General features: G+C 41.0%; 11 protein-coding genes across 13 annotated transcripts; 6 read left to right on the top strand and 5 right to left on the bottom strand.

The window, feature by feature from the left end:
• Positions 1-2,076: 2,076 nt before the first annotated feature.
• Positions 2,077-5,594, bottom strand: dusp1 (dual specificity phosphatase 1). Its single transcript, XM_044041140.1, has 4 exons — positions 4,939-5,594; positions 4,561-4,706; positions 4,064-4,283; positions 2,077-3,399 (listed from the first exon to the last, which is right to left on the bottom strand). The coding sequence occupies exons 1-4, from the start codon at positions 5,345-5,347 to the stop codon at positions 3,044-3,046; spliced, it is 1,131 nt and encodes a 376-aa protein (XP_043897075.1). The 5' UTR covers positions 5,348-5,594; the 3' UTR covers positions 2,077-3,043.
• Positions 5,595-9,393: 3,799 nt separating this feature from the next.
• Positions 9,394-27,453, top strand: ergic1 (endoplasmic reticulum-golgi intermediate compartment 1). Of its 2 annotated transcripts, XM_044040113.1 has the most exons (10): positions 9,394-9,551; positions 15,941-16,002; positions 19,211-19,283; positions 19,691-19,785; positions 23,207-23,331; positions 23,859-23,963; positions 24,053-24,113; positions 24,399-24,499; positions 25,694-25,816; positions 26,298-27,453. In XM_044040113.1, the coding sequence occupies exons 1-10, from the start codon at positions 9,532-9,534 to the stop codon at positions 26,403-26,405; spliced, it is 873 nt and encodes a 290-aa protein (XP_043896048.1). In that variant the 5' UTR covers positions 9,394-9,531; the 3' UTR covers positions 26,406-27,453. The 2 variants fall into 2 exon arrangements, with proteins under 2 accessions (XP_043896048.1, XP_043896049.1); XM_044040114.1 differs by lacking the exon at positions 15,941-16,002.
• Positions 27,454-28,288: 835 nt separating this feature from the next.
• Positions 28,289-75,861, bottom strand: flt4 (fms related receptor tyrosine kinase 4). Its single transcript, XM_044040112.1, has 30 exons — positions 75,563-75,861; positions 59,040-59,136; positions 55,665-55,939; positions 53,420-53,565; positions 53,167-53,332; positions 51,907-52,046; positions 51,640-51,811; positions 50,898-51,015; positions 50,631-50,815; positions 49,039-49,204; positions 46,380-46,515; positions 45,695-45,803; positions 44,346-44,705; positions 43,658-43,804; positions 42,409-42,540; positions 41,683-41,789; positions 41,075-41,210; positions 40,465-40,569; positions 40,188-40,301; positions 39,106-39,194; positions 38,326-38,512; positions 37,771-37,865; positions 31,274-31,396; positions 30,987-31,098; positions 30,665-30,764; positions 30,377-30,482; positions 30,161-30,282; positions 29,895-30,015; positions 29,647-29,732; positions 28,289-28,881 (listed from the first exon to the last, which is right to left on the bottom strand). The coding sequence occupies exons 1-30, from the start codon at positions 75,618-75,620 to the stop codon at positions 28,659-28,661; spliced, it is 4,233 nt and encodes a 1,410-aa protein (XP_043896047.1). The 5' UTR covers positions 75,621-75,861; the 3' UTR covers positions 28,289-28,658.
• A 6,772-nt stretch (positions 75,862-82,633) lies between these two features.
• On the bottom strand, positions 82,634-89,699 carry trim105 (tripartite motif containing 105). The gene is made up of 7 exons (XM_044040771.1): positions 89,624-89,699; positions 87,892-88,217; positions 85,241-85,336; positions 84,176-84,409; positions 84,064-84,077; positions 83,826-83,941; positions 82,634-83,697 (listed from the first exon to the last, which is right to left on the bottom strand). The coding sequence occupies exons 2-7, from the start codon at positions 88,186-88,188 to the stop codon at positions 83,138-83,140; spliced, it is 1,317 nt and encodes a 438-aa protein (XP_043896706.1). The 5' UTR covers positions 88,189-88,217; positions 89,624-89,699; the 3' UTR covers positions 82,634-83,137.
• Positions 89,700-92,669: 2,970 nt separating this feature from the next.
• npy7r (neuropeptide Y receptor Y7) lies at positions 92,670-97,942 on the top strand. Its single transcript, XM_044039790.1, has 2 exons — positions 92,670-92,988; positions 95,978-97,942. The coding sequence occupies exon 2, from the start codon at positions 96,005-96,007 to the stop codon at positions 97,121-97,123; it is 1,119 nt and encodes a 372-aa protein (XP_043895725.1). The 5' UTR covers positions 92,670-92,988; positions 95,978-96,004; the 3' UTR covers positions 97,124-97,942.
• Positions 97,943-100,793: 2,851 nt separating this feature from the next.
• prelid1a (PRELI domain containing 1a) lies at positions 100,794-105,633 on the top strand. The gene is made up of 6 exons (XM_044040737.1): positions 100,794-100,911; positions 102,495-102,610; positions 103,306-103,531; positions 103,698-103,811; positions 104,111-104,189; positions 104,649-105,633. The coding sequence occupies exons 2-6, from the start codon at positions 102,519-102,521 to the stop codon at positions 104,768-104,770; spliced, it is 633 nt and encodes a 210-aa protein (XP_043896672.1). The 5' UTR covers positions 100,794-100,911; positions 102,495-102,518; the 3' UTR covers positions 104,771-105,633.
• Positions 105,634-106,192: 559 nt separating this feature from the next.
• On the bottom strand, positions 106,193-111,783 carry mxd3 (MAX dimerization protein 3). Its single transcript, XM_044040738.1, has 6 exons — positions 111,578-111,783; positions 109,789-109,888; positions 109,572-109,601; positions 109,334-109,448; positions 107,936-108,101; positions 106,193-107,123 (listed from the first exon to the last, which is right to left on the bottom strand). The coding sequence occupies exons 1-6, from the start codon at positions 111,645-111,647 to the stop codon at positions 107,005-107,007; spliced, it is 600 nt and encodes a 199-aa protein (XP_043896673.1). The 5' UTR covers positions 111,648-111,783; the 3' UTR covers positions 106,193-107,004.
• A 3,444-nt stretch (positions 111,784-115,227) lies between these two features.
• fam193b (family with sequence similarity 193 member B) lies at positions 115,228-125,763 on the top strand. The gene is made up of 10 exons (XM_044040770.1): positions 115,228-115,511; positions 116,975-117,253; positions 118,654-118,840; positions 121,608-121,826; positions 122,363-122,774; positions 122,883-123,066; positions 123,158-123,391; positions 123,971-125,027; positions 125,119-125,194; positions 125,338-125,763. Exons 1-10 carry the CDS (start codon positions 115,353-115,355, stop codon positions 125,432-125,434), a joined length of 2,904 nt encoding a protein of 967 aa, XP_043896705.1. The 5' UTR covers positions 115,228-115,352; the 3' UTR covers positions 125,435-125,763.
• A 1,371-nt stretch (positions 125,764-127,134) lies between these two features.
• LOC122777996 (probable ATP-dependent RNA helicase DDX41) lies at positions 127,135-133,219 on the top strand. The gene is made up of 17 exons (XM_044039491.1): positions 127,135-127,314; positions 128,172-128,267; positions 128,472-128,622; positions 128,714-128,788; positions 128,903-128,963; positions 129,054-129,190; positions 129,308-129,380; positions 129,698-129,851; positions 130,098-130,234; positions 130,520-130,682; positions 131,184-131,315; positions 131,401-131,472; positions 131,566-131,662; positions 131,931-132,080; positions 132,184-132,255; positions 132,370-132,480; positions 132,840-133,219. Exons 1-17 carry the CDS (start codon positions 127,288-127,290, stop codon positions 132,974-132,976), a joined length of 1,845 nt encoding a protein of 614 aa, XP_043895426.1. The 5' UTR covers positions 127,135-127,287; the 3' UTR covers positions 132,977-133,219.
• A 114-nt stretch (positions 133,220-133,333) lies between these two features.
• Positions 133,334-139,148, top strand: dok3 (docking protein 3). Of its 2 annotated transcripts, none has more exons than XM_044039700.1 (5): positions 133,334-133,606; positions 134,434-134,730; positions 134,986-135,073; positions 135,567-135,754; positions 136,221-139,148. In XM_044039700.1, exons 1-5 carry the CDS (start codon positions 133,523-133,525, stop codon positions 137,055-137,057), a joined length of 1,494 nt encoding a protein of 497 aa, XP_043895635.1. In that variant the 5' UTR covers positions 133,334-133,522; the 3' UTR covers positions 137,058-139,148. The 2 variants fall into 2 exon arrangements, with proteins under 2 accessions (XP_043895635.1, XP_043895634.1); XM_044039699.1 differs by having other exon boundaries at positions 134,983-135,073.
• atoh1b (atonal bHLH transcription factor 1b) lies at positions 137,955-138,671 on the bottom strand. Its single transcript, XM_044039701.1, has one exon. It carries the CDS (start codon positions 138,669-138,671, stop codon positions 137,955-137,957), a length of 717 nt encoding a protein of 238 aa, XP_043895636.1.
• Positions 139,149-142,116: the final 2,968 nt, after the last annotated feature.

Genomic DNA, 142,116 nt, shown 5'->3' with positions numbered 1-142,116 from the left:
TTTCCGTTGTGAATTCAGTGCGGAAGGAGCAACCATGTAAACTGGGTTGAGGGTCCTTACATGGCTTATGGACATCAGGGAGTGTGGTTGGTCAAGAAATGTAGGTGTTTTTGTTGCATGATTGTAAACAACATTTCTTTTCTCAGATACTGGACACATGTGATCCCAGCAAAGAAGTCAGGAGAGCAAACTGAAAACCCTCCGCCCACTCTTGTAACACAAACACTCTTTCATAAAATGTCAAGTAAAATAAAAATGGTTTAATTTGCATGGCTGAAATAACATATCTCCTCCACCGATGGACAGACGTACAGTAGTAGTAAAATATTGCCCTGTGATGTAACTGCTGTTCAAGTCGACCTGCAACGTTCTACTGTGAATGTAATGGAGTTATATGGCATCTACTGTGTAACCACCATCTTGACTTAGAGCGCTACTGTTTATGGTGCAAAGAGCTGGAGAACTGGCGTGTATGAGCAAACCTTTCATACACATAAAGCACACATGTGATTCCATGTATATATATATATATATATATATATATATATATATATATATATATACATATATATATATATATATATATATATATATATATATATATATATATATAGGATATATATATATATATATATATATATATACATATATATATATGTAGGAAAGAACTAGAACCTAGTGGATCATTCTGTGTGTTCAACAGAGTCTAATAGAAATATGCTACTTTCAACCGTTAAGTACGTAGTTTACAGTTTAACCAGCGTGATGCGAAACTAACAGAACACCAAAAGCTCCTACTCATGTGATTTAAAGGGATGGGACTGAGTCTGACACATTATATAATCATTGTTTCTTTGGAACTGTGTAAATTAAAGTTACTTTGAAGTTGAGTAAGAGTAAGTCAATTGACGACTAAATGACGTTATGGTCAACAGTGTCTCACAGATAGTGAATGAAAATGTGAGGGTATATGATAAGGACAGTCTAGAGTTTGACCTTTGCTCTTTGCACGAGTTAAAAGCCTTTGTTGCAGTGCGCCTTGACATTGTCTCACACACAAACACATCAACTCACAGTGATGTGATGTCCCAGACTTGGCAATTGACTGAGGGCTTTCTTCCCCTCGTCAGATTATAAAAGACGCCTGACGACTTTTTCACACACACACACACAGACGCAGACAGGAGCACACACTCCTGCCAACCTCCTTCCTGACAACAGGGAATCTAAAGACACAAAGGCAGGGTGGGCTGGTGGGAGTGGGGGTAGCACATATGTCACCAAAACCACAGCTTCTCCGAGGAAGCTGGTGACGTAATGAATGAGCCTTTCATCACAGAGGCATTGTCATTAGCGATGTTTTCTTTCAGGGACAAACATTTTTATTCCTGGAAGATACGAGGCTGGTGACAGGATACATTCTTGAGTCGTTGCATATTGCGCGAGTTCCCTGAACATGGCAGTGATTTACCCACAAATGCTTTTTTGTTGTAGTGAAGTTCTTCAGGGCATCATCATCATCATCATCATCATCATCATCAAAAAAACAAACTCAAGGAAGTTTGTTTTTTTCTCATACCCCACTCAGGGTCACAGCTGATGTTTTCAGCTAATTTGCAACCCAAACATATTCCTTTCCCTTTCACGGCCGTGTCGGTCTCCACCTCCCCATTGGTGTGTGAGGCAGCGGACACAAGGCCGGTGCTTGACTGAGCCCTGAAAGCCCTTTAGTTGTCACACTTTTCCCAAACGCCTTGCAGCTGCTCCTATTGTGGCCGCGGAGGGAGGGATCCTCGGGCTGATTCTTTAAGCCTCCTGCTGTTACCCTGGTCTCAGATGGGTTCAGAAAGAGAGGGAGTGTGGCCCAAACAATGGCTGATGCTATGACATCATGCGTCTTATGAGGGCAAAATCCTTGTGCAGATATAGAATAGGATTCCATTGCATGGGAAAGCATAGAGGGATGGTGTAAAGATGTCTCTGGCATGGCTACTCAAAATATGCGCATTTGCTTGTTTTCCTCTATTAAATTAAGTGATTCAATATAACAGATGAAAAAATGAGCAGATGTCGGAGTACAAAAGTCAAATGAGATTTATTCAACAGTATAAAAAACATATTTAGACAAACATGTGAAAAAAATAGATATGTTAAAGAAATATATTACTTTAGTTCAATAAATATGTCAGAATCCAGACACTGAGGACTACCTGGCCCCATGTTAGTAGTTCTCGGGGCTCCCGTCTCCCTCAGCGCTGCAGTACACAGTACAGAAACATGAGGTATTCAATGGTCGCTTTCCCCGATTTGTCAGGATCGTCAAAGTTTTGCGGTGATGTCTTGGAAGGCAGATGCTGGCATTTTAATTGGCAACCCCACACAGTTCTCCACGGAACGTGAAGATCTCTGCCACATCTACACTGAAGAAGGGGGTTTTACATTCATTGTTCGTCGTATGAAGGAGTAACTCCAATGACTTTTTGCACAACAGGTTCAGATGGCTTTCTTTGACCAGTACAGAAAGCCAGCTGGGCATGTGAGAGGATGTATCAACTTTCCTGAGACAACTGTTAGCCCTCTCCATTTTGTTTAGCTTAAAATATTGATTGTGATTATCAAAAGCAGTTGCCTTCATGAAAAAAAAAAATTTCACTTGAATAAAGAATATTCAGATACTCGTAATTTCCTCAAAAAGGGAATAACTTAACTATTTTTCCAGCCATATCCCAATTCATCTGGGTTTTTGAACTGCGGATGACTTTCACATTTAAAAGGTTAAACATCAATACTGCTCATTGGTAGTCATCAAATCTCCCTTTGAAATTATGAGATTGACCTACAGAGATGTAAGGAGCAGATCAGAGTTGAATGCGTTAACCCTGATCAACAGCTCACATTCTGTCGTTCTTGTGATATACAATTATCACCATAAAACGAAACGAATCATATTCAGGACTGTGTGTTTAGGGTTGTGCTCTGACTCGAGTCACTCCTGTGGTGCAGTTCAAGTCCAAACAAAGTCTGTGTTGCCCACTTCTTCTCCTCAGCAGCTGGGAGAGGTGGTGATAGGACTGTGGAGGAATGAGAGCTGACCAGCAGAGGTGTGTACGGGGATGGAGACGGGGAAGTTGAAGACCGTGCTGTTGTTGCCGATTGCCGGACTGCCGGCCTCCGACGAGCATGTAGACGAGGCCAGGACCTGGGACTCAAACTGGAGAAGCTGGCCCATGAAGCTGAAGTTGGGAGAGATGATGCTGCGGCGCTGTTTGACAAACTCGAAGGCCTCGTCCAGCTTCACGCGGTTAGTCCGCATTAGGTAGGCAAGGCAAATGGTGGCGGACCGGGAGATGCCAGCTTGACAGTGTACAAAAACACGGCCTCCTTTGTTTCTCACCGAGTCTAAGGGTAAAGAAAGGAGAAAGCCAGATTAGCACACTGTATGGATGATAAGATCTAGAATTAAGGTTTTAACACTGTCACAGGAAACCACCAACACAAAAGTCCTTGCAACACTTTCAGCTACTATTTAAATTCAACAGCGCTCATTATAAACACAGGAACACCGTTAATAGGGGTGCGGGGTGTGAGTTTGTGGGGGGTTATCCCCAAAGGAGGCAGTCAGAGGAGACAAAGGAGGGGAACAGACCCCTGCTGGGGCTATTGATCTGGGAGGAAGGCCGACAGTGAGTGAGGAGAAATTGCCTTTTGTTTAGCCAGAACAAAGAGTGGCGTGGAGGGGGCCATTCAAGCCCCGCCATCCTGTCCACTACAAAACTAGTTTGGGGCCACAGCCTCACGATTCATTAAAAGGGGGCATCCCTTTATCTACGCCTCAGAGGTGGTGATGATGTAACCACTATTGTGTTGGAAGTGGGGGGTCTGTGCCGAGCCAGCTGGTCTGTTTTGGAGGGAACTTTTTAAAATTTAAATCTGGGAAGTCAAAGAGTGAGGTGGGGTGTAACCTTTTGTAACCAATGAGCCCAAGGAGGTGGCAGTTGCGAAAGGTGCGAACATTTGGGGCAGTTGACTGTTAGAAAGTTGTAAAAACGGCGGACGCACTCACCAATAAACTCGATAGCCTCATTGAACCAGGAGCTGATGTCAGCTTTGTGGTTGTCCTCCACTGGGATGCTCTTGTAGAGGAAGGAGTCCTCAAAATGGTTGGGGCAGTTTGCAGAGACGTTAATTAGAGCAGTGATTCCCAGCAAGTCCAGCATGTCTTTTCTGGAGGCATGATAAGCACTGCCAAGGTACAGGAAAGGCAAGATCTCAACAGGACCCCCCTAAAGACAGAGGAAAAACAAACAAAACAGTCAACATCAGCTCCATGACATAACATAATGCCATCGTATGTCCTTAGATTTCAAATTGTATTCAAATACTGTATTCATTTTCTTTGTATAGCTGCTGTAGTAATTTCTTATCTGTACATCCTCTTTAATATTTTATATAAAGTATTCTTGTGTTTAGATGTTTTATATTAATAGTTTGTTATCTGTGTGGGAATAACACAAACATTTCCCCAGTATGTCTATCTATCAATAGTAAACACAAACAAACCTGATCATATAGAGGAGTGTTGCATGGACTACAGCTTGGGTCCGCACTCTCAGGGCGGCTGGAGCTCAGGGGCAAACTCAGACCTTGAGGAGGGGAAGGTTTGGTGCACATCTCTGGATACTCAGTGGAAAATATTTCAAAGCCACCTAAAAAAGAAAGACGAAAGAGAGAGAACGGGATCAGATCACAGCACAGAGACACATCCACACTAAGTATAGGTCTGTGAAAAGGTGCCAACTGCTCATGGGGCTATTTTGGATCACTGTTTACTCGCAGCACCAGCTGGTTTGGTGACAGCTGTAATCCGCATGTGTTGCCCCGTTGTTAGGAGACAGTAAAACAACTGTGCTGCACAATAAAACACACTTTTAAACTGACCTTTAAGAATGAAAACACTGGCTCCACAGGGGTCGCGACACAGCGCCGAGACTGCCAGCATCAACGTCCCGTCTTTCTTGGCCTGGCTCAGCTCCAGACTGCGGTCGTCCAGCAGCACCACAGACTGATACTCTCCGGTCAGCAGCCTGGTCCTAGTGTCCTCATTGGGGACAATGTGCTCCAGGCCAAGACCCCCTCTGGCTCTCCGGCGCACGATAGTGCTGAAGCGCACGTTAGTGGAGCCCGATATGTGGGACGAGTTGAAGGAGAGGAACGATCGGCAGTCCAACAACAGACAGCCCGGGTTGGCGCACTTCAACTGGGCACGCAGGGACGCACAGTCGATGGTGGGGACCTCCATTATGACCATAGTAGGACGGCAGGATAAAAGCAGTAAATCCAAGTACATAAAAGCGCGAGTGGCAGGAAAACAAGTCAAAAATAATTTCTTCTCTAGTTACGAAGTGACCGTTAAAGCGGCGAAGTCCTTTGTTCCGTTTAAAAACAAACAACCTCGTTACTAAAACAAGATTAAAAAACAAACACTTAAGACTATCGACTCTGGTCCTTCCCTCTTCTTTTGAGTTGTATCCAGGTATCGTTTTTCTTCTGAAAACTTTTGAACGGTGAGTAACTTCTGCTTCACAGCGCGGTGAAAAGCGTTTATATACAACCCGTGCTTGTGAACGAGGTCACTGACGTCAGGACCCGCCTCTCCTGGCGTCCTGCCAAATCTGCTCACGTCATCGCTCGCGCCCGCCCCGAGCTCAGCCGGACACAACGGGGCTCGCGCACATGCGTGACATTTTTGTACACGCGTAGCGCACGTACGCGGGCACGCGGTGTCAGGTGTCAAGAGTTCTTTCTTTCTTTCTTTCTTTCTTTTTCTGTATTGATATTTTTTTGTTTTTTTGTCTGTTTGTTTCCTTCTCAACAGTACATAAAGATATAAAACAAAGATATGGTTTATTGGTTTATGCCCATATGTATCTGGTCACAAAGGTCAAAGGCATAAAGTATGAATTCACTTATGAGGACATTATGGGTTGGGCCCAGATCACTAGTCATAAGTGATGATCTCAGTGTTCATGTGAGTGAGTGAGTGAGTGTATTTGTGTTTGTTTGTTTTTTAAACTAGTTTCCACATAGTCATCAGTATAGTCACTTTTAATGACCTTATTTTAGTTCTAGGTAAATTTATTCATTCTGATATATTTTTGACATGTTTTTTAGGCACTTGCATACTTATTCCTATATTGGGTTTACAATTGGCTGAATTTTGTTTACATTCTCACAGGTTATTATACTTGTCATACTGTTGGATTTTATCCTTTTAAGTGTCTGCATCTGTATGACAGCATAAAAGGAATGTGTCAAAATTTCCATGATGTTAGTGTTTAATTGGATTTCAATTTTGCCTCTTCACCTGAGAGTTTGACAAATAACAAGATAATAAGTAAATATCTGCCACAGGCACCATAAAAGTTTATTCTTTGTTTTTATTAGTCAGAGGTACATAGTGTTCAATGCCCCGAGAGCAAAGGCGGACCATAAAAGTTAATCACTGTATAGAAATCTGAAGTCCAGTAAATTTCCACATGCTGAGAAACAAAAACACTGGTGTACCAGGAAGACAACAGCAGATGGAGAACTCTTGACCTGTAAGTTATGTCGTATCTGTGACCTAATTGAAACAGCTGGGCAAGGTGGTTTTCCCAAAATCAGTGTATATCAGAATGGGGAAAAAACACATGATGGCAGTCACCCTGGGAAACCTTTTTCATTTGTTGGTGTGGTTTACTGACTCAGAGTGGACAGCACTGCTGTCTCATAATAAGGAACCCGGAGGATCGCTGTTGACAGAAGACAGGCGCCAGCTGAGAAGAGGGTGTGTTCATGACTTGTGTCTTCGAACGACACACAGCAGAAACATGCCGGGATTGTTTTGTTGTGAAACAAATGTTTACTGAGCAAGCTTAAAAACAGGTAGTGTTGTAAACATGCCCTACTTTCAGAATCCTGGTACAGCTGTTTAATTTGATTGTGTTTTAATGTAACACATACATATAAGAAAATATGCTTGTATTAAATTGACTCGAGTCTGTCACACTACATGTAGGAGCGTGGTTTCTCATGCCCCTATAGATGAGGATAAACATACAGTGACGTCGTTCTCACTTTTCTGTAAGTTGAACATGAGAGGACTGTGAGGACCTGCTGAATCCACATTCACACTGTTTTGGCCTTGTGTTTTAACGGGGCGATGGATGGTGTTATGTGAGAAAGAAAGAGGGGGAGGGGAAGCTCAAAAGACAGAAACTCAACCAATCACAACAGAGTGCAAAAACTATCCATCCGGTTAAACCTCACACTCCGGTGAGATGAGTCAACTGTGAGGCACTTGCCACAAGGCAGGAATGTTACATACTATACAAGGAAGGAGGGTCTGAAGACAGGCTGTACCCAAACAATCTGTCCTAAGTGTAAATGCATCTTCCCCCCAGGTCATGGACGAAGGTGCATGAAATTAAACACCTGAAAAAGAGTGAGCTGAGTACGATGATCACCTGGGGAAACACACCAAATTTAGCCAGTAAATGTTATTTTTACCTTAAAATGACCATTGGTATTTGGCATCTTTGTTCTCAGAATATTGTACAAACAGAAACTGTTAATGATAGTGATCAGTGCAAATCTCTCACAATAATAACCTAGATTTAAATGTTTCTATGGTGGACTGTGGGCAACAAAGTATTTAAATGTAGAGCCAGAGTTGTTTTTAACTTGCTTTGAGTTGTTTTGTTTTCAATTCCCATCACCAAGTGTAGCTCTCATCCAGAAAGGGAAGTGGAACAGAGAATGACAGAGGCATTTCCTGTGGTGTGGACTCGCTGTCACTTGCTGTCACCCCTGACTATTTACTGTCATTGTCGCCATGGGCAACATCTGAGCAATCGGTGTGAAAACACAGTGTCTGTCCTATTTTGATGTCTCAATGGCAGTTAGCTACATGAGCCATTTCATTTCAAATACTGTGCGTACAAATTACGTGTTCATGGGAAAAACCTTACACGATAGAGTTTCTGGATTTTCCTATGTGACGGTTGAAGTTCTCTGTCTCCTCACTGTGGGTTGTGACAGTCTAAATCTGTGCAAAATACCTAGGCACCAATATCGGATGTGGATATAAGTAATATGTAAAATTCTGAACTGCGTTAGAACAAGCATTGAATTTTCTTTTCATCTTTTTAATGTTGAGCCTAGTGAAAGCAAAATAAGCATTTGTAATGAATGAACATTACACTAGCACTTAAAATGTTCTCAGACCTTTGTGTGAATCGATGCATGCTGTCGATGAACAGTCATTTGACATTGCCACACAAATTGTCATTTCAAAATGTTTTCAAGGCAATTTCCTCAATTTTTTTATTATACAGTATGTAGGTCGGTGTACTAAGAGTAGTAAAAGGGACGTTCTCTTCTTCATAACAACAATAATAATAATTAAGGTAGAATACATGTAATGATATAATTACCGACAACATCTTTCTGGATAATTATAGTGTGTGTGTGTGTGTGTGTGTGTGTGTGCGTGTATTGCATGCAAAACAGGAAGAATGTGTTACAATGACATTTGTTATGGTTTTTCACAATGTTCTCTAAATCAAATTATGGCTAATCATAAAACCTAAAATAATACACGAGTACTTAATCAGAGTGCTTAGTTTAATTTCCGGTATTATTGTTATTATTATTATTATTATTATTATTATTATTATTATTATTTTTAAGGGATTAATGGAGGTCACTCGGTGAATGAAACAGAACAAATATATGTACACTATGTTTTGAATTGTGTATTTGAAAACAACATCCTTTTGGATAGAATATGGTCAATCTAAATGTATTACTTGCTTAGCCAAATCATTATTATTATTATTATTATTACCATGAAATTAAATATATATTTTTACAACAGTCATGCAGACTGACGGGCTTCTGTCTTCATGGCAAGCCTTTTTAACATTTAATCGCCAAGTTTGACTAACTGTAATGGTATTTTGACTAGTCACAAACTGTAGTTTCTGGTAATCCCCTCCCCCTTGTTGTTTTTAAGCATGCTAATCAGTCTTAGTGACTGTTGATGACAACACAGCTTTTGTTAATGTTCACCACCGACACCGACATGGACGACACATCCCACAATCCAGATGTTGTAAATCTGCTAAATTATAGATATATCTATAATGACAAACCCCATACACGAATGACAAAAGTGACGTCATAATGACTTCAACTTTTAACTTGTAAGAATGACGTTGCAGATTCCCGTCGTGAGTATACGGTCTACCGTTGAAATGTTGAAAACCGCTTTGTCACTTTAAAAAATCGACGACGGCTTCTGGGCGGAAGAAGAATCATCGTGAACAGGAAGTCACTCTCAGCCAATCAGCTTTTGCAAAGCGTCCTAAGCTGACGTCAGCCCGGTACCGACGAACAACCGGTAGCGTTGAAGAGATTCGTGCTGGAACCCGTTGTTTTTAGCTTTGTTCGCTAACTTCCATAGTCAAACGTGCAAACATCATCATCACCATGCCTTTCGATGTTAGGAGGTGAGTACGGGGCTTCTTCCCTTCACCGGGGTTATGACGTGCGGGGCAGCGGGAGCCCCAGCATCGCCTTTAACGAGCAGCCCACGATTGCCATGAATGGGTCACATTGTCGTTTAGGTTATAGAACAGCTAGAGTAGATCCTCAGGTATGTCGCTCAATGAGTGTTTGTCTGCGGTCTCTCCTTTGTATGTGCAAACTTTCTTCACGCGAATAATAATCTGCCACACGTCAGAATTGGGATGGGCGGTATCCATATGGCGATTAAGAAAAATAAAATCACATAATAATCACGGTAACTGATTATTTTCGAGTTTTAGTGAAAATTGAGGAAACTAGTTAATTATTTTGAACCTCAAACACAACTTAAAAATAGAGCAACATTCCCTATATCAGAGGTAGAACAGTACAATCGTCAGGGTGGTATCTATGTTCACACCAAACACAGTGACAACCTGTTGCTCGAACAAATTACATGTAAAGTCAATGCAAACTTGCGTCATACGTGTGTATCTTGCATCAGGTGACATGGATGGGGAGGACATGTGGATTTCAATTTTCCAACTCGCATCAAATTCATTTTCGTTACCAAAGTTGCAAAACTACAGTTGCAGTTTCAGATATCTACAACGTCATTGTGGCTAGCCATGAATCAAGTTCAAGATCATCAAGTTTAGGTCATCAGTGACGCCATTCTGACAAATAAAGATATCAAGCAGATATCTGAAACTGTGATTTTGACTAATAAGGATGATGTCACAGATACCTACAACTGCAATCCATACTAGTCACAGTGAAGTTATTACCACAGATTCTCATCCTTGTTCTTTCCCTTTTCCTTAATCCCTCTACGACACATCTATGACACGTCTACGACTGATATGTACATTATGTGTTCAACCATGGTTTCATTTCTTCTGGTATAGATGTAATTGCAATAGACACAATTTGCACAAAAGTGGCCCTGTGGAGTGTTGCATGCAAATTACAACATTAACATTGGGTTCTACTCCCATTGCCATGTTAAAGTGACTCATGTGACTAATGTTTTTCCCATGATGTGACTCAGATAAGGTTTGTTTTCAGGGCTGCATGGACACAGAAAAAGAGATTGAATTGAATAGAATTTTCAAATCACAGTTGTGTCACCGCAGTATGTGGTCCTAGATATATATCCAGTATGTGTCCATGTAGCACAAGTGAGAATAGTTGTAACTATTATGTAATCTGTGCAGTTTTTCTTTTCTTTTTGACTTTTTTTGTGTAGATTAAATACTTTTTCAGCCAATAATCCTCCATCTCATCTGAATTTCATGTACCCGTGGTCCTGTAAAGGCCAGACAACCTGTGGTCTGCCATTTTGTGACCAATAGTCATCACAGTGACATCACCTTCACGTATCTTCTCAATATACATTCAGGACCATTAGCTACCAATAAACAGCTGTCAAAAATACACCAGACTGCAGGCAGTGCACATCCATTCAGCTCATCTATAGTATATTGTACACAGGGATAGTCGCACCTTTTGTGTGGGGCTGTTGAAACTGTCAATAGAGCACACCCTAATCAAAATAAAGGACAGGATGTTTGTTGAATGAGCACATTGTTACCGGGCAGATACTGGCCACTCTGTGGTAATGTTACATTCTGAATACACATAACCCCTCCAGTCTTTGTCAAAATTGAGAGGATTTTTATTACAGGTGTTAGAATTGTTTTGTCTGTTTAAAAAAAAAAAATCCCAGACACTATAGGAAGGTGTTTTGTCCAACAAAACAAGACATCTATCCATCCATCTATGAATTTGACATGATTTGAAACCCAATTTCTAAACTTTTTTAATTGTTCAAATTTGGTGCTGAACAATTAAGTGATACCATTTTTAGATTAACTATTATCCTGACCTACACATCATATTCTACACACAGAAGGAAACATCTTTATTTCACACAGATTTGCACACGCTGTATTAGTATTTTAAATGTGTTTTTCTAAAAAGAATGAAAACAGTTATGTGAATATTTTTGAATTTTCTAATGGGGAACGTGAGCTGGGTTTAGACCTCCACGAGACAGGTTATGTTTACCCTACTGATGGTGTGTTGTTGCAACGGTCATTTCAGTCAAAATAATCACAATTGGATATTTCAAAGTCATTCCACCCAAAGACAGATGGAGGTAATGGCAACATTGCACTAGCAGGTTGGAGTATGACTGGAAAAAAAAAAACACGGAACATGGAAAATCTTCAGTCAAAAATATGATCATTCAGCAGTTTGACATAGTCTGATAGTACTGCTTGATAGAGCCTGTAATCAGATTCTGTTCTAGACCTAACGGCACAAAATAATAATTCATCATAAAAGAGTGACTCAACAATTTCCAGTTTCTCATCTGTGACTATTTGCTGCTTTCTCTGTTTTACGTCATTGAAAAATGAATATATCAGGGATTTGTAGTTGTAATCATGGTGACCGTTATGAAATTGACCACTGCCTTAGCTCACACACGGCAACAGTTGCTGTCATTTTACCCTGAGAGCGCAGCCGTGATGCAATGAGTAAAGGGTATTACCGGCACACATCATGTCATGTGGCGTTTCTCTTGATTGTGCCACTCCATTACCTGAGTTTGAGGTCCGTGTAAGAGCAGACATATCATTGAGTTATGAAGTGGTCATGTCCTGTTTGGATGCTTCACTTGTCTTGATTCTCCGACCGTGATCTTACAAAACTTGCATTGCAACACCTGGAAATCACTCAGTTGACCAAGTAGCTGGTTGTTTCACGCTCTCAGAAACACCAGGGTGTTAGTCATGATTACCATAAGTTATGCCATATGCTAGTGTAGGGTATCTATTTATAGAATGTTGCTGGACTAAATCCCTTTTGCCTGTTCAACATTGTTATGGCGTTCTTTCTATCAGCAAACCTCATTACGAGACCTTTCTTGTCATTTTTTTTAAATCTTCATTCTAGAGCTGCAGCTAACGATTATTTTCACAATCTAGTAATCTGTCAAGGAATCGTTTTGTCCATAAAATGTCAGAAAATGTTGAAAAATGTCGCTCAGTGTTTGTCCAAATCTGGAAATGATGATATTCTCAAATGCCTTTTTTTTATTCTCATACCAAAATCTTTTTGTTATGTTGAGCAAACCAGAAAATACCCACTTTTAAGAAGCTGAAACATTTAGAAATTTTGTTTTAATAATGAAAAAAGCTTCAAACGGATTAATCGATTATCAAAATAGTTGACGATTCATTTAGTGATCGATTAATAACCGAGTAATTGTTACAGCTCTCCTTCAGTCTGTCTGTTACTGTGTTGAGGCACACTTCAAATACTTCAGTACTATACATTTCAACTGTGTCAAATTGTTTTAATTATTTTATTATCGATTAATCTGCTGGTTATTTTCTCGATTAAGGGATTAGTTGTTTAGTCATTTTAAAATCAGAAAATGTCTGAAAATGTTTACTGGTGCTTCCTGCACCTTTAAAATGATATAGACAAAGCATACATTGCAAACTCCAAATGCTAGAAACAAACACTGGACTCTTGTGAGAACAGGTGAATTTCACATAATGAACATAAAAATGAATTGGTCCGATAACGTAAACAGAAAACCGGCATCATGTGAGAAGTGCCGGTATGCAAATCAAAATAGCTGGTACTCAAAACAGTAATAGTGTGTATTGAACAGTACCGGCCCACTTCAAGTATTATGTATACTGAATGATTGAATATAACGTTTTTATGACCGAGTTGCACATGACATTGTTTATTGGCTCCCGCGGATGCTGCTGTAGTTATAGGGTAAGAAACTGACTCACAGAATTGCACATGTTGTTGCCCACATCCTTACATGTGAGAGGATGAATCTGAACTGGATGAGACGCTGACTCACTCGCTCTCATTCATTTGCGAGATGTGGTTCATTTAGCGAGGGCTCCTTCTTTGAAATACGGCCCCGCACTTGCACTCAATGGTGTCAACAGAGGGATACTGGTACATCATGTCCTCACTGAACACAAAACATCTGCGCCCTTTTACTGAAGACAGAGACGTGGGAGGTGACGGAGGGAGGGAGATGTGTTGACTGTAATTCAGGAAATTGTGAAAGGCAACTTTTGACCAGGAGGTGAACTCTCAAGAGACCTCATCAATATTCATGGTACAAAGTGTTCTCAGTGAGGGCAATTAAGTGACACCGAGTACTCATTCAACCCAAAAATAAATATGTGTATCAAAGGTGTGATAGGATTAGTCAAATATACTGAGGACAGAGTATGTTGGTAAACATAAAGGCTTAAATGTAATGATTTATAAAGGGAAGTCAGTATGTTTTAGATTGCATGTTACACTCGGAAAAATATGTTGAAGTCAATGTATTTCCTTTCGTAATTCTAGTATCATTTATATATTCTGTGTATCTACAATACTCACCTGTACAATTCTCTTGTCATGGAAGGTGTGAAGTGAAAACTGGAGTAATGTCCTTGCTCATATGTATAGGTTTACAGTGGGTCTGGACAATAATTTAGCAATTACAATATAATTTATTTCAATGTATCAGCATAACAAATGAAATGTAGGCATGTGGGACGATATAAAAGCTTCCCGTCACGATTATCCCGACCAAAAGGAGATATTGCGTTGACTGGAGAAATATGGGTTAATATACTTTTTTTGATTATTAAACATAAAGCAGATAGGATACATGTATCTTTTAGTGAAAAGTAAGGGATTTTAACTAAGATCAATAAGTCGTCGCACTACTGTGTGAGTGCTCGGGCCCTAATAATAAACCATGGTGAAAGATGCGTCTCCCCAATAAAAATAAATAAATAAATCATTGAGACTGTATATTGTGAGGTAGACCTTGATGATTACACGATAATGGAAGTTGAAGTGTTTTGATGATGAGCAATAGTATATTGTCCCATATCTAAACAAAAATGTTCAGTATATAGTGATTTATTGTTCATACGATGTGAGACCTAACTAATAATTGAATGTTCAGATGTGTGAAATGTTTTACACTCTGGTGTAAAAACGACATTTATTGCAATTATGATAAAAATCGACTAATTAGTAACTGCCACTGTATAAAAAGTGTAATCACATCTCACATTTAACAAATAAATGTATTGTTTTGTTCCTGACCAGCCTGACACAGTCCTGTAGTTTAAATAAAAAGAGGTGAGAGTGTCTTGTCTTCACAGGACAATCCACAGTTGATGTTTGAACTGAAGTCACAAAGAGGATAATGAACAGAAGTTCCACGGTTATCACACAAAAGTGGCGCTACATCACTGTGCTCCACCTGTCTGGTCGTCTCAGGAGATCAGTATACTGAGTCTGGGTGGAGAGGATGTGAGGAAGGAGACTTTGTCTGTTACAGCATGAGTTGTCAAGTTATTCTGATCCTGATACCGGCATCCGCTCCCTGGGTTGTCTGCCCCACATATCCTGCCAGTCCTGCTATGAGAGCACAGTGATCTAAAACTAACGGGACATGGGAGCGGGAAGTTAGAGATGTGGATCAGACCAGGAGGTGATAGAACGTTGGTTGAGAAGTTTAGGATCCAAGGATTTCTTGTGCAGTTGATTTGAAAAAAATAAAGAAGCGAGAGCAGGGAACTATGACCAGACCTGGAATTGTGATTATATCCCTAAAGCCTCTTGGTGGAAGAAATGTGAAGCGAGTGTTTTTGGATGGAGACGAGGAATGCTGAGAAGAGAAAGTGGGTGGTGGTTGTGCAATCGGCAGTGAAGTTTGGGGTCAAGAACGTTTCACTGCCCAAAAAGGACATGCGTAAGAACTCATGAACCTGAATAGTTTTGGTGTTGAGTAGTTTTCCCCCCTACTCAGCTCCCCAAATAGGCAACAACAATATTACACGGTTGTTTGTGTGCGCTTGTGATTCACCGATTTACACACAATCCACTGGTGGTAAAATGATGTTGAAGATTTTACCATCTACAGACTGTGGATATTTCACCGCTGCAGTTACTGTCCAATATTGTATTAGTTCACTTAACGCCATGTAAACCTAACAATGTGTTTATATTGCTGTGTGTCTCCTTTCATTTGTGTGTGTTTTCCCGTGTCTATGTTTGAGAGTCCTCTTCTGGGGTCAGGTCAGAATTACAGAGCATGCATTCAAAGAAAGAGGTATAATGGTTTTGTGTGTGTGTGTGTGTGGGTGGACATGTTAAGTGTGATGGCACTGGTCCACAGCAAACATTCCACCTCTCTTCTGTAATATCGCACAGCCTTATGGGTACAGAATGTGCTTCTTTTGTCAGCGCGCAGCGTGTTTACGTTTGCTTTGCTTTTTTTCTCACTCTTCCTTTCCTTCTTTTTCTTCCTTTCCCCGCTCAGATTTGATATCTACAGGAAAGTGCCAAAAGATCTCACCCAGCCCACATACACAGGAGCTTTCAGTGAGTACTGTTTCACACACAACAGGCCAAAACTATGAGCCCGTGCTTTTGGCAGGGTTTTTTGATATGTTGATTAAACAAATTGCCCACATGTATATTTAAAACCATGGAATGTTGAATAAAAATTGCAACAGTGTGCAAAATGTTTGGTTCAGTTTTGGTTTAATAAAGTCCAACTTCTGCTTCTCTTACTATTTTAAAATGTGCCTATTTGCGTTCTTGCTAGCTGAAAGGACTGACTCATGAATTTGTGCTTAAAAATATGAAAGTGCCTCCTTTTCGCTTAGCCTTTAATAAGACTAATAAGAGAAACACTAGCGTGAGTCTGAGGTGACAAAGTGTTAAATTGACGTATAATGTTTATTTTACACTTGAATGTTGTTTGTTAGTGATAATTTCAGGTGCCACTGGTCTGTTGTTTTGAACAAAGCCCGACTCTTTGTTGCTGAGCACAAAAACGAATTAGCTACTACTGTTTTACTTGCTAATTTAGCTTTAAATGGCACAAGGCTATGGGTAGCATTTAGTTTCAATTTTTCCAGTAGCATAACAGTTTGTGTTTATTTTAGTTGAAAACAAAAATAACCAGAGAAAAAAGTAAAGAAGAAAGCTGTAACTCAAAGATAGGAACACTATGTACTTAAAAACCACTGGAGACAAACTTACCGTGGTCAGAAACATCACAGATAGGAAAAATATTCTTTATCATTTCGAATTTCGACTATCATCATTTCGAGTTTTTAGGTCATATTTTCAACTTTTTAACTCATATTTGGTGAGAGCCACCGCAGATTTGATATTTTGGAATTTTGACCGTAAGATATGATTTTTTTTGTCTCATAATTTAGACTTTTTATCCCATAATTATGACTCTTTAGCTAATATTTTTGAGTTTTTAGCTCCTATTTTCTGTCTGCACTGTTTTTTTAGTGAAAAATAATTACTTTACTTTAATATTACTTATAAATAATTAATCAGAAAGGACTATATGTGGGTGAGCTAGAAAGGATTTCTCACTCATAAGAAATATTAATGTTCGTCTCCATTCATGATTATCACAGGTCACAGATATTCACTAATGAGCCACGACATTAAATTCAGTTACTGTTTTTAAACAGTGTATTTCCATCAGTGCACTGTTTTTAGATGACTGACATGATGAGTGTTTTAGGAACAGGGAGCGGATGACAGCTGTACTTCAAGTACCAGCGTGTCCCACTTTAAAAGGTACAACTTAATTGCGCAGTACCTGTTTTAGCACACCGAGTATGATAAGAATGTTAATGATCATGCTCTTTTACTGCCTACAGGCACCTGAGAAGTCATCAGTGGAGATCTGAGTGTGTGTTTTTTCCTGTCAGGTCATGTGTTTCCTGTTTGTCATAAACATGTCACTGTCTATTCAGGGATTGTGTTCATTATTCACAGGTTAATAGAATAGCAAACACCTGATGACACATTTTTGGCTCCGTCAGTTTCTCATTGTTGATTATTCATTGGCCATGTGATGACAGTACACAGGAGAACGAAATGATCAACTGATGACAGCATGGACAAACAGTGTAATCACTGACAGATACGGAACAGTTTTAATCAATTTCAAACACTTTTGTAGATGACAAGGAGTAGAATGAGATTTCTAAAGATACACACGCACACAGTTTCCACCCATAAGGAAGTTCTTCCTGTATGGAGTGGACTCCCTTCCTGTCTCCATCCTCTGTCTAGGGGTGAGAGCATGTGGTTGATTTGGATATTAACTGAACTGAATTGCTTCACCCACAGCAGTTTTGCTTACATTTTGATTTGCCTGGTTCAGAGGCAACCAGAAAACAGGCTCCCTCTTTTCACAAAAGGTCAAATATTTAACCCCATCTGCTTTTGTTATTGTGGTTTAGGGTCACATTCCTGTGGGTTCAGTTTTACGGTATTTACTTTGAACAATACATCTGTGTGGTTTTTTTCCCACTGTGGTTTTCCAGAGCCCAACACACTGTAGACATAATGTATGTTAGTTGTTTGACGCAATTTTTTGATTTGTTTTGTTTGTTTTTGAATATTTGTGAAATGCTTTTGAATATTTGTTTGCCCTGCTTGTACTGACCTAAAAAAAGTGAACTTTTTAAGCAGAACAAAAATAAATAGAACATCTGGTCATTGAAATGTGCTAGTTTCAGATTGACTCACCGTGTTAGTGTATCTGAGTCATTTGTCACAGCTCTGATAAAAAAAAGGCTTTTAGAATAAAGCAACTTCTGAGCCCCTTTCATCTCATGTACAGGCTTTAATTTTGAGATCTCAATGAATCATCTGCCCTATTGTTTAAGTCTAAACCAACAGCAGTGTATTACTCTCATATTTGGTAATCTCATATTTGAGGCTCAAAAGGCTTTGGATGAACCTGAATTGGTGACCTGTGTGTCATAGTGACACTCCCTATTGAACACCACTTTATGTAAAGCCTCTGTCAGCCACAGGGTTGGCAGTGACGCTTCATCAACCACAAGGTCATGTGATGGTGCGATCCTAGGAGACAGTCGTCATGTAAACACGCCTGCTGAGCGAGAGCTTTCTGATCGAGACTCTCGCCACAGATAGGCCACAGTTGCGCGGACACGCGAAAACACGTGACATTGTTTTATGTGACACTTGGCTGATTTGTTTGACACATGAAATGAAACAGGCAGCCTGACTCCTTCCCCCTTTTCTAACCCAGACTTTATCTTGGCTCGGACTGGATAAAAACACCTCATTTTTAAAGTTAATATTCCTTCTCTGCTCCCTGTTCAGCTTTTTGTTAAATCCTTCAAGCTTCTCGAGAACAGCCATTTTTGGTCTTGGGTAATTGTCTGCGAGTTTGTTCGAGTTGTAATTTAAAAAGGTTGTACGTGGCATGAGCTCACCTTTTTCAAAGCAGATATGCGGTAATGGCTGCCTGTTGTGCTGCTATAAAATGTTTAATTAGTGTGAGAAGATGCTTAAAAACCTGCATAATGGCAGACTTGACACCGCCAGTAAAACAGCTATTTAGGAAAAGATTTTTATAGCTGCCATGATTTCATTAATGTCAGGATCTTAGGTCAGCCACTTGGATTGCGTCATTTATTGAAACGTGAGATTAGTATGAAAGAAGTGCCATGTGTAAGCTCAGCGGTGGCTCGAGTATAAACAAGACATTCAATCTGACGTTCTTCCTCTTTGCCCACAGTTTCCATCCTCTGCTGTGTCTTCATACTTTTCCTGTTCCTGTCTGAGCTGACGGGATTCATAGCCACTGAAATGTAAGTATCGTACCAACCCCCCCCAACAACTGCTGCTTACCACATAACATCCTGTTACCCCGCTGCCACCTGAAATTGACTTAATCATGAACATTATTGCTCACATTATGATGTATTTTGCTTGACCCGTGTTGTAACCAGTGAACGTGGGTCAATTTTGTCACTGGGAATTGGCTCTGTGTATGAGTCAGCCTCTTGGCCATGTGTAATAAGGGATTACTTTGGGGAGGGTGTGACACGAAGGAAATGAAACACACACACACAAGTGTTTTGTACTGGAAGTTTGGCAGAGGATTAATCCTTTGACTCTTAATGAGGTTTGCTAAGGACATGTCTGGGGAAAAAAGTGTATTTGCTTTTGTATTCCGCTTTTCTAACCTTTGATTTCTTTTCTCCGTCCATGACAGTGTAAATGAATTGTATGTGGATGATCCTGATAAAGACAGTGGTGGGAAGATAGATGTGAGTTTAAACATCAGTTTGCCAAACTTACACTGTGATTGTGAGTATATACATATATACACATACAACTCTCAGTTTCTCTGCGACACTTCCCTTTTTTCCTTTTTGTGTGTTGTCTTTCCCACACTGTTTATGTTTGTTTTTCCCTTTTCAGACAGTATCATACTTCCCTCTCATTTAACACGACATATTGGCAAATGCAGAATGATCCTTATGATTCCCACAGTGTGTGTGAAGGTATTGCATGTGGATCATTCAACCACTAAAACTAACTTTTTCTGTTCAGGAATGCAAGTAAACAACTGTATTATGAGATCTTAATCAATAAATAATAATGTGCTGTAAAACAATACATGAAAATTCATGGATAACAATAATAATAATTATGTTTTAGCATTAAAAATATCATTTTGGTAAAAGAGCTTCTACATACATTACAGAAACATAAACAATGATTTTGATCATTACCAATGCTGTTAATTTAGGGCAGCTGTGGCATAAACCTTACATTGGGTGTTGGTCTAATACATTATGTACTGTACATTGAAAAAATAGAAGTAGTGATACCATATTTACTGTTTTGAGCATATACAGAAAAGATTCACTTCAAACTCACTTCAGAAATGAAATAAAAAAGCCTTCTCTTGAGGAACTCACATTGGGTCTCACATAGTGCAGACATAACTTTCATTAACATTCACATTTTGCAGATAAAGTAAAAAAAAAAAAAAAAAGGTGCCTGTTTACAAAAACATTTCATCCAAACAGGTCTTTTCACATTTCAGATGGCACACAAACACGGGACGTGTTTAATTCATTTCAATTCAATCATTTAATTGATTAATTGCACAGCCCTACTTTTTGACCTGGTTTTGTTTTAACAGTCCGTGGACCCAGTAAAGCCGGTGTCACTGAATGTATTCACGCAAATCACCTGATTGGTCGGTAAAGTGTCATTAGTTTGGAGTGGCTGCGCTGAAGAGCAGATTCGGTACATACTCGCTTGTTTACCCTGCCGTGTTGTATTCTGTAAATAACACCAACAACCAACGCTCCAGTTAGCGTTGCCTCGGTTTGCTCTCGTGCTGCCACACAGCTGTGAGCTGAGTTTCATATATAAAGTCTGTTGGCTCATCTACTGTACCTTGATGTCAGTGAAGTGAGCAGGCCGGAGCCGTCACCGGCTATTTGCTCGTCATGACTCTGTTCAGAAACTATGTCCACTGACAAATCACACACACACACACACACACACACAGTCATTAAGTTGGACCAATATCCAAAAATGGTGAAGCCAATAAAGACTCATGAGCAAAAATGAAGTCCAGATTTGTGTCAGAGAGACTCGGGTAAGCCGACACAGCTGGTGCCCATGTGTTTTTTGGCATCTGTTCTCTAAACAAAGGACGTCCCCTGCCGCTTTCAATGAAAGCGTTTGACGGTGATTACATGTATGCTGGTTTTGTTTATTTTCAGAGTCAAAACTTCTTTTTTTTTGCTGCAGAAATGTGGGGCTCTCTGAAATATCAGGCCAAGCGCGTTGGTGTAACCACAGTGCAGCTGCATGTAATGAGCAAAAATGGTCCTCAGCCCTCCCTCCCCGCCACTGCGAGTTAATATTATACAACAGTTTATTTTCCAGGCCTGCAAACAGGTTGTCACACATTACAAATTTACTTGGGAGAGAGAAAACATTCTTCTCATCATGGAAAAAAAAAATCCCTCTTGACTATTTATCTGCTCTGCTCTGCTCTGCTCCACGGTTTCCAAAGTTAAACACCGTCTCCCTCCACTGACCTTTACAGGTCGCTTGGTCTTGATTTGTGACTTCATGGAAAAGTAGAGCCTCATGTAAAACCCTTACAATAATAATCCCATCCACACACACATACACACACACTATACATTTCAAAAGTCTTAAAAAGGAGAAACACCAGCTCCCACACTTTCAGTGGCAGACTTTGATTTGTGCACTGTATTTTGAGATCGGCATCGAGAGGAGATCAGGTTGAGCGGGAGGTCAAATTTGTCTTGAATGTCAAAGGTTAGACCGACGCTATGTGGATGTTTTTAGCACAGATCCTCTAGACATCCCTCTCTGCACTGCTGGCCAACCCTGAGCACAGCAGCCTCTGAAAATAGGCCACTGCCAGTGTGCCAGTGCACAGCGGCTTGCGGGGGGGCGGGGGGCGGGGGGAAGGGGGTGCGGTCAGTCAAGATGGAAAAACACAGACGGACGGAGAGAGAAGATGTGTTTGGACTCGATGTGTTTACTTTTAAAGTGTGTTTTTGCTTGTTGAATGTGGCCAAGAAGCTGCAGCTAATGGTTATTCTCATTATAAGGGAAACTACCTTTAAGTTAAATCAATTATGACTCGCAGGGTGGTAGTGCTGGGTAGTGATTAAAGATAACGTTTTGATATGGTATCAATATCGATATTTGGATGTGGAAAAATGTAATTTTTTACACTAAAAAGTAAATGTGTTGTTTTAACTGGACCGGTCGTAAAACATAGAGCAAAGTGTCTGGTCTTATATTTATTCTGTGCATTTTACATCATCTGGACATTAAACAAGTGCCAGCTTCTCAAAACACAACACAGACGCACTCACACACAGTGTAAAAGAGCAGAGATTCTCCTCGCCACACGTTAGAAAATAGTTAATACAATTTTTTTTTGACTAAAAGCGGTTGTTGTCTGCTGCTAAACTGTGACCAAAATGGTGAAAATGTTGCTTCACTACATGTTAAACACGTGGTTTGATACTAGAAAGTTTATGTTGATATTCTACAAATACACATGAACAGCGACATTCAGCTGCTTTACTCCCCCCCCTCCTACTAAAGCGTGTGGTTGTGGTTCCGCCAGAATGCTGCTGAATGTTTCCTGTCGAGAAACCTCATTTTTAAACCCATAACTTTTTTTAAACGTTCAAATTTGGCCTAGGTGGTAATACATTTGATGTCAGAAGAGACATTTTTTCATCGCTTCACACGCATTTTAAGTTGTGTTTTCTTCTACTCCTCCTATTGGCTCAATGACACTCATGTGATGAACTCCTTCGATGTCAAAATTTGATATTGAATAACAGCAAGTTGTCTAGTCCAAGGGGTTGTAATGAGGTTTTTTTGACATGTGAGCTCTAGGTTAAACTTGTGATTTCATTCATTGTTTGCCTTGTGGTCAAAGGTCAGATCTGTGGGAATCACCAAATGTTTGGTGTAGAGCTTGAGTTGATTATAATTATTAATTACATTAATTATAGTCTATTTTAAACAAATATTAGTGGGGGGGTTTGAGTCATTATTGGACTCAAAGTTATTTGAAAATGTATTTATTCAAGATTAGTCTCTAATGCAAAAGATTCTTGTTCTTCTTATATGTTTTAATTGTGATTAACACAGTTTAATGTCTATTTGTTAATTGTGTGCTGTTTTTCTTGTTGTTGTTTTTTTTCAGTGGTGGGCTTGGACATCCAGGATGAGATGGGCCGCCATGAGGTCGGTCTCATCGACAACTCCATGAAGATCCCTCTCAACCAAGGCGACGGTTGTCGCTTTGAGGGAGAGTTCACCATTAACAAAGTAAGGCCTCATCACATAAGTAAACACACTGAATGAAACCCTTTCAGGAAAAATCGGACTGTGGGTCATGAGTTTGTGGACTATACACGTCGCCTATTGGTCTTGGAGGCGAGTCAAACGGGGCCCTGATCCCTGTCTGAGTCAGATGAGGCTGACCTACTTCTCCCTCTTAAAAAATGTAGTTATGTTAAATGAAATAGCTCGAGGTTTTTGCTTACATCTGACAGCATAGTGAAATTTGGGTCTTGTGATGGCTTATTTGTGACACCACTACTCTGTGCGTCACTGCGTTTTAAAATGATTAACCCAGCAGTTGTACATTTAACACTCTCACTCGTGGAATAATTGCAAATTTGTGAAACACGTTAAAGTGGATAGATTTGTACCTCCGGAGGCAAAAGGGCCATTTAGTTTCCGACTAAGCGCGAGTGCGTTCAGGCTTGATCACTAAGTTAAGTTAATGTGTTACATGTTATTGCTCGTGCTGTTCCCCACGTTAGTCTGTCTGTCTGTCTGTTTGTCTCCAGGTACCAGGAAACTTCCATGTTTCGACACACAGTGCCACAGCGCAGCCCCAAAACCCTGACATGACCCACACCATCCACAAGCTGGCCTTTGGGGAAAAGCTCCAGGTCGGATCTCACGCAGAAACCTGCACGTAGACGGTTTGAGCAAATCCGCCGGAACGACACTAATCTCCCTTTTCTCTCTTTTGTCACAGGTTCAAAAAGTGCAAGGAGCCTTCAACGCACTGGGAGGGGCTGACAAGCTGTCATCTAACCGTACGTACACACACACACAATGCACATGCACTCATCACAACCACCACGGTGTGACGTTTAAGTAAGGCTGTGCTCGCATGATGCAGTTGAAATGAAGACGCCTGGTGAACGCCAGCTGAAACCAAATCAAGTGGAACCTTGATTTGGTTTCAGCTGACACTGCACCTAAGAAAGGAAGAAAAAAAAAAAAACTCCAGTCAGATGCGTCATGATCACAACCACATCCATGTTTGGACATTTCAACCCACATTCTTTTAAAAAATGAAACAACTTTTGTTTTTGCAGCTCTGGCCTCACATGACTACATACTGAAGATTGTCCCAACAGTGTATGAAGATCTCTCAGGCAGACAGAGGTTCTCCTACCAGTACACCGTCGCCAACAAGGTTCTGTATCCTTGCTTCTTCTTTTTTTCTTCTTTCCATCCTTCACATGAGATCATACCACTGAGTCATTTTTTTTTTCACTCGTCATGGAAGCAGCGTGGCCATCCCAACATATGGCCCGAGCACGTACTGCCATGTTAACTTGTTCACCCACCCAGAACTGAAAGCTCACCCCCAGTGACTGGAAAAGTTGCCTAGATGTCAACAAACCATAAACACACACACATACATCCCAGAACTGTGTTGACTGCACTGACAGCTGGGTTTGGAGTTTGTAGTAATAACAGTCCAGGTCAGCTGTGAAGCAGGGAGGATGAGGGCCTGACCAAAATCCAAAACCTCATGGCCAGTGCATAAATACAGGTCCAGCTGAGGCACACAAAAAGTCTGTTTTCAGTGTGCAGTGTTTCATTATCAATTAAAGGAATCTTCACCGATTAGCATTTAGCTTTGTATTACTAGAATAGGGGTGTTATTTTTGAAAACCTAACCTCAGTTTCCCCTGAGTCGAGAAATATCTTCATTCTTTTTTTTGTTACACGCCCACCAGTGACACTTGATCCGAGGCTTGAAACTACAACGCTAATTCCGCAACTTTTTAGACGGGACCTGATTCCCGGAATGTAAACAGTTTTTTGTTGAACGGTTTCTTTCATGACAGCCATTCTCAAACTTTAGAATGTTTTGGCCCATTTTAAAGGACCTAAAATCACATCTGTCATCAATGCACAAGACTATGATCAAGTATTCACATGTATTAAGCATGTCATAAACTGCTGGAAACTAACGTTTAGGGCTACAACTAACGTTTGTTTTCTCAAGCGAGCGTTTGGTCCGTAAAATATCCAAAAATGTGGAAAAATGTTGATCAGTGCTTTTCAAACCTGAAAGTGATGATGTTCTCAAGTGTCTTGTTTGGCCCGAAAAAACAAAACTTTCACACAGATTATAAATTTAGTAATGGATTCATATAATATAATAAACATTACAACTTTTTCTAAATGAATTATTATATAATATTGTATGTGTTTTAGAGCTTCATTAAAAAAAAGAACTGAAAATGTTTTCATTGCCAACCTGCAGTACCCTCTTAGCCCACCAGGAGGTTGTGGCCCACACTTTGGGGAATGATTGATTTTTGGTTTCACAGTGTTGGTGAGAAATGTATTTATTTCTTCTTCCTTATCCACACAGGAATATATCGCTTACAGCCACACGGGCCGAATCATCCCGGCCATCTGGTTCAGATATGACCTCAGTCCAATCACAGTCAAGTACACAGAGAGGAGACAGCCATTCTACCGCTTCGTCACGACAGTGAGTAAAATCACCCTCGGAGTTTGACAGAAATAGTATTTTCCGAACAGTTTTGTTTGTTTATAGAAAAAACATTTTATCTCCCGTGTTCATCTTCCTGCCTCCACTCCCACCTGACCCTGTTAGTTTGTGGAATTTTGCCCGCACCACCTCATGAGGAAAGTTTCCTGCTGACTGATGATGTGGTCAGGAGCAGATTGGCTGCTTTGCTGATGAGCTACACCATTATTTGTCTTTGTGTGTTGTCTGAGTATATCATGACCTAAGGCAGGCGTAGGAGATGACTGTGCTTATAGCGTGATTGTGAGTCATGGTGTAAGATTGAGTCAAGCAGCAACAGAGTTATGCTGAATACCGGCACATACCGAGGCCTCGGCGTAATGTATTATTGTGATTCGATTTGATTAAAACCCGGCTGATACTAAAGCCGCTTATAATCTGTTGAGGAAACGTCTCACAGACTTGACTCGCTCTCCTGCAGATCTGTGCCATCGTCGGCGGGACGTTCACAGTCGCGGGCATCATCGACTCCTGTATATTCACCGCTTCAGAGGCCTGGAAGAAGATCCAGATCGGGAAGATGTCATGAGGATGGCTCCTGCTTGCTTTTCGCCCCACATCCTCTATTTATAAAGTGCAAAGTTGATAGCCTGTTAGCTACATCCAGTCCTGCCTGAATGCGACTTCCTTGTGAAGCGGCACCGGCACATGATGTAACTACCAGGCTACCACGCAACTACTGCTTCTCAGTTACCAAAGCTCCTCTCAGCTTCCATCAGCCCGACTGACGTGCGGACGTGGACTATCGCATGTCCACTTCCTGCATCTTCAGACAGAGCGGAGGAGAAGGGAAGCTGTTTTGATACTGTGGAGATGAAGTCTTAAGTATCGGTGTCAGGGTTCAACTCGTGTGGGTGAGGGCTGGTATTTTTAGAATCAAGTCAAAGAAAATAGCCGAGATTTGTGCTGACGTTCAGTGTTAAACACTAAGTGAAATGTGATGCGTTACCCGTCATTTCCTACTTTGAGTCAAACACAAAATCACTTTAATTATACTGTGTTTATTTCCCTAATACTGCCAAAGGGTCTGATTATTTGAAGGAAGTGTTGCTTTGTGTTTATTTCATCTCCAGTATTCAGACTGTGCCTTTAGGTTTACTCCTCAATCTTGAAGGATTATAATCACCTTTTATTAATACGTATCAGTGGCTGCTACTAAAACCAGTCATTCTTCTTTTTTTTTACACATTCTTTTATTCATGTTACTGCTACAGTATTTGTAGATGTTTTGCTTTTTTTACACTGGGATCATTTATTTTCTATCATTCCTTGAATACAATATAGTTCATCAATGCTGGATTATTCCATCTCAGTGATTTTTCTTTTAAATACCGTGATAGGTACATGAATTTGTTTACTTAAAAGTTATTCCATGAAGAACTTGTAAGATTTTGGTAAATAGGGATTTTTTTTTTTTCCTTTCATACAATTGTCACTGCAGATTTTTTCTGCTCGCGATTGGTGATAGTTAACGGGCCAGCGGAGCCAGTCTTTGCTCTGTTAAGGTCGTTTTAAGTTCTGTCTCAAGTTTCTATGTAATGCTATGTGTTCCTCAAGTAAAGGCACCATAGAAGACACTGACTGTTGTACACTTTCTTTCTCTAGATCAGTGGTTCTCAAACTTTTCATACCAAGCACCACCTGAGAAAATATTGACCTCTTGAAGTAACATCATTATCTGTGGTGTAAGCAGACTCATCTTCATTTCCTCACATGTACTTCACACACAGGTGTAGCAGAATTGGATTAAGATGCAGTGAGAGATAAGGTGATTGTTTCTAATTGTTTTCATTTGTTATTTGTCCCTTTTCCTATGCACTCCGGTCAAAATTCCTCAGCTGCATGCCAGAGTAAGATGGAAGTGTATCTCAATATCTGAAGTTTTCAAACTTCTCAGGCTCGCATGACGATAAAGAAAGCAAAAAATAGAAAGAAATACTGCCCATTGACCCTCGGATGTCGCAACACTCATTAAGCTGCAGTGGCTGTGATAATTCTGTCTGTGTGTTGTGAAAGTGGACTTTGCACCCAAGACGCTGCTCATCTCCACAACCCCGCAGCTTGTCATGTGTGTTGAGAGCATGTAAAAAAGGGGTGTTAAGCTGCCACAGCTATCATCATGCTGACGTCCAGCACTGATAAGCGGTGCTTAGTGTGAGTCACTCCTTCATTCGGCCTACATCACTCTGTTTACCTCCGTCACTTGTTCCCCGTTCCTGGTGCCACATAGCCGAGCGTCTCCACCTCCACTGCATGACACAGAAACCGCAAATGTCTGCTTGTGTTGTTTGAGTGGTTCATTACGCGGATCATCAGAGTAGCTTAATGGTGACCTGTAATTTGCCACAGCATGACAAGATCTGGACCTAGAACCTGTGGTTTGCTGGAACACTGACTCACGGAGAAAAGAGAGACGATAAATGTCTTTATTTTTTTCCCTTATGAGTCATAATCTGAACAAACATATGAATTCTCTGTATATTAAAAGATAAAAAATATAAATGTGTGAATAGAAAATACTGAGGATGTGTTTTTGTCATCATGCTGCCACCCAGTGGCTGGTTAGAGAAACATCAAGCACACGCACAGCTTTGTCTGTCGAAGACAAACAAGAACTTTGAGATGAGTAGAGGTCAGCTCCGGCCATAAGGATCAATAACCTGATCATTAATAAATGACTAGTTACATGTCATCACTGGGATGTTGTGAAATCCTACACATGTCCCGTCAGCTGAGCTGCTTTGAACCCCTTCACTTCTTCCAGGCCTCGTTCCAGGTGAGCTTACACGTTGGAGGAGGCGAGGCAGGGAGCGTCCGGCGAGGAGAAGAAGTCGCAGAAGCCCTCCTCGGACAGATGTCCGTACTCGTTGTTGTAGAAGGTCTGACCTGATAGCTGGCTGAAGAAGGTGGGGCGGTGCCATGGGCTGATGGCACCGACGCTGCTTTGACCCAGAGAACCATGGGAGGCTGTGAGAGGCTCTGTGCTGCTGCTGCTGCCCATTCGACTGAGGACAGGGAAACAAAAAAAACAAACAAAACAACAAAAGCCACTTTGAGTGCAGGGTATCAAACACATTTCCAAATGCATGTGCACGAGCAGGATTGCATGGTTGAAAAATGGACAGATAAAGCTGCTGATGTGTTGTAAACTGTACTTTCATCACTGATGTTCACCCCTGATCCTGCATTTACATTATTCATGTGATAAATCATGTAATTGCTGCTCTTAAAAGGTCCAGTGTGTAAATGTGACATTTAATGGTAAGATTCTCCCTGCTGTTGCCAGAGAGGATGTTATATATCTATATACATATATATGTATATATATATACATATAAGTGAAAGGCTTGTTCTAAAGCTATGGAAACAACAGGTTTTATTTTTAGAATAATTAAATGCTGCCTGCTTTTGTTTCAGTGACTGTCACAGACCTGAAAAAAGTTCTTCCTCGTCACTTGTAGGAACAGTTTGTTCTTTTTAAATTCGTAATGTAAGTTGCTTCATTCTTTTCAGTGTTTTTCTCAGAAAAGGCCTTTGCTTTTACTGACTCACACTGTTGCTCTAACACTGTCAGCTTCATACACATATCGAGACGGCACTGACGCTCACTTCCTTTATCGATCTACTGCAGTTTCGCTCCACATGAACGACTCTGACTCAGTTCTACATGTTTCCGATAAAGAGAGAACGGTTCACAGTGAGTAAGCACTTCCTGTCACTATCTATACATCTCTTTGTGAGGGTTAAACAATAATAATATATAAAATTACCTTTTTAAGGCCGCGCCCCTGTGCTGGTGCTCAATTCTCTCAAATTCTTCAGAGGCCAGAACCATCCCGCTGTCTGTCTGGTTGTCCTGAGTAGGGACACAGTTTGACATCACATGAATTAAAATAGCTTTACGTTGACCCCCAGTGTCATTTTAAAGATAATTCTCTGAGGAGAGAATTCTAAAAGTCGAGTGGCATTCAGAAAATGTCAGCAGCCGGGTCACATGATGAGACGACAGGGCGCTTACCTGAGGAGCTTTATGTGGGAACATCTCCAGGGGCGACTCCTCAAATGTCTTCACTCTGGGCTGGCATACGTTGGTGGGTCCCACAAAGACACAGCCGGCAAAGGGCACGCAGTTATAATACCTGATCAGGAAGTGAAGAAACAGTTATAGTAGCTACACGGAATCGTGTCTTTCAACTAAGTCTACGATAAAACAGTGAGAAGAGAAAAATGGTGTGTTTGAAAATACAGATGGTCTTCATGTAGTAATATGTGCAGTACTAGTACCTGGTGGGTAGCGTGTTGCAGGCCACTCTCAGCTCCTCAGACGGAGGCCGCGATGAAGCCTGTGAGAAACCGTCGTCCTCTGAGCTCTGTGAGCGATTCAGAGGGATGTAGTCCTTCCCATCCTGGAGGGAACACGGAGAAGATGTCGTTAAAGACCTTAAACTTACAAACAAACTAGGAATAAAAAGAAAAAAAAACTTGATTCATTGAACTTGCAGGTAGACTGTTGTCCTGCAGCAGGTCTCCCAGGATCTTCACCAGAGCGGGGAACGGTGGTCTCTCTTTGGGTTCACCCTGCCAGCAGGCCAGCATGATTCCATATCTACCAGCAGAGAGCAGCATCGTCAAAATCCTACACAACATTCAGGGTCTTAAAAATAATTGACCCTATACAGTATCCTGAAGTTTTTGTTTGAGAGCATTAAAGAAATGTCAGCTTTCAAATAATATTTGACTGAAAAAAAAAAACGATTAGAGAATTGATAAATTAAAGCTTAAAGTTACATTTCAGGGGAGGCAGTTTCTGGCGCTCGCATCCTGACGCCATCTTTTAACCGTTTGCAGAAATCCTCATCAATCTGTACCCCAGGGTAAGGAGATGCACCTGCAAGTGGAGAAAGGGAAGATGAAGCATTCACTCATGCAGCATGGATGGGAAAGGAGACTTTATGTTACAATGTGTGTGTGTGTGTTTTAAGTTTGTTCTGCAGATAAAAGTTAGCATGCAAATTAAATTGCAAATTGCTTTTGGCAGGAAGAGAGAGACTCATAGAACATCAAAACTCTGTTTTCTTGAAAGGATTAAATGAGTTTGTTTTGTCATTACCCAGTGAAAAGATTTCCCAGAGCAAAACTCCAAAAGACCACACATCACTCTGGCTGGTGTACACTTTGTCAAAAATACTCTCTGGAGCCATCCACTTTAAAGGCAGACGAGCCTGAGGGAGCATTATAACACCAGACAACAATTACAAGATATTTTCCAGACACCTGCATATGAAATGTAGTCATTATGTGGGTTATTAAAAAAGTGCAATAGTTCTCGCAGTAAAAGGAGATGAATAATGAACTCAAGTCTATTAGGTGAGTATATTGAGTGTGAGGACGCCGTACATTGCCTTTCCTGACGTAGTCGGGGTCTTTGTATATGTCTCGGGCCAGACCAAAGTCGCAGATCTTCACAATGTTGTTCTCTGACAGGAGAATGTTCCGGGCTGCCAGGTCTCTGTGGATACACTGCAGACACACACGCGACCACACATACATCACAACACTGCAGACAGGTGTGTGTGTGTTTGCATGCACTCGGTTCTACATCGTGAATTACAAGCATGATGAGCTAAAACAGAAGTCTCAAACTTGTGGCCCCTCAATCTATTTCATGTGGCCCTCCACTCCAGTTAAAATATTTGCTTTTGACATTTTTTTTATTTTGCATATAATAACAAGGTTTTTATTGTGATATACTGTATAAATACGCACACATTTATTTTCGAAACAGCATGACAAATGTTATTGCAATATCATGATGGAATATTGATGTAATTTTTAAGCATATATCATGAAAAGTGTGCAACCTGTATGTACGAGCCATATTCATTTTGTATTATGTTCATGTAATTTTGCTCCGTGCCACTAGGGGGCTGTATTTACTGTGTGGCACAGTTGACCTCGACTCAGCCAAGTTATGCCATTTAACCTAGGGAATCCAAAACACAGGTGTTGCTGATTTAGGCTGATTTAGTGCCTTAGTGATTTGATGTAGTGAGCAATTCGGTTTGTTGTTTGTGTTACCTGTATTATTATGAGTTAAAGTTATTCCTGCTGTATGATTATGAAGGAAATAAACCTGCGAGATAATTGTAATATTACCGGACGTTTTGCTATGTTCGAGTGCACTGGGCGCACGTCTAAACTAAACCCTCCGTATTAGCAACCAGTACTGCTTCGTTTATAACTTAGCCAGTACATTTAGATCGAAAAACTGCTTCCATTTGGAGTACAGTATCTCCGCCTATCACGCGGAAGACCGGGGTTCGATTCCGACGGGGACGCGGATCTGTTAAGTTGTGGATTTACGTGTTCGTTCGGAAACCACGGATGTGAGGTGGGCAAATGTTTGGAGTTGCCGATCGCTAATTGGAGCTGTACCGGAGCGAGCTACAGGGCCAGCGGCATACCAACATCATCACACCGGGACACCATTCATCAACGCCGGCCAACGCCGGGTTGGGGTATGTGTTGATCAGCGCTGATATTATGAATGGCCTTGGTAATTGCAATGCATTGGTAGCAGACTAATGCTACTTTAGAAAAGGAAAGAAAGAATATTTTCGGTAAACTGTCGAAAGTAAAATAATCGATTGTTAAATTGATGGGTGATAAAGAGCATGCAAATGAGGTTGAAAATGAATTTAACATGTTCAATGAGTTGTGTGACAAAATACAACAGTACATACATCTTTATTGGGATTATTGTGCCTGCTGATGAAGCAAACAAACATGAAATATGGTACCAAGCTAAAATGGTGAATATCAATGAGTTTAAAGTGGGTACAAATCAACGGTTGTCTGACACTAAAGCTTGTCCAGCTACGAAAGTGGGTGATGATCATGATGATGAGGATGATGTGCCGAAACTCAAACTGTCGAATGTGAAAATGAAATTGGACCAACAGAAACACACACGGTTGTTTAAAGGAACATGAAAGGGATGATCCGCAAACTGTTGATGTTAATGCTGGAAATGAAAAGGAGGTTGCTGTTGGAAAGGATGAGGAAGAGGAGGATCAGATCCGACCTCAAGACAGCATTTCAAATGTGCAGTCAAGGCACCATGGCTCAAGTAGCAGATCCTCAACTTCTTCAGCCAGATGCAAGGCAGAGGCGGAACAGGCCACAATGGAATGGCTTCCTACTTCAGGACAGGGGCTAGATCTAAGCTCCCACTCATCTCTCTAAATCCACAGGCCTCAATATTTGTGGTTCCGCCCTCACAGCAGCATGCATCTCTACCACCGCAAAGCAATGCATCTCTACCACTGCAAAGCAATGCATCTTTTCCACCGCAAATCAATGCTTCACCATTGGTAATGCCAACTCTCATTTGGTAAAAAAACAAGTTGCCGTTTCAATGTCTTAACCCACTCATTTTGCATCACAACCAAAGCCAACTGTCAGTCAAGGTTCTCAACCCCCTCAGTTACAATCAAAGACAACTTTCAGTCAAAGTTTTCTACCATTCCAACCCACTCTAGGCCAACAAGTGTTTCAACCCCTGCAAGGCCAAAATCGGACAGCAGGTCTCCACAATCTGCTGCAACAACAGAATGACATAACAGCTCTCCTTGTTCAAATGCAAACGTCACAACTGCTGCTGCGCCGAGAAATTTATTATGGGGATCCTCTGCAGTTCAACACATTTATGAAAGTGTTTGAGACCAGCTGTAAAAGAGACTGTTTGTACTACCTTGAACAATTCACTAGGGGGCAGCCAAGGGGTATTGTATGCAGCTGCCTTCATATGACTGCAGATAAAGGATTTGCTGTTGCCAAGAAGTTCAAACAGCACTTTGGAAATGAGTTCAAGACAACAGCGGCCTACATGGAGAAGGTCACAGGATGGCCAAGTATCAAAGCCAAGGACACCAAAGCGCTCAAAGCTTATGGACTGTTCCTCCGTGAGTGTTCCAACGCTATGGATGATCTTCAGTACTTGAAGGAAACATGCCAGCAAACAAAGATTCTGAGTCAGAAGCTTCCATATAAACTCAGAGACAAGTGGAGAACAAAGGCATGTGAGATACTGGAGAAAACTGGTCGAAGAGCACGATTCTCAGACATTGTGAAGTTCATTGAGCGCCAGTTCAGAATCACTACAGATTCAGTCTTTGGTGACATACAGGACACTGCAAGTTACAGGTGAAACCGTCACAGATGAAATCACTGCGGAGAAGAAACAGCTTTGCAACACAAGTGGTCATTGAGGATGGATGCAAAGCAGATGCTTACAAGAATGAGGATGGGTGCAGCAAACCAGATGGTGACAAGAAGGAAAAGGCTCAGAACAAAGTGACATCCTTTACCAAGACTGATTCTATGTGCTGCCTGTATTGTGATGCTGGTGGTCATTCTTTGGAACAATGTTTTAAACTGGGAAGAAAGACACACAGGGAGAAACTGGACTATCTAAAGGAGAAAGGTCTGTGTTTCAGTTGCTTGTGCAAAGGACACTTGAGCAAGAATTGTGATAGGCGCGTCTTATAAAAAGTGCAACCGAACACACCACAGTGTTTTGCACATTGGAGAGAAGGAAAGGGTTACTCAGAAGGATCAGAAGAATACTGAGCAGTCAAAGATTTCTGACAGCTGTACAACATCCTCAGCTTGTGGTCTTACATGGGCTGGCCACTGCAATGGAATTCTTCCCATTTTGCCTGTTACGGTGAAGTGCTTGAAGGGAAACAAGGTTATTGAAACCTATGCTTTTCTAGACCCACGGAATACAGGAACTTTCTGCACCAGGAAGCTCATTTGAAGGTGGAAGGACGCAAATTCAAAATTCATATCCGCACCTTGGGCCTTAATAATGCAGTAGAAAGCTCCATTGTTGACAATCTGGAGATTTCAGGATTTTCTGATGAGTGCTTCTATCCACTTCCCAAAGTGTGTACACAAAGAGATGCCTGTCTCTACAGCTAACTTAATCAGTGAAAGGGAGCTGAGGAAGTGGCCTTATTTGGAGGATGTAAACGTTCCAAACATAAAAACTGATGTTGACCTGTTAATGGCACAAACGCCTCCAAGTTGATGGAGCCTTGGGAGGTGATTAACAGTCGTGAAGGTGAAGATGAACCCTACGCGATCAGAAACCTACTGGGGTGGGTAATAAATGGTCCGTTACAGGGAAGTAGCGACTGTGGAAGTGACCACCCTTCAGTTTATGCCAACCGAATCGCTATTGACAGAATTGAAGAACTGTTAACCAGCCAGTACAACTAGGACTTCAATGAGCAAGCCTCTGCAGAACAGGAAGAAATGTCAAGGGAAGAAAATAAGTTAATGGAGATAATGGAAAACTCTGCTCAGCTTCAGAATGGACACTACACGTTTCAACTGCCTTTCAAAGGAAAAGATGTTTTCATGCCAAACAACCTTGATGTTGCCATGCAACGTGTTCATCGTCTGAAAAGGAGACTTCAGAAAGATGTAAGCTTTCATGAGGAGTACAACAACTTTCTTGCTGATGTCATTAACAATGGCTACACCGAAGAAGTGCCGCAGCACCAGTTTGAAACACCAACAGGGAACGTGTGGTATATCCCACACCGCGGCGTGTACCATCCACGGGAAGGGATTGAAGGCAGAAGATCTTGTAAAGCAAAGATGGATGGAAGGCCCACAATTCCGACAAGAACCTGAAGAACTGTGGCCAACATTTCCTGTGTATACAAGTGTTACTGCCGACGACCCAGAAGTAAAGAGAAATCTGAAGGTCAATGCAGTACTTGTTGACACCAACACCACATCATAACTGATGACCCATTTCTCTGATTGGCAAAGATTGAAGGTTGCAGTTGCGTGGCTCATTAAGCTGAAAGGAACTCTGCTCAAACTAAGTAAGAAAAGAAAAGAGTCGGAGCTTGCAAACACCAGTGCTAATGGAACAGCAAGGTTGGATGTGCAAAAGGAGATGCAAGCTTTCTCAACATCACTTGGGAGTAAGCAGGGCCGTGCACCTGGAAGTGGCCTATTCCCTTGACACAGACTAGTGCATCAACGCATTGCGTAGGTTCATCTGTTGAAGAGGACAAGTCTCACACTTGAGATCTGACAATGGCACCGACTTTGTGGGTGCAGAAAGAGAGCCGTGATAAGACTTAGCCTCTTTGAATCATGACAGCATTGAAAGAGCCTTGTCCAAGTGAATCAAGTGGAGCTGTAACCTTCCAGCTGGGTCCTACCACGGTGGCGCTTGGGAGCGCATGATACGGATGATCAGAAAGATTTTGTGCTCTGTGCTCCATTAGCAAACCTTGGATGACGGTTCCATACCGTACTCTGTGAGGCTGAGGCTATGCTCAACGATCCCCCATCACCAGGCTGTCAGAGGACCCCAACGACCTTGAGGTGTTGGCGCCAAACCATCTGCTACTCCTCAAAGGAAAACCAGTTCTCCCACCTGGACTGTTCGACAAAAGGGATGTTTAAGGAGAAGGTGGAAACAAACCCAGTACATCTCAGATCTCTTTTGGAAGAGGTGCATCCATGAGTACTTACCGCTTTTACAGGAGCATCATAAATGGAACCAGGAGAAGAGGAGTTTAAAATGGGCTATTTTCATTTCAATTTGGTGTATTTGCTCTGGCAGACGCAATTAGGGGCTGGAGTGTATGAGCCATATTCATTTTGTATTATGTTCATGTAATTATGCTCCGTGCCACTAGGGGGCTGTATTTACTGTGTGGCTCAGTTGACCTGAGTCAATCAATTTATGCCATTTAACCTAGGGAAAACAAAACACAGGTGTTGCTGATTTAGACTGATTTAGGCACACAGGCACAGTTTTTCGACTGTGCCTATGTGCCTTCGTGCCTTAGTGATTTGATGTAGTGAGCAATTCGGTTTGTTGTTTTTGTTACCTGTATTATGAGTTAAAGTTATTCCTGCTGTATGATTATGAAGGAAATAAACCAGCAAGATAATTGTAATATTACCAGACTTAACATTTTGCTATGTTCGAGTGCACAGGGCGCACGTCTAAACTAAATCCTCCGTATTAGCAACCAGTACTGTTTCGTTTAGGACTTAGACAGTACACTGTAAGTTTAAAAGAATACTTCACCGATTTGCATTTAGCTTTGTATTACTAGATTAGGGGTATTCTTTTTGAAAAATTGCTGAATTCCCAACCTCTGTTTCCCCTGAGTCGAGAAATATCTTCATTCAGCCTTGGTCCGAGGCTTGAAACTGCTTTTTAATATTTTTAGTACTTTTGTACTTTTTAGACCCACTCATAGGCAGACGGGACCTCATTCCCAGAATGTAAACAGTGTCCGCCATCTTTGCTAACAGTTCTGAGTTTGGGAAGCACAATTTTTCAAAAATACTAGCCCTTTTCTAGTAATACAAAAATCGGTGAAGTATTCCTTTAAGTGTGTGTGGGCTGGACAGTGTCTCTGTCAGCCGGCTCACTGCAGTAGATCCAACATCATTCACAAAGCTGTCACGTAAACGTGCCTCGAGGGCGAGACAAATGTGAGTCCCATCAGTTCGTTAATATCTTTATCACTCATAACTGCTTTTTCTTCTCGCGGGTTTTGACTTCATTATTCATCAGACAGTCAGACTGTAGCTGAATACAAATATAAGTCATCACTTAATGCAACATCAAAGAATATGTGGCCACTAACAGCACATCTGCACAGTATGTGGAAGTACACACTATAAGTTGCTTATAATTAGTTGCAATACTGAATCCTCGCACAGCTCCAGTTATTAATGTCCACTTTTGGAATTAGCAAGCACGGAGAAAAATATGACGCAGGTTACAACCTGCTGCCTGTGAAGCCGACCTCACAAACTGCCTTTTTCAAATGATGTCAATTAACCTTTCTGGAGGCCAGGAAGTCCATCCCTCGAGCCACCTGGAAACTGTAGCAAATGAGATCTTCTATGGTCAGAGGAGTTTTCCACAGGTCGTCCACTGGAAAGGGAAACGGAGGGAGTGGGACAACCACAGAGAGAAAAAGGGAGAATGAGTGACTATCTATTATCACAGTATCTATACAGCTATTACTTTGAGGATTGCAGAGGGAGCTGAAGCCAGTTGCAGCAAAGATTGGACAAGAGCGGCAGGGTCCTCTCTGGACAGGTCACCAGCCTTTCACAGAGCCAACATTCAGAGACAAACAGCCATTCCCACGTAAAGTTCACGGGCAATTTACTCTCCAATTAACCTAATGTCAATTTGCATGTCTTTGGACTGTGGGAAGCCTGGAGTCGCCAGAGAAAACACACACACACACACGCGCGCATACGGAGAAACATGCAAACTCCACACACAGAAAGGACCCAGTCACACCAGGATACAGACTGAGAACCTTTGTGTGAGACGCTAATGCTTAGCATTGCCAATTTACTCTTGTGTGTGGAAACAAACTCACTTTTTTCCACATCAGGCTTTTGATTAATTGTGTTGGATGATGGAGTCTGGGGACAGGTGGTCGGAGAGGAGGAGGTGGAGGAGGGAGAGGAGGGAGAAGAAGACGAAGGCAGTTGACGAGCTTTTTGGTCCATTTGACCCGCTTCAATCATCCGTCTCACCTGGCTCTGGGTTTTCGGAGAGCGATCCTTAGAGGGGGAAACGGGGGCAAAAAAAAGAGTCTGTGTTAAATTAAACCAATAAATAATTACATTGAAAATGTGCCAGAGTTAACCAAGAGGCTATTTCTCATCTGAAATCCCTGGATAGACTACACTCTCACCCTTGAAAGAGAATATATGAAACAAAAAAGATATGCAGAACAGTTCAACTGTTCAGTGAAAAGAGAATCCAGGACATCACATTACACAAACGGATACTAAAAACGTGCAAAATGTACAATTTAAGTAGGTAGATTGGAAACATGGAGACATAGTACAAGACATAAATAGTGCTACACTGTTACAACAATTTATTAAAAATAAAATAAAAACAGACGCACAAGAGATAATGCATGCACCGTATATAAAAAAACATAAAACAGCCTGACACAGCAAGTATAAAAAACATGCCTGCAGGCGACAGCAGAGGATGTTCAGCACAGACTCAAGACACATACGTGCATTTCAGTCTTTAGTGCTGAGAGACCTGAGCCTTCATTGAGTTTGTGAGTGTTATTATATTTAATAAAGAAAAGAAAATTAAACTAAAATGACGAAAGGTTCATGCAGTCTTTTGATACCCTGTAAGGGAGGAAGAACTCTCTCTTGGCTCGTAGGAAGTTGGAAAGGTTCCCGTACTTGCAGTATTCCACAATCACCATCAGCGGACCTGGTGGTACACACGCATTTCAATCACAACAGTAAAAAAAAACAAAAAAAAACAAACCGCCACAATTTTCATTCAACGCACTTCACTTGATTAAAACACCGACATGATTTCCTGCGCTCGACGAGCGACAAATTCATTTTCTCACAATATTTTCTAATCACAAAGTGCTGCGTCTGCTTTCTGTCTGAGAACATCAGCGCTAAGGTGAAAATGATAAACATTTTCAGATGTAGACCTTTAAAAATGATTCACAGGTCAAATAGCGAGAGCCGACAAGGAAATAAGGAAGTTGTTTTGCATCTTAATGTGGCCAGGCTGTTAAAAAGAAATGTGTGAAAGGTGCGGGGGTGAATGCAGTGATGTAAACCCTTCTTTAAACAGGAATTCACTCTGATGAAACGGCAAAGCACAGCACGAGGGACGTAAAACTGCAGGTGTATATTTGTAGTAAACAAATGTGACCTACAGTTTCATTTAAATAAGCCAAAACAACACTATGTCTTTATCACATTAAAATGCACATCATATCCTTTAAAATAAGAGACAAGGAGGAGAATCTGAAAGTGTGTTTACAGATGAACGTTGGGGTGAAAATGCCATGGTGACGCAGGAGGTTAGAGGAGAATGAGCACAGCAAACCTTGAAGTAGATGTGCTACACCAGCTGAGGACCACACTTTTATTTATTTATTATTAACCACTATAATTTAGAAAGTAAATTTATACTGTGTGTACTGAATATAAAGTAAGTTTGCATGTTTTTTTCAGTCCAAAAACATGCAACATGGGGATTAGGTAAATTGGATGCTCTAAATTGAGTGAATGGTTGTTTGTCTCTATGTGACCCTGTGAGGCACTGGTGATCTGACCCCAACTATCGCTCATGTCAGCTGAGATTGGCACAGCTCCCCCCCGTGACCCTCATGTGGAGGATAAAGCGGTACAAGATGGATGGACGGATGTATAAAGAGGTGTAATCCATGTGTGTGCTCACCGTTTGGTTTGGTGCAGGCTCCCAACAGGTTGACAACATTCAGGTGATTGCCGATGTGAATCAGTATCTTCAGCTCTGACATCAAGGCTTTGTGCTCACTGGCTGTGGCTCCGTCTGAATCGCACACAAAGTTCGACATTGTGCATAAAGAAATGTTTGCTTAAATGCGTGCACTTCGACCGAGCCATGTGCTGCACTCACAGCATACACATCTGTGTTTGAGTTGCTTAATCTGATCGAGAGCTGCACATATACAGTTTAAAAAGACAAATCTCACCCTTCAACATCTTGACAGCAACCGTGTCCAAACTGTTGCTCTTGCTGATGCCGTAGATCGATGCCTCAATTACTTTCCCGAAGGCACCGTGGCCTAAAACTTTTCCTACGCCAGGAGAAAGAAAGGAAAAAAGGCGTAAACAACAGAATTTGATCTATGTGGGCTTGTTTTTAGTCTCACAGGAATAGCTGTGGTTTGAGAGCAGTTGCAGAACGTAAATGCATCTGGAAACCATAGAGACCAAAAGCGGAGGAATTAAAACCTGAATTGCAGCATTTGGAAAACAACATACTCTCATAAGTTGCCATCGCGGGATCGATGTGTTAGCACGAGGCATTTTGTTTTTTGTTTTTTTTTTTAAATAAAGCTTTGCTGGGAATGAGCACATATTTAACATTAGCACTTTACTTGGTGGCACTTTGCCCAGCTGGCTGCAAACCAAACTCATGGCATTATGGATTCTGAAAATGGAAAAGTAATTCAGTTTCATCCATCTACCCACTCTTCTCCACACCCTTATATTCCCTCACAAACACTCCTCCACCCCTCTCATGCGGTACTTAATCCAACCATTCATCAGTTCATCCGCTCCTCTCTCCTGACGGCTCACCCAATCGCAGTCTGTCTCTGGAGATCTCCCACTGTGAGGAGTCGTAGGGCAGGTATTCGCACTGCTCGTCCAGCGGCACCTCCCCTGGGTCCATAATGATGGACAGATAGCCGGTTTTTATGTCCGCAGGGTTAACCTGAGGTAGACAGAGAGAATAGCGTAAGGGCGCTGTGAGGTGAAGAGATGGCGTCGAGCTTCAAATAACAGATGAGGGGGCGGAAACGCAAAGATCTAAAAGGAAAAGGTTAGAAGGACAAAAATGCAATACATGAAACGGAAGAAAAAAGGAGCATTGATGGATGTGAGCGAACATGAGCGCAAACACAAAACAGAGAATTGGATAATGATGGTGCCACCGTGTGAATTATGCCGGAGAGAATGTGAGCGAATGTTGACATGACAATAGAGGGAAATAAGAAGCCGTTTGAGCCCCATTATATGAATGTTTGTAGCTGGAGTGACTAATTGGGCTCAGATCTCAGCTGCAGACTCTCTCTGAGATCAAACAGGTTGCGCTTGCGTGCCAACTGTGTCATGCTGCGATGCAGAGGTGAAAGTGTCTCCATCACAGACTGAGGAGACCCGGAAGACATGTGGCCCACTCTCACCCGTTTCACGTTGCAGAAAATGATGATGAGCATGGCCCAGAAGAAAACGGCAATGACTCCAGTCCCGATGAGGATCACAATCTCCACGTTGGCCTTGTCGATTGAACCTGGACAGAGAAAATGACACAAATCTCTTTACTCTTTCACAACATGTATTACAAAAACCTCACCATTTCCCCCTGCAGTCACCTGAGGGTTAGGTTACACCAGAGTGCTAAATAAGCATATATTCAATATATCAAGCATTCTTTAATATCTGTGCTAAATGATTCATCCCGCACATGAAACCAGAAGTCAGTGACTTTGGCATTAAATGTGGAGAACTGTCCGTGTAACAAAAGCACAAAAAAAGAGGTGAATGATTTAGGTGCAGACCTGTACAGCCTGTGTGTGAAGGCCTGAGCTCGAGGGCAAGTGTGATTTCAAGCCTGAGTGCACGCGAAAAAACATGTCAGTGACGAGAGTGTCAGAGCAGCGTCAGTGTGTTCCAGTGACTTTATTCTATCAGCCGCTTTCTGAGTATTTCTGTGCACTTGTACGTCTATCTTTGTGAGGACCTCGTGAGAACATGTTTGGTTTGTCCCCACGTCAGGTCACGTCTTTCAAAGTGTTGCTTTCGGTTATTTTAAGAGGCTAGGGAATGTAATGCATAGCAATAAGTGTTCCAACAAAGATAGGAGTGCAAGCTTGTTTGTGTGTGTGCGTGTGTTTGTGTGGCCGTCTCACCTATGACCTTCACAGCAGCTGAGGAGTGGACACATCCACGCTGGTTGCAGGCTGTGCAGGTGTAAAGCCCGGCGTCCTCCTCACGCACCCGCTGGATGCTGAGAGTGCGGTTTGAATCCTGCAGCTGGATCCCTGCAAGGAGGCACGGGGTGATTAGTGGTGCACGCACACACACTGTGGCTGCGGGTCAGTGCGCTGTGACTTTACTTCTCACGTCATAAATTCCCCAACATCTTTGGTAACGTTTCTCGTCACACCTCTGGATGCCACGACAGAGCTCATTTATAACCCCCCCCACACACACACACACACACGCACACGCATGCACATGTCAAGCTACATATCAGGAGCCCCTGTGAGTGAACCCAGAGCAACAGCTGTCACTCAGGAGACCCATACTTCCCACCCCTCCTCTCCCTCATCTCCTTCAGATGTAAGAGGATATGCACTGAGAAAACTAATGAGCCAAATCCATCAGCCTGTAGGGTGTTTGTCTGTGTGTGTGTGTGTCTGTTTGGACAAGTTGCACAAGTATAACAATGAGTGCGTGGGTGAGCTAGTGGGTGGTTTTGTGTAAGTATATGTGCGCGCGTGCGTGTGCGCGTTTCTGTAATTGTATGATTTCTATTTATCATAATGCAACTTGGCCACAAAAAAAGTAAAAAATGGTACCATCTGCTTGAAGTTGTCAATATTTGTGTCGATATTAACACAACTTATAGTTTTACAACACAAACGATACAAAGCCAGAATGGAGGAGACTTTCCTGGAAACTGACCTGAACAAAAGAACCTGCGAAATCTGCAAATTAAGATCCAGCATGCACCTCTTCATGAGTAGCTGCTGTGTGTGTGTGCGCGCGTTTACCTCTTCAGGACATTTTCTGACCTTGTCAGGACCAGTAGTCCTCATGGAGATTGAAAACCTAGCCCTAGCTCAAATCTTTGGGGCTAAGATTTAAATAAAAATAAATGACACCTTTATCAGTCCCGCAGGGGGAAGTTCCTTCTCTGCATTTAAACCATCCTCTACTAGAAACCTTCCTAGAATTAGTAGCGAGCAGCCACTGAGTAGCACCTGAGTAGTTCCCATTCCGCTTAACCACAAACTGCCCATTTGCATTGTGAGTTAGGTTCAATGCAGTGTCTTTAGATGTATAGCTGCCCAAACCTGTGTGTTTGGAGCTACTGGCTTGGCAGGTGCACTGTTGTGAAAACAAGTATTGCCTGGTGTAGGTGTATTTTCACACCTGACATTTGGTGGAGAGGATGGTTGTCTTTGAACCAGGAGAGGTGGGGCAGAGGTCTGCCTTCCACGTCGCACTCCATCCGCAGAGACTCCGTCACGTTCACCGTCTGGTTGGTGAGGCTGCGCTTGTACCGCGGCGCCTCCAGGGCTGCATACAAAAACACAGGAAAACGGGAGACAGAGCGGGAGGGAGGGGGGGAAAACATATCTGTCACTTGTGTGCATTTGTGTGATCAGCACACAATCAACTCAAGCCCTGGTAATGTAAGTGGTATTTACTGAAAGGTCTCGCAGGACGGAGGAAAGAGCAAACGTCAAAAACTCCCATTAAAATAAACATCTCTCCTCAAGGCACTGATGCAAGGTTACATGAAGCACAACATGAATGAAAAATGGATTTGTTTGTGTTTTTCAAACCCTGCAGCGTCTCAGCTCTGTACTTCCACACGGATGCTGTGCAGTCACTGAGGTACTCTCGCCATTATGTGTGGATATGCCTAGTGGGCTGTGTGGGCACTCTGTAAGTGTTCGCTGATCCACCAGCATGTCAAGACTCGGCTCCATCTCATGTTCCCAGTGCAAAAGGTTGAGCTCTTCGATATTAATAACTGTGGTAGTACTGACTGCTCGCTGCTCCAGGCTAAGAGTGTATGTCTTTGTCTGAGGTGTTCATCTCCTTTATCTCTCACCTTTGACTGAGATGTATCTGAACAGACACTGTTTCTCCCCGATGCGTCGACTCTGAGCTTCGCACACATAATGACCCTCGTCCTGGAGCTGTACCGAGGCGATGGTGAAGTCAAGGACCCAGCTGTTAGATGGCTCTTGGAAGGAGAGCTGTCCGTCAAGCATGTCGGCGTAGCGATGCACGCTCCTGCAGTCCAGCTCCCGCGGTTTGCCTTGCTCGTCCTTCAGGGCATGCGGGTCAAGGCGATACCACCGCAGCTGCTCGTAGGTGTAATTGTCAGCGCTGCAGCACAGGGACACTTTCTCCTGCTCCAGGAGATTCTCAGAGGGCCGGACGTCCACACTGAAGCCCTCAGGGATGGCTGTGAAGACACAGGGAGGAGCAGGTGAAGTGTAGCCTCGTATGACGGGTACATTAATGAAACGTGTTACTTTAAAAGTTGGTCCAACCCCCTTAACTCCTTTCCTATTCTCAGCCTGATAATTGCAAATCTGCAACCCCAATTGAATATATAGCAATAACTTTGTATTTGTGATGCTCACAAACATTTTTAAACATTAAAAATTTGTAATTTTGCTTTTACTTAAATATGTCTTTTTGGAAGTAATGTACTTTGCTACATTCACACACTGGAAACTTTGGCAGTGATTGATGAGGACAGATTAGTGAGTGATGAGGACAGATTAGTGAGTGATGAGGACAGGTGAGTGATGTGAACAGGTGAGTGATGAGGACAGGTGAGTGATGAAGACAGGTGAGTGATTAGGACAGGTGAGCGATAAGGACATGTGAGTGATGAGGACATCAATTGGCATTGATTAAGGTCCCTGAGTGAGTGAGAAAGTTAAAGCATTTGTGACCTTTGACCCATTTTGACTGATACATTATGTGTTTGCATGTTTTATTTTGTCAGCACTTGAATTTGTAAAGGTTTTCCTTTAATTTAAAACAATTCATGCCTCTTTAGAAACATGGTAGCACAAGATGGCCTCTGTAAAGCAACAAAGCTACCTAAATGCTCTTAAATATCACAGACTGGACCTTTAATATGCAAACATAACAGGGGCTGTTGCTTGTAGGTGCCGGCCCTCAGCTTGTGCACAGGAGGCCCATGGAATAACCAACCCAGGTTCTTTGACGGAGAGTAATACTGCCTCTGTTCTCTCTAAATCTAATTTTCCAAAGCTGTGAACACTAAGAATCAAATTCTATTTCCCTCCATTGTTACATGGGATGAAGGCAAATTCCTCAAATCTAGACAAATAAATCCATAGAGGGGGCTTTGATGGAGCCGACACACTCTGTTAGGTCGTCACATTAATCAAGCCACGGGTGAAATAACACACTCACTGGTTACGTAGAAGTAAATCAGCCGCTCATCTTTGCCGACCTTGTTTTCAGCGGAACACTTGTACATGACGGATATGGTGGCGTTGCGGATCTGAAGCCTGCTCACTATCTGTGAGGTGGAGAAGGTGGACATTAATTCATCAGGAAGAGAAACGTGCATATCTTAAAAGCAAGTGCACTCTGCTGTCATGTAAGTCTCAGTGCCGCTGAGACAAAGCAGGCCCCGCGCCGACAGGACGACCAGAGGCAAAGTTACTTAGCTGCGACTAAGAAAAAGAAAAAAACACATGTATGCGTATGTGTGTGTGTGTGTTTGTAATAATTTCCTCTTCTTGTTGAGGTTTATACAGTACATGAGCAGGCGTGTGTACTCAAATGTGCGCTTGGCATGTGATTCTGGGTTTGTTTATAAGCGATCCCCACAGGAAGTCTGCAGAGGAAGACTGCTCTAAATATTTCCACTGTGGAAATGGTTCTTGATTGACAAATTTGGTTCTGGAGCTCAAAAATTTGGGACGCTTACATAAAAATCACATCACCGTCCATGGATAAGTCCCTTTACATACATTTCTTCCTTCGCAGGTTATGCTTTAATCATAAATCCGACAGTCACACGTTCATATTATAATAAGATTTACTTCTAAATGTGTAAAAGTGAATTTTTCCAAAGAGCGAAGGGATCAACCTTTTGTCGCCCGTCCACCACTTCCACAGCTGTTTCAACGTCGTCGATTTCATTCATGGCGATTTCCGAGTTAATGTCCTGCCAGTTCTGACAGTCGGCGATCCTGTCACTATGGGCTTTCCTGTCTCCTCGAACCCTGGGGACAAACACAGACGCGTTCATGACATCTCCTCTCATCAACATGCGCGGCACAGAGCGGGCAGTGGGAATGAGGATCAGACGTCCTGAGATTTTCTTTTTTTTCTTTTTTCTCTCCACGCTCTGGATTGCATTTCACATGGGAGCGTCAGGGTGCATCCCAAAGCCAAGGCAATTATCTTGTGTCCTGGCAACTGATGGAAAAACTACAGCATCAGTCGCTATTATGAAGACCCTCAATGTGAACTGATGAAACATAAAATGAAATGTCCTTTTGCATTTTCTTTTGGAAAAGTATAAAAATACAATTCTGTTGTTACACAGAAATACTTGTGGCTTGTGAAAGCGTGACTGTATTAGGCCACGGCGCATGGCACTGATACTCACCCTTAATGAAAACACGAGAAAAAAAATGCACACGTTTTAACCACTTAACAAAAGGCGCAGGTGGAACGTTTTCTTACTCAATTTTTAGCTCGTCCACTGCTGATTGAAACATTAACATCACTCAATAACACATTTAAACTTAGTGATGGATGAATTAACAGTGAATCATCGGCTTTCCCCCTTTATGTAACTTTTGTATTTCTGTGCGCTTTCATGCCCCTTTGTTGTTGATTCCCTGAATGTAATTTCATGTTTATCCCTTGTAACATCAACCTGCCAATTGGGACTACAGGCAGAAATTAGCCTCAGGCTCCAGCCTGGCATATTTACATTTTAATGTTCATTAATATGCATTGTTCCTTGCCTTAAATAAATAACTCCTGTGGTGCTATGCGATGTAAAATCACAGATTTTCTCTCTTGACTTTGGTGCAGGGAGAGGACAGTTTGTAAAGCAACACAAACTTCACTTCCCAGTCAGAAAAAAACTGTCAGTACATTACAGACAGTAAAAACAGCACTTTTTTAAATGTTCACATATACTGTACATTAAAAAGTTTTATTGTAATGTCAATACAAGGCAAACCTGAATTCATACAAAAAATGGAAGCTGCTCTCGAGTCATTTTGAAAAATCTGTTTTTGGATTCTAGATGTTCCTGATTTGTTTTCAGCAGAGGTAGTTTTTTCTGTCCGCTGTCGCTTCAATTTTCATTTACAGATCATCAGCAAGTGATTGCATTTCATGAACATTAGAACTATTCCTAAAAGCTCATCCTGAAAACCAGCCATGATGTCATGTTGTCCTCGAATGGGTCCTTGTAATGTGAAACATGATACATTGACCTCACTGGGTGAGAGTAGTAAACCAAAACGTTGGCTAGGTTCAGGTACTTTGATAGACTTAGGAGTTGTGAAGCTCCACTTCTGAATGAATTCAGTTAAATTCAAAATGCTAACAAGTTGTACAGTTCTTAAGAGCACTGTTTTGTTTTTTTTTATTGCACTTTATTGACAGTTCTTATAACCTTTCAATTAGATCAGGGTTATTTTAAGTTCAATTTTAGGCTGTGTGTGTGTGTTCATATATTGTGTTATGTCCTGTTTTTTTGTGTTTTAAAAAAAATAAAATACATTTTGTATTGCCAAATGCAATACAAATCTCCACTTGAGGGACAATAACACTCTGAACTGAAGGGAATAAAATACACTGAATATCTGTAAAAACAGACCATAATCGACTTGATTGATTTGGTCTCGATCTGTGAACTTTGCCAGACTGAGTTGTGGATAGTTTTGTTTTTGCAAAAGTCCTACACTTCATGTTTTGACCATTAGATTACCAGATAAAATTCAATTCTTATAAACAAGAAAAGGTCAGTACAGCTGTTCCTCAGTCAACGCCCATGAAATGTCATTATTAGATGTCCATGCAGACAATGGCACCAATGGACTGGACCGGACTGGACCACTGTTGTGTGTGTGTGCTGTCTGTAAGAACAGGATGGGCGCCGTGCTTGTGCACTTGTGATGCATGGCTAGGAAAGGTCAAGAAAACAGCAATAACTAAAGGAATCAAGCCTTGAAGGAAGATGGAGGAGGCAGTTGAATATCAGAGGAATATTCAGTGGCAGCGGCCGCAGCACACACGGCCTTAAAGGATAATAAGAATCCAGTAAAATCTACTTCATAGCCACAGAAAGTAAAGTGAGAAAAAGCCAAGGGCGACGCCGCACAATAAGTCACTGTGCGAGTGTGTGTGTGTGTGTCTGTGTAAAGGTGAGAGAGCTGAACCAGATCAAATTTCTGGAATGGGCACAATACTGTGAGCATGTTTGACCTCAAACACACTTTCCTCTATTTACTTCTGCACCTTGTCCTCTTAATCTTTTTCATCCACCTCCACCTCTCTCTCTTCTCCTAATCTGTCCTCCTCATCTCCTCCCTCTCTTCTTCCCCCCGCCCAGAGCCGCTCATTTCATGCTGACCTCTCTTTGTTGTTTGTCCCACCATGTTTCACATACATCACATCCCACTCTTCTTATCTCCCGTTTGATCAAACCTCCCACGTGAGCGGTTACACAAAAAACACACCAACCTGTGTCTGCGTGTGTGGGTGTGAGAAGTGTTTCTTACTGTCTGCTTTGGGTGTTGTTGGGAACACACGGGCCCCACGTCCTCCACTGCCAGCTGATGTTGGGAGAAGGGAGACCGTAGGCAGTGCACGTTAGAATCTGGCTACTGCCGCTGGGGTAAGGACTGGACGGCTCTGCCACTTCTTTCTCGTGAATCTGTGGGGCCACTGGGGACGAGGAGATGCAGTCAATTCATCTGCAGCGCCGTCTGTGACACTCAGGGTCACAGCCTGATCCCAGTTTACTCTACAATATGAGCCTAGTTCACGCGACATGATTTTGCAACCTGATAATCCGCTCAAAGTTACAGCTCATCAACCCTGATCAGCTCATGATTTTTCCAGAATAACTTTCAATAGCTGGCAGCTATTTACAATTTAGTGCATGTTTTACATAAAAAAAATCCCGAAAAACACTGTCGTTGTACATAAACACACGATTTTGCGTGTTCAATTTGAAATTTTTTTGTCTTGGCATGCAAAAAATGGAAACTATGTACAGGTGTTTTTCCCCACTTTTTCCCCTTTCTGGCGACAAAGACGCCGGCTTCCTGCAACAGTGGGAGTGAAATTACCATAAAAACCACAAAACCACATGTAAAATCCAAGCAGAGACTGGGATGGAGTGACAGAAGCTGAAAGCTGACAATGAATACAACAGAGGAAGAAGGAAACAGAGAGATAAAACATGTAAAATATGTGACAGCTATGGTTTCGTGCATCATAGCTCGTGTCACTTCTTCTTCTTGTTAGTAACAGCTAAAACTGCACGTCATACGACCGCCTGTCGTGTGGTGTAGGAGCCACAACTTTCCAACAATTCTTTGGGGAAAACTTGGGTTGTAGTACCAGCAGCACATAAACACGTATTGTGTTTGATGTGTTAAAGGCGCAGTCAGTGTCAAAAGGTAACGCGCATGGAGATGTCTTTGTTCTTTTGATGTCATTTTCTTTCAAACAAAAAGGTCAGTTATTGAAGATGCTACAAAAGAGCATCGGCTCTAGTGAAAAATAAGACAAGGGATTTCTTTTCTTGGACAAACAAAAAGTGAATGTGGGTGATGGCAGACGTGGACCTTTTCAGCGACAATGCAGCTCATTAAAGCAGCGGCTGTTCGTTCACAGGCGTCATCGCCATTGCACAACAATGAATCCTGGGATAGATTGGCCTGATCCACCTCACAATAGAACATCAGTATACATACTTATCATGCCTTTCCATGATTACACCAATTGCATAGATACCGTATTCCATTGTTGTGCTGGTATCAGCTCCACTGTATGAGCATTTACTTTTACACGATCGTTAAATGCTGCACATTTAACATTTTATTATGAAGCACATGCTACTCCAATAATCATATTTTTATTAGTGCAATGTTTATACTGTATGCTCAGGATGTATACACTATATTCTGGTCTAACCTGTACATGTTCTTCAATTTTAATTATCTTTACTATTCAATATTTTCTGGTGTTTATAATGCAGGATTACTGTTCATTACCTCGTGCTGCCGGAACAATGTAAAGGATTACCTCATCTAATCTTATACATAAGACACAAACGTTTGGCGCGAGTCAGGCCAGCAGTTACCGTTGACAACGAGCGTGATGTTGAGTCTCCTCTCCAGAGAGGCAGCATTATTTCTCAGCGCCACCGTGTAAAGTCCAGAATCCTCCTGACAAACGTCCTTGATCTCCAAAACATGGTTAAGGTGCATCCTCATCCTTTTTATTTTGAACTCCGGGCGCTGGTTTATCACCTTTCCATCTTTATACCTGGACACACACACACAGCCTAATTATGCTTTTGGATAGGGCTAATTAGACTGAATGGATACACAGGACAGTCTCATCTTACCATTGGGTTTCAGGAGTGGGGAAGGCGGACACGTTTACGCGTAGTTTGAATGACTTCTGGCCAGCGGTTACCTCCACCACTGGCCCAGACCTGTAGTCCAGGCTGATGAATGGTCTCTCTGAGAGAAGTTAGCATGACTGAGTTAGTCTGTGCGGTTCATGTCACCACGTGAAACAGCAATATCTCATTAACTCTTTCATAGTGTTTCAATGAAAGTGGGTGTTGTTTTCATTTTGGTTTAATGCTAACTAGCATTGACTAAACTTCGATTGAACATCTGTCAGCATTCTGATTTTAGCATTTAGCTCAGATTCTTCAACATACTGTGTCACAGAACTACTTGTGCAGATATGGTTAATCCTGCCCCACACTATAATAATTGGCCAGATTTCAGTCCTGATCTGGTCATTCCGATAATCGTGCTGGCCTTTTGAGTTTAGACATTAAGCCATTAGTCCTCCTCCATGTCTGTTTATATTCTGAATTCACGTTAAATCACGCAAGTTTCTGTGAGATCCCAAATCCGTGGGAACTCGTCCCTGAAACCGCTTGATCAAACGCCCTGTGTGTGGTCCTGCGTCTGTGTTTTCTCAGGAGTAAAACATTGAAAATCGGTAACAAAGTCCGTTTTTAAAGTCAAATCAGATTTGAAAATCTTCTAGTGTGGGGCAGGTTTAATATGACATTTAGAATAACGGACAGATCTGAAAGTGAATGCAAACTGTACTTAGCTAGCGCTTACCGTGAACTATGACCTGAGTCTGCTGGGTTTGTGTCGTGTCGGTGCTGGTCACGTTGCAGATGTATGGGCCGGAGTCTGTGACATTAACACTGTGGATGGTCAGGACACTAACAGCCTCTGTGGCATGAGAAAGAGCTTCACGGTGAGGTTTGGTGTCCACCCAACTGTTCGTCTGGCGAGAGGAAATCAAGTCATCCTTAAACAACCTCTAAAGTCAGGCTTTGGTTTAGTTTATGGGTGAACAACTGCTGCTGCTACACTCTGTACCTGTTTGCCAGGGTAAGACCATTGAATGTCCACTCCGGCGTTGAACTCCACCACCGCTGTGCAGTTCAGGGTGAGAGCCTCCCCGACTATCAGCTCCACTGGCTCCTCAGGAAACAGCTTGACATCGTAAACCTGACTTCCTGTCCAGGAGGGAAAAATAAAAAAGGGTGAGGGGAGAAATAGTGAGAAAGAAGGACGGAGGGAGGGAGGGAGACAGTAAGAGAGGTCATGGTGACATTGTCAGCAGTTTTTCTTTTCTTGCTGCACTAAAGGAAATGACTTTCCTTTGGACCAGAAGAACCGTCCCACTTTTAAAAAAGTTTGTCTGTCACAAGTGAGCACTGTTTGCATTCATGTGCTAAATTATCTTATTAGTGGAGGGAATTAAAACGAACTACGCCAGAGTCTCAATTCATGATAAGACAGAAAAGGCAGGGGAGCTTTGGATAGCAACCGCGGTCTGATATTCAAGCCACCTGGAGGTGAGAGGGGGTGAAAGAAAAACACATGCTGCTGATGTCTGAGCAACTGAGTGTGACTGCCTGATTGTTTAAATGCTTCATTAGCTTTCAGAGTAAAGACTCACTCTGCCTGATGCAGCTTTAGGTCAGCAGCAGTGGGCATGATTTGCTTTTCGCCCCCCCAAAAAACTGAGAAGTGACTGTTAAATTGAATTATAACTTCTGTTCTTCTCGTTTTTATTTAATTGCACTCACACATCCACACATAAAAGGCATTGCTTTTGAAGGTCCAGTGCATTTACTGGCAGAAATTGAACATGGTGGGAGTAGAGCTTTATTTTCGTCGTTAGAAGAGAACACATTTTGCCAAAGAAGCAACATCATTACCAAACAGCAAAGTGCCTACAAGTGCTCCAGTATACAACCCATATGCATGTTTGTATAAGTATATAAGGACTTGGGTTCTATAGCAGCCAAACCAGCTAGAGCAGAGGTATCAAACTGGTGGCACACGGGCCACATTTATTTTGCATTATACATGTGTTTCATTCATCAAAATAAGCACTTTTACTTGAATTTACTGAATAGTTGTTTTTCTCTTCTAGCCCCCTCCTGATTAGAGCCGACACTCATTGGCCCCCAGGTCATTAGAGTTTGACAACCCTGAGCTTGAGTGTGTGTTTTGCATTTTGAAGTGGAAGCTTCCACACAAACGAAGAATGTCTTTGCACACACACACACACACACACACCTGTTGCATTAATCAACAGAAAATAACACACATATGATTTTTTTTTACCTGTAGTGTGGATCAGGTAGTCGGCAGATTGATGCTCTTTGCCTCCAAGAGTAGCAACACACGAGACTCCGATGAGCATCGGCACACTGTCTATGATTTGTCTGGGAATGGACCAGCCTCGCTTGTTGTCCCATGTCATCCCGCTCCCCTCCAGAGGCGTGGGATACTGAGATGACAAAAAAAAGAAGATTATTCAGCATCACCTGACGGCTTAAACTGGAGAAACAGAGGAGGCTGTGGTGTGTGTACAAACCGCGTGGAGAGAGACGTTCAGATCCGGCACTGTGACCAGACATGGCACTATGACGTGTGTGGAGAAGCGAGTGATTAAGATGGTCTCCAGGGCATTTCCATGGCCCTTGCTGTGGCTGTCTCTCCTGAGGAAAGGCTGCTCTGGGTCTGGATGCAGATAGAAGCAGGGAGCCGATAAAGGGTTGCCCCGACAGTAACAGGGATTATCGCAGCTATTATGGTAACTTTATGAAAGTAGACATTTCACAGCCTGATAATGACCCCAAATGTAGGCTTTATCACAATTATCATGTAGCTCCAGCAGCTCTCTCCAGTGTCCCCACAAACTAAATTACATGTCGGCAGAGAAACAGGCAGCCGAGGGCTTTAATCCTCCTCTAAATAGCTTTGCAGTTTGACTCTAAGACGGCAGTGGAAATGTGTCTGCTGTGTTTCATCCTGTCACACAGAGTCACACAGATTCTGTTGAACAGGGATATGAAAAACATCACAAAAATGCTCACCAATTTCCATTTACAAAACCTTATACACCCACAGCGCGATGTTACGTGACTACAGTCTATTGTTCTCGTACTTTTTCTAAGATTCATTTGAAGCTGCTGCGAGAGAGCTACGGCGTTTGTGCGCGTACTCTTGATACTAAAAGAAATAATACTCAACTGTGCTCTCAGTTTCCATTTTTACAGTTTTTGTAGGGCAAGAAGTGTGTGTGTGTAGCTCTTTTGGACCTTTTCTGGTATCAATATCAGGACCAGTAGTCCTCACGGGGACAGAACCTCATTCCTAAAGAACTGGTTAAGTTCAGGGCTGAGATTTTAATTGTGGTTAGGTTAAGGTTAGGTTTAGGTCTTTACTGGTTTTGGTTATAGTACATGGTAAATGGTCTGTATTTATATAGCACTTTTCTAGTCTCGATGACCACTCAAAGCTGCTTTACACTACAGTTTTTTCCATTCACCCCTTCACATCGGCATGTAGACTAGCAGAGCCGGGAATCAAACCCACAACCTTCGAGTTGCTCTACCCCTGAGCTACCGTCGTCCCATTGTAGAGAGAGGGAGATTAGATATGAAAATGTATGTGAGGCCATAATATTACATATTTACATGTGCCTTTGTGTGTCTGTATGTAACCCAGGATGCATGCAATTGCTTACAATACAGTAATAAATCCAGGGCCTTAGTGTACATGTGTGTATGTGTGTTTAGAGCACAAAGGGCTGACGTCTGCTAGTATAACTGAATCCAAATGCCTGGATCCCCTCTAATCTCCCCACACGCTGGGTTTAATTTGGGGCTGTGATTTCATCTGCTTCTGATTAGCCCCCTGGTTGGTTCTGTGGAAACTGTTTTTGCACCTCGTCTGTGGGGTTAAACTGACTTTTCACATGACTGGATTGGCCGGAGAGATTCCCCTACATGACAGCCATCTGTCTCTCTGTGCACTTACAGCAACACACACAGAGGCTGCACTTAAGTCCTGCAGGCAGCTGAAAATCGAAGGAACAGGAGTGGCGCTTCTGACTCTTTACATGTGACACACCATGAAACCAGGAGAGAAAAGATTGGCTGCAAGAACCCGTTTTATTTTGCAGCTCTATAATCAGATTTGAAACTCTGACAATTCATATAAAAATCCTCACGAGGCGATTTAAAAGAGAGATGCTGCTATATTCCAATGTTTATAATGGAATAACATATCCTTTCTCTAATTAAAACAGTGCTCATTCCTGCCTTTATCAGAGGCTTTGCATCTTTAATTTCCTAAACTTCAGTCCTGCCAGCTCCCAGTGTGTAGCTAAGGCAAAGTCAACAACTTCTAGGTCTAATAACACAGGGGCATGTTTTGATATTGGAGTCATATTTAATCAGGAGGTCGACTTCAGCAGGGGCAGCTATGATTTTCTTTCCGAGGCTCCCAAGGAAAAGAGAAACGACAGACTAAATGGTTCAGAGCTGAGCCAATGGGAGATGAAACATGCTCACTTTAATCCCAAAACAAGTTAAGAGCTCACAAAGTGCAGACTCACCACAACATACTGTGGAGACGTCACGGTTAGAAAACGAGATGTTTCTTCCAACCTGACAACTTGATTTCATGCATGGGATTCTGAATTTAAACAGTCCTTAATATCAAGATTTTATGACTCATCAGCAAGATGAAAGAGCCATTCAGTTTTCAATTTCAATTTCAATTTAAGTAAGCTTACATCAGCATTCGTGTGTGTGTGTGTGTGTTTGGCTCACCCCTGATGAAGGCATAAACACTGACTGCAGTGGTGCCGTCAATGATGGCTTTGACATCTTTGTAATAGCATCGATAGTAGCCCGTGTCTTTGGCCTGCGCTCGGTTCAGGACCAGCCTCTTACAGTACGGCAACCCATGCTGTCCTGGACACTCGCTCACTAAGACGACCGTCTGCCCAGGGTCCCTGGGCGTTGACAGCTGGGTCTGACGGTCAGTCAGCTCCACTCCCGCTAGGGTCCTGTCAGGCCAGGCCCAGGCCAGAGTGCGCTGTCCCCTGAAAACATATCAGGGTAAAAAGGACAGAATGATAAATAATCAATAATATTTGTAACTTAACGGGTTATTCACTCACTTATTTCAAGTGTAACTTTGTAATGTAATATTAACAAAAACGTCCATTACATTTAAATCATTGTCCAATGATGCTGATTGAAGGCCCTGGTATAATTCCGCACATGGACCCGACATACACTGTGCACGTGGCGCGAATTGCGTCATCAAATCAACTTCTCCCTCACTGGTAGGTAGAGTATTAAGCCCCGCCCACAAAGCAGAAAAACTATTTTGACAACAGAAGTTGTCAAGAACAATAATCATCCGAGCCTCAACCTGGCAACCCACAAATCGGTTGACACCCCGATTCCCCTGCCTGACGGGTGTTTGCTGTAGCATTGTTCTCTTCTTCTTTGGTAGGAATGCGTCCTATTCCCTACGTTCCGGACTTGTACCGCCACCCGATGGCGAAGTGAGATAATATGACACGCATGTACGCGGAAGTATACCAGGGCCTTTAGGCTATCAGCTCAGTACGGTGATGTTTGGATCTCGTGTCCCCCAAAGACGTTTCCACACTGCACACAGGAAGTGATTCATTTTATATCAAGACAGAGGCAACATTGCCTGTGCAAACAGGTTGGAGTATGACTGAAAAGACCAAGAGGAGTCCTCATAAAGTTTAAGAACTGCCTTCTACCAGCTCTACTGTCATTCAGAAGCTTGACGGGATAAATGCTTTTGCTCACACCCACGTTTGCGCTGTCAGTGTACACAGACAAGTCTGACAGAGCCTGGACACCGCATACAAATAGTGTTACATCCTTTTCTGTCCACGAAGACCAAACAGAGGCTAATAATAATGATAACAACAAAAAAAAGCTACACACCACAGCTTAAAACAAAAGTAGCCGAGTACTGTGAATAAGCTGAGGCTACATAGATACAATTTATTAGTGTTTTAATTTAATAAAGCATCGGTGCAACTCACATTAGTTGAATGGATGTCATGTTCTGCCTAAGTGTGCGTGTGTGTCTGTCCATGCACACATCCCTTGTGTGCTTTGTGCTTTGCCACATAAATTCAGTTATGTTAACCTGGAGGCATTATGAGCGAGGTTGAGTAATGGCTGCCTGAAAACTGATAGCTGGGCTTTCACCACCTGCCTCAGCCAACTACAAATATCCACATTTCTCAGACACAGTGCCAAAATGTGATGAGTGGAAAAACCACTAAGGGCAATGAAAGTATTATGTGGGTGATTTTCTAGCCCTCGTGAATAGTGTCTGTCTGATCCATCTATCTGGATTTTAGAGAATTGTACATTGTGAAGACAGAGTTGACTAAAATGAAACTGACTTCCTCTCCTAGGAGATTCTTACTGAAAATATGAGCTTTACATGCAAACCATTTCAGATCTGTGCTGGGCATAGTATCACCAGTTTTCCAAAGACAGAAACAAAACGATGAATGGAACGACAGTGCAGCAGAATTTTCATAGAGATAAAGGGTGGTCATTATGAGTGATTTTATATGCCACGGCTACTTGGTCAAGATAGATGCCGCCTTTGTCTTGCAGCAAATTGGCTTTGTGCTGTGTGTTGCGCAGATTTTTAAAGCCTCCGGGATAAAAGCTGTAATTTTGGGGCCTCATTAATAACACCAGCGTTCAGTCAAAACACAAGGCGGACCAAATGTCAGAGCTAGACTGAAATTAGTTCATCAATAATTTATAGCAAAAATAAGACGAAAGACATACACGCCTAACGGCTCAAACTCTTTCTTCAAACACATGACTTAATGTGACTCTCAGCACTATCCTGTTCCTCATGCTTAGGTCGGCATGAGTGAGCATCATGGACATGAGCCACAACTGCGTTGTGATGGTCAGACTATAATCTCAGGATTAGGACGGAAAAGTCTGTATTATCTTGGACCAGCTGAACTGGAACTGCCGAGTGTCAAAACAGTGTTGATTGGAATTTAAAGGAATAGATTTACTGGTACTTACAGGCTACATATATTTATACTTTTTTTTCTAAAGTATACTGTGTAAAATGTAGATTTGTTATTTCCACTAAGCAAAAGTTCAAAGCAAATGGTCTATAACATGTCAGAAAATGTATAGAACTATAACTTCTGAGATGTGTATACATGCAAATAAACAGTCACCTGCTAGTTAAATGTACTATGAATTATAACATCTACCTCTGAATAGTCATTGGATTCAAGTATAAAATGAAATCACATGAAAAAGTCATGAAAACTCATCAAAACCCTCCTCTTCATAGCCACCTTTAATGTGTGGAAAAATGGTGTGTATTTTCTTGCCTGTTTGTTTTATAACATTTTAATACATGTGATGCGTCTCTGAGCACCCTTTAAGAGCTATATAAATAAAATGTTGTGTAATTATTATAGGTATTTTATCAGTACTGGCAGGCCTATCTCAGACTTGATACTTGAAACTGAGGTTGGGGAGCACAATTTTTCAGTTTACTACCCCTGTTCTAGTAATATACATCTAAATGCAAATCGGTGAAGTATTCCTTTAACTATTAAATATTACACAACTCTTTTTCTTTTTTATTTGAGTTTTATCATGAGTTTTTATTTTGAATTCATCATTTTTCCCTTACCTTGCCTAAAGCTAACCTTTAACCCATTCTAACCTATTTCCATATCTTATGCTCACTTACCTTATTAATGTATCAGTGAGGGGGCTGCGACAGGTGGCACTCCCCCAGGCCAGTGCTCCACAAGTGTGGACATCTAAGTTTGATTAAATCACACACCTTATCCTAATCTAATTCTAACCCTCACAGTAAAGTAAAATAAAGTCTTAACCTTCAAAAAGGCCCTTTAAAGTTGTGAGGACCTGCTAATTTCCCCAAGGGACCTGCTAAGTGTTAATTTCCCCAAGGGAACCTCCCAAAGGGATCAATAAAGTCGTCTGTCTGTCTGTCTGTCTGTCTGTCTGTCTAAATGTCCCCACAATGTTAACATGTCCTCACAGCAATGGCTGTGAGGACATGTTAACCAATATGTGTCCTCATAATCTGATAAGACGTACGCACTCACTCACACACACACACTGTACCTGCATGTGATGGTGAGTGTTTCGTAGACTGGAATCACTAGATCTTCTCTGGAGCCGTCGAGGATGGGCGGAGTCATAGAAAAGCCAGTCACCAGACCTGAGGGAGTGAACATGGCAACTGCATTAGACTCATGTTACACACACGTCGGCCGGGGGACCCCGGTGTGTTTTTTGACAGAGCTGCGGCTCGGGCTGTCAAATCTCCGCAACACATCAGGAATCTGAAATGGGACACGACAGCGGCTCAGACAGCACGTTGTTCATTACATTTACAACCTGTAAAGCTCCACACTGAGAACACCCAGACAGAGTAGTCACGGCCCACCCACTAAACTGCTTCCTCCTCTCATTATATCCACAAAGACTGTTTGGCCTTGATTCATCACACATGCATTGATTTGACTGACTTCTGCTTAGTTAATACGACGATGTCTGACCGACATTATTCTCTCCTCAGGCTGTGAAAAGTGCTTAGTCATGCAACAGTATATCATATATGAACATGTCACCATGATCTCTATAACCCCACCTGGATATCATCAAACCGAGGGAGTGCATGTGAAGGTGCAGAGGCTTTCTTTGCTTTTATGAAGGAAAACCTTCACCATTTTTCACCCTCACATACTTGTTTGTGTTGAAAGTGGCGCAGCGTTATTGCAGCATTAAACGCCGAGTTTCCAGTGAGAATCAACAAAGCTGCCAAAATCCACCCAAGGACAAATAGAGCGGTGACTTCATCAACATTATACCGCCCACAGACGTACAGTACAAACATACCGTAGATGTCAGGGTTGGGTGCAACACATGTTTACTCTCCATCACTCATCCTCAAGCAATTATAGAACAGGATGGACAACAGACTTCAGCAGAGAACATGCAACAGCTCACACCGGTCAGTCATGACCTGCTGCGTTCTGGACACCAGCGTCCAGCACATCCTGCTGCCCAGGGAGCACAATAGAGGACGTTTATGCCTCTGTAAATATTGTGTTAATCATGTTTACAGTGAAGGCTGCTCCCAGTGGAAGAAGACCCATCAGCTTGAGTTTCCGTCATTAGCGCAACAACAGACAGAAACTCACAGAAAAACCTTGAATATAGTGATGTGAGTGTACACAGTTATTGTTGGTATTATGAACTTTTACTCTCCAAAATCAAACACTATCTTTTCCTTGTGGTCTGTGGGTTTATACGGCCAAATAAAATCACGCTATTTAATGAATGTGCGGTCTACTTTTCCTCTTGCATGTATTCTGATTCTTCAACTAAACTATGATTGAGAAAAGATTAATACAAAATTGTTGATATTTTATGAAGTTAAAATTTCAGTTTTAAGGGATTCATTTGACAGTTTTTTTTGCAGATACTTTGCATTTGCTTTCCTGGCAAATTCAACAGTTAAATGTAGATGAGAGGATTTATACCACTCTCACGTTTGCAGCAGAAGCTCAGCTTTTCTTATTTGTTTTTATTTGATTTACAACTACATGTAAATCATCTAATCCCTGCAAATTTGCAACCTTCAGAGGTTCTGGTCAGAGAAAAAAGGTTGCAAATAAAATCAAATAATTTATTGTCCCTCTACGGCGAAATGTTTCTAGGGCAAAAGTGCAGCTGTAGAACAACACCAAGCGTGACAGAAACAACAAACCGAGTCCAGTTATTATTCTCATTACCACAGTTGTCTTACCACAGCAACTGTTGACTGATGCATGCTTGAGACAGTGCGGAGTAAGTCCTTCATAATGTTTCATAGCATGCAACATCGTGAGAAAACAACCAACGACAACTTAAAATGACAAATACACTGGAATGTGACAAGTTACGGCAGAACTCCACAACAGAGGCAATTGCATTCGGATCTGTTATAAGAACGTCAAGAAGCAATGATAGGTTAAATATGAATGGTTAGTGGTACATTTGGAGTGGGCCTATAAAATACAAAGACATGCTTGCATGTGTCGTGTGTGTCACAAGCTTTGCTCATGAATGACCAAAAACAAAACAAAACCACACACCGCTATTGAAAAGAGAAACCACTTACAAGCTAAATATCACTTGGAGGACAGAGCGGTAGGATAGCTAATATAGAATCGGTACATTTACATGCAGAGTTTAATCGAGCTACGGCGTAGTCTGACTAAGACAGGCAAACGGACAATTTGCAGAGTCCGAATACACGTTGAGGATTTAGTGCTTAATGAATCAGTTTGTATCGTACTGCTGTACATTAATTGTGGTTGTCTGAAGAAAGACGCCTCCGCCGTATGACGTGGGAGAGTTTCCAGGTCAAAGACCGTGGAGGAAGTTTTGGTAGATGTCTCACTCCAGTCAGACTAAGCATATATATACGTGCAGGAATAATCGGAATATGACTCACATTTGTTATGAAGATTTTTGTTTATCAGGTGAGATGACCTATGATGGAACCTCTGAAGTCAGTGATGAGTGAAGTTGAAAGAGTTTATTATAGACAGCTCAGATCCGAGGAAAACTGAGGCATCACATGGCAGATTCTCACGAGCAGCGTGCCAGCTCTGATACATATAGTTACTAAGCCTCCAGATAGAGTATCTGGTCCAGATGCCTGGCGCCTCGGTATCTAGGGAGGAAACCCTGAAAGGCGCCTAGTTTGTGTCTTATCCTAAGTTATGGCTGTTAATATTGAACACCAGTTCTGGTTATAAGAATATGTGAGTAATTCAACTTAAAGTTGGCTGAAGGTTAGCAAGCATATTATAGTATGTTAGTCTGACTAAGACTAGCTCGATTTTAGTCGGACTTACTGTATGTGTTTACGTGACATTAAGAAAACCAAAGAATTGTCTTAGTCTGACTAAAATTGGACTTTTAAGAAGCATGTAAACGGACTGAGTGACATCTACAAATCATTCCCTACTTGGCTCACAGCACGATATTCCTTCCCTAAACCTCCACAGCTCTTTGCACTGTCTCAGCTCAGATGTGAACCTGCTACCAGCTTCAACACCACAGTGCAACACAACACAACACACTTTTATCCACTCTTTTCACACACATGATGCTGTGAGAAACATGCGCAGCCTGTGAATTCAACCACAGGAGCTGTCAGTTTCCTGTCAGTGCAGCTGACATCTTTATTGTCTTAAGACAGAGCAGACCACCTCAGAGTTCATCTCCTTCAGTCCTACATTTATCACGAAGCGCTGGACTTCAAACACTTAACAACAACAACAACAAGATATATTAAAAAAAAGGTTGATTAATCATTAGATTTACCAAATCACCACATGCATCCCGTGTATATACAGGAACATTGTCAGAAAACGATCATTCAGTGTGTTTGAAAGACATTATGACAAATGACCTGTTTTGTAATTCAGAAGTTAATCATGTTCTTCTTCCTCCTCCATCATCGTCATATTATTAGTATAAAATATTGAACACACAAATATGACTCTAACTTTCAAACAAAAACATCCATCATTTAGAATTCTTTGTCATACAGACAATACGTATTTTAAAACATTTTCCTTTTTTTTTGTCTTTAGTTTTTTCATTTTATTGTGTGTATTTGTAACTAAAGGATCACGAATACTTATTGTTGTTACCTGCTTGTGCTGCCGTCAAAGCTCTCCCACTGAAACCGAACAAGACAACATGACAGTTCCCATGATTCCATGCTGCTTTCAGATGTCATTAAAACTGTTGTTTGGTACAGAAATGTACTATAACAACAAATCCACTTTACAGGCTGAGGTGACATGATTCGTACTCGCTTCTTTTGCACAGACACAACGTGATGAGCTCTGATCTGAATCCCTACTGTAGCTCGGGAGTCAATGACAGATGCTCGCCTCACTATCTGTTGAGAGATTGCACCCCGACAGACAGAGAGTAAAGGGTAATTCTTCCAAGAAATGTCACGACTGACTGGCATGCCCTGAAAGACGAGACGTCGACGTGTCAGTGTTTGGGGAGGGAAACCTGGAGGAGAGGCGTTCGCCATAAAGGGAAGATGTTAGCTTTGGCTATTTGAAATGCCCCATCGTACAACAAGATCGACTGATATGTCGACGCAGCCGAAGGCAAAGAAAGACAGCGGTACACCCACACAGAGTCACGCCGAGAGTCTCTGTGAAGACTAGTAAAAAAAAAAAACATTTGATAGAATTTATAGCAAATATGCCTGTGCACTGTGTGCTCCACACTCCTGAGGCTAATGTGCAAAACACATTATTTGTCTTATCTTTGGATGTCTTACACATCATTTGTCAGCCTAAGTGGACCTCTTAAAACAGGTGCCGTAAAGTCATAGTTAACGTGTATTGAGTTGCACATGGCTGAGGGACCAAACCTGCCATTGACACATGTGCTGTTTGGAGCTCTTTTCTCACTCACTCACTCACTCACTCACTCACTCACTCACTGTCTATTGTTTTATCTTCCACATGAGGGTCGTGGGGCGGCTGGAGCCAATCCCAGCTGACATAGGGCAAAAGGCAGGGCATCACCAGTAAATCACAGAGCAGACCACCATTCACTTTTGAGTTTCTTTTTAACCTCTGCATGTTTTTGGACTGTGAGAGTAAATTGGAGAACCCGAGGACATTTCTGCACCTCACATACTGGAGGTGACTCTCGCCCTAGTTTAGGAAATCAATATCTTCCATATGGATTCGGTGTATGTAACGTATGCGCCATGTTCGCATCACATATGGGAGACATGTCGGCCTGACGGCTACGTGAAAATGGCTTAAAACAAACATAATTCCATTAGCACTTGTTTACATTCTGTCACTTATAATTTGAAGCACACGGTGCTCAGATGTAAAGCGATGTGAGGCGAACGCCAACAAAAACCAAACACGTCAATTTATCCAAGTTCATGGCTGATAACGTATCTTGTGATGATAATAAACACGCTTTCCCGCCGTGACCTTTCATGCTGTGTTTCATGACAGATTGTTATGACTGTTATCACTCACTTACCTCATTTATCTTGTTACTCATTAGAGAGTGAAGTCAAAAAAAAGTGAACATTCCTCACATATTGTTAAAAGCTTAAGTTCCTGAACGGCAGTTTCAGCTGGAGGCCAGTCAGCACAAACAGTTATGTAGATGGTCAGGGACTGAGCAGAGCTTTTATTTGCTATATTTTTTTTTTATTTTGAAATTAATCCTTAGAACACAGAGCATTTAGGCTGTTTTGTTCCCATTACTATGTTTAAACATACAGTATGTACAGAGGCTATAAGAATGTGCAATACATTACATTACATTACATGTCATTTAGCAGACGCTTTTATTCAAAGCGACTTACAATAAGTGCAATACAGAGTGTCTACTAGACTACTAGCTCATTTTCACCAACTATAGAAACACACCTGGACAAAAAGTACTCAAAATGTTTAAAATCGGACTGAATTTGTGCAATTTGGAAATAAAAAACAGCGGTTTGTTTTGTGACTTCTGCACAATTATTGCTACTTTGTATCACGACTAAAACTTTGATATGAAATGAATCATAACTTTGACTCAAAAAACGACTTTTTAAAGCCTGAATGTGACCTATGGATGTCCAGATGACCAGGATGTCCATATAAGGAATTGTGTATTATTCCCATGCACGGCAATTTACCAAAGGTGCACCTGCGGCACAGATCTTTGCCGCATGAGCTCTAAGGGTTAAAGGGTGTGTACCCAACTTCTAGCCTGTCAAGATCCAGTGGTTTCAGAGAAATTATGTTTGGGCCTCCTTGACATCCCAAATGCAGAGTTTTTGATGAAAAAAAAAGGGTTTGAGGACACACAAGGAACAAATACAGCAGCATGAAGGGACACCAGCAGAGAAGATCAGATTAAGAGACTCAAAGAGAACAGAGACTAAACGCATTAGGGCCAGGGATAAGTGAACACAGGTGAAACACGTCAGGGCGGGGCAGACAATCAAAGACATGGTAAACAGGCCAAAGACAGGAAGTAAATCAGACCAGACACACAAGGAAGAAATAACACAGTTAACAAGGGAACTAACAAGATACACGCAAATACCCTACAGCTAAAACATGGGGGACAAAAAAAAGAAAAATCAAGACGCAGAACAACTTAAAATATGAAGGTGATTAACAAAGAAATCCAATAAACAGAGAAGCAAATTAACCACAACAAATTCATGATTTAATATTTCAGTAAAGTCCGGGGGTCATGACAGCTGTGTCCTGTTAAAGGCTAGGCCGTGTTTTTTTTTTATATAACATCATATGAATGCAACACTAAAGCTATTCATGACATTTCGAGCAGTTCAAACTGGGGGTAATGTTAGTCCAGCTGCTCACGGAGGAACACAAAAACATTTCATTTGTGAGAGACGGGAGAAGTCATCGTTTTAGTTTAATCCACAGATGACAGCTTCAATGACGATATACAGTTAACAAAATAATAAATACATAATGTACACCTCAGTGGCCAACTGCTGGGAGGACAAAGAACACAACAGATATGGAAAAACACAGTAGTTGAGTGTGCAAAAGAGCTAGGAATTATGTAAATTAAATGTGATTTGTTTCTAAATATGTAAAATGGGTCCATATTCCAACCATCGACATCAGAGTGATCATCATCATCATCTCTGCACAGACAGATTGTCCGGACGAAATGCTCAAATGGTCACTGGCTCATTCACAACTACCTTGGAAATGTAAGCGCGGGGCAGCGAGCCAAAAAAAGATTTGAGCCGGTTTCTCTTCTTTTCCCATGCATTCCAGCTGCTGGTGCAGAGATAAGCTCTGGGTGAATAGCTTCTAACACACACACACACACACACACACACACAAAAAGAGTCCTCCAATGTTGATTTATTGCCTCTGCTATCACAGGATGACGAAAGCATAAACACACACGTTTAGATGTGTCAAACCCCTCGCGTGAGCGGCCTCTAATCATGGAGCTCGTTTCACATTGTGCTCAGGATGACTCCACCGGCTTCTCTAAACACTGTGATTCAGCTCGTTGCATTGACATCTGATCACTGGGGGACTTCCAAATGTAACCGTTAATGCAGATTCAGAGCGAAACTATTTACTGGCAGTCATTAGCTGTGGTCTTGACTCAAAGTAACAGCTCATCGAATGTAGCTCATAAGCCGTTGGGAAGTCACCACCTCCAGCTGAACGCGCCAAGCAAACACGACCTGAAAAGTAACCGATATCGGTTTGAACCAGCGGCAAACGAGAGGAAACGCTTTTGTCTGGTAAAAATGTAATTCACATAAGAAAGAGGCAGTGAAAGCCGTTTGCTTCATGTTGTTAACGGCCATGCAAGCCATGTAATGAGATAGCGATGAATACATCACACATATGGCCTCACACAGCTGCTCGCTCTGTTTTCTCTGTGCCGCATGCTTCTGTCATGATGGAAGTGCCAGATGTACGTATACATGCGAGCCAAGTGTCAGAAGTCAGAACTTTTCAACGACAATTGCGCCTGTTCACTCAGCGCGCGAGTCGGGCGGCGCTTTGATGCGTCAGCACCACATACCGGATTGACGGAGCGAAGACGAGCGGCTTGTCTCCTTGTCAAGTGAAATGTGTAAACACTAACAGCGTGGCGGAGGGACACCTTCAGTAGCTCTTCACTTAGCCATGAAGGACCAGAGAACCGCTGCCGCGCCGCGGAGGAGTTCTGCAACAATTTATTACCATGAAATATGCTGGAAAAATGTGGAATTGATAACAGTGAAAAAAAAAAGTGAATCCCCAGGCTCCTGCAAAACATACACAGGTGCACAGTGAGGCGGACATTCGTGCTCCGATTTTGACCTAAAGCCACAGAAATCTCATGCACTCGAAAAGTGAACCATGCAACTGTAATGTCCCCTGCCAGGAAAACTCTCCTGCACATCATTCAGTCTCTCTGCCCTCACATTTCCTGCCTGATCCTCTGCTGTATCCTATAAAACAGAGCAACCCTCCTGCAAAAAGTAATAAAAAATGAACGCCGCAGACTTTATTAAAGCGTGGGCTGAAAAATACATGAATCAGATGAACGTGCCTCTCAAATCATTTGATTCCACTCCCACTGATTCCGCTGATAACTGCTGAATGTGTACTCGAACGCGCAGGACTAGTCGGTGTAATGTTAACGTTCTCGCGCAATAAAATATGTCAGTGAATGTTGCTCTTCATAATTACACACGTGCATGTGAGTAGTGAGGAAAATTCAATGCAGAGTAGCTGTTTCACCCATTTAAATTCCCCAAACATGACATGCAAAAGTAAAAAAAATGTGTCCAAAATGTGCACGTTTTACCTATTTTGACCTGCAAATGTAATATTGTGTACAGAAAAAGAGTAAACAAGGCTGCAGTGACAGACAGAGAGTTTGAATGAATTTTATCTTAGACTGGGAACGAGCTGCGGAGACATTCTCAAAAGCAATCATTAATATTGTAGAGACATTTACTGATGCAGGTGTAAGATGGACTTGCTAAATTCACCAGAGCATGAAATTGTAACTCATAAATACCCACATAGTTCATGTCTTTGGTCTCCATACATTCATTTGCCGTGCTCTTTTCCACAACTTACAGCGGGGACTTTGTCGCATGAGTCCTATTCTATGGAGGACACCTGGTGAGTAAAGATAAATCTTTACACACACGCACACACAGGAAAGACGCCTCGCCGTGAGTCAATTAACGATGCAAAGCCGAAGTGACGAGCAGACAGATGCTCAGCAGGTAAAAGTGTCGCGCATCAAAGGTACGGATGGAGATGAGAGTTCCTCTCTCCACAGGGCTACGAGATCGGGGGAGCAATTCAAGCGCATGTGAAAGGAGCTCAACGAGCAAATTTCCTGTTTTCTTTATCATGTTGACGCTTCTTTCACTTCCCCTTTTCATGGACAGTGAGGGAGACGCTGCCTTCAGTGTTTCCTCGCTCCTCTGTAGTTTAGTCTCTGATCAGTCACGTGGCAGGAAGAGGAAAAGATTCAACCTTGTATCAGCAAATAAAACTCCTTTTTCTTTTTTTTTTTCCCAGAGTCTCAGTTTGGCAGAAAGGACACGACATGGGAGTCATTGAAAAACACAAAGGTTTTCAATGGTATAGTAACTGTAATTAAGTATTTGAGCTGTTGTTGTACAATTATATGCTGACCCCACGTGTGGGAAAGTCCTCTCATTACAGTACAGTAACAATATGGAAACAGTGCATAGGGAAGTAATATTATGATTATGATCATATCTCTATAGAAGTTAGTAACAGTTAGTTTTTCGGGGCATAAAGGATGATTTTAAACATTTAATGTGCAGTTATTACACTGGCAGTAGCATTCTCATAACCAAATACCTGGAAAATTAAAGGTGCAACTGTAACATAAAATGACTACACTATTACCACTGTTATTACCAGTACAATAAGATTTGAACTTTAGTCAACAATGTTGTTTGTAAATGTGCTTTATAAATACGTTGGATTTGAACAGATTTGACAGCGAATGTAAAAACAGGAATTTAACTTTATTTTCCCTGTCAGGGTCAAAGAGCAATCTATGGGTGGTGGCTTGAGTCAAACAGTTATTCTAGTGACACAGTTTCTGATAATAATAATAATGAGGCGAGGCGGAGACGCTCTGAAATAGCAACACCATGAATGTCCGGCGAGGGACTGGAGGCCAGGCAGGCCACGGAGCAGACCTGCTCTCTGGATGTGAAGTCCAACAGCCTCAGGCTAGCACACGCCCACTCCCTCTGAAAAAAAATGAGGTTCCCTTCCTTTGTCACCGAGACACAAGGCCAGGCCAAAGCCAGGCGACGGACTGACTGGCAGCTCGGGCTTTGATTTCATTGTTCCGACTGAAGAGAACGTCGCTGTCCTCTCCACTAGTGGAGGAGTTAGGCCTTTCCAACATCCTGCCACAGGAGGGGTGCCAAATCAAGGATGCGCCGATGAACCATCTGGGCCTGCTTCCTATGTCCCTGACTAAATCTTCCTGTATCTGCCTCACAGGCACACCGGACAGCTCCAGCTCTTCCTCTGTGCTGAACCGGGTTTTTTTTGCATGTCATCGTTTTTATCACTGAGAAATGGTTTCCCCTCCTGAGAGAAGAAACCGAGTGTATATTCTGGTAAACGGTCCCATTCTCATACATGGCGCTATAGATGTCGAAAAACAAATACGTGACAGGCTCCTGAAACTCTTGCTGTGACTGTGCTGAGGCCAAACTTTAAGGAGCCCCATAACTGTTCTTGTTATCTAAATCCTGAAGATGTGGGTCATGAACAAGTCGTTGCTACTGTGTCATCTCTGTCGCAGCTAAACTAAATCACTGAAGCAGGAGCTGCAGAAAACAAGGTCAGAGTGTTGCGTGCCGGGGTCAACAATTACGACGCTGAAAGCGAAAAAAAATGGCAATTTCCCCAGGCTTTGCAATTAGTTTCTTTTCCATGAACCTCAAGTGACCTCAAAAGGCAAAGTGAGAGGTGTGATTGGAGTAAATTGACTTCCAACACACAGCTGCCTGAGACTGAGCAACACTTGGAATGTAATAGAAATAGAGGCTCTCCATGTAAGTGTTATAATGATGCTTGTTTCTAAGCGACACAAGGTCTTTGGTGTGTTGTAATATCCTCCTGTCAGCAATTGTGTCCCAAGATCCAGTTTCTGTCTTCTCAAAGAGCAGAGGGTGATCAACCAATAAATGCCACAATGCAATTGCCCTGCAGTGTTTGGCAACACCACTTCTAATCTTTAACAACTGTTCTCGACAGCGTTGAGGTTTTTGTAGCTGTCAACTCAAAAGATAATCTAGATTCTTTCCTGTAATGATACGCACGTCTCCTCAGCAAAATCCAAATCCAGTCCGCTTAAGATGCAACGAAAAGAAAATGTTCTCTCTCTCTCTCTCTCTGTCCTTCATGCTCATCGTCGGTCTCAATTAACGAGCAGCGTATGAATAATTCTGTCTACCAGGTAGAAGCGCGCGCGCGTGTGTAACTGTAACGACGCACTGGAAAGCCGGAGCTCAAGTGCTCGAGTGAGAAAAGCATAACTGAAATGAATGCTGTCTCTTTGCTGATTGCAGTGAGAAACAGCGACCTGTGCGAACTCGATGGAGAAAAGGAGGAGAAAAGAAATCAATAGGTTAAACCTCCTCTGCATGGTAATCATTTTTAAGTGTCGGAGAGTGATTTCGAGAATGCTAAGAGAGTCTCTACCTGCTGTGGCTAACGCTTCATTTGCATTTGTTTGCAAAGGATTCGTTCTCATTTCATGCACTCGGATCACTGCATGTGAAGGTTAGCGTGAAGAAATGGTTCTTTAAAATGTTCCTTTTGTTGAGTTATTCAGTCAGACTTCAGTGTGATATCGTCATATCGTGATAAGGTATCTGTAATGACGGCCCCTGTTGCATTGATACTTATTTATTATCAACAAAATGTGTTAAAATGTCACTCAATAACACCTAAAACACATAAATAAAACAAAAAGTGCTATATCTACAAATATCAAATATTGATTTGATTTATCTTGCGATATCTATCGATGTTGAATTACATAAAAAGTATATCATGATAAGATTCTTTCCCCATATCTCGAGTCTTTTTACTCCTTGAATACACTTCTAAACTACTGTTATACTGTTAGTCTTATAAATCCAGCTACTCTCAGCGCCTCGGCATCAAAATGTGAGAGATTTGTAGTTTTGGTAAACCCTCCACTTACGCACTTGTCCTCAAAAACACTTCAGAGGTGTGTTTGAAATGTAAATCACTCCCCGTGACTCTTTCCAATGGAATAAATAGACAAAACGATCTCCAGAAACACGAGAGGATGATGACAACAAAAAAACAGCAGCAGCGACGACGACGAAGAGAGGTGAGATGATCGTCATCATTGTCCCACATTAAACATAGTGTTTCAGTGCTTCCTAAACTCTGTTACCGTGTATATAAAGATATGCCAATACAATAAGAAGAAGTTGAGCAGATTCAGTCAGCTCTCCCTCCTCCTCTTTCCTTCGCCCAGGTGCTGGACTTGGCTGATTGCTCACCTGAGGCTCACCTGTGACCAATCTGGCTCATCACCTCCACTTCCTTCAGAGTATAAAAGACCAGCTGTTAGTCCACTTTTGCGGTGACCCTGCTCCATTCCACCTATGATCTTTTGCATTCCTGAACCTTGTACTCCACTTGTTTTTACGTACATTTACCTGATGAATGTTTCCATTACCTTAGTTCCTGCCTCCTGTTTCTCGTCGCTTTTGAGCTTTGTCAGATTTATCTGGCAGTTTCGTGGTCTACTGGTTTTGAATCAAACCATCTCAAACGTTCTATGTGAAGCTTAAAAGATTCACTTAGACCCATTTGTGTGCCCCCTGTAACTGTGCCACCTCTCCAAAAGAAAAATTCTGAACAATTTCAGACCAAATCTCAAAACTCCACATTTCAAGTAATCTCTTAGATTAACTCCTCCTTAATCCGTGTAACGATCATCTTAGTTTTAGCTGTATTTGTGAGAGGCTGAAGTCCGGTTTCTGTCCACACCACAGTCATGAAACGGCACTTGTCAGTGTGGTTAATGAGAATAAACATGCACTGAAGTACTGTAATAGTCTCATCAGTGAGTCTTCCAAGTTTGGTCATGCACTCAACATGTGGACCTGTGTTTGACGTGTTTTTGTGGGACAGGACAGTGATGGCCCACCTTTCAGGACAAAGATCATCTCCAGCGAAGAGTTTTTGGTTTTCATGGCTGCGTCCAAAACCAAAGATGCAATTTAAAACGTGGTCAGAACATGCCTGCTCACAGCATATTGAATTTGTAGAAGGTTTTTAGCCGCACCAACAAAATCATCGACCCTAACCTGTCCTACTTGTAAGTTCTGGCTGTTTTTTCCTTCTCTCCTCTCTGAAATGAGATTCAAGCTTTGGGAGCACCGTTTTGACGCGATGGAGGAGATCCAGCATGCTTGACGTGCTTACAGAACAGGACTTTCAGCGTGCGCCCAGTGTGGCAGGAGCAAGGGGAGTGGTGTACTGCTGCACACGATGACTTTAAAGTGGAGAGCAGCCAAATTTAAATGAGCTGCAGTCTTTGATTTTTGAAGGTTTCAAAACTTGGTGGAAAAACCATGAAAAGACAATAGAATTTAAAGAGGTTCTTGATTTCAACACAAACTAAATGAACTCTTGTTGAGTGTTTGTTTATGAGCCTGACAGGATTAGTAGAACTGAGGTCTGTCATAGATACAAAACCAAAGCGCTGGTCCAACGCTGAACTCAATGTGGCGTTCGAGGAATAAATAAAAGTTCTTACAATCCGTCCCGAGGGAGGACGTGAAGGGCTGGGCTTCATATACAAAGCATCCATTAGCACTTGGATGTGTGCAGTGGTTCAAAAGTCTTTGGGATCACAATGAACGTGTGCACAAAATCTAACCCGGCAACCCGTTTGAAAGAGTTTTCAATGAGGACTCATTGACGAATTGAAGAGTCCTCTGGCAAAAATGTGGCCACTAAAAAAAAAAAAAACATGGACCGGTCAGAAACGCAGAAACTAAAATACCACAGATGTTTTTCATCAACTTTCCAACACTAGCTTGAACATATTTGGCTTCTGCTGCACATTGCTGGTGTTGAAAGAGCTTATCTCTCAGCTCGAGCCTTATTTGGGATGTGGGTTCTCAAACATAATGAGAAAGTGAGCGACCAGACATTTAAATGCCCCTAGGCTCAAACTAACCCCGTGCCCGTGATGAGTGAGGCACAGGACTCTGTATTTATTTGGAGAACTGCAGCAGCAGCAGCAGAGTTCTTCTTTCATCATGGCTGCTGTCCAGCTGATAGAACGAGATACTGAAGGAGAGACACCGAGCGTCCACTCCTGAGGTTGAATCCTGAGATCAGTGCTGAGAATGGGGGGCTGTTGTTGGCAAAGGCAACTATGCCGCTACAAGAATAATACCCAAAGTCGAGGGTCAGATTTCTGGAATGATCTGATCAAGCAGAGGTATGCGTACAGAAAACACTCAGCTAAAAGCAACATCAACATCATGGACCCGAGACCCGCAGTAAGCCAGAGATCGTTCAGGCTTTAGTTCTCAGCTTGAGAGAGAGAAACAAAAAAATATCACTGATTTCAAAAGCTGCTTCTTTGACTGGTCGGAGGTGATTCAATCAGTAATTCACAGTTCACTTCAGTGATATCCTGTACCCAGGCGTCGTTTTTCAAATGAGACAGAAGCCGTGTAGCTGTGTCAGAAATGTTTTTGAAATGGCTCTAATTCAAAGCACAGACAGAGCGTGACAGGAGGATGGTAGAAAATGGCTCACGGTGAAATCTCCAAAAATGCAGCTGCTGCATTTACACCGGCCCCACGTCCCCACCCCCAATCTTCCCTTCAGATCAAACTAATGTCTCCAGCTCACAAGAATATTTGTATTTGTTGCTGAAAGACACTTGTTTGGAGTTTCTTGAAGCCAAGGACAAGACAAACAACTTTAAATATGATTTCCTTCAAAGAGCAGAGGGTTTTTTTTTTAATCCAGAGGCAAACAAATCATGATTTTGATTGTATCACACACATGGGTCCAAACCATGAGGCTGTAATTGAAAAATGTGTCTTTAATATGAAGCTAGTGGTTCTTCCTGCTTGCAGGATTATTGTTCTTCTACTCCGTGGTTTCAGCATCAGCTGAGGAGGATGAAGGGAGCCTGTGTGGTTGAAGTAACAGGGCAAACAAGTCTTTCCACAGATGAAACCACACACGGCACATCGGGTTTGTGTGATGAAAGAAGATTTGCTGTTCCAAGACACATACTATGGATGATTGGGAAGCTTTGATGTGTGTATTTCTTGTGAATGTTCTCTCTCCAGCAAAATAAGGATGGGCTGATATGATTGTCAGATTCAGTATCAGATGAAAAACTGGTCAAAATCCATCCATCCATCCATCTTCTACTGCTTTATCCTCCACATGAGGGGGCGTTTTTGGACTGTGGGAGGAAACCGGAGAACCTGGAGAAAAGCCACGCACACACAGGGAGAACATGCAAACTCCATGCAGAAAGGCCCTTGTTCCAACTGGGTTGTGAATCCAGTGCTAATCACTACGCCAACCATGGTTTGGATCCAAGAACCTTAAATACCACATAAACGCTTCAAATGCACGTCTGCCATGACGCTGCAGTGACCATCTGTACGTGGTCATACTTCAAAATAAAAGAAGAAGAAAAAGCAAAAACCTCTCAGACTGATATCGAGCCATCACTGCTGCAAAGCCTTGCAGAAAGTTTCTCAACATTTGCCACACGTAACGCAATCTGTCATCACAGAAGCTCTGTAATGTTTGCGGTTCCTCTGCCATAGCTGTGCGATGCTATGAGAGGCAAAAACAAGGCCACTGTTTATCTGTTCCTCCTCCCAAGTATACGATATGTGACCCACCCAGCCACAAACATATTCCCTGGGCTTTATGGACAGCTGTTTGACACAAGGAACAACTCCCAACATACACATTAAATCACCGCATGAGCAAAGCCGCCGCATAACTCAGCTGCAGTGCGCTCGGAGAGGATAGAATCAATCGCAGGGCCAGCAAATACACAACAGGGCAGTGAACTCATGGTGCTTTGACTCATTTAAAATGTAATATGACATTAAGATGTGCGGCTTTCGTGACATTTCTGCACGCAGCAAAGCTCGGAGGCAGATCGCTCTGAAAACAAGCTGGAAACAAGTCGGTTCGCATCCGACGGAGGTGACATTTTCTGACATTTCTTCTCAGGGATCTGAAGGAATCTGCCCTCTATCCTCCACATGAGTCAGCTCTGCTGCCACTGCTGCCTCTGATTATTAGGACCTTAATGTGCTGCTTACATGTGGATATATAGTCAATCAAATTATGCACCACAAAATCAGCTTTTTACTGCTCATGACTTAAGCACAACTATTAATACTGTAGCTCTAACTTGATGAAACACAATTACCAGCATGTCACCTCCTAGTGACTCATTAACTCAGACATTAACAGTAGATTTAAGATAAGATAATCCATCATTAGTCCCACAATGGGATGATGTGCAATACGACGGCAGAAGACAGTAAAAATAAAGGTAATAACAGAAGATGGTAATAAAAAGGTAAACAGCATACATTATAATCACAAATAAATGTAGAAAATATCATTAAGAATGATGTAAACAGCGTGTAAATGTGTGTCTGTTTTTGAAATATGCAAAGTACACTCATGTTAAAAGTTAAAGTTGTTATATTTTGTGCACGAAATTTGAAATAACTTTGAAAATTACGATTCATAAAACTGCTTCAACAACAAGTGTGGGTTCAAGCTTCAGCACATATAACCCCCCCCAGCTCAACATTTCTAAAACTTTGAGCCCTGTAAAAGTAAAAGCTCAGCGTGGGATCAATTATTGACTGAAAGGCAGTGTAAACAGTCGGCTCGAGCTCTTCTTTTATTGAAAAAAAAAAAGTTCTGCGCTCCAAACTTTCAGACTCCGAGAGTTAAAAGTCTCCTCACCTGTGGCAAATGCTATTCCAATCCAAGTCCGACAGAAACACGTACAATATGTCTTCATCTCCAGATCTCCGGTCCAGAAGTGCTGAGTGAGGTTTCTGGTTTTATATATATATATACATATATATATATGTATATTTAAAAATGTAAATAAATGCAGTGCTGTTGACAGTGATGATTATAATGAAGGAGAACGCGCAGTAACTCCAGTGGAGCGTGCGCGGAGGTTTTGGATGAAAGTCCGCGGATGGAGAACAAATTCAGGTGAATCTCAGTGAGTCGCGGTCTCTGCGTGTGTGTGTGTGTGTCCGTGTGTGTGTGTCCGTGTGTCGGTCAGTGCTCTGTTCACAGGGAGGACGGAGTCGAAATGTTGACGGAAAGAGAAAAACGTCCCCGTTTTGGAGAAAGGATGCATAAGGCACTGAATGGGATTTACAATGATTTCCTTTTCCTTTGCTCGTGACTCATGACTGAGGCGCGTGCACATACATCCATCCACTCCATAAAACAAGCCGAGTCCTGTATGTGTGTGTGTGTGTGTCTTTGTGAGGACCAAAAACTTATATACCAAGGAAGTGAGGACATTTTGTCTGGTCCTCACATTCGTACCCCCCTAAATATGGCGTTTTTGTGGTTAGGACCTGGTTTTAGGGTTAGAATTAGGTTTAAGTTAGGCTAAAAGTTAGGGCTTAAGCACTTAGTTGTGATGATTAGGTGTGTGCTGTGGTCCTCATCGGGCAGAATCTCATTTCTTAAGAACTGGTTAATGTTTGATGTGGGATTTGAATAGAATTGAATTAGAATTGGTTTTTGGACATTTACACATACAAGGAATTTGACTTGACTGTTCTGGTGTATTTAAATAGAATGAAATCTAATTAAATAAAACATAAACATAAAGTGGGTTGAAATGAATTATTGTCGTTATTTTTATATGGTTTACGACGTTAATATGACACAAATCTACATTTACGTTTAGAGTTAGGGTTAGAATTAGACATGAAGTGGTTTTAGTTAAGGATAGGGCTAAGGTTACAAATAAAAGGAGGACAGTTCAGAGTCCTGACAACGTCTGCTGTGCAAACATTCATCATCACTGTAGTTTGAATCATCTTGTTTACAGTTTTCTGTAAGTCATTTCACCTGTGTGTGTGTGTGTGTGTGTGTGTGTTTGTGTTTGTACTTGTATTTATATCTTTGTGAGGTCCAATAAACCTAAAAACCTATTTTTGTAGGGACATGTTTGACCTTATGGGGACATTTTGTCTGGGCCCCATGTTTTTTAGGGGTTAAGACCTGGTTTTAGTGTTAGTATTAGAACTGAGTTTATGTTAAGTTAAATGTTAAGGCGCGATGTTTGTGATGGTTACGGTTAATGAGTAAATGTTAAGGTTAGACTAAGGGGATAGGGAATGCATTTTGTCAATGATGTGTCCCTACGAAGATATGAAAACACATTTGTGTGTGTGTATATAATAATGCATTTTATTTAGGACACTTCACAGAGACGAACAATAATAAAAAACAGACGAGTACTTGTATGTATATCTCTGTGAGGGGCAAAATCTTGTAAACCACAGGAGGCAAGGACATCTTGGGACATTTAGGACATTTTGTCTGTTAAACCTCAAAATGGTTGTTTGTGATTTAAGTCCTGGTTTTAGGTTTAGAATTGCACACAAAAAACGATTAGAAAAACATCATTAAAGCCAAGTTAGGCATTTTGTTTTGATGGTTTGAAGGTAAGGGTGAGCGGTGAGGGGATGCATCATGTCTACAAACGTCCCCACAAATACAGGGAGACAAGTGTGTGCAGCAGAGTGAGGTCATTACGCTGCGGGGGGTTTAAATTACTGTCACAATTTAAACATTCAAATAAATTCTTTGAACCATTTTATTAAGAGCATATTGGCTGTCACATGATGTACGTCACGTCAGTGTTGAGATTGTCTTCTAAGGCGTGAGGAGAATGAGATACCAGTGAAAAACAGGATTCAAAGATCACAAAGAAATTCAGCTTGCTCTGTTTACGCACAAGTTTGTTTACTAAGTTGATAAAATGGACTGACATTGGTTCAGAGACACATCTACATGATGAGGTGACCCCTGACACAACACTGCACCATTCCAGTGATTCAAGTTCAGTGATTACAGTCCACCTCGTCTCTCTCTCTCCACTATAATTTACAAGGCGTCTCCCTAACCTTCATGACAAAATGTCCTTTAATGCATCACGTCCTCTGTATAAGACCTATAAAAATCATGCTGACACTGGTTTCACACTGTACAAAGTAGACTCAGCAATGTACAATTTTTCAGATGCTGTCCAAAACTTTTTCCTTTTTCACTTTAGCATAAAACAATATGCCATTGATTTTTCATTTATTTTAATCCTTGGAGTGTTGTTTTATTTTTTTTTTCTAAATTCACCACAGGAGGAACGACCACCACATGGAGCAAGCACATAGGAACAAAGACACACCTCAGCAGGGACATTTTGGAGGACTATTATTTTGATTGTCTTTCATCTACAAACAATTTGTCTCGCCTCTGACTTAAAGCGACACAGTGTAGAACTTCAACCATCGAATAATGTCTCCAATGTCTCCTCTGTCAAAGCCCGAGCAGGTCTGCGTCTCCTGCGTTGGCACTAAAGAACATCTGGTTTGAGGAACTACAACATTATACTTTGTGCAAAGCTCTTCCAGCTTTGTCCGTGTCCATTTAGCCCCTCTGTACTCAACATCCATCTTCTTTTGGGAATCCTCAGAGTGTGAATGAAAATCTGATTCTGAGAGAGCAGCGTGCCCGTAGAGAGCTGCTGTCTGCCCTGTTTTATTTTCCAGAGAGGGATTCAGAAAATTGAAAACTCATGTACCATAATCACTGAGAAGTGAAAAGTCAAAGAGGATACAAAGTGTGGCCAGTTGGATGATAAGTCACACACACGCGCGCACACACACAGCTGTACAGACCTATGTGCAGCTGTGACTGGACCTCCAGTCAGGCCTGTCATGGAGCCACAGAAGAACCAGCAAGCCCATTTGAGCCAGCATGATCAATCGCAGACAGCTCTCCTTTCCAGCACCATGAGCGTGCCGTGAAATCAATAGCACGCCGAATCTCCAATCGAAAATCCATTAAAACAACAACAACAACACTGGCTGACTGTAACTGAGCTTTCAGAAGTGCTGAGCAGCCACATGAGATTATCCACTGTGGTTTCTGAGCGGTGCACCTATAACATCAGGAGCGTGTGGAATAACAGGAATCATTTTGTGTTATTGTGGGAATATGTTTCCCCGCCTCCCTGACCAGAAACCACTACGCTGTGATTGAATGGTTGTAATCAAAATGTCCCCCTGGTTCGGAGCCGCGCGGCGCGTTCGGCTTCTGGGGAAAATGAACACACTAAATCGTGCTGATTGTCTAATAAAGCCTCGTCCAGAGACTTACCAAATCTTATTATGCGTATGAAACAGATGAGGGTGAATGCATGAAAACACTCAAGTGTCCAATATAATAAACTGCACACTCAAGCATTGAGACAACAGTGATGATAAAAAAAAAAAAAGAAAAAAAAAGAAGCACAATAGCCCTCATGCAGGATGGGTCAGATGAAAAGGTTTGAGTTTATAATCCTGCTGGCTCTTGAGAGACTGAGACTGAGGGCTCAAGGACTCGTCCTTGTAGTGCCAGCACTCTATCCGGCCCATCCTCAGCTCAGGAAACACATTACAGATCCACTGGTATTATCATAGGAAGGATGTGGAGTGTGCATGCAGCCTGCTCACTCTCTCACTGTGGGCCTGTGCACTTTAATGCACTGTGCCAAAGCTGCTTTGAAGTGGCTGTCCCTGTTCTGGTTCTGGTTTTGTTTTGATTGCAGCAGCCAGAGTTTTCTCAGTAGTAGATCGGAGTTTGCGCCCCCGACAGGAAGATGGAACAGCGAAGCAGCATGTGTTCATGTAAATTATTCACCAACTCATTAGTCATAGAGCCGGTGCACTGAGTGCCATGTGGCTGGTCAGTCCTTGTACAGATCCATGACGTTTCCTTTGAATTAGGACCGGAACTTATTAACAAACAAACAAACAAACAAACAAAAGTGGGATTGTTCAAAACTGTGTTTGCTCTGAAGTGGAAGTTAAAGGAACTCGTCGACTGTGGTTTTAAACGATTATAGGGACAGAAAACAACAAACAGAAATGTTTCATATGAGGTCAAACTAATTGATTCAATAATTATTTTTGTGCAATACATAAACATTATATTGACATACATTGAACCTCAAACCATAATTTGAATATTTTCCATCCATCTTCTACTGCTTTATCCTTCAAATGAGGATCACGGGGGAGCTGTGCCCATTTAAAAAAGTTATTATTTAAAACATTTTGTATTGTATTCTTTGGAGGGCTGCTATTAATGGCCTTATTATCATGTTATATTATATTTATTTATGTATTTATTTGAAGCTGGTTTTCTCCACCCATTCAGTTTGCTTCGCTTTTTTTTCACCAGCAGGTTGCTGAGGATAACATTAGGGTCAGCACAGGAAACAGCAGCCGGAGGATGGAGATGAATTTGACCCTAGCCGTCAAAATGTGGGACGGAAACCCACGTTCATTGAAAAACAAACATAAAAAGCTTGACAAAAAGGGGGGTAAAAGATGCTCCGGGCTGCGTTGAGTTGGATGATACGATATTGTGTATTCTTTCATATCAAGATTCATTTATTGAAAATATAGGATTAACCTGTTATCCAAACAGACCACGTGTTTCAGTACAGATGTACAGATAATGTGCAATATCTGTATCATAATCATGTGCAAATCTCAGTTACACTTTACATACTGTAACTGGCACTTTACATGAACACATCATGTGTTTTATGTCTACTGTGCTTCATGTATTCGACTACAGATGTAATCTGGCATGAATGAATGTGATTGTTTATTAATATGTATCATACTTTTGTTCAAATAAATTCAATTAAATGGGATCTGTGGCACATAAACTACACCATAGAAATGTTATGTGGCAGATACTTCATGTTACTTAGTGACGGTAACTTAGTTACTTAGTTACCGTGATGATTGTCTTTATTGTTTTATAGGTTCAATTTAGGTGACGTTGTTTTTAAGCAAAAACTAAAATAATTTTATAGACAGGATGAGATTAAAGGGCTGTTTCACTTGTTTTATTTCCACTTGGTCAGGTGAAGCACAAACTTGAAGTCGTTATGATGCTGATGTGTTGGTTTAATTCACATTCCAACACAGAGTTGGATTAAATTTGACAAGTTATTTTTATTTATTTTTCAGATCTGCGATTCAAGAGCAGTGTATGGCTTTTATTTTCTTTGAAGGAAGTGACTTTGACGTCAAATTGATGTCAGTTTTATGTATTTATTTCAATCCCAACTTCCTCTGTTGTTGTGGGAATGAGACACGCCTCTCAGATCCACTGTCTAATGAACGAATAACACATTTATCTCTGGAAATTAGTAAAAAAAAAAAAAAAGAACAATATGTTTTATGGGTGAAGTGGACCTTCAACAGCAACAGCATAGAAGGAGCGAGTTGAACGATTTCAATCTGCATTTGTACATTGAAGTGAGTGACCAGTGTGTGACATGTGGGTTGTAAACGCACCCATACCCATGTCGCCCCTGTGCAGGAAAAGCATGGCTCCCCCTCTGGTGTGGTTCATTGTGCCACTTTTCCAGTCAGCAGAGAAGGCAACAGCATCCGGCTTCATCGTGCCCCCGAGGGCCGTCCAGCAGCACACAGGCATCACCACTGTCACTCTGTTTATCTGACCTTTCACCTGACAGCAGGAAACAGGACGTCAGGGCTCTTGTGTGTTTGTGAAGATAACCCAGCGCCCGCCTATTCTCACTGTTTAAGTGTCAGAGCTCGCTCATGTGTTCAAAAGTCCCAGTCCAGGTGCAGGAGAGTCAACAACCCTCCACCGTCACTCTTGACTTTGGATCCACATCAAGCTCAGTGCTTTGATGGTGCTTAATAACATCCTCGATTATTTGGAGTGAGGTCACTTAAGTGTGCAGAGACACAGCTGCAGAAAAGAGTCCAAGACGGTTTATTTAAAGATGAAAACGTGGATCTGCTTTATTATTCTTACATCAGCACTTTGCTTGATCTGTACACGACAGAATGTGCAATATGATTGATATGAACACAATGCAAGTTGAAGACAAGCACTTAAGTAATTCCTCTTGTGCTAACATAACAAATCAACAGTCCAGTGCATTACATCTCATGTTCTTGGCACATGTAATTTATAGAATACAAATGAATGTGCAATGGTGTGATAGAAGCAGCTAAATCTAACTCATAAAGTGTCGTGAAACATCAATATAAATGTATGTAAACTAAAGTAAAAAGCAGGTAAAACCATTGAATCAAACAGAATAGAAAAGTAATATTCACTGATACTGCTCGCTGATTAAACTCCAGGCCGATTGTAAAAACTTTACAAGTGAGCCTACAGAACATGTTGTAGAATTATTCTGATTACATTATAAAGATTATTTATATCTCCCTTGAAGACATATTTGGTTGAATAGTCGAGATGCATCAGAGCCTCACTATATTCAACCCAAAAATAATTTCTGCTGATTGCTTCAGCAAAATGATAACAGTATAATGATTTTTATATATATATATATATATATATATATATATATATATATATATATATATATATATATATATATATATATATATATGATAAAAAAACATGATGATGAATGATAAAAGTCTTGTGTTATCATGGTCTGGGTTATACTTTCCATGTGTTTCCACCATGGTCCTTACAACATGGTTATGTCATCAACTGCCTATGTCCACAGCAGTGCACACAGACCATTCGCAGACGTATCACATTTTGTGAGAGTACAAACTGATTGTACACGATCGACCCACCAATTACATGACATAAAAAAAAAAATGTAATCAAAAAATAGTGTTCATCCCACTAAAACCAAACTTCAAATGATTCACAATGATTCACTTTCGCAAGTTGAAGTTCAGTTGAAGTTTGGTTGGACTAGTCTATTTGCTACAATTCACACCTCCCTGTGTAGACAAAAATAGAAGAAGCCAGTGTACAGAAGCATACGACAGCAACCATGGCAAAATTCAGCCTGGTACAGTGTTTTTGGGGCTAATGAGGAGATCAACTTTATGCTCCGTCAGCTCATAGAACTGAAACTTCTAAATTCATGGATGGTAGGAAGCCTCAGAGTAGTGTTCGACCAGCTAAGCCGGACACTGCCTGCTAACAAGCTGGGTGGGGTATCACAACCTAGCGTGACGGAGGCTAACACACAGCTAAACTTAACTGTGCGTGGAACTGTACTTATAGACGACAAGAAAACACAAACTGCTGGTGAGAAACTGCCATTACAAGTACACTTGATGACAGATCCTCATTTTAGTATGAAAGGAACCATACGCACATCTCTGTGGACAAAAGTATGACCCTAGGCCTAATGCAAACAATGGCAATGGACTTCTTACAAGCTGAAAAGCTTTCATTGATTATCAATTGTTAGCCGGACATTGCGACAGGTGGGTAGTGGAGGAGTCTGATTGGCTGAGGCTCCTGACTGCTGCCACTAATGCACGGGCTGAAGAAGGGAAACACCTTGCCCCTCGGCCCGTTGGTGTACGAATAAATCAGACTCATGTCGTCGGCATTGTAGAAGGACACCCACCTCTCCTCGCAGTCTACGAACACACCGAGCCTCCGAGGGGAAGAGCTGAGCTGCAACCTTGTCCAGGGCTGGGTGCCGGCAGAGTACTCATTCCTGTTGCGGAGTCGCAGGGTCCAGTAGCCTCTTTCCGGACTCAGCTTGATCCGCGAGTGCCTGTCTACGGCCTCTGAGGCCACGCCCATGTCCCATTTAGGTTTGGTGCCCACTTCGACCTCCCAGTAGTGTCGGCCTGAGTAGAAGCCCTGAGACGCCAGAATGTTAACGCACTGGAGGAAGCGCTTGTTGTTGTCTGTGTGCCACGTCACGCTGTCATATTCGACAGCGACAGTTTTATCCCTGGAGACTCTGATGCTCGGATGCGCTGTGTCAACGTCAAACGTTAATGGGGACGGACCTTTGGGATGAAAGTATTCATTAAATGTTAATAGTGATATTTTGTATAAATATCCTGTCATTTGAACAATGAGGTTTTTACTGTTCCTCAGTTTCACCAGAGACCGTACATCAGAGGGTAGAAATTACCTGGCTTTAAAGATTTGAACATTTTCCTCCATGTGATGTACTGCAAAGGTGCCAAGTATTTGCTACTGAATGCATTTGTGTCCAACTCTGGAGCACTATCCACCTGTGGACATTGTCTGTACAGAGAAGAGGAGAAAAAAGAAAACGTTAACCTAGAATCATTTATTCTCAGCTCAAATTTATGTCGAAATGAAATAAGTGCATGACAGGTGGTCGCAATACCAACATGAACACTTACCTTAGCTGTGGGAGCTACAGAGGGAAATGAAAGGAAATCCCGTTAAAAAAAAAAAAAACTATTTCAACTGAAATTACATGACATGCTGTGACATTGTAAACTTTGATTTCACCTCAGTCAATACGATATTCTCGGTGGTAGCGCTCGCCTCCTCCAGCACTCTCATGTTCTCCTCCACCTCCCTCATGGCCAGCTTGATGGCCTCCAGGTGGTGCTGGACCTTCTCCAGCTCCTCCTCCTGCTCTCTCCTCAGCTGCTCCAGCATACGCGTCTCCTCGTCGTGCAGTATCTGACGGAGAGCACCAAACTCACCTCTGACACGAGCCTGCAGATCTGCTCCAAGTCTCTGAGAGGAGGACACATGGACGTTACACCTAAGATACATAATGTGGATGTTTCTGTTGGCAGTAAAAGCAGAATCTAAGCTCTTAATATTCTTTCTCAAATCATATGCATCACATTATCCACTCTCTACCATATTTAGGGCTGTCTGCGTGAATCTTTCTTACTGACCATAAGCAACGCCTGTGTTGTGTTCATGACTCATGTTAGCTCCATGTGACTATCCGTACAAACATTGACTCATACACTGCTCAACAAGATAAACTCTCTGAACACTCGTAAAGTCTGTATTTTTAAGTTGCAGAATTTTATAAACAAAGACCAGGCTACAAAACAAATTAAGTAATGCCACCTGATGATTAACACTGCAACCACCGGTTTATTTCAGCTACAATCAGTTACACTTCAATCTAGACGCGGGACCACTAACAGGTCGAACTCTCACTCAAGAACTAATTTCAGGAGAAAACAAGCAAGCGGCAATAAAGGTCCACTTAGCAATACAGACATCGCCGTGTCAAAACAACAGTTTCTCATGTACACAAGCAATGTTAGTGCTTCAATGTTTCTTCCTCGTGTAAACATGGCAGGAGTAGAGATGGAGTAGAGATGGAGAGACAGGAGAAAGGGTTTCCTTTGTCGACACACACAACCAAGTCAAAAGGCGAGGACGGCGTTTATGCATCCAAGCATGAGACCATTATGTTTTTACATATCAGAGCAGAAACTGTCTGCAAACACAGCTAAATATGCACAGTGACATTTTGCAAACAGTCATTAGAGGGACATGTGTATTCTTATCTGTTAAGTGCCACCATCTCCCGGAGCAGAGCACCTTTATTGTTTCCATCTTGTCTTTTTCTTTGCGAATACTATTGCTGAGGTCCTCCCTCCGCAGGCAATGGTTCTCCAAAGTCTCTCTCAGTTGTTTCTGTGCGACAATATGCAAAACATGTATGTGTCAGAAACTGTGGCAGAGGCAATTCAGAAAATAAAACAACTCAAAAATAATATAAAAATATGTTTTTGTCTTTGTGGCTTATTTTTCAATTAACCAGCATATATTGAGCTCACTGGAGTTGGAAGTACTTTGGGGTGTTGAATTAAACTGCACTGTATCGGCAAGTGCAGGGTCCAATTTTATCACCCACCAAATAGCATTAGATTTACTGTTTGGTGAGTAAATCATTGAAGATTAAATGTCGCGTAATAAAACACTTTTTCACCAAAAGTCTCTGCCGCATATTGATTTATAGACGCTGCGTTTCTGTCATACGCACATATTCTGTGAAGAGCTGCCCGTGCTCTGCCTCTGATTGACATTTATTGCTGGATAGGCCCCCTAACACCTGTTTTTTTAAACATCCACTAACGTGCGGATGTTCTCCTAAAATCGTGTGGAGGAGCCCGATGTGAGAACACCAAGGTTCACAAAGGTCGTGAGTGTCCTGCCTCCAGAATGCTTAAGCCAGGTCCAGATATACAGGTCCTGCTGTTGTGAACGAGTCTGAACTGTATCAAGATTTAACAAGCAAACCCTTTTCACAGACAAGAGTGGATAAAGGGGGATGTTCACGATGTGCTTACAGAGGAAAACTAGAAAACTACAACCCTAAACTTTCCTCTATGTTACCCAGAGGAACAGCATCTCTGAATGAGCTGAACCAGACATTAAAAGGAGTGTTTAGCAGGTCAGCCCTGCTGTACAGAAGACCACGTAATGATCTGGAGCTCAAACACAAGGCCTCATAAACAACATGCAATGCCATCGTGAATATGATACTAAGTAGCTGCGGCATGCCAACGTTCAATCAAGTGATCATAGTCTCAATCAAATCATGAATAATAGCCAATCAGACGCGGCGTAGAGGACGGATGTTGCACAGAAACACTTGCTGCTCGTCACAATCAGGGACATTAAAATCAGAGTGGTGATATTGACAAGAAGGAATGAAAACCCCACAGAGGAAAAGGACGGGAAAAAAACATCTGCCACAACAAGTTTTGTGAACAATGGAGATTTGGAGGTAACCTTGTTGTAGAAGGACGTCTACAGTAATGTGGAGACTATAGTATATTGTTCTGTGTCTTGCTCTTAAGAAAAACAACATAATTTTTTTTTAAAAAACACAGACTCAATCAGAGCATCTTCTCTCTTGTCCCTGAAGTTCATGTACAACATTTTCAATGCTTTGAAATAGGTGTCTCTTAAAAAAATGTAACACATGTATTATGAAAACCTTTTGGATTCTGGCTTCTCTACTTTGTATTTAGCATAATGATTGTAGTATCTACAAATGAAACATGTTTGACCTGTGGATTTGTTTTTCTTCTTAATCCTGGATAGATGTTCATGTTTGTTTGTTTTGGGTTTTTTTTGGGTTGATTTCCACTTCCCTGTTCCCTGTAAATGTCTTGTCATCACCATAAAAATTAGCCAACAGCTCGTGGAGACTACAGGATGTGCCCCACCAAAAAACATAATCATCCCATAATTACTTTTTTTGTTAACCAAACAAGATAGAACTTGTTAATTATTGAACTTTAGAGGTGTACGAAAGTGGATTTTATTACCTTTGGTCTTTGTGCAAAGCTAAGCTAGTTCAGCTGTTGTGCTTTAGCTTTACATTTAGTCAGAGAGCTATGCGACCATACTGTTGCATAAGACTCTTCCTGATACTGAATGCTTTAATAATTCCACTTCATAAATATTACAAAGATGGAATTATTTGCAGAAGTTTCATCAAATCCAAAAGTGCAGGTTGTTTTATTATTCTGGCTGGGTTTTACAATATATCCTGTCTTACAAAGTAATATAAAATGTGAGCATAGAGTGAACTTTGTACTGAGCAATTGAAACCAGATACGTTCAAACTTAAGTGAAACAAACACAAGTGTTTTTTATTTCTATTTCTAATCTTATTTCTTATTTCTAATATTTGTTACACTATTTGAAATGACTCAGCACAACTGTGTTGTTCACAGCTTCATAGTTCATAAATGGTCTAAAATGTCTGCATCGGACTAACATCAGTATCTGTAGATAGTCGAGTTTGTGATATCAGTGTCAGACACAAAAGAGTGATATTGTCCCATCCCTGATAAACAACACAACCAGCTGAGTTAGTTTGTTTAGCGTATGTAACATAAGAGACATTCTGGCCTACAAATTTCATTGTTGAATCTTATTAATGTTTGCAAGCAGGTGCCATTTTCATTTTTTCCTGATTGATTGACACTTTTCAATTACAAAAAGCACAAGTATTTGCAGATATCAATAACCTTCATGAGAGTGGAAACATGTCTGTCACTTGAGAATGCAAGGCAGTAGGAAGAAAAATCAATCAATGTCAAATGATCAGTTTGCTTGAGGGAAAAACATCTGACACATTCTGTAAATGAGCAGAATAAGGATCAGGAAGGAGACAAACAGTATCATGGGTAAACATATGCACAGGGGGGTGAGAGTGAGGGGAGTGAACTCACCTCAAGGTTCTGGATGTAAGTGTGTGAGGTGCTGGCCCTGACCTTCTCCACCATGGCAGCAACCAGATAGTTGGTTTGAAACTGCTTGCAGGTGAACTCCTTTCTGCATTGTGGGCAGGTGACCGGCCCGTGTGTCGTTCTCCAGTACCTGGAGATGCAGGGTTTGCAGAAGTGGTGCATGCAGCCCAACATGACCGGCTCACGGAACAAGTCGCAGCATATGGGACACGTCAGATCCTCTCTCAGGCTGCCTTTGGTGGCTGGAGCAGCAGCAAGAGGAGCAGCAGCTGCAGCCATGATGATGACTCCTGCCCTCGGAGGTCACACTGAGGGAATAGGGATGAAATGATATTGTCAATTTCACAATATCAACAATATCACGAGAAAAAGGTGTATCATTATTGTCATGGACCTGAGACATGATCAAACAATTGCTCTTCAGGGCAAAAAATGGTGGAGTGGAATGGAGCAGAGCAGAAAGTAGGAACTATAAAGACCATCATCCCATGTGTACTAATCATCCTTCACACTCTGGTCCCTACCACTAAAACATTGCAGTAATAAATGTACTCTTCAGTTCAGACAGTGTGCAAGTCTCCCTGCTATTAGATTATTGATTTTGTTTTTCTTTCTTAAAAAAAAGTATGTGCAAAGTTTTCTTTCCAGTTTCAAAAACTGACACTGCACCAGTCAAATCGCAAGGCTTCACAACAGGATTTTGTTTTGCAACACACTATTTTTGTATACAGTCTATAGTTCAAAGTCTAAGGTTTCCTCACACCAAACTCAATTTATGATTTTAATTGATTTTTTTCCATCTTGAAAACAAACTATAATAACATATAAATTATTCAAAACGCCTTAGGGTTAAAGTGCAACAAAATGCAAGCCTCGAAACAAGTATATACACAAGAAAGCAGGCCCTGCCATTGTAAACAACAGCAAAACTAAAAACATATCAGCAAAATTTCCCAAACTCTTATCTTAATTACGGGAGACCGAGGGGAGTGTCGTCTGTGGGAGTTAAAGAGAAAAAAGTTTTTTATTAAGAAGCAAAAAGATAAGGTGACTCTTATTTACTTAAAATTCCTCATATATACAGTAGAACAGTATTTCTGAAGAGAAAGCTTGCGTCGCTAAAAACCATGGCTCTAGAGGATTTTAAAAGCTTTATTACTATAACAGCATCACACTATATATCATCATGTGGACCTGTGACTGCTAATATCGAGATTAATATCTTTACATTAGTGTTTCATAACATTTTTTTTTTTTAATCTTTCCATCCCAATAAGGAAATGAAAGCAAAAGTGTGGATTAGGCGTTTCCGAGAACAAGTGTACAGTGGAGAGATGAGTCAGCTGCAAATGATTAAAATCAGAGTATGGAAACAAAGTTCACAGTATTACATAATATGATTAATACTGAACAAAAAAAACAAACAAATCGATGGAAACATGAACACACACCCTCCTCGTTCACTCTGCACCCATTTTAAGTGTTAACAGGAGCCACATTACGTGGAAACTTTAGAAGGCGAGTGATTTATCACGGGACGCAGTAAGCTAGCTTCTTATTTTGTCGTGTAACAGCAGCGTTAGATCATGTTTTGTTTGGTTTCGGACGTTCAGCTCCGTAAAACAGCGACATTTCAGCAACATTCAACACACTACATCAAATGTTTGACGCGGTAAAAACGTTTAATATCTGACCAACGTTTTGTTAAACTCACGTTTATCAGCTGTTCGGGGAACTGTCACCTCTGCTCTGCACTCCTGTGTCTGTTGCTGTTCTCGAGCTCAAGACGGCAGAACGTGTACTGCGCATGTGCAACACACAGCCCCGCCCCTGTTTTGGTCCATCACTCTCACAACAAACATTCTATTATTTTATTACAGGCCAGATAGTTTTCTTCTTTTCTCACTCTGAATTAATCCATCTTCCATGAAAATGACAATTTAAAAACACACATTAATTTCTCCACTTTCTGTGCACATTTACAAAGCTGCTGCTTATTATCATAACCTACATGGCCCTCACTATTACAATTTTACAGAACAGCCTTTCATGATATCATTCTATACTCATGCTTTTTATGCTTTTGATATGCTGTTGTGGTTATTATTATATGTCTATGTTGTGATGTGTGTGGACGCCAGGAAGAGTATCTGTGACATTCGACATTGATAATGTTAATAGTAGGCACGTGTATCTAGATGAGACTGAACAATAAAAACACCTTCAAATCACTGGATAATATACATTTCCCAGTTCAAATGAACCAATTTGTAATAGTTTGTATATATACAAACAACAATTTTATTAGACCACCACCCAATGTAAGGTTTATGCCACAGCTGCTCTAAATATCTAACAGCATTGGTAATTATCATATAATAATAGTATAATAATGGTTAATACACCACTATGTAAAAGCTCTTCAACTGGAATGATATTTTTAATGCTAAAATAAATATTATTGTTATGCATGAATTTTCTAATTTACTGTTTTACAAAAAAAAACTGAAAAGGCAGTAGTAAATAGTAAAGCACATTATTATTTCTTGATTAAAATGTCAAATAGCGATTTACTTTCATTCCTGAACAGAAAAAAATAAATAAGTTTTTGAAAGATTTCTAAAATATGTTAATAATATGTTTTCGCCTTTTTCTGTCAGGTGGTCTAATACATTTGTTAAGCACTGTATATATTCCACTTCATTTAGAAAATAACCATCTTCCCCAGAGCCACAACTGTTTTTAAAGACTCTGTAAACATGAGCTTTTAAATAAACACTAACATTTCATGTGACTCCAAGTATGTCCGTCTATTTAACATATATATGAACACACAACTTGATCAGGCTGAGATCATAAATTACTCCTCACACCACCAGTGACCCTGTCTTGGAATAAATGAAACAGCACACCAGGAGGTGTAATTGGAACACTGCACACTAATGTTTACGCCACTGGATCCAATTTGCACACTTCAAACAGTGTCCATCCTTTTAACTCTGCTTCCAAATCACTAAAGAATTAAATGTTGTCATCTGCAACAGGCTCCAGTCTCTGTCTACCAAGTTTGACACAAAATTGGATTGGGGAATTGGTTGACCACTAGTTTGCAGCCCATGTGAGAGAGGCACAACAGCTCCAGTGTAAGCTGTGCGATGTGACGATACTGCAGTGGCACCAGTGACCTCATGGGAGCTGGACAGAAAGCTGTGATCAGACTGAGGCCAGTGGAGCGTCCACTCCCCAGCCATATGGAGGGGAGTCCTTCAGTGAGCTTGTGCCAAGGACTGCAGTTAAAACGAGTGATCAACTGTGTGAAGACTTTTCTTTTCAGAACTTTTGAGGCACTTTATTGGTGATAAATGTAAATCAGAGTGGCCTGTCAAGTCTGAACTGCAGGAATGACCCTCATAATTGAAAGGGTAAACTGTGGAGAGGAAGCCTGTCCTAATCAATAAGTGGTAATCTCTGCTGCTGCATTTATAGTGCAAATTGTGGCACCCCACCAAAAGCATTCAAGGCTCTCACACAATGTTCCTCCCTGAGTAATGAATCAGAGCCACGACACTGAGAACGTCCAGAGAAATACAGAAACACGGCTCAAGGTAAACATTATCTCCTGTTATCGTATCGACTTCACATTGTCTCAGAGGATAGAATTAGTGTTTTATTCAGACTCTATCTACTTTATCTGTGCCTGATTTTAAGTGACAGCGTGTTTCGAGACTTTCCTTATTGATGTTTCCTGTACAGGTGTTACAGGTCTGATAAGGTGAATGAACAAGCTGCAACACATGGAGACTTGTATTGTTTCATTAGATTAACACTCAGAATCCAATTTATTCTTTCTTAAACGTGTGGTTAACACTCTTGCCTTTGCAGCATGGAGTTTGCAGGTTCTCCCCATGTGTGCATGGGTTTTCTCTGGTTTCCTCCTGCAGATTTGGAGATTAGGCAAATTTGACACTCTAAATTGACCGTAGGTGTGAATATGTGAGTGGATGGTTGACTATGTGGTCCTGTGATGGACCTATGTCAACTGGGATTGGCACCAGTGCCCCCCTTAACCCTCATGTGGAGGATACGGTGGTAAAAGATGGATGGATGTTTTCAAAGTGTGTAATTTTTGCTTTAATTTCACCTACTGAAGTTGTCCTATACTTTGAGCTATTCTACAAACCTATTCGGCTCAACTAACATAAAAAGTCAGCCTTGAGAGATATACTGAAGTTTATTCAGTTGGTTTTTTTTCACATTTCATGTGAGGTAAAGTGGCTTCAGGTCCAATACCATATAACCTCATACATTAATAAATCAATTCATGTCAATGACACTCTTTGAATCATGAAATCTGAATTGACTGGCATGTAACACAGTCATCTGGCTCTCAAACTGCCCTCGCAAAAAAAAAATAACAATGCATTCAGCAAGAAATTTAATCTCTCCATGAGAGGTCACAGGAGCGAGATTTGTGAGGTCACTGTCTTCGTTTCGTGCAGGGACTGTATTGTGTCAGATGCTTCACATCTGACACAATAAAAAAAACAACAACAGTGAATGAACTATACTCCACTGTTTATCTGACTGCAGAACATAGGTCAGATGTGACAGTGACACTGAGCCCCAAATAAAGCAATATATGAGGATTTGTTTTACAGTGTATCGTCGTTCAAAGTTCAAAAATCTGTAACCGGACACAGGGAAAAGAGAGAAATAAGTGGCTTTCAGTAATAAAGTGTGACATATTACTGGAAGAGAGGCGAACAATAAACACATAAAAGTAAACATAATAGACTAACAGTGATAATCAATTGTGTATACGGAGCAACGCACACAGAGTGTCCGCATGTCTTGCCTGCATGCAGCCACAGTAGACTCTCAGGCTGGTGCGAATGTTAGTGGACGCTCTCAGAGACAGAGACAGACTGAATCCTGCAGACCTGCCTCAGGAACGCACGCTCCAGCCACAAGATGCGCGCTGTGAGCCCCAGCTTGGGAGGAGCTTCGGGTTTTCCACCCGCGTTTCCACGCCAGTCTTGAGTGAAGACTCGCTCGCCAAAGGAGATACAGGGCCAAAAGGTGAGTCCATCAACATGTAGATGACGTTCATTGACTTTGAAAGGGTTTTTGTGAGTCTAGTTTGGTGACAAAAATGGCAAAGCCGACGCGCAAGGTATTCGTTTCTCTGTTGTGTTGTGACCGCGTAATCTGCACTTACTGAAAGTACTGCAGGTGCGTAATGTGAGAGGGGGAAAAAAAAAAACCTTTAGAAAAGGAAGATGAACAAGTATCCACATTCATTATGTTCCACACTGTTGTGTGTGCACCTGTCAGGTCGGTTGAATAGGCTCCGGGAGCTCGCATGGAGACATTTGAATGCTGAATGCCAATTCAGCAAGTTAAACAAATGGCGACAAATTACGCACGAACGGAGCATCAATCGCATTTGAGTTGGATTTAGTTATCTCATAATTTGGCGTAATGGCGCTCATTAGAATCCGGTTGTTTGGTGTGTTTGTGCACCGGCAGTTGTACGGGAACAGACTCCTCACAGCGCCTCAAGTCAAGGATTTGCATCGCTGATGAGAAATGGGTGCTTTGATATATTACTGATGCTTGGAAAAGTACACATATCGCCTCCAGCCTGCCTGATAAATCCACGCTGCGCGTCCCCGTGAGACTGTGGTGACAGAGGGTGCAGGCAGAATGTTCATGCGTTCTGGTTATCAACACTGTAGTTGGCAATGCATCATCTCGTTTCAGGGGGTTGTGTGTATGTGTGTGTGTGTATGTGTGTGTGTTAACCCAGGACCAGTAGTCCTCAGCCTGGGCCTAATGAGACAGAACTTCATTTTTGAGGCTCTGGTTGAGATTAGATGTGAATTGTAAATCAATTCAAATCAATCAATAATTTGAACAGATTAAAGACACAAATCTGTGGTCATTACTATCTGTACATGGAGCGTTGTTCCTTACCCTTGGTCTGGGTAAGAAACTGCCCTCAAAAAACATTTAATGGGGAAAAAAGGGGGAAAAACCTGACCTGAGCCAGAGAGGATTGATCCCTGCTCCAAGATGAGCAGACGTGTAATAGATGTTGTGTGCACAGAGCAAATCAACAAAACACATTGTCCACAATATACAGGATATGTTAGTGAACAAAGGAATTGAAGGCAATATAGTATATATACTATGTGTATATACAGTATATAGATAAATATATATATGTATATATATATATATATATATATATGCATGTATTGTGTGTTGTTTATCCTCTTCTTCTACAATCAAGGATAGGTTTATTGCCATGTAGTGTAAAACACAATAGTAATGATTGTAATATAAAAAAAAAATACTAATAAAAAGAATCTATTTTCTGTTCAATGCTCTCCTCTTTAATAATGTAATGTAATGTATTGTTAGCTTCGTACAGTCAGTGTTACGGTGTGAAGGCTGAATAACTGTCACTTCCAACTGTGCTGGAGCACCCGTGTAGCCTTCAGTCAGCATCAAAACTCAAAAGATCTTCAGTTTGTCCCTTGTGGACCAAAATGGCAGCCTCTGTAGAGTTCTAAATATTATTGTTCAATCTTCAAATTCTGCCAAATGAAAATGATCCTGTCTAAATTTTACACACTGGACAGTGAATTCTACATTTGTTGAAAGTGGGGTTTGCTGAGTCTAATGTCACTTGATGCCATTATTTTTATTCTGCTTCATGTAAGTGAAGACTCAACGCTGGTGTTGTTTTTAAAAATGCAAGACAGCATCCAGCGAGAGCCTCTCATCCAGCCCCTCACAGGTAAACGGACAACAGAGTGACAAGATACTTAATTAACAGAAAATATGCTGAAAAGAAAGATCTTTTTTTGCAGACATACAGCACCAGTCTCTCTGTATAGAGTGTTGGCTTACCACACATTATTCCATTAATGAACTGCAGACTGCATGTGCGAGCAGCCACAGCTCTAATGATACAGGTTTGAACTAGATGACTCCTGCTTCCTCTGTCACTTTTTTTGTCCAGCCTTTAAAATGGCTATTCCTTTGGGCACATTGTTGTACTCAAATGAATACTGGTTGCTATAAGCCATGGGCAAGGGATTTTTTTTTAATATGAATAGCACAAGAAGTATGAGCTTTTTCTTTGTATTTGGGAACCAGTGCATTCAAAGCAAGATGGTTTCCTAGCGATTGTCATCTTGGTGAAATGTCCCATTTTCCAAAGAACGTCTCCTTCCTCAATGCGATATTCTGCAGTTGTTGTAATAATTATGCGGCATGCATTAGAGGACTAGTCATATGTCCTTCTCAAAGAAAACCACTCTTTCCAGGTGATATGAGGAGGATGATTGTGTCGCATCTGCCAAGGAAGATACAGTATGTTGACACTTTTCACTGTCTGTCTTTTTAGTTCATTCGTTTGGGTTTCTTTGTGAGCAGCATAACTCAAACAGTAAATGAATGATTTGGAATTTTCTGGAGATGTGGGTCATGGGTAGAGGAAGACATTCTTTGATTCTTTTGGTAGTGATCTGAGTTTGGAAACTAAGCAGCCTTGGTGGAGGTTTTCTGTCTTTGAGATTTAGTTTCAGTCAAATCTCTTGCAGTTCACATAGTACTGATGAGGGTAAAAAGTCCCTGGTGATTAATAACATACTTGGCGGTATGATGCCATTTTGTCCTTGTAATCCTGTTGAGAGGAAGGTTTAAGGTTTATTTTTTTTGGGTGATTGAGGGCATTGCACAGCATTAAAGAGAAGGGCTTATATTAAATGAAAACCCTGAACTGGCCTCAACCCAGGGTTTTAATTTACATGCAAACACAATCTTTGACCAAAGGAAGCCAATGAGGGATCATGTCCCTCATGAGACTCTAGCTGGTGCACATGTACATATTTAAATGTAGGTTGCTTAGTATTATGTGCATTATAAATGTGGAAAGAAATACATTTTTCCACAATGAACAATTTAATGATTTTCCTTTTTAGACCTTGAATGAAATAACATTCTGCTTGGTGCGTCTCAGGCAATAAAATGATTATACTTTTTTTTTTCTTTGCAGGAGCCAGCACAGCTTCTTCCCAATAAAATGAGCCCACCAGACACATCCAACAGCACAGAAGAGGAAGGGGAGGCTGGTGGAACCGATTCCTTGGCTCTGCTAAATGACAGCATGGGTGTACACCCACCTGGTTTCCACACTGACATCACCAAGCACCTTGGAGTTCAGATCACCCTGATAACGGCGTATTCGCTAATCATTCTGCTGGGGCTGCTGGGCAATGCTCTCGTCATCTACATGATTATTCACTACAGAAACATGCGAACAGTGACCAACTTCTTCATAGCGAACCTGGCCCTTGCGGACCTCTTGGTGAACACGCTGTGCCTGCCTTTCACTCTGGTCTACACTCTGTTAGATGAGTGGAAGTTTGGGGCTGTGTTGTGCCACATGGTGCCCTTTGCCCAGGCCCTCAGTGTGCACGTGTCCATCCTTACCATGACTGTCATTGCTCTGGAGCGTTACCGCTGCATCGTTTTCCACCTCAACCGGCGGCTCACGTGGCATTCCAGCTTCCTCATCATGGCCTTCACCTGGACTATGTCTTCTGTCTTGGCTGCGCCCTTGGCCATCTTCAGAGAGTACCGCAACGAAGAGATACCCTCCATCAACCTGCGTATTGCTGTCTGCTCTGAGAAGTGGCCCCATGGCACCAGCAGGGATGGAGTCATTTACAGCCTCTCAATGCTGCTCCTACAGTACATTATCCCTTTAGCCGTCATTAGCTATGCCTACATCTGCATCTGGGTCAAACTGAAGAATCATATCAGTCCATCCAGTCGCAATGACAGCATCAACCGCCGCAAAAAGACCACCAAGATGTTGGCGCTGGTGGTGGTGGTGTTTGCCATCTGCTGGCTGCCCTTCCATGTGTTTCAGTTGGCCAGTGATCTGGACCTGGTTCTCAGGTTCAAGGAGTACAAACTGATATACACAGTGTTCCACATCGTGGCTATGTGCTCCACATTTATCAACCCTCTTCTGTATGGGTGGATGAATAAAAATTACCGTAACGGCTTCCTTATGGTCTTCCGTTGTGAGGATAAGCCGGACGCTTTCCACCCAGAGGGTTCGTTCCGGACACGTTCCATAAGAGGGATGACACTGAATGGCCGTAATGGTGGGCACCCTCCCACTGCTGTATGAGAGGAACACCTTTTTTTTTTTTACTATATAATATTGTTGAACACACTGAATACACCGTTGTTTCGTGTTGCTTGTGGTTCAAAAGTAGCCTTTTGACTCGAATGGTGTGGTCTTGCATATCTTGGTCACTGAGGGCTCAACGCTTTGCATGTAAATCGCCTTATGTAACGGTCTTTACTTTGTGAATGACACTAGTGAAAATACATTCGTCAAACCTATTGAAATTTATGTTGAAAAATGTTTACTCAGCTGTTAAGTAACTCGGTACAATGTATAATGTGTTTTGTTTGTAAGTAATGTCCAAATAATAACGTTCTCAGCTGCATATGCATCGCCTGTCTGGGGCTTTTCGGTGTGTTTACACTTACACTTCTATGGTCAAATGGTGAAACATTTGATCGAGTTTAAACCAATTATTTTTTCAGTAATTACAGTGTTCTAGCTGAACTGTGCATTTAAGGAATCCAGAGCCGGCTACTGCTGATTTTCTGTCCCGCCAGGAAGTTAATTGTGTTCACCTGGCAACAAGCCGTTCCTGATCAGATGGACCAGCAGGACTCTGTGTCCAAAGGAATGGGATTGAAAAGCGGTGAACCGTGTGAAGTGAGAGCAACAAGTTCTTGATGTCTTCATTAGAGAATGGGAGCAGGCAGTGGGTAGGGTGTTTTGGAAGAAGTTAAAACATGCAATGTTTTATTTATTACACTTTACTGATGTATTTTTTTGGTGGCGTTTTGACAGGGGAAACATGAACATTAGTTTGACATTGAGGAAAAATGATGCCTCCATGTGAATGAATAGTAAATATCTGATAAATTATGTCTGCGTGCAGTATATCATTGAAAGTCACGGCATGCTACAAAAACTGCCTTTGTGGTAAAAAAAAAATAAAACTTATGAAAAATCTGTAGCTGGGAAACAGCCAAACCAAAGACAAAAGGTGCATTTAAAAAAGAAAGAAAGAAAAAAGATTAAATCAAGTCCTATAATCAAAGTTTCAGACATGATTTTAAACAAACACCACAACAGTCTAAATAACATTCAGTAAAGTATTTATTGGCGACAAATGTGGCCTATAGAGTGTGATTTATTCTCCAGCAGACAGAATATATATGGTGTTTTGTGCTGCGTGTTTCTCTTGACACCCACATTATTGATTGCATAGCTTAGCCTATACTCCTTTTTATGTGCTGCGGATTATTATAACAGCTCTGAGCCTTTAGTGGGACAACCAGCAGAGGCATATTATACTTAGTTCCACGGCATTTAGGCCCATTAGGTGTTAGAGCTAATGTGGAAGGATTTTGCCACATACTGGAGATGTTTTCAGGGTTGATTTTAGCTGTGCAGAACAAATGATCCATCTGTTCTCTGCTACAGTGTGCTCAAGGCGATATGTGATTACCATGGTCTCCAAAAATTACCATGGATATGTTTATTTTCTTTTTGTGTTTGATTTACCTTTCTCTTGTAGAAAAATGTAATGCACTTTTATGTAATCAAATATTTATTTGTTTTCACAATATACGACCCAAAGACGATTATTGTGGCAATTTACTCCTTCACATAAAAGATTAACAGATCCCCTGAAGTCCGACGACAGTCAACCTATTTTTTTTGATGGGGGGGAGCAAAATAACAAATTAATAAATACATTTGCTATTTTTTTTCACAGCCTTGTTTAATTATCAGAATATAAATTGCGAGGTGGATAGTTTGCCGTCTTGAAAAAGTGGAAACCACTGCTCTTTATGTGCATGTTGTACTGTCACATAGTGACCTCTAGTGTTCAAAGTGTATAGTTTTTGTTCTTTTCAAGAATCAAGAAGAATCAAGAATTTTAATGGTCATTATGAGGACATAACAACATTTTGCACACAATAAAATAACAAAAATAACAAAACACACTTAAATAAGACACAAAGAAATGTAAAACACAACAAAATACAGCCAAAATATAACAAAATAAGTTCAGGATTCAAGATTCAAGATTTCTTTATTGTCATTCCAACACACATTAAGACATGAGATCAGAACAAAATTTCAGTCTCTCCAGAACCTGGTCAGCCCAACAATAAAAAGAAAGAGAGAGAGAAAGAACCAACAGTTTAAACTTAAACAATTTAAAAGGATTTTAAACTTTAAAACCTCTGGAGGTAAGGTGCTGTGTGATTATAAGAGTTAATTTTTATTATTTTTTACATTGTACATTATTACACAATGGAGGAACACTTATGGGATTATGTAGTTAAGAAAATTGAAAACTAAAATATGTCTTTGTATTTTGTATTCTTCAGAGTAGCCACCTTTTGCTTTGATGGCAGGTTTTGCACACTACTGGCGTTCCCTCAGTCAGATTCATGAGGTTGTCACCTAGAATGGTTTTCAGTAAGTAAGTAAAGAAAAAAACGACTGTCCATTATTACTTGAAGACATGAAGGTCAGTCAGTCCGTCTGGAAAATTTCAAGAATTGAATGTGTCCTTAAATGCAGTTAGGAAAACCGTCAAATGCTATAACAAAACTTGCTCTCATGAGGACTGTCCCAGGAAAGAAAGACTTGCCTCTGCTGCAGAGAATGATGAGTTCATCAGAGACACCAGCGTCAGCACCAGCAGTCCTACCACATACGACCCTCTAATCAATTTCATCTGCCTGCCACATAATATCAATTTATAATCAGTCTTGTACAAAGTACCTACCAGTATCTCATCAGAAAATGACTTAGGTAGAAGATGAAGTCACTTTTTATAAAATTACTTAAGTAAAAGTCTTTTAGTATATGACATTTACTGTACTTACGTATCAAAAGTAATTTTGCGGTAAAAATGTGTTTAAGTTTTATTAGTTAAAGTATTTTAAAAAGGGGAGGAGTTAGGATTGGGTCGTAGGGTGAGTTGTCTTTCAAACTGTAAGGTTGTGGGTTCAATTCTTGGCCCTGCTAGTCTATATGTGTCCTTGAACACTTAACCCCATGTTGAAGGGTTTGAGTGGATTATGAAACATGGGTAAGTGGCAAAACTGTAGTGTAAAGCAGCTCATCAAGACTAGAAAAGCTCTATATAAATACAGACCATTACCAACTCTTCTTCTGATTTTATTTGGTAGTAAAGCGTAACAAAGATAGAGGAAATGTAGTGGAGTAAAAGTAAAAGTTGCTAGTAAATGACAAAATGACAAAGTAAAGTACAGAATTTTGTACTTAGTACAAGTAATTGTACTTTGTTACATTCCAACACTGCTTATAACGAGTTATTTTTGTATGTTTTGTTTCATGAATAGATTTGTTTTGCATCATAAATAAGTTTTTTTATTATGAATTATATATTGTTCCATATCAAAACAAAAACCTTCATTTTTCAATTCTGTGAAATATCATCACCTAGTGAACAGTCACTGTCTTTCTTTTTCCCCTTGACCAGACCCCAACTAGCCAGACTAGATGCTCAGTGGCCCCAGGTCAGTTGAGTTTGAGACCCCTGGCCTATAGTGTGCAAAACTGTTATCAAAGCAAAATGTGGTTACTTTGAAGAATGTAAAATATAAAACATATTTTGGTTTGTTTGATTTGTGAGTTTGTGATTTTGATGCCTTCAAGATGCCTACAATATATGAATGAGAGGTTATGTCCAAACCATGGATGTCACTTTTGACTGCAGTTACACAGGAAGTGTCGTCATATTTGACCTTCCCTGTAGTTCCACCCACGGTTGACATGTCGAAACAACAGTGAAGTTTAATCCCACGCGACTGTGAAACAGTCACCTCTTGAATGTTTTCGTCACACAGGTAACATACACTCTCTGCCCGCTGCGTGAGTTTGCTCGCTTCAATGTCCTGTCGTGGTAGTTTTTAGGTGCTAACTTGTAGTCATTCATTCATGTGGTTTGCTTAATGCTAGGCTAGTGGCGCTAGCAGCTGATGCTATGCTAATATAAGAGGAAGCTGAGCAGTGCGTACGTGACAAACGTGACGGTGTTGTTTTTTCGTCTTTATTTCTTTCACTGTGTAAATGTTTATTTAAGTGCGTGACCATAAATGTGTCTAATTGTACTCTTGTGTTTTATTCAAAGGCATTGAATGCGATAGTTCTTTTTTGTGTCATCACGACGCTTTTATCTGGCAAATTCTTTAAAAATGTGCCTCTTTGTGCCTTTGATGTACGATGAATCTATAGTAATATATTTACTTAATTTAGATTTAATTATGAAGTAAGTGAAATTGGTTTATACATACCACATACAATATATAGACCAATCTGAAGGCAGTGTAAACGCCATATTGTACAGTTTCCCTAAAATGTATATACATACACCCACATATCCATATCTCTATATATATATGTATATATATATATATATATACATATGTATGTATGTATGTATATATATATATATATGTATACATACATATGTATATATATATATATATATATATATATATAATGATAAATGAGGTCGACTGACATGGGTCTTTCTGCATTCGATTGTGTTCTTGAGAAATACAGGCAGCCATGCCGATTTATTTATTTAATGCCAAAATGTTTTGCTGTCTTTTCTCCTCATTGTCTGATAAATAGAAATCTAATAGTTTGATAACGAGTGATGCACTAAATTGCTTGACATAAATAAACGCACTGAACAGTAACATCTATGTTTTCTGTCTCTCAACTGCGGTGCCTAAAATATTTTTTAATAAAAATGCAAACAAAGTAAACATTGAATATATTTAAATACAAGCTTCATAGCATAATACAGCTCGAAAAGAAACTTGTTCGAACTCAAATAGTTCACTGGTACTATACTTTCTAGGCCTCTTCAGTAAAATTCTCAGAGCATTGTTTAATGCATCAATAGTCTTTGTATGTTAGATTTGTTGTAGTTTGTCAAGAAGTGTGCAGGATAGAGAGTTGTTTAAATGTGCTTTTAACAGAGATATCTTCCCTTAAACACTTGGTAAATCTGACTGTAAAGACATTTGCTTGAGCATGCACCTTGCACACTGGCATTTTTTCATTAACAAAATGCTTAAGATAGTTTACTTAATCATGATCAATGCCCACCACTTTGAAAAGTATTTTTTATTTATGTAACCTTTATTTAACCAGGTAAAGTCCACTGAGATCAAGATCTCTTTTACAAGGGCGACCTAGCTGGTGAAGAGGTCGGCAACACATGTCACAATAATAATAAATACAAGTTGAAAAGACAGATTACAAACAATACATTTAAATAGACAATAATTTAGACAATACAAACAGTTTGCCAGTTTGGGTCACCTCTTTGTAAATCACCTGTCCTGCTTGTTAACTAATGTGACTGTCATAAAACTTACTGCAGGTACTAATTCATTCTGTTTGTGTATGTGCACAGGGTGCTGAGTAAACAGAGGGAACAATGGTGAAATATTTCTGCTGCGCAGGTTTACTCAAAAGTACCTGGGACCAAGTCTGTATTGCTTTCTGGCAAAGATATCCCAACCCTTACAGGTGTGTGCATTGACAGCAGTTGCTGTGTTCATTCTAATTTTTGTGGTAATGTGATAAGCAGTAGTGCGAGCTGCCAAGCACATTACTTAGTCAGTAATATCACTATATTGATGCTGAATGATATTGTGTTTAATTATTTAATCATGTTTATGTCCAGATAACCACTTTAAATCTTGTAATTTTGCATGCAAAACCTTTTTGAACTGATGCGTGACACAAAACTAACCATCTTGGTTCACCTTAATCAGTGCTGTTTACACCTTAATGCGTAATAACACAAGACTAAAAGGCACTTTTTATCTTAAAGGTGCCGTTTGTAAAATTGAGCAGCATTTATTGGGGAGGTTGCATGTTGCAGCTGAATTTCCCTCACCTCACACCCATCCTTTCCAAGTGTATTGGTGAACCTGTGTAGCCTTCATTTATTATCAAAGCTCAAAAGATGTTTAGTTTGTCTATTGTGGGCTCTTGTTTAAACATGGTGGTTCAAAATGGTATGATGATTGTAATTACATTATCTTCAATTTCTGCCAAATAAAATTCTTTTCTTTATATTACATACATTTATATGTTCTACATTTTTGCTACCTTATCTCAAAATATACCAGTACTAATATCATGTAGTCCAGCAGTTAAATAAATGTGGTGAAAATGATCACATGTCTTGGCTAATTGTAATTCCTTCATTCCCACAGTAATCATGTTTTGACTGAGGACATCATTTTCCGGGAGGTTACTCCAACCAACTGCCTAATTTCCAGGCGTCTGTTGACCAAACATAGTCGAGCACCTCGGTGGATGGAGCGGTACCTTCCAAAACACATGGCCAGCTCAGCGTACGTCATTGAGGACTCCATCGTGGACCCTCAGGAGAGGACCATGACCACACTCTCATGGAACATCAGCCACGCTCGACTAATGGTAACTCCGTCTTTGGTGTTTTACCACAATGTGGCATTACTACCTCCTTTACCTTTCTTTTACCTTAACCTCTAGTGACTCTAAGGGTATTGCACAATGTAGTGACATGATGTTGTTGATGTTTTTTTGTTTTGTTGTTGTCTTAATTTGTTGCTTTCTGTGCCAGTCTGTGGAAGAGCGGTGTGTGTATCAAATTAACCCAGAGAACAACAGTTGGACAGAGCTGAAAAGAGAAGCTTGGATCTCGTCCAATGTCTATGGGCTCTCTAGAGCTATTCAGGTCAGTGGAGCACTACAATGTGTAACAGCACAGGGAAGTGATGTGGGGCATCTTAAATGGTGACATAACAGCCGATCTGTTTATCTGTAATTGGCAAGATAATGCACCGTGTTAAGGGTTAGGGTTAGAATTCGATTGCTGAATAGTTTTAGGACATTAGAAAGATTTATTCATATACTGTATATATATTGTTGAGCTCTGAGGGCGTGCATGAAAGTGAATATATGACTAATTGATTTATAGGTTGTTGACACATGGTACACATCGTATAAGAGGTGTTTTCTGTCTTCTCATTCTAGGAATTTGGTCTCGCAAGGTTCAAGACCAGTGTTACAAAGACAATGAAAGGGTTTGAATATGTGTTGGCCAAAATGCAAGGTAAATGTACTAACTCTTTATTCAATTTATTTATTTATTTATTTATTTTATACTAAAATAGTTAATCTAAAGATATAAGATAAAGCATAACAGATACAGCTACTAAGACTAAGGCGGGTGTAACTACTGACCCTAATAATTTTTGCCATTTGTTGTTATAATTGCTATAAATGTTGTGAAATAGAAAATAGATGCATAAGTGAATCAGGGCTTAAATGTACATCTTAAATGTAAAACATTTGGAATGTCACAAATTTTACTGTCAGATTAACCTGAAAAATATTGATTGCAAAATGTTTCAAGTGTGTCCATCCAACCACCTTCTTTCTGTTGAAACCTAGGTGGCTGATTTAAGTGTGTCTTTTAACAAGACTCTTCCAAGTCTATCAAGGCATAGCCCCAATACATGTAAGCACATTGATTATGCAAATTAAGGTCAATATTGGCTTTTTTCTGCAGGTGAAACTCCATCAAAAACCTTGGCAGTAACAGCAACAGAGCGGGCAAGAGAGACAGCAATGGCAGCTAAGGAGAAAGCCAAAGACTTGGCCTCACATGCTCAAAAGAAACAGTTTGTGTGAAGAACTACCTGAATCACTCGTTCTGTAGCTGCTGACACTGAGACAGATTTGTCTTTCCCATCTTCTCATTGTTCAGACCAGCATCAGGGTAAGATAAACTGATCCCAGTCCTGGGTAGACACCTCTGTGAGGAAGTATCCAAATGAAATTGGTGGGTGGACCGTAAAAGGCCAAAGCTGGGATCAGGAGCCTGCTCCAGCCTCCCTTTCTGTACCATGCCAAATATATCATACCTTTTCTAAGGATTAGATCATCCCAGTTTGACCTGGAGAAAGAAAGTACTGGTCAGATTCTTTACAGCACTAGTTGACATGAAAAAAAAAAAAGATAGGTCTTTGCCTACCTTGATACCTTTCCACAGACCTTTGCTCAACCCATGTGCCTATCAATGTTAATTTGTCATATTATTTTATTATAATTACTTGATTATTAAGGTCCAATTGTCTCAGAATATATATATATATACATATATGTATATATCTATATATGTATGTATATATATGTATGTATATATATATATATACACATGTATAATTAATGCACTGTTGCGTGATTTAGTCATTTAATTACTTTCATGTTCTATTTTTAGTTCATTAGTTAATCATCCTACAAGACCAGCTACTTAAGGCTAAGGTTCACTGACTGAAGAAGGGTCCATGTTGTTGGCAGAATAAATGCCCAGCCCTGTTGACATTGTGGTATAATTTGGTTGCAATGGAAAATCAACATCTTCACTTGAATTTAAAATGTAAAAATTGCATTGTACATTCAGATTACATCAGATGATACGACCCATGCGACGCTTTGCTCTTACTTGGTCAATTAAATATCAAATTGTCAATAAATGGACAGTGTTTTTGTAACCATCTTGCTGTGATGACTCTTGGGTAAGAGAGGAACCATGGAGTTTTAATTCCGGTAAAACAATCATACAAAAAGGCTCATAAATATAGAAAATATTTATTCAGTAAAAAAAAAAAAGATTACACCAGTACAAAATGCTACATAATATTACTGGGCGGAGAGACAGAAGAATGCATACATACTATTAAAAGCTAATAAGGCATCTTGCATATACAAGTGAAGCACCTTCAGTTATTAAATACATAGCAATGAATAAAGTAGATACTTGTAATACAGCATTAATTGCATTATCGTTACAAGTAGGAATGACCTGCCTGAGTGGTGAATGTGTTGCATGCATAATAAACATTTTAAATGACAAATGCACAAGCAGCGTAAGTGTGCAGTCGTGACGACGGACACTAGGAGAGATCAGTTGATTTTTAACAGTGCATAAAACTCATTAGATCTGTGCAAGAGCCTCCTATAATGCTCACACGTAGTCTCTTTCACACAGTTCTTGCACCTTCCTCTACGTTCATCTCGCACTGAAGTGTCAAAAAAAGAATGCACCAGAAATTATATTTGGCGGTTTAATGTAATTGCCAGACATAATTGTGCAAATATGACAAGTTCATTTCTCGTCCGTTTTTCTTTTGATGTACCCACAATTTTTTGGAGATTGAAAACAAGTGCAATAATGATATAGTAATAATAATAATATGATCAGTTTGTGCAACAGAAGGAAAAGAACAAAACACATGACTGAACTTACATGATAATAAAAAAAAAACATAGCACAGGTTAATGTTTAAGTGCATGCTACACATGATGTTTGCGGAGATATAAACTTAGTGCTCAAGAGAAGCTGTAAAGATCACCAGACCAAATCTGATTTAAGGCAGAATTCAGTATAGACATACTGTAGTAGAGAATAAATAAGAAGCCCTTATGTGGATTAAGAAAAGTCCTTAAAGACAGGTGAACTGTTTGGATCATTGTAGGCTACAGACGCCTCATGGCTTAGGAGGAAAAAAACAAACATCAGTGGTTGATGCCAATTACACACACATACACACACACATATGTATATGTAGATGCGAAATGTTACATCCATCCCAGCTCAGTGATTTTAACTGCTATTCAGTGCAAATGGACACAGCTCATTCATACCCAACATTATTGTTTAGCTTGTTGTCTGACATTATTTAAAAGTCAAAAGTGACTCCTGTTCAAAAAGAAAAAGAAAAAATAAGTGTTCAGCTGTACAGTAACGTCTTTGTCCTCTGTGTCGCGTCCTCCATTTGCTGTGTTTTTTTTTGGAATGTTTACCTCCTCTTCCTCTCCATCTCAGTGACATAAAGGGAGTTCCTGTAGAGTTTACTGCTCTGTCATAGCCAGGCTTTGTCCATGCTGGAGTAACAGTGATCTGCATCTGTGTGTGTCATGCTCAGTCCGTCAGAGTCCACGCAGTCGAACACGATGCCCTCTACGTCGACCTCCACGTCCTCTGTGATGAAACGAGAGCATTGTTTTCAAATGAAAGGGTAGTAGTGTGGATATCGTTTGATAGAGTATAGTAAACGTGGACTGCCAATTTGCTTGAATGAATGAATATCATAAGATCATTTAACACAAACGTGTCAATAACAAAAGAATGAATAGACTGAAGTGCATGGCTTGTTTGTGCCTATTTATCTAATTATAATAATAGTACTGAACTGTCAATTCACAAGCTGACTTTTTTTAAAAAGTCAGCTTGTTATAAACCATTTCAAATCATCACTGAGTTCATTCCATAACTTTACCCCCTAAACACCAGATGTCCAACTTCATTTATTATTCTAACTGCTTTGTTCTGAAGTTCAAGTTTGTTTGCCCCAAATGTCTTAAGCTTAGCTTAAAACAAATTCTGGAAACATCACACTTTGCTCTGTCGACGTCTGCCGTCGTTATTATTTACCTGCACAGAACAAAGCCTGTGGACTCATGGTTGCTATTTTTAGAGCTCAAAAGAAAGAGATTGTAGTCTTCAAGACCTGTTGTACGGCCCTTTGAAATAAATCTTGATATGCCGGCTTTTCCGGTTTCCTCCCACAGTCCAAAAAACTGCAGAATTGGGGGAATTGGACACTACATTGACCCGAGTGGATGGTTGTTTGTCTCTATATGGCCCCCCGCCTTTCACCCTATGTCAGCTGGGATTGGCACTAGCGCCCCCACGACCCTCATGTGGAGGATAACGCGGCAGAAGATGAATGAGTGAGTGAATGAATGACAAAGAGGTCGAGATGAGACGCTTTTCGTGTCTGAGAGACGCACCTCTGTCGGAGTCGGACCTGTCCGAGGACATGGTCGACCCATGACTGTTGTTCCTCATCCTCTCGCTGCCCCTCTGGAGCTGCTCGAGCCGAACCCGCAGCTCTCTCTGCTCCCAGCGCAGGCGGTCCTTCAGCTGCTCGGCGCGCTCATCCTGCTCCTGCAGCTTCTGATGTGAGAGACAGAGAGAGAGAGAGGAGAACAAGTGAGCAAAATTATAGACAATTCGGCCAAATACGCAATACACAAATGACAGATTGTGCAAAATGTCAACTGAATTGAAATTCACTTCGAATAGAGCAGAAGAAGAAGAAGATCGCTGAAGAACTGCATTGTGCAACACGAGTGGAGAAATAAACTTTCCAAGCATCAGCCAATCATATTCATCCATCCATTCATCCATCTTCTACTGCTTTATCCTCCACCTGAGCGTCACGCTATCTCATAAGCCTAGCATTTCTTCTTCATTAAGCACTTTGTATTGCATCTTTGCAAAAAGGAATTCGATTATTTGATTAAAATAGAATGATAAGAAAGCAGTTGCTGCACCCAACAAAACCTCAACACTTCATGCTTTTGAACAAATGAATTACCAACCCTGCCAGCACCAAGTGTTAAAAAATCTATGGTAAAACGTGTTACTGGAAACACAAGGAAACAGATGGAACAGGTTGACTGAGGACGCCATCGCCACAGCCCTGTACTCTGAATCACTGAATCATCTGCAACGTCAGGATGCGTTTTCACTGACTACAGCTCAGCCTTTAATACCACCATCCTGGATATTTTGGTCAACAAACTATCAGACTTAGGTCTCTCCCAACTCACAAGCTCCCGGATCAAAGATTCTCTCACCCACCAGCCACAGACGGTGGAACTTGGCCCCTGTGCCTCTTCTACCCAAACACGAGTCCACTACTCTGTTCACTCTGCACCTTCGACTGCAGTCCAGGGAGGGGACAGGGATGAGCTCCAGAGGGTGGTTAATACAGCACAGAAGATCACTCGCTGCCCCCTCCTCCCCTCCCTGAGAGACATTTACACCTCCTGATGCCTCAGCAGAGCTAAGACACGTCATTAACGTCAGTACATATCATGACTTCCACCTGTCTGACCTGTTGTTACAGATCCATCCGAACCGGGACAAACTGTGTCGGGGGACAACTTCTTCCCTAAAGCCATAACCACACTGAACTCACACATACTCCTCCCTGTGCAATTAAGACAATGTGCAATATCACCAACCCACCTCCCCCTCCTTGTGCAATAAAGGTCCTGTGCCATTAAGTTACATTTACAGTCCATTAGTATTTAACATTTCTTATTTTTATGTCAGAATATTGTGTATTTTTGATTTTTGACTCTATTCTAAAACATCAATAAGAGCATCTGTTGGTCTACCTTTATGTGAAGCTGAGCTCGTCGCAGCAGGTTGAGGGTGGTGTTCCTCATGGAGTCGGACGAGAGAGGCACTTGTTCCTTGAGCTGCTCCAGGCAGTGCCTCAGCTGAGCTCGTCTGCGAAGCACAACAAGAAGCATCCACTCGTGAGGTTCGTCCGCGCGCGTGCGAATAGGGCGTTAAAGATCGCAAATAAAGTCTGACCTAGGTTTCATGTTATGGTCAAAACAAAACAATTACCTGTTTTTTTCCAGCTCGTTGTGAACTGACCTGCAGCAACGGGGACAGAGAGAGAGAGAAAGAGGTTGTTGAGCACTGAGATGACAGAAACTGCTGCCTGGTGATGTCAGTTTCTGAGTTAATTGTGTTTGAAAGGGTTCTTTATCAGAACAGAGTGTCACACTGTGCAGCCACACCCTCAGTGTGTGTCAGTTGCTGCGTTATGTAATGTATTCACCTATTGCCACCAGCAGATATCTTCTTACTCTTCTGTTTGCTCCTCTTATCAGAGTGACCTGGGCTGAGAGGCAGGAGCGAAGCGTATCCATGTTCTGCCTCTGTTCAGGAAACAAACAAACAAACAAATAAATAAATAAATAAACAAAGACAACAAAAATCAGCTGTGTTAGGCAAACTAGTTGTAATGACATGTAGCACTTTTTTAGCTGTGCAATAAATACAGAACATGTATTGTTCATGTGATATCAATATGTGTAATAGACATATAGCAAAATATATATATACAGATTACAAAGAGTGCTTGAACTGTGAGACAGCAAGTACACAACACCCATATACACACATTACAACTTTAACTTGTTTTCTGATATGAATTTAACTGTTTTTGGTATTAAGGGTTTTTTTGTTGTCAGAAAATGTTTTAAGGGGGACATTACGATGTATACTCATATACAATGTTCTCTCTTAATGCCTTATATAACCTACTGCAATGAAGTTTGTGCTAATACCTTTGAAACACCAAAAGCAATTTTCATTTAGCCAAAAAGGTCTATAAAAATCATCACCCATTCTACTCTAAGTATAATAAACCAAAGTAATGCATTATTCCTGAACCTACAGACATTAACGCTTTACGACCTAGAGGACCTGTGCGCTTTTAAGATGTATGTTTTAAATGAAAAATGACCTTCTGCCGAAAATAATACAGAATCTGTTCACAACCAAAGAGAGTCAGGGGAAAAACTGTATATCAGTTAAGGATGATGTGAGGAATTAAAATGAACTACTTCAACTTTTCAAACTTCAAAACACACAAACTGGAGATGAATGTAGTTTTCTTGTTTTAAATATAAGGGTTTTGTTTTATAAATTATGCACTGATGGGTAAGTATTAAGCTTGAGCTTCAGCCTTTCTTTTTTTGGCTATTTCTTTATGTGCGGAATGCTGCTATGCCACTAAAACCTTGTCATGAGAAAGGAAATAATGCACCGTGTTAACAGCAAACAACAGAACTCAAAAAGACATTGTATATTCATGTTTTTGATTATCTACATACATACAACATATTTTCTTAATATCACGAAGCAGCTCTTACACTTTCATGGTATAATAGTGCTATTAACAAGTAACAGCAGCTACTTTTGTTGTATCTTTTGTTTTGTTGTGTTGTATGTTTTTGCTTTTATTGGACTTAATGCACTTAATGTGAAGCACTTAGAGTTGTGTTTAGATAAAGTGAGTAAGTAAATAAGTAATAATAATAACATTCTAACAGTGTGTGTCTTCTGCAGACTGAGGACAAAGACATCCCACTGCTGCTGTCATCATCAGCATCTTCTGCTGGACGGTTTGTTTCTGGTTTTGGCGCCATCACGCAGCAATTATACGCCCTGATGCAAACACTTTTATACACGAATCGGTTGAAAGTGGCGGTGCAGCGTTAGCAGAGTTGAATACTGGAGGAAATCTGCCCCGTCGTCGTCCTTTATTTCTGCCGCTCTTTCATCGACTGAGCGCTCAGATTCATTTTCAAACTGGCCCAGATTGGCGCCTTTGAGTACAATGATGCCTCCGATATGTAGGTCACTGAGTCAGACGGGAAAGATCGCCTGCAACTATCGCCCTGCAACAATATCATAGAAATTCCCGGGATATTGAGCTGTGTTGTGTATCCAAAGTGTGTTCTGTGTGTCCAGTTGCAGCCGCTTCATTGTGCATTTTGTTGTTTAACGATAAGTAACTTCCTCCCCCTTCCCAGACTGACAGCTCCCACCAAAATACGCACCTCTCTCTCTTCTCTCAAGAAACTCCGCGGCCCGCAGAAGCACCTGGATGTTGCAAACGTGTCCTTCCATTGTTGATTGTTTTCTTTCCTTGTTTTGAGGGAGTAAATAAAACAGACGCGGGCGAACGAGGTGAAGCGGCTCAAGCGTCAGTAGCCTGGAGAGATGAAGCTGAGTGTGACTGCTGCAGCTGCTGCTGCTGCTACGTCCCCACTCAACACTCACGCCGCCTTTACGCACCGCAAGTCACCTCGGACATTTGAAACTCGTCCTCATGCCTCTCGTCTTTTTTTGTTGTATTCTCTTACTTGTTTTTAAATCTCCCTTTTGCATCACGACTACATTTTTTAAGAGATATTTCTTGTCATTTCATCAAATGTTTTAAAGATATCCATTAAAAATTCCAAGAAAACGTATCAGTTGATCAACATACACCTGTTTATTTAGATCACATTAGAATAGAATAGAATAGAATATACTTTATTAATCCCTTGCGGGAAATTCTTTCGTCACAGCGCTCCAGTGTACGAAGGTAACGAATATTATAGCAGCAATTTAAAATTTTTTTTTTTTTTACAAAGTTAAGAACTATAAGAATAAGTGAGAATAAACCTAAAAATAAAATTACAAAGTTAAAAGAATACGAATAAAATAAGAATAAATTTAAATAAATTTACAAACCTGCACCTCCCCCCATATTAACAATATATGCATACCATCTACAGTATATTTTATCCATATCTTCATGTAAGCCTGTCTAGTGTTTTGTCTGACGTGTTATTTTATCTCTTTAATTGCTGATTTTTGTGAACTATGTATCAAAACAAACACTTTTAATTTTAAATGGTGTGCAATATCATCCTACATGTTTTTAATTGGAACATTGTGATGGATTATCAAGATATCACTTTAATTTCTAATGACTGTAAATTTAAACTGTAAATTTAGTGGCCCCCCAGGTCAATTTGAGTTTGGAATCCCCTGGAATAGACTCTAATTCTCTATATTATTTACACAATTTGTCATGTGTTGTACTTTATTGTTGGCAAAAACCTGAGCTCTACCTGTGAATTACTGTTAGTTTAAAGTGACAATAACCGCCACACAATGTTTGTGTATTGCAATAATTTACCCGAGCCTGTAAAATGACGAGTTAATTATGATGTAGACTACTATGATATTACGTATTCTCATCAAGCATATAGTATAAAATATGAGCGCTGCAGCAGACACAGTTAAAGTAAACATTATATTTCAGGCTTACAATTTCCGGAAGTAATTGAAGGCATCGCAAAACGCCGTAAACGTCACTGTCAAGCCCCCGTCCCCTCCCTCCCCTTCACTGTCTGCACCTTTGTTTTTCAGACATGTATTCATATGACATGACCTTATTTAATCTGCTCAACATGGCCCTGGTTCACAAAACAGGTTTAGCGAAAGTGTTAGTTTTATTAAAAGTGTGATTAAACTTAATTTACTCATTTTCATATACAATTGGTGATTTGTTTCATTATTATTTATGATCATTTCAACATTTGACTCCATTTAAGGGAGTAGCATAAGTATTTAAGTAAAGCTGAGTAGACACAACTATAGTTTTTTAAAGACAAGTCAGTTACTATATTTAATTGAACATTAATAAAACAGTACATTTCACCTGCCTTACTTTCAGATCCATATTTTCATCAGTCGCAATTTGTCTCCATCTGGACTAACAAATTTAATCCAACAAACTAATTCAGCGCTTTAATCTCAGTTAAGAACATTAAAGTCTGCCATCGCCGAGCGGAAAGACAACTTGGCTTGTGACCAAAGCGGTTGCTGGTTTGAGAATTGATCCACTCTTTTCTCACATTCAACCTCCTACTTTTATACAGTAAGTGTCCACTGACACACAGTAATCTTTTCAGCTCCACCGGATTGAAATGCACTGCTCTTTACATTTCTGTTACCATGGTGTGTAGCTGTATCTGAGCACATTTAATAGTATCATAATCAGAATATGTGGATATAATGTATATTCAAATCAAGGTTCCATAACAGATTAATTGGTTATGGTCCTATAACACAGATGTTGGCTGTGACCCCCTGTGGCCTCCACCAAACAATATGCTTTCCCTTTTATATTGTGCCTAAAGCAGGAAATCAGCACTTATTAATACAACAACATTTTCATGTTGTTGTATTACATTTGTTGTATCTTTTAATGTCTATGACAAATGTATATAATAAAGTAAATGAATGAATGAATAAAATAAAGTTAATGGGCAGGTTCATAAAGAGACTAAGGCTCCTCACTTGCATTGTTTGCCCCCTCTGTTAGACTTTAGACATCTATACAAAACTACTGAGATGTGATACAGTGTGATTATAGCGCCATACTATTGCAGTGAATGGGAGCAGAAGAGGCAGAAGAGACAGGAATCACTAACATAAGCTAGATAGTCCTTTATTTGTCCTGCGGTGAGGAAGTTTACATTGGCACAGCAGCAAAGACAGTAAATGTAAAGATAATAAACATGTGAAAGTACAATATAGAAAGATATTAACAATACACAAACATCTGTTTGTATGTGCCTCCCCCTGCTAATTGTAATAAAATAATTTATATACACAAACAATATTTAGTGCTGTGCTGTTTATGGCCAGTTAAAGGTCAAAGGTCCAGTGTGTGGCATTTTATTGGCAGAAATTTTATTTATTACCTGTTTGCACAAGTCATCTCATATGCTGCCAGGTTTCTACAGCGAACCGAATAGGCAAACCAGCCAGAGTATGTATTTTGCATTTTAATGCAGGTCATACTACAAACAGAGAGAGAAGTTTTCGTCCTAACAGACACCTTTTCTGTATTTTCTGTACCTTATCTGTAAAAAAAGACCACCATATTCCCCAACCACTTGGGAAAGGGAGGGAGGGTTGACCACAGCTGTCCTCCCTTTTTTATGATGAGCAGTCTCACCATCACTAATTCCTTCACACTGGTGAATTAAACTTTTTAAAAAATATATTAATACTGCATTTAATTAGCCCGTAATGATATACATATTGAAACTGAAATTGTGACACTCTAACCCATGACCTGTGGAAAAGGCAGATTTGTGACTTAGAACTCCCCAGAGTATGTCCCATGCAGCCCTAGTATTTAGCCCCCTCACAACGTATACAGGCCTCAACAGAAATTAGGTATTATTACATACAATACAGATTTGTTGCAAACAAATGGCAAAAAAACCCAAAAGTTATTTATCTCAAGTGCTTAAAGGGTGGTTTGAACAACTACTATGAGCAGTATTTTCAGTTTAATTGTTCTCAGCTATCTCACACACATATACAGTAGGCTTTATACTTAATAATATACTTATAATATACTTTATAATTTAAATGTTATTATTGACTAACCTTTTAGAGCGTAGTTGAAATGTTTGTGTTCATTGACAACTGTGCCTTTAAATTACCCACGGGAAGAAATAAAGTATTTTCAAATTGACAGAAGAAAGTGGGAGGGGAGGCTTGACCTAACTAAAAATGGCGACGCATGGCTTCACCTTCTGCTTACAATTTCAGTCGTAGTCTTCGCAAGTGAGTGAAGCTCCCACGCCCACAGTATCTTTAACCTATGAACTCCCGAGTGTGCCAGCCCTCCGCCATATTGACTGTTGTCTTGACTGGAGGAGATAGAGAACATTTTGAGGTCCGAGAATAAACGAAAGTGTGCTCCTTAAATATTCGAAACTGGTGCAAACTTGGCCAAAGCGAATCATAAACACCGTCGCAATGGCGAGGAAGAAAAGCAAGCAGCAAGGGGTCGCCCAGAAGGAGATGGTGCCTGGACAGCAGACCGCACCGAAGAGCCCAGTCTCTCCCGGCGATGCAGCAGGCGGTGGCGGTGGAGATGCTGGGCTGGATAGGCTGGCCACTACCAGAGCGAACCAGGTAGCTAACAGCAAGGCAGTCATTTCGTTTTAAAATAGGCTAGCTAGCATATATGATAACATCCGTCTACTAATCATAGCATCCCTCCATTGTGTTTTTATTTAATGCAGCCAGATCCTGCAGAGGTGAGGGTATATACACACGCGGGCAGCGGGGAAAGCTATTTTAGTCTTAGCGGAGTAGTCGTTGATGTAGAGCTGTGCGTCGATTTGAGATGTAAATAAATAAATAAATAAATAAATAATATAGATCACAACTTGGCGAGCAGAATCGCTAACGCCAGCCGGCTTTGAGGCAGTGTGACTGGCGTTGTAGCCCGTCCCCTCTGGTCGGACAGGTGACATTGTACTACGGGTCAGGTCGTCTCATTTCCAGCGTTTACAACTCGCCCAGGCTAGCTAGCATTAGCCAGGAGGCTAGCCGGGCTACAGCTAGCGTGCTGCAAGCGTGCTACACTTGAACACATCCACAGAGACCACTACCTTGCTATGAGCTAATCTGCTAGCCAGCTATAATACAAACACCGGGACTGTAATTAGGGTACCACAGTCCCCGACACCGTTTCACCTGTTTATTTTAGTCCGCGAATGCATATGTGTGGGAGGTTTTAGTGCATACAGTATCACACAGTTACGATCAGCCAGTGTTGCTGGCTACTAAGCAGTTAGCAACATCACACATCGCAGTTCAGTTGATGTTATAAGCTGAAGGCTGGTGCACCGCTATAACTCCCCGAGCCTTCTCTTACTATGTGTTTTGAATGGCCGTATATACACGGCTCGCACCAAAATGTAAGATATTTGGATTAAAGACAGAAATGTGCTACTCTTAATTAAGAAACGATCTGAGTATCTTTATGAATGTGGTGTGTCTGTTATGAGTTTCGTATCAGATCATTTTAAGATAGCTTTAAATGTGAGGAAAATATATATTAAAACTTAATTTCAAGTGGTATAGTTTCGTTCATTTTCGGATTGTTTGATTGTCAAAGTTGTGAAGTGCACTGTCTTTGTCACTGAACCTTTTGGGGTACTTAATACAAGATCCAATCCCAAAAACGGTGCAGGTAGACACACTGCAGACCATTTATTTGTCAGAGAATCATTACTTTCAGGCTAAAACAGGAATGGAGTTGGAAAAACACAAAATAAACCATTTGTAGACATACTGTTTATTATAAAACAGCCAAGGAAAAACACCAAAATACTGAGTGTCCTTTGTTGTTGCTCAGTGTCCTTTGTTGTTGCTCTTTGGTTACTGTGTTGTATTCTTAATCCTTGAATTTACTGGTGGACTACACTGTGACATGATCTTAAGATGTTACACTGTTTATGTAGCTGACAAAGCTGATGCCACCCAGCTTAAACAACCCATAGTGGAAAAGCAAACCAGGTCCGGGTTTAAGTTTCAGAACCATACCTTGGCTGACTGACTGATGACCTCTTTTTTCTCTTCATACCTAGCCTATGCACACCTGCTGCCTCCTGTGCCACCGTGAATTTAAGGACTGGGGAGCAAGCTCTGTGAATGGACTCCCTGGTGGCCACGGGACCAAGTTGGCTGATGCTGTGCCTGCGCTCTCCCAGGCCTTATTGCGGGAGACGCCTGGGCGTAAGCTTGCTGATGCCGTGCCCTCGCTGTCTCAGTCCCTGCTGGGAGAGGTGCCTCTGTGGATCTGTCAAAGCTGCTGCAAGAGTGTTGAGGAAGAGGAAAGACGGAGCACACAGGAGCAGCCGACACCGGTAAATAAAAGCATTCTGATTTGGGACAAATGTATGGGTCATTTTTTTAACAACTTCATTTTACCACTGTATTAACTTGTTAACTTGTTTGTTTCGGTTCTGTCAACTGATGTAATCTCATCTTCATTCACTGCGTAGAGTAATCCATTTTCATGTGCTTTCACACTAAATTATCAGCTTGGATTCAGTAAGTTTCAACATGTATTCTCCTTGTTATAACTTCAGAAGTAGTCAGTTTCCCTTTGTTACGACAACAACAGTAGAAACCTTTTCCTCTGTTTTTACATGAAATGCAAATGGTGACTTGCTGTATTATCACTGACTGCTCATGACGTTTTGCTGATGTTTGGCTCAAACTTGTTGTTACTCTCCATTAATGTGCTACCAAGATAAGAAAAAGATGTAGGGCACCAGGGCTGCCAGATTTATATATTTTTTGGCGTGTGCAGATTCCCACTTGAAATGGTTGTCTTTTTGCCTTTAGTTAGAGAGTGTACCAACGCGGTAATAGCTAGTACTGTAGGTACTTGTAGCACATAGGTAAAAAAAAGTATATGCTTATTCGGTCTTTGTGGATGTAATTGTCCTGCACAGACTCTTGTTGGTTTATTTGTTTATTTTGATTTTTGTATTAGCTTTTGTACCAGTCAGTGTGGCTGGTTTGCTGGTTATCCTTGAAATCTTATTTTGCCTATTCAATGTTGAGAAAATGGACTGGAGACATTCGGTGCTTTTCCATTATACTGTTCTAGTACTGCTCGGCTCGTCTCGACTGTACTCTGTTTGATATCAGGTGCGCGTTTTCCCGTTACGTCATAACGTACATAAAGTACCTCCACAGCGTGGGTAGGGTCTTCATAGCATGTCTGAGCAAAACTGCAAAAATGATGATTGTGTTAGTGTCTGTAAACGAAATGCAGTGAGACAGTGGCAAGGGAAGTGGGAGATGGAACCAAAGTGTCTGCATTATCACTCTCTGCAGCCTTAAAAAGGTTACTTTCAAATAAGGTTAAAGAGAAGAGATATGTTGTCCTATCTCGATTGTGATTGGGGCATTGTGTATAAGCTTTCTGAAAACAAGATGAGAACACCGAGTTGGTCTGTGCCAGTGTGGCACTTTTTCCCTAAAATACATTTTGAACATTGAGAATAGTCATCACCTTACCATGAAGGCAGTTTTAGCATTTCTTAAAGCAACTAGTCTAGCAAGAAGAAACATAAAAGACATAAAAGACATTTGGCCTTTAATAATTCCACATCCAAGACATAATTGAATTTGGACCTATGGTTTATTTTTTACGTCAAATTAAGACACACTACCAGAAAGTGAGCCCATGTCGGTCGATGTATGATTAAATAATTTGGTGTGTTGGTTTTTTTCTTTCTTTCTTTTCCTTTAGATGCCATTGTCACACTCTTCCTCCTGTAAATCCCAGAGCTGTGGGAACGGTTACTCGGAGCAAAGCACTGTGGACTGGGATCCGAGTTCCTTCCTGTCAGCCCACAAACTGTCAGGTCTCTGGAACTCTGCTCACTCTAGTGGAGGGGAGCACTGCAACCACAACACTTCATCACACTCGCAACAAGGTCGGTCATCACAGGGTAGAAGATGGGTCCACACAACATTTAATAAACATGGCAGTAATCAATTCAAATAACACAAACTTTGATTTCAGGCTTTGTTGTAAGTTTCAGTTAAGTAAAATGCACACACATTACATTAGATTCAGAGCATGTCATGGTGAGTGCTTTGTTAGCATTTCTGTCTACTTATTATGAGATTCCAATTCTACCTAAATCAAAACAAGGCCACACTTAATTAAACTACAGAACTAAGCATATTATGTTACATGCCTGGTCTAGTGGTTTGCTAAATATAATTATGGAATGTTTTATTTTAAAATAAAATGTTGACTGTCAAAACATGTCTTTCATACTAGTCATGAGATGGGATCATTTTTCACATATGATTATCTTCCAAAATTTAGCATTTCTGCAGAAGCTTTTGTTACTGGAATTATATGTGTAATGATGGACTTGTTAAAACACACATATAATTGCACAAGTACAAAGAGTAAGTGTTAAAAATGAAGAGAACAACCAATATGAATAAAACAATGATAACAAGTACACTATGTGATTTGTTTAGGTCAGACACCATTATATGTGCTTGATTATAGTCATCAGGTGTAATGAAATGAAATAATAAATGAACAACCAATGCCATATTGGTGAGGATGTGTCACGGCATCCTCACAGAAAGTAATGTGATGTGGACAAGTAACAGCAAAGCTTACTTACAATTCAAATTGATAATCCACAGGACTATCAAAGGACATGCCCATAGTTTTAAATAGGATGTTTTTCAAGTAATAAACAGCCTATATCATATCAAATGAAATGTTATTTTTATGCCGCCAAATTACACATTGTCTCAAGCTTTACATAGTAAGGCAGAGAGAACTGAAGAGAACCCCAACAGTCCACACAATGAACAAACACTTGGCACCAGCAGAGAGAAAGAAATCTCTGGCAGAACCAGACTCAAAGACATGCAGCCATATGCCTCAGCCGGTTGGGGAGAAAGTACAAAATTGGGGACAAAAAGTGGTGAGAGAGGGAAAGAGGTTGGGGTGAGCTAAGGTTGACCATATGACTGGGCAGAGTACCTAAATCCAGACATATGCTGGACTCCCAGTTGTCATAACAATGGTGATGACAATACTACTACTACTACTACTAGCAGCCTTGCAACTGGATCTGGTTCCTGTGGCCCAGGAGCCACTTGTACTTGCAGAATGTGGAAAGAGAGGAAAAACACAAACTAAGGGAGAGAAAGACAAAGGTCACTGTCATGTAGTGATGGCATATTCATACAAGGAGTATAAGAAATTGAGTGCTCATTGCACCACAGGAGTTCCCACTGCAGTCTAGGCCTATAGCAGCATAACGAAGGGACAGTTTTTCCTGAGCCAGCCCTAACTCTAAGATTTATCAAAAATGTAGGTTTTAAGTCTAACTTTAAACACAGAGAGGGTGATCGCCTCTAACTGATAATGTAAGCTGATACCACAGGACTGTCACACACATATTCTCTTTGGAAGTCACATGTGATTGACCTTTGCAAAAAAGTATGCTAATGTAGCAAAATACGCTTGACCACAATAACCTGACACAGTGACTGATTCAACAAACTAAAATGACTCGCGCGTAATGAACCGAGTATACTGAACCTAGTCAATAGCTCCGCCCCTTAATTTATAAGCTACAGGATGGAAACATGAATAAACATTTTTGTGATTATACAACCACTAGTATAAACAAAATGGCACATTGTGTTCCTTTATACTTAAGAGAGGTTAAAACATCAAGCATAGAAAATCTGGCTTCTTGCTGAAATGGGAATATACAGTGTTTGAGCCAAGCTACAACATACTGTCTAGGTCATGTCATGGACTGGATCTTATTTCCTTCTGAGAGGAAGCAGTACCCATACTTCTCCAAAGAAGAAACTTAATGGGAGCAAATTCTCCTACTTTGAGATCATGTTAGATTAAAAAAAAGTATAGATTATAAATATATCAAATCTACTCCCTTCATAGTAGGACAAAAAATAAGAAGAATTTGTTAAAGTCTACCCTTACTGTTCAATGATCTGACAGTGTTGAGTGTGTTGTAACTTCTGTAAGTATTTCCGGTGCACTACCTGGCCACTTGTAAGAGAAGAGAATAAACCTGAAAGATGTACTGATATTATAAGTGGAAATGTGAATGTTTATTTTAGGTTAGGGAAATGCCATTTATTTCCTTCTGATCCTTTGCTTCTCATCAAACCATCTTGTGGAGATCACCTGATCCACATATGTGGTTGTATTTCTAGTTTAGCAACTGCTCAAGTGGATCATGTTAGTGAAAGTATTCATAAGTAAAGATGTGTATGCTCGGTGCATGCTCAATGTTTAAGTATCTAATTAATTATTAAAGTGCTAATTAAAGTGCTGACTGAAACAATGGTTATGGGCTGTGTTTACATACCATGGTAACCACTAAGGTTACTGTAATGTACAGGAGTACAGCATTATGGGTGATTGTTATATTAAATAATTCAGAAATTGTTGCACCGCTCTGTCGTATTTTATATTTTATTCGACACAAAGGGGCTTTATGTTTCTCATAAAAGACAAATTATCCATTGGATATTTAACATCAACAAGTATGTATGAAGTATGAAGTGAATTCTTTTTATTATGTCATTACTCCTATCAATGGCAACATATTGTGATATCACAACTCATGTATTTACTACCACTAACCATTATCACATTTTGTGAAATTACTCTTCACCTCCATCTAGGTGTAACACCGGGCTCAGTCTGTCATGAGAAAAGAGGACTTCACGAAGCTCCTGGGAAATCTGCTAAAACATCAGGGACCAAAGTCTGTCCCTACAGTCATCCGTCGTCCCAGAATTCCAGTGGATCTTCTGCTGGGAACCCTCTGTCTACCTCAGCAGACCTTTGTAAAACCACTCCCAAGCACTTCAAGACCATGTGCCGTCGACCAACACCCCCAGGTAAGTACTCTTTTTCTCTTGGGGATCTGTGGCATTTAATTGAATCAAAACCCAGTTTTGGCAGTTAGTTGTTTAACATTTGTTCTCGCTAATGTATTTTAAATTTATAATTTCATGTTTTTTTCATTATATGAGACTGTAAAATGCATTCAGTATATTGATCAATTTGCCATATTGTATTCTTATTTTTATTTTTTGACAAAGCAAATGTCGTGCACCAGGGCTTACTCGGCTTTAAACATAACTTAACATAATAAACTTGCACCTCAAAACATAAAACGTGCGCTCTGGCTGGTTTGACTATTTTGGCTGCTGTCAAAACAACTCTTTTTCTTGAATGTTGAAGCCATTGTGCACCTCGACAAACGTTCTTGTAGGTAGCACATTCCATTTCAACCCATAAATGTTACAAACTAAGACACTAGTGGTAATTGCCCGACTCATGTCGAGCAGAAATAGTAGCTGAAGTCTACGTAGACTTGCTTGATCACTTGCTTAATTGATATTAATTTGTGTTGATGTTTGCTCTCGTTCAGGTGAAGCCTTCCACCCCAGTGACCATCATCAACACACAGACTTGTCGGTTCCCCCCAACAGTCCCACCGGCTTGTCATCCCAGCATTCCTCCCTCCTGCCCCCAAAGCCGAACTCTGCGCAGCACGGTCATGTAACCTCCTCGTCGGGCACGGGTGTGGCAGCCCACGCTCCTTTCTCCCCGCTGGTACCAAATCTCCACGGCCCGACAGCCAAACTTAATTCGCCCAGTCCAGATAGCCCAACGTCTGTACATAAGCCCAGCCCGTGCAAAAACTCCCACATTCCTGCTGTGAACACACAACACAGCAAACTGGGCACGTCTTTAATAGGCTGTAACCATCCCTGTAATGGGCACAGTCAAGGAACAGTGGCTCCTCCCAATGTAGGTCATCTGACAGCTGGGGCCTGCAGGTGAGGACAGATATCTTCACACTTCCTTTCTGGGTATGCAAAATTGTCACAGAATCCAAAAGCCTTTTGGGTGTTTGTGTCATTATGTCATTTTCTTCTGATTTGTAGGGATCAGGCATGTAAGGGGCACAAAATGACAAATGGGACATTGTGTCATCCTTCATCTGAACTGGAGGAGGGGGAAGATGAAGACAGCAGCTCTGAGAGGAGCTCCTGTGCCTCTTCTTCCACCAACCAGAAGGATGGAAAGTACTGTGACTGCTGCTACTGCGAGTTCTTCGGACACAATGCGGTAAATTGAAATTCTGTAGTAATAACTAAGACTTTATCACCCTTGACATCATGACAAGATATCAATATTTGTGTATATTCTTTGATCTCAGCCTCCAGCTGCACCAACGAGCCGAAACTATGCTGAGATCCGAGAGAAACTCCGCTCACGTCTGACCCGGCGCAAAGAGGAGCTGCCTCAGCGTCAAGATTCAGACCTGACTGTTGCCGGTGTCATTGACAACAGAGACGTGGACGAGCTGCTAGACTTCATCAACAGTTCTGAGCCCAAACCTGTCAACAGTGCCAAGGCTGCCAAAAGGGCTCGACACAAACAAAAGAAGAAGGTAAGATAACGACAGATGCTACTTTTCTTTTACCTGGAGTATATGTCATATGTGTTTAAGATTTTAACCTGGCTACAGCAGAAAATGTTTGTTTGGCACTGTTGGTGATATCATTTAACCGTACATGAATGTTTTGTCCCGTGTGTCTTTTTTGGAGAGAGAGATTGTTTATTTGATATCCAAGTGTAAATGACAGACTCTGCCAAAAATGGTGTACCTAAAATTGACTTCTACAGTTAATTTGAAAAATAAGATTGGATTTTCTTATAACCCTGATTGACGTCTTTTTCTTTGGTGATTTCCTTTCATCTGCTTTAATGTTGCATTTCTGACTCCACAACCCTTCATCTCTCTTTTACCTTTCTCTTACCTTAACCTCAAGAGTTACTGCTTTAATTTGGAGATCAATGTAACAAAGAATAGGTAAACTAGATTTGGTTGCTTTTTGTTGGTCTGTTTTGATGCACATGATGTTCTACATGCTTTGATGAATGCCAGAAAAATTACACAGGCCTGTTAATGAATTATGTCCGTAAAAGTATGTTTTAAGTGTGCATGCCTATACTCTGTGTGTTTCAGGAAAAAGCACAGCAGTGCAACGTGGGTGCTGCAGGCAGTGACCCCCACTCCAATCCATCTGAGCCTGTCGATGAGCCCATACCTGATGGTTCTGAAGCCAGTCGAATGCTGGACTGGCCTCAGCTGGAGCTTGAGCGTGTCAACAGTTTTCTTACCAGTCGGCTGGAAGAGATTAAGAACACTATCAAAGACTCAATCCGGGCCTCGTTTAGTATGTATGACCTCAATCTGGATGTCAATGACTTCCCAAAGAAGGCAGCCACGTTGGAGGGCAACCATTTACTGTCTCATCTCAATGGTTCCTCTGATCTGCAGCAGATAGACCTCGACCTTGCCCCTCTTTCACTGGGATCCTTTAAGAGCCACCTTGATCTGGTTAATGGATGGGAGGACACAAATGCTGTGTCTTCCCCTAATACCACCACCATGGCATCGGGAGTAACTGTTGGGTCAAAGGACATCCAGCGGTTGCACACTACCCCCAGTCTATCAAAACTCATAAGGGTTCGCTCACCAGAAAGATGCACGTCTACTGGATCTGACAATTTGCCACAGGTGCCAGCCTTAGCCACGGCTAAATCAAAGGAGGACACCCCTGATCCCAAGAACACAGTTATTGGGAATGGTGGTGCAAAGTCTAAGAAGAATAAAAAGCAGCAGCAAAAACAGGAGCAAATTGTGCCTGAGCTCAATTCCAGTAAATCAGTCAAAGCCGTCTCCAGGAACGAATCGCAGAAAGTCAGTGAGAAAGAAAATGCTTCTAATGGCTCAAAGGTTGGGAACAAACAACCACAGCATTCTACAGATAACCAGAGAAATGGCCTTAAGAAAGCTGAGGAAGGCAGGTTGTCCAAACATGCAGCAAATGGGGCGAATGGTGGCCTCCCCAATGCACAAAGAGGTAAAGGTGACATGGAGACGCGGGGAAGTCGATCTGAGCAGGATGCAGAAAGTAGAACTCATCACACCATTCCAGCAAATGGACAACAACAGCAACAAGCCAAGGGGAAAAATAAGAAGAACAAGAGCAAAAATGAAAAATCCAGCAGTGCTATTGGTACGGGACGAAATCTGCTTATAACACTATTGTTATGATTGCTCCTCATTTTCAATCTTGGCATTTAATTTTGAAGTTTTATTTCCTTCAGATGATGTGTTTCTCCCGAAAGATGTGGACCCAACTGAAATGGATGAGATTGATCGGGAAGTGGAATACTTCAAAAGGTAAGTATAATATAGTGGTAGATCTTTAAGTACCTTCAAGGAAAAAACTGCCAAATTTTTATGTTGATATTGAATTAAATGCATCTCTAAAACTGGCTTTTATTTCTCCTTCCTCTTGTTGTTTGTTTCTTGGTTCACTGTAGGTTTTGCCTGGATTCTGCAAAACAAACTCGCCAGAAGGTAGCAGTGAATTGGTCCAACTTCAGCCTCAAAAAGGTTCCTTCCAATGCAGCTCAATAACTCTGATGAGTGCCAGAAAGGAAAAGAACTTCGCAGTCTTTCAGTACAACCCTGTTTGGCCTGAAGCCTTCTCTCATTCCCTGTTTTCTTATCTTCTTTACAAAGCCAAGGGACCCTGGTTCAAATTCATACTCCATCCAGAAGACTGAAATGTAACTTGTGGCTAACAAGCCAGGGATCATTCTCAAGGCCAACTCTTTGCTCTTATTGCAATGTTCACTAAATGAGAGATGCAAAATGGAAAAAGTCTGACTCCACTGCATCCATGTGCTTACGTATGTAGTATGTAAACAATTACCTTACATGAAATAAATGTTTTTATCACAAAATCTGAGACATTTTAACGTTGTTAAACTTCTGAATTTCGATTGATTTGATTCGGTGCTCATCCTCTGTCACATTACGACTCACCACACCAGCCTCTGTAGACGCTACAGACCATTTTTCTTGTACTTTCACAACTGACAAAAAAGGAGCACATGACATTTAACCTAAATGTTATGGTGAAACACTTTTCTACAGGGAACAACTGTGGCAACAACTGTGTTGAATTTACTTCAAGGCAAACTGCAGTGCATTTTGGTGGTGGTTGATAACTTTTAATTTGAGAGTTTTTCTTAGATTTAAAGTTTGATCAATCATAAAATATTGTGGAATCAGTAATGGATGAACTGACAAGCACATGATGACCTCACTGTTAACTTTTATGTACGAAATTATCTGAAACACAAACATGAAATGTTTGACCGCTTTTGGTACACCAACAACATAAATAGAACTTTGTGAGAAAATATCCATTTACTTTGTACAACACGTTGTGCTCACAGGAGGCATCTAGAACATATTACTCCACTTAGGTACCAATGCATGATAGTGTCATTTTGTCCTGTCCTGTATCTGGCAAATGCGTCTGTTGCGTCTGTATCAAGAATTGGTGTTAAACTTGGAGCGATGCTGTTTTAGTGATATTCCGTACACACTCAATAGAACAAGTCTTTTGCCACAGTTTTTGCTCATTCCCAAATTATTATTATTTCAATCTCCACATCCCAGCCGGTACACCGGTGTGCATTGTTTATTTTAACAATAGAACCCTCACGTCTTGTTTGACAGTCAATTTTAATGCTTGTACATACTGAGTGATTATTTTGGGCCTTTTTGAGCCTTTGTCATGTCTCCCCCCAGGTTCTCTGACCTTTATGGCACCGTCCGCCTCAGCTAGCCTATGTGAAGTCCAAGTCTTGATTATCTTTTGATCCCAGAAGAGTTGACACTTTTGGGACCAGGGCCTCAGGATGTACACCAGTGTCCTATGTTTTAGCTGATGGCTTTTTCTGAGATGGTTTCTTTCCTGAATTTGTGCTGAGATTTTGTTTTCATATGATATCTCTGATGCTTTTCAGGCTATATACAAGTAGAGAGGTTTATCTTAAATGTTTCGAATGTAGATTTATACTATTCCAATAATAGCCAGTGTATGTTGGCTTGTTTCTTTTTTTTAAATTCACTTTTGATACTGTGAAAAATCTTTCGGTCAGAAAGATTAAAAACAATACAGTTTTGACAAAAAGAAAGTGTGGTGTTTGCTTTCAAAGTTCAATTTTGAAAAAGTTTGGTGTCCATGACATCTTCCATCTGCACCACCTGTTCCTCCTGCTCCAGACTGAATCGCGCTTTTTTTGGACCCTGCGTTTCTTTGAGGTTTGATCCTTCCGGCTTTCCGTACACAGCGTCACAGTTTCCTTTCATACGTAAACTGGTCTAGGTGCTGTTTTATATTTCTATGAACAACATTTAGTGATAGGAACCGTGTCTTGCGTTATTAGAGAACGTTACTGTATACTTAACATAAAATGGAGACCGATAATGGACCTCGGAAGGTAAGCAAGGCTCATGCTATCGTCTATACACGGTCTAATGCTAGCCAAAGTCAGCTAGCTAGCCGAACATCTGACCATTTATTTATTCACTTGGTCGAAAACTGGTCGCCATAGCTAATGCATTCTCGCAAGTATTTAAACTCGAGGTTCAACTGTTAAGCTCTGGCTGCTGAATAATATAGAAGCTTGGAGTGCAGCAGACTAACTCACTGTTAGTTAGCCGTATTAACGGTTAACAGTATTGACTACGTAACTACGACGTTTCAGAAAAACGCACGACATGTAATAAAGAACATTATTAAAGTATCCCTTTATAGTGTGTGTGTTACAATAAAGAACACGTGTCTTCATAAGTCTTAACTAAGCGAGTTGGTAGATTACGCTCGTAAAGTCAGAATGTAAAAGTCTGAGAGCGAGAAAACCTCACATGGTTAACTTCTGATAACAGGCTTCTCTCTGACCATGCTTTGTTTACTATAAAGTGAAACGAAGCCGTAGGTGCCATCATTAAGCATTAATCCACATTAATTAACGATTAGAGCCATTTGGTATATTCATTTATTAAGGCTTTGCATCTTTTGGATACAAGCAAGACAGACACCGTTGATATAAAATGTTTGGGCAGTGTACAGAACCAAACAATGATACATATACCAGAATATTACAGATTAAGATCAATTGTATCTAAATAATGCCACTGAATCTGTTTTTACAACCTTGGTTGCTGCTTCATGATTTTTGTATGTGTGTATCGTGGTATTGGTATTAGATAAGTCTTCTTTGAAGGATTTATACTGGAGAAAGTGAAGACAAACTTAAAATGTAACATAAGTGATGTTGCTGATGTGATTGTACAGAGAATGCACGTGGAGTTTGACCAGCCGGGCTCAGAAGGATCAGAGGATGATGATTATGTTCCATACGTTCCAGTCAAGATAAGAAAACAACAAATGGTAAGTGATTGATCACTTGGACATAAAGGATAAGTCTACTCTGCCAGGTTGGGTATCAGGGCTATCTATACATTTACTATTGCCCAATGAAGGTCATGTATATTTGAAAGACCCTTGTATGCTTTTTAATTTCTATCTGCACTGGATATTAATGTCTATTACAGTTTCAGATTCAATACATATTGTTAAATATTTAACTCACAGCTACAGAAAATGCTGCGCCTGCGAGGGAAGGCAGTGGACGAGGAGCACAAGGACAGTGGGGAGGAGCAGAGGGACGAGGATGAGGGTCTTGGTCCACGATCTAATGTCAGTCTCCTTGATCAGCATCAGCACCTCAAGGAAAAAGCAGAAGGTATTCTAACAATATTTAGCTTGGATTTTGACAGTTGCCTGTCCAATTCACAGTGACTTAATTGTTCAATGATATGCTTTTATATCTACAGCCCGGAAAGAGTCAGCCAAAGAGAAACAGCTGAAAGAGGAAGAGAAGATTCTTGAGAGTGTTGCTGAAGGCAGAGGTAAAATTAAACTTAGAATTAAAAGATAATCAAATTAATGTAAAGCAACTGTTACTTCAGAAATGGTTTAACTTGCTAAATTAATTCTGGGCACTTTGAACTCTCCTCTGTCAGCTCTGATGTCTGTAAAGGAAATGGCCAAAGGTATCATATATGATGATCCAATAAAAACAAGGTGAGTTTTTTTTCCATCAAATAAGGATATAAGTGTTTTGTGCAAGTGTGGTTTCATTTTGGGTTTTAATTATTTGTTTATTTATTTTAGCTGGAAGCCTCCTCGTTATATCCTTAATATGCCAGACACACGGCATGAGCGGGTCAGGAAGAAGTTTCACATCCTGGTTGACGGAGACGAAATCCCTGCTCCAATCAAAAGCTTCAGGGAAATGAAGCTTCCACCAGGTTACAACAAACTCCCATCTTTGCTCATAAAATTACACTTTGACTCTCTTTACAAAGACTTTAATTCTTACATGTGATAAATAACTGGCAACTACAATATGTTTATTGTGTTTGCAGCAATTCTAAAGGGTTTGAAAAAGAAGGGTATTGTGCATCCTACTCCAATTCAAATCCAAGGAATCCCCACAGTGTGAGTAGAATATACATCCATCCATCCATCTTCTACAGCTTTTTCTTCCACACGAAGGTCATGGGGCTATAGGCAGTGTACACCCTGGACAGTTTGTCAGTCCATCACAGAACCACAGAGAGACAAACGACCATTCACATTATCACCTAGGGTCAATTCAGAGTGTCCAATTGACCTAATCCCCATATTGCATGTTTTTGAGAACCCGGAGAAAACCCACGCAAGCACGTGGAGAACATGCATAGAATACACAATATATTTGAACATTTTTTGTTGAGTTCTTTTGAAGTCTTGACCCGACCCTTGTTTGTGTTTAGTCTTTCAGGTCGTGACATGATTGGCATTGCATTCACTGGATCAGGAAAGACTTTGGTTTTCACTCTGCCCATCATCATGTTTTCCCTGGAACAGGAAAAGAGGCTGCCTTTCTTTAAGAGAGAGGGACCATATGGACTGATCATCTGTCCTTCAGTAAGACAAACATATTTTATTCAAAACAGTTTGAAATTTGTCATGGAGTCTGAACTCATTGTTAGGATTCTGTATATTCTATAAATATGTAAACTGAGTGTTGCCTTTACTGTTCGGGACCATAAAAGACCCAAATAATCACATGGCATTTCTTATGGTACTGTAAAATGACCATTATATGCACTACCTTGCTTTTTCTGCAGCTAAGTATATCTGATTTGTAATACCTTTCTATTGTTATTCCAGCGAGAGTTGGCGAGGCAGACGCATGGCATCATTGAATATTACTGTAAACTGCTGGAGGAGGAGGGGGCTCCTCAGCTGCGCACTGCCCTCTGCATTGGAGGAATGTCTGTCAAGGAACAGATGGAGGTTGTGAAACAGTAAGTAAGAGACAAGATTTGTGTGAAATGTTTGGTGCCTGTTTGAGTTTACAGCATAAACTGGTGTTAAACAAAAAGCAATGATTTAGCTCCATTTATCTGTTATCTGTAAGGTGCAATGTTGATAAAATATTTGAAGTTCTGGTCCTGATGTGTTTACAGATAGCATTTCAACCTAACTTTTTGCATGGCCACCTAAAGAGCCTGGCATTAACACTACTGTATTTTCAAAAGTCCAAGTCATAAATTGTGCCAAGTTTTGAAAGTGTTTCCTTCCAATCATAGTGGGGTCCACATGATGGTCGCCACCCCAGGCAGACTAATGGACTTACTGCAGAAGAAGATGGTGAGTCTGGACATCTGTCGTTACTTGGCTTTGGATGAAGCTGATAGGATGATCGACATGGGATTTGAGGAAGACATCAGAACCATTTTCTCCTATTTCAAGGTGAGGTGCTCCTTTATGGCGTTAACTCACAATAACCGCAACATTCTCATCAACAGAGTGAATTATAAAGTCAAACCAGCCTTGTGGTGTCTGGCAGGGAAGGATGCAGACTAAAATCTTTTGAAAAGTTAATCCTTACCTTGATTAGAAAACCATATTTCTGACAAAGTTGTTGTTGGCCATTGCAATTTTAAACAATTGAGGAGAGAGGAAGTCAAAGATGGGAGTAGAAAAGGATGATTTGTTCCAGAAGAACAAAAGAAGACAGTGATGCACCATTACAGGTGCTACTAAACACTTAACCACCTAAAAAACAACTTGATTTGGTCCTGATGTTTTGAGAGACCGGGGCTCATCATTTAAACACATCCAAAGATGTCTATATTCTGACCAATAATGTTGGCCTTTCCTTTTTTTCAGACCAAAATGAAACTGAAAAGTGAGTTTGCTAGATGAGGTTACGATGCAAAATTATTCCTAAAATGTGTTTTTTTTTTCAAGGGGCAAAGGCAAACCCTGCTTTTCAGTGCTACTATGCCCAAGAAGATCCAGAACTTTGCTAAGAGTGCGCTGGTTAAACCCATCACTATTAATGTGGGTAGGGCTGGAGCTGCCAGCTTGGATGTCATTCAGGTATGTTCATCTTTCTTTGTTGCAGACCGGTGTGTGAATTGGAGTTTTGGTGCATGTTGATAACTGGACTTTTGTGTTTGTGCAGGAAGTGGAATATGTCAAAGAGGAAGCCAAGATGGTGTACCTGCTGGAGTGCTTGCAGAAAACATCACCTCCAGTCAGTACTTTCACTTTATTACACTGACATATAACTAACCGACAAAGCCCAAACATCTCAAAAGTTACTAAATGTATCATCCTCGTATGACAGGTGTTGATATTTGCTGAGAAGAAGGCTGATGTGGATGCCATCCATGAGTATCTGCTGCTAAAAGGTGTGGAGGCAGTGGCCATCCACGGAGGAAAAGGTACACAGAACCATTTGAATCATTAACATACATAGTAGTCTGTCTGCGGAGAATTACATCTGGAATTTTTCCAAACCGAACATCAAGTTCACCTCAGGTTAGATCTTCAGCCTTTATGTCACTCATTGTGACCACAAGATGACACCCTGCTTCCAAAAGTTACACATTGCAGAACTTGATATCAAAACTGCAGAATTGAAGTTCTGAATTTGTTATTGTATTTTAAAATACACTTTACTTGATGTGATGCTTGATGATAATTTTTCAGATCAAGAGGAAAGAACAAAAGCCATAGAGGCATTCAAAGAAGGAAAGAAAGATGTCTTGGTCGCCACAGACGTTGCCTCCAAAGGTCTGGATTTCCCAGCTATACAGCACGTAGTGAACTATGACATGCCCGAGGAGATAGAAAACTATGGTAAGAGGATATGTCCAGCCTCTTAAAAATCAGTAGAATAGTATTTTGATTTTTCCTTTTTAATTAGTGAAGCTGGTTTGTTGAATTTTTTTTTTTTTTTCAGTCCACAGAATTGGTAGAACTGGACGATCAGGCAAGACGGGTATTGCCACAACGTTCATCAATAAAGGCTGTGGTGAGGGGAAATAAAACATACATTTTCAGAATATTTGCAGTGTATCATGATGATGTTGGTTTAATGCAGTGAATAGATGTTAACAGTAAGTGTGTGTCTTTCCTTTCCCTGTAGATGAGTCTGTATTGATGGACCTGAAAGCGCTGCTAGTTGAAGCCAAGCAGAAGGTTCCGCCTGTTCTCCAGGTTCTCCAGACGGGAGACGAGACCATGCTGGATATCGGGGGTAGGTCTTGCGCACAGTCCACCGTTTTGCCTAATTGTCTATTTTACAGATGTGTGCAGTACTGTGCAAAAATCTTCGGCCACCATTTCATTGGTTGTTAACTGGTAAATTTTATCCAAAGCGACTTACAGTAAGTGCAAACCTGAGTTCGTCGTACTGTCTGTTAGGCCAGGTTTATTCAAGACATGCTTGAGCGTTACTTTACCCATGTCGTAGTTATGTTGGCGTCAAACTCATTGTCAGCTTGCTAATACACAAGACTAAGGCCACGTCCAGACGGAAACGGATGTGCAGTACAGCAGACTGTGTGGAACAATCACTGATCTGTTTTGTTTATGTTTAATGTTGTCTTTTTACAGAGGAGAGAGGTTGTACATTCTGTGGTGGTCTTGGTCATCGTATCACAGACTGTCCTAAACTGGAAGCCATGCAGACCAAGCAGGTGACCAACATCGGGCGCAAAGACTACCTGGCTCATAGCTCAATGGACTTCTAAGAGTTTTTTATTTGCGGCAAGATTCTCCAAAGCTGAACAGAACTGAGAGACAACGTGTGTCATGTCACTGAACTAAGGAAGTTTATTTTTTATCATGAGCTTTATTTTGACTTCAGTCAGTTAAAAATATTGCTATCTTGCACCGTTTTCCCCCTCAATGTTTCCCATTCTATAAGTGTACCCCTTTGTAACATAGATTTTTGATAATAATGAAAATTGTAAATAAAACTACTTTGTTCCGTATCTGTTGCTCATATTCTTATCTGGAAAAAATAGAAAGGTGTGGTGCTGCTCTTGTACGGTGAGGAAGTTGCTAAAACAAGCAGAATAATGCAAAGGGAAGTTTGAGTCAAGAAGACAGCAACACTCTCTTTTGCAACAGTTGACTTGCAGATGTGAAGATCTGCAGATGTGCGATATCTTCACATTTAGCCCTGATGGACAAAGTAAGACCAAATCAAAGTGACCCATGACGTAACAAATACAGTTACTCCTGTGGCACAAGAAACCTAATTTAAACCACTGAGCTATAGAACACAATCAGTGATGGCATCAGTGAAGCGACTTGCAGGAATGGAATTCATCTTCAAGGAAGGGCTGGTGTACCTTCAGGGATTCAAGTTTGGAAAGGTAAGATAGAAACCTTTTTTTTTGGTCATTCAGTAATTATTGTTTTTCTCACGGTTATAATGCTTGTGTGAAGAAAGTGGCAACTGAAGGTGTTTGTTATTATCAAGTACTTGGCAAATGCTATCAGAACCTCATATTACCATCCCTAACTTCAGACGGGATTATTGCTTATTCTTTCACAAATAGGGGTTTTAGTAGATGATCTCACTGTTAAAAAGCCATCACTGAATTGTCTCTCTCCCTGTGAAATGTTGAAATTTTAAATCTGTATTACAGTACTCTTAATAACTAGGAAGTTTGCCAGCATACATTTTGTTGGCTGTTTTCATCACTAGTAACTAATCTAATTTTACCTGTGCCCACTTTTAGGATGTAATTAAAGCTCTGTTTCACAAATACCTTGATTTAAGAGTCATTTGACAACGTGAAGTGTGACTGTTGGGTCAGTATTAGTTAAGCTTAGATTAACAATTCTGAACTGCATGTGCCTTGTATTTATTGTGTACGGTCTTATAATAAACATTCAGGGTTTACCTAATCAATCAAATTTTCCCTTAGTTAACACTAAAATCATGTGTATGTTTTCAGAAAATAAAGAGCATTTTTAAACTGAGATTTTAGCAACATGCAGAATGCATTAGTGCTGCAATACCATACCAATCCACCCTGCACCATAACAAAGTGAAAAGACTGTAAAATAACCAGGTGGAACACCATAAACTCTCAAAATGGACCTAAACATACCTGCTTGTTGTGTGAGATCTAAACCAGTTACTTCATAACTGTACTAAAGAACCATTTATAAACAGTCACCTATTCACCCCCAGAGAACATGGCGGAAAGTATGGATGGTGCTCTACAAACCCAGTTCCACAGGGATTGGCCGGTTGGAGATCAACAGTGTACACATGGACAACATTGACCACAGGAAGTTGGGTCGCCACAAAGCACCAGAAAGAAAAGTTGTGCGTCTAAGTGATTTCCTCAGTGTCACCCCTGCAACAGAGGAGTCCTGCCCCGAAGGATGCATTGCTTTCTACCTTCACACGACACAGTGCATCTACACTCTGGCCTCTACAACAAGCCAAGAGTGGCTGAGTGCCCTCTGTCTTCTAGCTTTCCAGGTATCACACAGCTCTAGACTCAACCAATCTTTTCCGCTTATCAGGGTTATTATGGCTTATCCACAATCTGTGACAAATATGACAATGGGGAAGTGAATATTGTATCTGCAACTTCTTCCTCTTCACTTCTCCTATTCTTGTGCTTGCACAAGCTAGGCTGCTTCTTGCATCTTACCTCTCTGAGGCCATAAAACTGCGATAAGAGGGTGGTTTACACTCGACGTCCTATTTACCATGCTACTGTGTTTACAGAAGGATTCTGAAGAATCAGACAAAGGTGGTTTGGAGAGAGGAAATTGCTTGACCATGGAGAACAATGAACTTTACTCATCTTGGAATACTGGTAATACAAACTGCCGAATGACCAACAAGCATTTAAAAAAATAACATTATAAAAGCACCACACAATCCTGGTTCAGGAATGAGCATCCTGCCACAGCGATTTTTCTATTAGGGTTTTTAATGTGTACATTGGTGGAGCACCTCGGAAGATAATATGATTTTAAGTACATAATTGAACATCTTGACGTTATTATATTATGTTGACATATTATGGGGAGCAGTTTGCAGATATGATTTAGACAAACCAATGTAAACATCGCCACAGTGTAATGATCCACTTTGTGTTTCAGCTTTCATTCATCTAAATTTGCTATGTCAGGAGGCTTATACTAATGGATTAAAAAAAAAAATCTGCTAATGGACACATACTTCTGCACATGAAATATGCTTTATATGATTTGTTAATCAAGCGCTGCTTGGACCTCGTATGGATTATCCTCTGCTTCCATGTGCAGTCTTGGTATGCTGATGTGTTTTTGTCCTCTTGTGTTTAGATCTGATCCTTCCTCCAAACCGGTACCAAGTGACTGTCCTAAGCACAGAAGCATCCAGGAGGTGCAAACTGTCTGGGGAGTATCTGGTCTCCCCAGAAAAAGAGGCCATTATACTGCTGACCTGCAATACTAGTCACACAGTCTACTACTGGCCATACAGGCTATTGCGCAAATTCGGACAGGTTGAGGTAAAGTTGAAACTTAATTTAAGTGACAACCTAAACATTTTTTTAACAGATCTTTAAAGGTCCACTGTGTATCATTTAGGATGAAAAGTATGTTTATATAAATACATTTAAAATTAAAATTGTTTAGCCGTAGAATAAGCCTTTCATATGTAGTTTGGGCAACAGCCTTGCTTTACAGAGGCTGCCATCTGGCGTTGCCATGGTACAGCAGCCTGAACTGACACATCAGTCAGAACATGTGTTTTGAAGCAGACGCTTTCTACAGTATGCATTGTGACAGCTACTGTGCATGCCACCACTGGTGTGATTGGGAGAGGAGACCTGCAGTCTCATTATTAGCTGTCACTAGTTCTTATACATCAGGGCGTTGAAAGCAATAGTTAGACATTTGAAACAACTGTTTCAGCTTAAGAAAGAAAGAAAGACCCTGTTCTGCTAAAATGTGTATTAATGGCTGTGATTACAGGGAGGATTCAGCATTGAAGCAGGCCATCGCTGTCAGTCTGGGACAGGAGTGTTCATCTTCCTGTCCACGCGTGCTCCTGAGGTCTTCCAGATTATATTAGAGCAGTGCTATGCAGTGGGGAGCTCATCTGTTCAGCCTCTCAGCATCGACAGAGGATCATTATGTGCCCAGTCCCCCGATGTCCTCCCAACTCCAACTAACCAGCCCGCTGCTCCTCTTGTCTATAGTTCTGCAGATGTTTCTGCTCAGACAGAGGACAAGCCAGCCAACCCCTGCTCTTCTAATGACACCGCTGTACCAAACGTGATGCCACTATCTCACATTTCTAACAGCAGGGAGGCTGTGAGAGATGAAATTGAGGAGGAGGATGAGCAGTGTCATTCCCTGGAGGCTCTGCACCTGGACAGTGACATGGATGACAACATTTACTACAACTTGAGGAGATTCTCTCCTCGTCTGATCAGGAAGGACAACTCGGAGTGCATCTATGCGGATTCGAAAATAGCTGAATCTCCCACAGTCTCCCCGCATCAGACTTTCTCCTCACCCCTTCATCACCCCGATCCCCACCCTCCTCCTTGCAGCCTCTACCCCAAGCCTAGATGCCAGCGTCAGCCCCATGTGAATAATTTAATCCAGCCATGGCTCAGTACTCAGGCACAGGCAATGGATGACATGAAGGAGATGGAGGGGACCATCAGCTCCTCTGCCCATGCCACCCCCACCGAGGACCCCAGCAGTTTTAAATACAGGCTTGCAGAAATCATTTCTAAGGACCTGGCAAAGTTCCAGCCACCTCTCCCCTATGGTGTGGGCAGCCCAACATTTACTCAGTAGGCTATTAGTTAGCAGACAGACAAGGAGGGGCAATTTTAACCATGATGGATTGTCACGAGGGATCTTTTTTCCCCCCTTTTAATTTCTTTAAAACACCCTTCACTGGGAACATTAGATGTCAAATGTTTGGCTTGCGGATGTTCTTGTATTTATCTGTGGAGCCTGTCGCTTTACTCAGTGGATTGTTTTTGGAAAAAAACCCAGCATTTAATTAATGTTGTTCTTCACTGCTGGAACATTAGAGAGGATGTGGGTCCCTGTGACATCACAATTAGTTGATAAGCTGAATGAAAACCTGATTATTAATGAAAACAGCTTTGAAATGGACTTTTTTTCCCCCCTATTTGATGTACATGGTGCATAATAAGAGTTTTGCAGCAATGCAAAAAGACCAACAACCCTAATTGTGTTTTTGCTTTTTGAACACGCCGTATGTGCAACTTTCTGCTTCACATGGTGGAAAATATAAGAGTGTATTGAATATGTCGCTGACTGAAGTATGAAAGACACAAAGACAACGTAAAATGCATAGTTGTTTCTTAACTATATCTTTATTGTTGCAAACTAGTTTTCATAAAATACTCATAGCTAAACATAAATATGAAAATAATTATTTTTAATTTAGTCAAAAGTCATGAGTCACTTGTGATGTTCAGGGCATGTAAAGTGCATAAAAAGGCCTTTGGAAGTTCAAGGTGGCCTGAAGTCAAACATTCTCAGGTGTTTTCAGTAGTTTCTACATTATTTTTCCATTTGGCAGTGCAACACCTAAGCTAGTAATCATGAAGGAGAATACATGTAGGAACTATGATCGACATTTCTACACGCTGTAGTATTTGGTTCTCCAACAAGAGTCACTGCAGTGTAAATTGTCAGGAATCAGTGCTCAATGTTCTGTCATTGTCTCCCACTGTGGCTTTCCTCCATGTCACTGAGATGCGAGGATTCGCCATCACTGCAGTGGGATGAGGCCGTGGATTTATTTGACCCCAGGTCAGATGTAGGTCCAAGTATAAACAGGTGGCCCACGGAGGCACCGGAGTCTCGCTGTCCTCCCATCAGCTGGTCCTGCGCACTGACCGCAGGCAGCAGAGTCTGGATCAGACTTCTCCTGCAGGTATTGTCTGCTGAGCTCATGCGCTCCGACTGAACCACGCCGGCCAGAAGCTCCGACAGCTCAGTGATGTAAATCTGCGCCATTTGCAGAGTGTCATATTTGGACAACTTCTTCTCATTCTCCATTGACGGGATGACGCTCCTCAGCTCGTCAAACGCTTTGTTCAGGCCGTGCATCCTTCTCCTCTCTCTGGCGTTGGCTGCTACGCGCCGGTGTCTCTGTGGACCAGTGTAGTGGCTCGTCTTGTCTCCCTCTCCTGTACTCTCGCAGTCTGTCTCTGTGATCCCTGCAGCCGACGCGCACTCGGGCAGTTCACTTGATGGATGAAGTTTCTCCAGTGGGATGCCCACGTCGTGCGCGTCCCTCCTCGAGAACATACGGATTGAGTTTGCAGAAATCCAACTTTTGGAGTTGATGTGGGCCAGGCTGCGCTGCTGCAGCAGGGCGAAATCCTCCGGGTACTCGGACCAGCTTGAAATCTCTGCTTTTGCACTCATCACTGTACTGGCCTGAGGTCGCGCACAATGCAGGGAAAAGGTCACACAGAAGCTGATGTCCTCGCCTGTGAAGTGGGTTGCACTGCGCCAGCATTTTATATACAGCCAGCCTCCTCTCATGCAGTCACCTAAGTGTCACTCCCCAGCGCTCGGACTCAGCTCTGACAGCCCTGCAGCAGCCAATCACACAATCCCCTCTGACCCTGTCAAAGAACAACCAGACAATGCTCGACTTCCCCCCCCCCATTCCTATTGTGCATTGTAACTCAATCACGACCTTGTTATTATCCTCACACAGAGGGGGAACTGAGAGTATTAATCATTTAGGAGCGTGGCTTTAATGTTTCTGAAGCTTAATGATCTGATGAACCCAAGTCTGAGCTGCGTGTCACTTTGTCTTAATCCCACAAACAGCAACAATAAAGTAACAAGTGTGCAAGCCAAACATGCTTTCACATTTATTAGTAAGTTCAGCAACTTTTGAGAGTGAACTTGTATTTTTTTGTACCCACATTATCATTCAAGGCTGCATCCTCATCATCATCATCATCATCAGAGATTTCCACCACCAGGTTCCCAGTCCATGGAAAACAGACTTGGACGTGTTTCTCATGAGCAACCGACTCCTTAATGGTTTCTAACCCTTACAGGACGTGTCAGGGTACAGAGGCTTGTTCTCAAACAAGCAGTAAAATGTGGACGATGATTATTTGCCCGAGAATAATAAAAGGAACAGGTGGGAGACAAGGCCAGAGACACACCTGTCTGTATCACGTCCATGAGAACTGATAAGATGAGCGAGGGCAACTTATAAATCTTTTACGAAGTGGCAGGGAGCAAAACATGCATGGGGCATAAGGGACTTCTTTTTATAATTATTATTATTATTGTTGTGTTCACAGCACACTATAAAATCAACAAACAATATATAAAGGAAAGGAAACGATGAAAACATAACAATACATATTCTAATACAAGTGTCAGCAGCCTTCACTTGTGCATCAGTGTCTCCTCAGTCATAAACATCAGTGACTCCTCTGGATGTAAACATGACTGAGGTAAACTCGGGCTGAGTTAAAGCCTGAATAATATGAAACTGTACATACAATTGTACTTGAAGTTTAGTTTTATGGCGTAACAGGCAGGCACATCAATACTTGCAAACATTTAACTGGCACTGCAGTTTCATGACCTTGCTGTAAAACTATAATAATCGTCCAGTGTGTGGAAGTATGTTTGTGTAACTATATAATCCTTTTAAAATAAGAATCACTTAGTTTCTCTATTGTATAATCAGTCCCTTAAAAATAAACCTTTTATATGTAGTATGGAAACCAGAGACTTTATTAATGAAAACAGCTTTCTTGGATTTACCCCATTTGTTGTTCATGTGATGAAAAGAGTTTAGCAGCAACGCAGAAAGACCAATGAAACAATACTGAAAGTATGAAACATACAAAGACAACTTAAAATCCCATAGCAAAACGTATAAGTATCGCGATGGGAAGTATTATTAGTTAATTTAGACAAATTTCACATGTCATTAGTGATGTTCAGGGCATATAATGTGCACGAAAGGTCTTTGGAAGTTAAAAAATAGCCTGAACTTCTAGGCGTTTTCTGTTGTTTCTACATTTTTTCATTCTTGAGTGTGTGTTTTGGATTTTGAAGTGGAAACGTAATATGCAAATAAAGAAGAATCCCATCCTTTCTGGTGAAAGGAGGTGGGTGATTCAATGTCTCACACACTAGCCCTTTAAGTGTCTGTGCATGTAGCTTTTTTTTTTCTATACTCAGTAAATAGAAGATCACATATTATCGCTTTAATCGCCCTGTAAGTGGCAGCAGATCAAGGAAGATAAATTAGACTACAGTTATTTATGGTTACGTGGGCGGGGGTGGGGGTGTTGGTGGTGGTGGGGGGGGTCTTTGCCCTGTGCCTATCAGCTGGTGTCCCCTGGCACCCACTGACAAACCGACACAAACTCTACACACCGCTGTCACAGCCAGTGTCGTCCACGTCTCCCATATGCTGCGCGCAGCGACAACTCAGCTTCCTCCGTGACGCTCAGCGCTCTGACACTGGAGCTAATCACTCATTAGGTCATTAATAACGAGGGGGGGGGGATCTGAGATGACGCAGTGACGTTGACCACCCCCCCTTCTCTCTCTCTCTGCACTGGTAGCACTGGTAACGAAAATCACCGTGACCTTCCTCGCCGCCAGCAGTGTAATGAGGCCTGGTCTTAGTTTAATAAATCGGCACGCTCTCCGTCCCGGGGTGTCCATTCAACTTTGGGGGCGACATGAATATTTCATGCCTTCAGCGCGACTGCCAGCGCAACAGCCTGCAGACCTGCGTGCGGACTTTAAAAATGCGGGCTACATTTCCCATCTGGTGCGGGGCGTGAGTGTGGGCGTGGCCGCGGTGGCCGAGGAGGTGTGAGGAACATTTGAGGTCAACTTCTACTGACCTCCTGACACACACACACACGCGCACACACACAAAGTTATGTTAACTTTCTGTGCTGAGTCTCGCTGTGACCCATGCATTAAAATAAAATGAATAAAATAATAAATTGTTCTTTACGATATACAGTAAACACTTTATTTGCCCCCATAGGAGAATTCATTTTTGCCTCACTGGTGCCACATTGATCACAATCAATAAATAAAAGCTACATAAATCACAGTTAATAAATAGAATAGGTAAAAAAGAAAGAAAGAAAGTGGGGAGAAAAGGCCAGTTGCCAACATTCCATATGGCCACATATTGCACTCATCAACATATTGCTTGGAAACCTCTTATTGCACTCCAAAACATTACTGCACGTACATTTAACAGCATATTGCACATTCAGCACAAGTGTGTGGAAGACGTCACATACAGTATATATAAGAAAAAGTACAACTTTGAACACAAAGAACAACATACTTCATATTTGACACCAGTAAAGTATTTATAGGGTTCTTAAATTGTGTTCACATTATAGTCTTCTGATATCTCCACCTGTAACTGTAACACTCTACAATGACTATACAATAAAATACTCATACACAATGGAACAAAAAAAGTGGTTGTGTGCAAAAAAAGTCACAACAATTTTGTAGTTGGCTTAATAACACGTCACTGACCTCTTACAGACAACCACGACTTGTAACCGTTAAAAAACAAAAAAGCAAATCTCTGCGGCAACAACATCCACGGCGGTTATTCAACTTTAAATAACCATCTGAGTGTATACACTGTGCATGGTTACAACTGTGAACTAGAATCACACTGTTTTTACACTGTTTCTGTTCTTTTTTGTCTTCTAATCACTCATGGGCTTTTAATAGAGAGAGAGATCTGTTCCAATAATAATAATTAAACATCATGTCACTGTTCTAATTTCTGCTAAATGAAGCAGACTTAATAGTGAAATTAAACCAGTCCTCTTTTCAC

Source organism: Solea senegalensis, linkage group LG12, assembly GCF_019176455.1.
Source record: "Solea senegalensis isolate Sse05_10M linkage group LG12, IFAPA_SoseM_1, whole genome shotgun sequence".
NCBI classification, from domain to species: Eukaryota; Metazoa; Chordata; class Actinopteri; order Pleuronectiformes; family Soleidae; genus Solea; species Solea senegalensis.
Note: the sequence above shows the minus strand (reverse complement) of the source record. Positions and strands in the feature narration are given on the sequence as shown.

Excerpts from the sequence above, each read along its gene's own strand:
- dok3 (XM_044039699.1), top strand. The coding sequence starts at position 133,523 with ATGGCATCAGTGAAGCGACTTGCAGGAATGGAATTCATCTTCAAGGAA. Across the intron at positions 135,074-135,566 it reads TTACTCATCTTGGAATACTG|ATCTGATCCTTCCTCCAAAC; the intron begins GTAATACAAACT and ends TCTTGTGTTTAG. Across the intron at positions 135,755-136,220 it reads GCAAATTCGGACAGGTTGAG|GGAGGATTCAGCATTGAAGC; the intron begins GTAAAGTTGAAA and ends CTGTGATTACAG.
- prelid1a (XM_044040737.1), top strand. The coding sequence starts at position 102,519 with ATGGTGAAATATTTCTGCTGCGCAGGTTTACTCAAAAGTACCTGGGAC. Across the intron at positions 103,532-103,697 it reads TCAGCCACGCTCGACTAATG|TCTGTGGAAGAGCGGTGTGT; the intron begins GTAACTCCGTCT and ends TTTCTGTGCCAG. Across the intron at positions 104,190-104,648 it reads TGTGTTGGCCAAAATGCAAG|GTGAAACTCCATCAAAAACC; the intron begins GTAAATGTACTA and ends TTTTTTCTGCAG.
- LOC122777996 (XM_044039491.1), top strand. The coding sequence starts at position 127,288 with ATGGAGACCGATAATGGACCTCGGAAG. Across the intron at positions 128,268-128,471 it reads AGATAAGAAAACAACAAATG|CTACAGAAAATGCTGCGCCT; the intron begins GTAAGTGATTGA and ends TTTAACTCACAG. Across the intron at positions 130,683-131,183 it reads CCATTTTCTCCTATTTCAAG|GGGCAAAGGCAAACCCTGCT; the intron begins GTGAGGTGCTCC and ends TTTTTTTTCAAG.
- flt4 (XM_044040112.1), bottom strand. The coding sequence starts at position 75,620 with ATGAAGACATATTGTACGTGTTTCTGTCGGACTTGGATTGGAATAGCA. Across the intron at positions 43,805-44,345 it reads CAGATACATCTCAGTCAAAG|CCCTGGAGGCGCCGCGGTAC; the intron begins GTGAGAGATAAA and ends TTTTGTATGCAG. Across the intron at positions 42,541-43,657 it reads TCCTCTCCACCAAATGTCAG|GGATCCAGCTGCAGGATTCA; the intron begins GTGTGAAAATAC and ends GCCTCCTTGCAG.
- dusp1 (XM_044041140.1), bottom strand. The coding sequence starts at position 5,347 with ATGTACTTGGATTTACTGCTTTTATCCTGCCGTCCTACTATGGTCATA. Across the intron at positions 4,707-4,938 it reads CAGTGTTTTCATTCTTAAAG|GTGGCTTTGAAATATTTTCC; the intron begins GTCAGTTTAAAA and ends TTTCTTTTTTAG. Across the intron at positions 4,284-4,560 it reads ACACTCCTCTATATGATCAG|GGGGGTCCTGTTGAGATCTT; the intron begins GTTTGTTTGTGT and ends CTCTGTCTTTAG.
- mxd3 (XM_044040738.1), bottom strand. The coding sequence starts at position 111,647 with ATGGAAGGACACGTTTGCAACATCCAGGTGCTTCTGCGGGCCGCGGAG. Across the intron at positions 109,889-111,577 it reads TCTTGAGAGAAGAGAGAGAG|AGGCAGAACATGGATACGCT; the intron begins GTGCGTATTTTG and ends TTTCCTGAACAG. Across the intron at positions 109,602-109,788 it reads ATATCTGCTGGTGGCAATAG|GTCAGTTCACAACGAGCTGG; the intron begins GTGAATACATTA and ends CCGTTGCTGCAG.
- ergic1 (XM_044040113.1), top strand. The coding sequence starts at position 9,532 with ATGCCTTTCGATGTTAGGAG. Across the intron at positions 16,003-19,210 it reads CACATACACAGGAGCTTTCA|TTTCCATCCTCTGCTGTGTC; the intron begins GTGAGTACTGTT and ends CTTTGCCCACAG. Across the intron at positions 24,500-25,693 it reads AGTACACCGTCGCCAACAAG|GAATATATCGCTTACAGCCA; the intron begins GTTCTGTATCCT and ends TTATCCACACAG.
- trim105 (XM_044040771.1), bottom strand. The coding sequence starts at position 88,188 with ATGGCTGCAGCTGCTGCTCCTCTTGCTGCTGCTCCAGCCACCAAAGGC. Across the intron at positions 85,337-87,891 it reads CTTACATCCAGAACCTTGAG|AAACAACTGAGAGAGACTTT; the intron begins GTGAGTTCACTC and ends ATTGTCGCACAG. Across the intron at positions 84,410-85,240 it reads ACAAGATGGAAACAATAAAG|AGACTTGGAGCAGATCTGCA; the intron begins GTGCTCTGCTCC and ends TCCTCCTCTCAG.
- atoh1b (XM_044039701.1), bottom strand. The coding sequence starts at position 138,671 with ATGAGTGCAAAAGCAGAGATTTCAAGCTGGTCCGAGTACCCGGAGGAT.
- fam193b (XM_044040770.1), top strand. The coding sequence starts at position 115,353 with ATGGCGAGGAAGAAAAGCAAGCAGCAAGGGGTCGCCCAGAAGGAGATG. Across the intron at positions 122,775-122,882 it reads CTGACAGCTGGGGCCTGCAG|GGATCAGGCATGTAAGGGGC; the intron begins GTGAGGACAGAT and ends TCTGATTTGTAG. Across the intron at positions 123,392-123,970 it reads GACACAAACAAAAGAAGAAG|GAAAAAGCACAGCAGTGCAA; the intron begins GTAAGATAACGA and ends TGTGTGTTTCAG.
- npy7r (XM_044039790.1), top strand. The coding sequence starts at position 96,005 with ATGAGCCCACCAGACACATCCAACAGCACAGAAGAGGAAGGGGAGGCT.